This window comes from Ptychodera flava, chromosome 12 (assembly GCF_041260155.1).
Source record: "Ptychodera flava strain L36383 chromosome 12, AS_Pfla_20210202, whole genome shotgun sequence".
Lineage (NCBI taxonomy): Eukaryota > Metazoa > Hemichordata > Enteropneusta > Ptychoderidae > Ptychodera > Ptychodera flava.
This window is the reverse complement of record NC_091939.1, coordinates 789,433-895,914: the sequence shown is the minus strand read 5'-3', so window position 1 is coordinate 895,914 and position 106,482 is coordinate 789,433. Positions and strand designations below refer to the sequence as shown.

The 106,482-nt window shown below is 37.2% G+C and overlaps 4 protein-coding genes across 6 annotated transcripts; 2 read left to right on the top strand and 2 right to left on the bottom strand.

Annotated features, from left to right (window-relative positions):
• The first annotated feature begins 729 nt into the window (after positions 1–729).
• On the top strand, positions 730–23,050 carry LOC139144650 (tectonic-like complex member MKS1). The gene is made up of 14 exons (XM_070715361.1): positions 730–860; positions 8,796–8,896; positions 10,472–10,689; positions 11,368–11,474; positions 11,835–11,972; positions 12,549–12,591; positions 15,154–15,381; positions 18,523–18,628; positions 18,877–18,947; positions 19,293–19,479; positions 20,025–20,241; positions 20,640–20,699; positions 20,889–20,926; positions 21,636–23,050. The coding sequence occupies exons 1-14, from the start codon at positions 784–786 to the stop codon at positions 21,695–21,697; spliced, it is 1,653 nt and encodes a 550-aa protein (XP_070571462.1). The 5' UTR covers positions 730–783; the 3' UTR covers positions 21,698–23,050.
• On the bottom strand, positions 23,031–38,876 carry LOC139144652 (DNA repair protein RAD51 homolog 4-like). Its single transcript, XM_070715362.1, has 9 exons — positions 38,584–38,876; positions 35,303–35,364; positions 33,087–33,205; positions 32,521–32,602; positions 31,792–31,920; positions 29,004–29,196; positions 26,709–26,779; positions 25,540–25,671; positions 23,031–23,801 (listed from the first exon to the last, which is right to left on the bottom strand). Exons 1-9 carry the CDS (start codon positions 38,663–38,665, stop codon positions 23,742–23,744), a joined length of 930 nt encoding a protein of 309 aa, XP_070571463.1. The 5' UTR covers positions 38,666–38,876; the 3' UTR covers positions 23,031–23,741.
• Positions 38,877–39,230: 354 nt separating this feature from the next.
• Positions 39,231–63,236, bottom strand: LOC139144649 (histone-lysine N-methyltransferase SETD1B-like). 3 transcript variants are annotated; one of them, XM_070715359.1, is made up of 17 exons: positions 63,010–63,236; positions 62,765–62,895; positions 62,347–62,451; positions 60,295–60,565; positions 56,519–57,975; positions 55,155–55,997; positions 53,940–54,119; positions 53,093–53,333; positions 51,725–51,950; positions 50,381–50,503; positions 48,966–49,816; positions 48,508–48,920; positions 47,270–47,822; positions 46,518–46,693; positions 45,818–45,955; positions 42,919–43,176; positions 39,231–42,188 (listed from the first exon to the last, which is right to left on the bottom strand). In XM_070715359.1, exons 1-17 carry the CDS (start codon positions 63,092–63,094, stop codon positions 42,015–42,017), a joined length of 6,225 nt encoding a protein of 2,074 aa, XP_070571460.1. In that variant the 5' UTR covers positions 63,095–63,236; the 3' UTR covers positions 39,231–42,014. The 3 variants fall into 3 exon arrangements, with proteins under 3 accessions (XP_070571460.1, XP_070571461.1, XP_070571459.1); XM_070715360.1 differs by having other exon boundaries at positions 49,011–49,816; XM_070715358.1 differs by having other exon boundaries at positions 48,508–49,816.
• A 250-nt stretch (positions 63,237–63,486) lies between these two features.
• On the top strand, positions 63,487–98,663 carry LOC139144647 (uro-adherence factor A-like). Its single transcript, XM_070715357.1, has 17 exons — positions 63,487–63,706; positions 63,888–63,950; positions 75,147–75,273; positions 77,234–77,379; positions 78,083–78,156; positions 78,340–78,446; positions 78,763–78,813; positions 79,806–79,878; positions 80,367–80,446; positions 80,871–81,020; positions 84,028–84,154; positions 85,088–85,252; positions 86,892–87,023; positions 90,574–90,708; positions 91,492–95,009; positions 95,611–95,705; positions 96,291–98,663. Exons 2-17 carry the CDS (start codon positions 63,890–63,892, stop codon positions 96,332–96,334), a joined length of 5,085 nt encoding a protein of 1,694 aa, XP_070571458.1. The 5' UTR covers positions 63,487–63,706; positions 63,888–63,889; the 3' UTR covers positions 96,335–98,663.
• Positions 98,664–106,482: the final 7,819 nt, after the last annotated feature.

Sequence of the window (106,482 nt, the reverse complement as noted above, 5' to 3'; positions counted from 1 at the left end):
TAAAATTTGACCGAGATATTTGTAAGTACACATTTTGTCAACTGCTTTAATGCACTCTGCTTGTGGCTCATCGTGCCTACGACTAAAATCAATCGTCGTCTCTTTAGTTTTACCTGTAGCATTGTGGTGTAGAAAATTTTGATCACATCATGATCATTTCACAAAATTATAAATTTTACACCTGTAATAACTATCATCATTATCAGTTATACAGCCGGCTAAGCCTGTGTCACCAGTGAATTTGAACAAGAGTCACACGTCATATGTCTCGCGTCTGCTGTATAAAAAGGGCAAGTACAGTTTGTAGTCACGCAACACAGAGGGCGCTATCATGTGACCTCAAGTCACATGTATTTTGTGTTCTTTGCTTGGTGCATATTGTATTAATGTTTAATGTTAAAGTTCATTAAAATTGTTGTTTCCACTCACAGTGTTGCGTGACGTAAGTTTACAAAAATTGTAGTCACGCAACACAGAGGGCGCTATCATGTGACCTCAAGTCACATGTATTTTGTGTTCTTTGCTTGGTGCGTTTGTTGATATTTTGACTAGTTTTTGGAGACAGGTTAGTATTATAGAGTCATTGTTGGAAGGAGACGTACTAGCAGGGATATAGGCATATTGTATTAATGTTTAATGTTAAAGTTCATTAAAATTGTTGTTTCCACTCACAGTGTTGCGTGACGTAAGTTTACAAAAAGTCATGCTAAGGGTATCCCTCTGATCACAACCTGCTCACCCCTGGGCAGATGGAATAGTCCAAAATATTTTGAGGTTTACAAAATGGCGGACTCTGGAGAGTCAGACTTTGGCATCGCGCACTACCGAAGCAGAGATCCCATTAAGAACCTGAAAATCAAGTGAGTAAATAAATTGGCGAGAAGATGATTTAGAAAGTTTAGTATACCCATACAATTTTGGCGCGGGCATATTTAATTCATATGACAGATCTACCCGGTTCAAGTTTTCAAAACAGTTGTAGCTCTGAAGCAGTCTCCGTGTGTACAGTATGCATCGCTGGCAAACTAACGCAGACGTCAGGAGAGCATTTTTTTTGCATTCTGTGAGCGGTTGAGTGATTTGAGTAGGCATAGAGCGGAATCGAGTTGATATTGGTCGAAAGTAGTTGGAAAAGGTAGTTTTCCGTGCTCCAAATTGGGATCGCGGTCGCCGTGTTTTCCTATGAGTCAATAAGTGGGGTGGTGTAGGCCGTATAACGCGAACGCCGGGAACTGAGCATTGTACGCAGTATACTATTAGTTTAGTAAAGGGAAAGTAACTTCACACATAGTTCATATATTAGTGGTTTGCGTTTAATGTATAGCAGTGTGTAATTTTTGTTTCACTGTTTTATGTATAGAACCGATTAGGCACGGCGATTGTTGTTTACTGGCACTATTTAGTATGTGGGTACTGAAAACCCCAAATCATAGGGTCCTCAGTCTCCGATGATATTGATGATGATGATGATATTTAAAAATGGAGAAAAATAAAAATATATTTAGACTCTGTAAATTTGTTGTTGATAGTATTTGCAGAAAAGAATAAAGTATGCGGTGCGAAATTCAATACAGCCTAACTAATTAAACTATACTGTACGCGCTGCAAAATTCAATACAGCCTAACTTTACCCGAGGGGTGTCACTTCATTGCCACACACATTTTTTCCATTGCCAAAAATGGTAAAGTTAGGCTGTATTGAATTTTCCAGCACATCTGTCTAGTTATGCTGTATTGAATTTCGCAGCGCATACTTTATTCTTTTCTGCAAATACTATCAACAACAACAACAATAACAACAACAACAACAACAAATTTACAGAGTCCAAATATATTTTTATTTTTCTCCATTTTTAAATATTTAATCATCATCATCATCATCAATATCATCGGAGACTGAGGACCCTATGCCCAAATTAAAGGCAGTTTTGGCGATCCCTGGAATCGCCTTTGTTCCGGTAAAAGTAGTATGTAAGAGGATTATGGAGTTGTGATATCCTTTTGTTTTCCATTGAAATTGTAATTGAAATCCAGTAAGTAAATTTTCTGATGAGACAATCTGGCACCAACACAGGCCTTAAAGCCAATGCCTTTGATTTGTGTTGGTAGGCAGAGTGATCATGATCTATCCATACGACTTGTATTTGATTAAATAAACAAACTAAACAGTCTACATGCTAACAATCACATGATATGTGGAAATTGATCAAGTCCTTAAAAGATAATCAGCTTGAGCGGAGATACCCCTATTTGCATATTTATATTAGAATTTCGTTCAAATGGAAGTGATGAGGGCGCTGTTCTACTTGACCGTTAGTGTGATTTTTCCTGTTTTTTGGGGGGCAATTTCAGCCCATTTTTTCCCAACAAACGATGTCAGAGACGTTTCTATGGTCATATAAAGCAGTTAAGTTTGTGCCTATGAATTTTTATCAACTTCTACGGCTTACTTTTGGTGCTATGTGTGTATTGTCGATCTATGGCTCGCTAAACATAGGCCTACTTTTGGGCTGCCGCAACTACATGCACAGCTGATTCTTGTGAATATTTTTACATAGTTAGACAGTCTAATCATTATTTAAGCCCCCTAACATAGTTTTATTCTTGTTCATGCTCTGCAAATCACTGCTTTGGCCTCCGTTATACCGTCCCGCCATCAGAAGACAAGATGGCCGCTTTAAAGTGAGGAACGTGTTGCACTCCGCTGACGCCTTGCTCACGTTTACAAATTGTTTAGGCCCAAAGATTGCACAATATCACATATTTTACTGTTGTCAATCCAACTTATGTTATATTTATATTTGATGCTTGGGTTACAATTTCGCGGTAGTCCTCGTAGGCATTGGCTACCAATATTCCATTGGGTAACCGGAGAAGTCGGGCAGTTGCGAACTCGGCCATCGCCAGCGCCGATGGTGCCGACCAACTCGGCCAGTGCAGTGGGACTCGGCCAGGAGAAGTCTGCCACTCACAACAAAGCAATATGATTTCATACGCATTCTCTTCACAGTTGAATATGCCAAACAATTTTAACTTTTACTACCATAGTTTTTGTTATTTTGTCGGTTTAATACTACCGGGTACTACGAACATTCAGAAAACAACTCAAAGTCGAAGAGCTCCCACGTCCACCCTGCAAAACATGTACGGTCTGCCTCCGTGTTTCTGCAGATCGCGCGCGTACCGTATTAAAGTTCAGGCAAACGTTATGCCATTTCTTCAGTAAAATTCATGGCTTGATGAGACTCTTAACTAAGTTGCTTCGCCATCTCCTATGACTTTTTAACGAACTTCAAGTGTAACTATGACGAAGACTGCAAAACTCGCTACCACGATCGCGATACACCACCATCTTCAATTTTACCCAATGTGTGTATATCATACGTGCGTTGAACTGTGATCTGTGAAGTTTGCAAACATTACGCTCATCTTATGAATGACATTTAGATCGCTTTCGTATATAACTTAAGTGAGACTTCAAAAAAAGAACACTAATATGGAGCATATATTCTAATAGGGTGCATACTGTACTGGCCGACTTCTCTTGTAAGTTGTATTCGGTCATTGTCAACTGTCAGTGTCTGTTTGGAGTCGATGCAGGATGTGGTGGTCGGACATTCCCACGCCTGATTTTACTGACCCCTCAGCCTTTCAAGATAATAATATCGTTGTAAGAGTGGATTTGAGTGACCGTGATTTGTCACAGTTTTCCTTTTCACTGGTAACGGGTAGTATATCACAGTTCAGTTACCATGTTTCAACTCGTCAATGTTGACTGAAGTCCGATAGCATAAAGGCGAGTTTCAGTGCCATAGCGTTGTACGCTGTACACGCGTACACTGGGCTGTACGATCGGCCTTGTACGGTAATATACATGGCATCATGAAATCATGCCGCAAATATAGGCGCACTGTCAGAAATTCACGAAACTTGTCACAAGCGTTCTTCAATAGCAAGTGGTTTGACACAATAAGTATTATTTTTGTTCAAGACCTGTATCAGTGTGTTTCAGGTCACAGTCTAAAAATAGCACACAGCTGAGAGGTATAAACCATCATTGCAACGTACGAATTCAGTTGTCAATTATCATTAGTATTTATTTCTATCATGCATAGATACGATGAAATTACTCTCAAAAGTGTACATTACCTCATAGCATGTTCAATTTCGCATTAATAATCATATTTGTGAGTTTCGAGCCCATTTTCACGACCAAGTCGCTCGAACGACGTGTATTCCGACATATTGCTTGTTTACATTCAGAACGAGGCTCTGCAGCCTATTGATTTATGCAAATTTCTATACGTCCGCTCAAGCTGAATGATAAAGATAATAATACCCACTGGAGATTGTATCTCAGCCTCAGCATGGATGGAATTTTACAACAATTCTTACTCAATTGAAAATGACAGGTAAAATGATTTTCAACAGCAAATTATTGATATTGTAACATCTGAAGAAACTAAGACTGTGGTTAAGGTAGCTTTCCGCCTTTGTTTTGGTATTTTGAGATAAAAACACGATTTTTCTTTTATCCCTGAAAAGTATTCCTATAATATTGATCTTCCTTGTGTGTAGAATATCTTGGTCGTGAAGTTCCTGTTTTTGGGTGAAATTCTGGAATAAAAATGTATGGGAGGCACAGGTTTACATTTTGGCATTTGAGACTACCGTTAAGTCTTGATTGACAAGGGATTATGCTAAGCAAGCAGCGTCACAGTATTCGCATGCACTTGGACAACATCCGCTGTGAAAATCCCATTAGCACCTACGTTCACTGCGTGGGTCAAGACCATAGAGTGTACCTGGCGAAAGGTGGGTCTTACCGTTTTTCTCATAGGGTGGCCGCTCCCAAAAGATCATAATTTATCGACACAATCGGAAAGGTCAGACTTATGACATTGTTGATGGTACAATTTCAGATTACAAAAATGGCCCACACACTAAATGTTTTATCTGGGACATTTTTGTGCTTTTGTAAAAGCACCAGGAGTGGTGGATAAGTTTCGTAATGTTAAACATCTTTGAAGAGGCTGTCCCGTATACATAAATGGTACGTTCCACTGGCGGCCTCAGTGACAGCGGGAACACTTGAATACCGCAACAGACACCCTTCACATCTTCAACATTCAAGCAACATTCGGCCTCTTTCGGCCGAAGTTTCGGCTTCTTTTGGCCCCAAGACATTTCGACACCCCCGTTACAATAATTTTTTTTCCCTTCAAACTTATAAGTAACTGACAGACCAGTCATATTCATAAGCGTGACCTTTGCGTTCTGACCAGTATGACTTTTACAGTGCCGTTTAGGCGCCGCTTTCAAACTTTGACAGTGTCGGCGGCTATTGCTATTGAAAATGATATGAAACTCTTTTCTCACGGTTTTTCACCATCATGTGTTCTCACAAACTTTAAAGCATGTGAATGCTGACACTATACTTCTCAGTGTTTTGATTCGTAACATTTGGCGCGCACGAAGTTCCCCCAACCAGGTAGTGCCGAAACGTCTTTGGTCGCGTTGCCTAAACGTCTTGGCGTCGGAAATTGTGCGGCCGAAACGACTTTGCACCAAAAGGTCTAGAAACCCGACATTGTCCGTTCGATGAGAATACTAAGTGAGTTGAACAATTTATGAATAAAAATGAACTTGAACTACTTGGGATTAGAAAATACAAGGTGGAAACAAATTGCATGGGCTTCAAGACATCGACAGGAAATTTTCCCAAGCCAAAATACGTAGCGATGCAGAAATCACACGCCACAAAACAATAGCTGCTTTGGTTTGCAGACGTTTTGGCACAATGGCAGTGAACTGATAATGTCGAAGTCGTTTCAATCCCGCGGTCCCGTTTTTTCCTTGTCCCATTTCGTTACCGACCTTGACAAGGTAAAAACATACGTCGACTAACAAATGTTCATCGTACACCGGACGAATGTGAATCAAATGATTTTATGGGAATGGACACGACAACATTGTTATCAGTTATCATGGCAGTAGCCAAAATGCTGCAGGACCGAAGACAAATTTCAATATGAATTTGACCGTCACAACGTAATAACGTAATCGCCCTGAGTTTTCATCAACATGTCATCATTGGTCGGTAAACCATTGAATGAGACGCTTAACGCTTACGGGCTAACTACTTGAATACAGTGCAAAACACCATCCTAATCCTGAGATTTACATGTAATGAAGACGGGTCTGATATCATATTCGCCTGGAATCGATGGTACTCATGTTGGATACGAACGACAGCAGAGAGTAATATCAATCTGTGACGTATGACGCTTGACGAGCGGTCTATCGCATGCAACTTGCGCTTGATGAAATGACGTTCTTTTCTCTATGTGCATGTTTTCTCAACTTCTCTCCTTTGACTTTTATGCCGCCGACAGGCGATTGGTTCATTTTAGCATAAATGATTCCAGAAACGGTCTTCACCCACAGAAATGCTGTACAGAGTTAGGACGAACTATTGTCTCAGAAATGTTCGTAGTTTGATTAGTGTTAATCGGTTTTCAAGGCGCGTGAAGATCTAACAAATGGCTGCTCACTAGAATCCTCGGTTACTCTAACCGTAATGGATCACAGCATGGAGCTGTTCTTTTTATCTCCATGATCACAGACACCGCAAATGTACATCCACATACAAACGCAGATATTTTTGTTGTCAGCCAATACTGTTTTCCCTATATCACTCATCGGGCTCGCTTTCATTCCGCAGCCGTGAGTCGTTTCCGAGGTCGAATCGAATGCTGCCATAAACTTACACTGTAGTGTACGCTTGTCATGGAGGTAATAAGTCCAAGCGCTCGTGTAGACGGCATCGAGATGCCGTAGCAGTTCCGACAGTTAGGTCGAACAGTTAATACTCTATTTAAACCTTACAACTAATCAGTCAACAGATTATGCATAATCCCTTCCCTGGCACTCCCCAAGTTTATTTACTCATCAGCTACTGTGTAGATTGCTCTCTAAAAAGAGTACAACGCTCCCAAAATTCACCCTTTTTAGCCTCATTTCGACTGTTGACACTGATTTCAATGAGTGAATATACTGTTGAAGTTGAACACTTTGATTTCACTATCTGGTTTTAGTGTTTTGTCGATTGAGTATATTGTTTATTGCCATTCAAAAGGAAAAACCCGAACCATTTACTAAATCGCCTTTTCTCAGTTCGGCATTTTGTCACATTGCAGCACGTTCCAAAGAGTTTAACTCGAGAACGCGTGAACGGAAGTTCACCAGATTTTCACAGACGTTTGTCAAGTAGGTTGTCTCCAAAACCGTGTCTCAGTTTTTTATGAAGATTTTTAAAGTCGAGTTATTGCTGCTTAATTAGGCGGCATTGTAAGACTAATCGGTGGATAAACTTTGACTCAACGATGTGAAAAAACTAAGGCCTTTTTCAAAAATCTGAGACACGGTTTTGTAGCCAGTATTCTGAAGACCAATTGCCCGTTAACACCTAAACAATAGCCCCTCTCCGCTCAGACTTAAACTTTTTTACGTGAGACCACCCATTTTCTTTACACTTTCACTAAGATCTTCAAAAAAATTCATCGCACACTAATTTTCTCGATAAAACAAAAAAATTCATAAAAATAGCTTTCAGGTGATATATAATACTTGGGTAAAAGTACACATCTTGATGGCAAAATTTACGTTTGAAAATAGGTCGTCGCAAAGGCGGAAAGCTACCTTAAATTAGCAGCTGGATAAGTCAATAACAATTTGGTTGGAGTGTTACTAACATTGTGGTCATTTTAAATTAGTGGTCCCTATGTAAAACATTTTTTTCAGCTGAATATTCAGCCTGCAGGATAACTCTACTTGAATGCTGTCAGCTGAATATTCAGCCTGCAGGATAACGCTACTGGAATGCTGTCAGCTGAATATTAACCTACAGGATAACTATACTTGAATGCTGTCTGAATAATCAGCCTACAGGATAACTATACTTGAATGCTGTCAGCTGAATATTCAGCCTGCAGGATAACTATACTTGAATGCTGTCAGCTGAATATTCAGCCTGCAGGATAACTATACTTGAATGCTGTTAACTGAATAATCAGCCTTTAGGATAAGTATGCTTGAATGCTGTCAGCTGAATAATCAGCCTTTAGGATAACTATACTTGAATGCTATCAGCTGAATATTCAGCCTGCAGGATAACTATACTTGAATGCTGTCAGCTGAATATTCAGCCTGCAGGATAACTATGCTTGAATGTTGTCAGCTGAGTATTCAGCCTGCAGGATAACTCTACTTGAATGCTTTCAGCTGAATATTCAGCCTGCAGGATAACTCTACTTGAATGCTTTCAGCTGAATATTCAGCCTGCAGGATAACTCTTCTGGAATACTGTCAGCTGAATATTCAGCCTGCAGGATAACTCTACTTGAATGCTGTCAGCTGAATATTCAGCCTGCAGGATAACTCTACTTGAATGCTGTCAGCTGAGTATTCAGCCTGCAGGATAATTCTACTTGAATGCTTTCAGCTGAATATTCAGCCTGCAGGATAACTCTACTTGAATACTTTCAGCTGAATATTCAGCCTGCAGGATAACTCTACTTGAATGCTTTCAGCTGAATATTCAGCCTGCAGGATAACTCTTCTGGAATACTGTCAGCTGAATATTTAGCCTGCAGGATAACTCTACTTGAATGTTGCACCTGCAGTATGTTCTTACAAACATTGTATTTGCAAAAACATCTTTCATGTTGTTGCTACGCTTTCAAATTTTTAAGGAGAATACCCTAGTGACACTGACATTCCATATTTATCATCAGAGTGACCCTGAAATCGGTGACATCATCAAGTTTAGTCCCGACAGCATTGAGTTTTCAAAGTGGTGATGGTAGTCGTGTCCAAGACTTGAACGAGCAACAAGGTATGTAATTGACCAATCTGTTTTCTTTAAGTTAAACTCTGACAAAATTTAAATTTCAAAGTAAGTTTACAATTTTTACACAGCATTAATGCCATATCTACTGTAGGTTCCCTTTTCAAAGCATTGTTGTGAAATTACAATCAGACCCATTTATGAGACAAAATATTAGTCTTCTTAAGAGACAAAAAACAATCCCATTTATTAATCCACAACCGTACGTACCGTACATGTACAACCAAGCAACACCAGGGATAAGCATTTCATGTGGTATCAAGTAGTCCAAGGGACTAAAACCAAGGGAATTGTCAGTTTTTAGCTGAGCTCAATGGTTTATGGTAAAACTTCAAAAGTGGGTGTTTGAGTTGATGAGTCTGTGTTTTTGCTAAGGATAAAAGGATGGACAAATAATGCCTTATGCTTTTATGAGCTACTGGCTCTTATTTACACCCCATGATTGTGAATTTAGAGGTCCCACTAGCCAGTTTGGTAGTCCAATTAAGTAGTCAAATTGGTATGTTTGGTTGTCTCAAATGCCAGTGTGGTAGTCCTAAAGCTTACCAGTTTAGTAGTCCTACACACCAGTGTGGTAGTTGCATTGGCCAGTTTAGTAGTCCTACACACCAGTGTGGTAGTTGCATTGGCCAGTTTAGTAGTCCTACACACCAGTATGGTAGTTGCATTGGTCAGTTTAGTAGTCCTACACATCAATATGGTAGTTGCATTGGCCAGTTTAGTAGTCCTACACACCAGTATGGTAGTTGCATTGGCCAGTTTGGTAGGCCCACGTACCTGTTTAGTAATATTGTAATCATTTATAGGGACAAAGTCTGCCGTTTTTCATGAATTTTGTTTGATGCGAGATACTACCAGGTACTTATATTGATTGACATATCGAAAGATACTGAATGAATTAATGAATTAATGAAAAAAATGAATTAATGGTCATGACCATTAATTCATTTTCGTGATGGTTTCATTGATTGTGTCTAAAACCGGGGTCGAATATATGCATGGTCACCCATTCATTCACTATTTTTTACACATGTCAAACAATATAAGTAGTATCTCGCATCAAACAAAATTCATGAAAAATGGCCGACTTTGTCCCTTTAAGGTAGAATTCTAGCAAATTCAATTTACTTGATTCAAGCACTGGTCTGTTTGATCAGCTATTTGGCAATCCACCAGTCCAGGCTGAAATAAACATGGTGTTGCTGCACATTTGGAATACTTGATTTGTTCATTGCTGACTACCAGGCACTGACAATATGAATTGTTGATCCACATGTACAAATGAACCACACTGCTAGTGTCTTTAAACAGTCATGCTTGTATAAGTTGATAATTAATAGCATTGTTCACTATCAACATATTCTTACATTATTAGCTATTATGCCCATAGATTTTTTCAGGATTTTGTGAGCTCACTTGGTTATCAGATTTTAAGCTTACTTCAGATAATTATTATCCTGTCACTGCAGTTCTCTTTGTTAGACGTCAAGCATTGCCATGTTAAAAATTTGTTTGGGCCAAACCATGATGGCTGGAGAGATAAATCTATGTCTTTTGTTCCAGGTAAACCACAAGATGAAACAGAAGTGTACTTGTTTGGATGGCAAGAGAAAGTCTTCAGCAAACGTGAGACAGAATTGTATGTAGATGAAGTCAACTGTTTCACTCCATTGGATTACAAATACCATGATGAGGTCACTAAACTACTGGAAAAAGGAGATAGACCAACAAAAAGATTGTTTTCTTACGTAGATCATGACAGGTTTACAGATTTAGATGCAGTAAGTTTTCATATTTGTTGTCACTTTTCATTGTCATCACCACACATGGATTTAAAGGAGAGATTGCAGTGTACACATCCAAAGACACATGCAGATAGAATCCTTCAGTGTGTCAGTAAGGTACTACCAGTATCAATAACACAAACACTACTCATAAAAGTTTCAGCTTTCAAAGTTTCATAGAAATAGAGTATTTATTTCCTTCCAGCTGTTTGTTTTAACTTCCCACATCACTTACTGTCTTCCTTAGGGTAAGGGGGTATGATGATGGGATTATGGTACTGGTATACTGACCCTGCAGTGGAAATAATTGTACATCCACTTTCTAACAATGTGAACAACGCTTCAAATATTTTCATCCTACTTCTCACAATTCAGTCATAAAAAAGTGAAAATTTGTTGAGTTATACAGCTTTACCTCTTAACTTCTATCCTCAAGTTGGCCATCAACAGTTAAAATGGAATCCAATTCCACATTGTCTTTCAGCTTTGCTATTGAAGTAAGCCTTCTATTTATGTCTGTCTGTATCTTCAGGCATGTGTGTGTTTGTGTCAGCGACTAATGCTCACTTTCTCCATCCTAAGTGATAACCCAGGTCTGCCTTTCATTGAACAACGGTGACATGGTAGTGTTCATCACCACTGATCACTGATCTGCTAACTTTATGCTTTGAACAGGAAACTAAAATGATGACAACATCACCGAATGAGAAACCAACGTGGCTAGCAGAGAGAGTGAGAACTGTGAGACAAAGAAGAGTTCAAGATAGAAGAACCAGAGAAGGGTGAGTAGATAATATATCTCTATCCTCTTCATAATATCTACCTGTATTGCAAATACAATTCTAGTCTAATCTTTACGTTGCCAGTAAATATGTAACTCTGATACAAACACCAAGACATCAGGATTGGCAGAGCCCAAATTAGCTTGCTACATGGAGTTTCTCGACCAATAAAATCCTTTACTGCAAATTCAACCTGGATGTCATTTGTCATTCTTTCACAATTATGTGATGTCAATGACTACACAAAGTTACTGTCTTTGATGTCCTTTCCACATAGAGACTCAATGTAAACTTTTGATTTGAAGTGATTCACATGGTCACATTTCTCAATTAATTTTCCATTTTTTTACCCTTTCTAAGGGAGTCCAATGCAATGCTGGCAAAACTGAGTCCTATCATGGATAACCCTTCGGAAGAATTCAAACTACGTACTCATATCACAAACACACCGTCACAAGTCATGCACATTATGGCAGATCTCACGTCACCAGGATCACAGTAAGTCAATGATGGGCTGACTTGTAGAATACTGGGTCCAATCCTGTACTAGGACAAATATCTGCTGATCTAAAGGTCTCTATGAGGACAAGTCAGGAGAAATATACCCCTCAGGAGAACATTAAATGTTAACAAAGTCTACTGTGGACCCAGTAGTCTACAGGGCACCCAATGTTGGTGTATAAAAGAAATAGACAAATTTTTATTCTTGCTGGTGGGAAGGTTGTATTGAACAGGCAATGTCAGGTGTTGATACTTGTCAGAAATCACAATAGTGCAGGGAAGCCTGGGGGCTTGCAATTTAACAGGAAAGTAAGCTGTCAACTGTAGAGGGCAGTGTCCGATCCAGCATTGTCTCAAAAGTATATTAACAGTACGGTATAAAGCAATTCTAAGGTGAAGATGTGAAGTACAAAGCAGAAATACTCCATTAAACAAAAAACTTTGGCAGCTTTTTTCCTTCTAAATGAACATAGACTGACCTCCTCACATTTCCAAAGTGTACGTCATTTACATATAGACTTGTCCAAAGTGTTTATGAAAATTCTAACATTCAGTTTGTTGTTTTAATGACAGAGTGTCAGATATTGGAGATGAGTATGTTCTATGTACAATCAAGGTAAGCTGGACTTTCTTGATAACACTGACATTCATGAATTCAGCACAAAATTTACTAAAGTGATGAAAATCTGCTCTGTAAAACCCTCTGCATTGTAATGTCACATTATTATTTTGTTTCATCTTTCAAGATTGTTTGAATAGAACATTTTTGTGAAACTTCTCTATTGTGTCATCCGCCTGCAAATTCACAAGAACATGATAAAATAATGCATTCTTGTTATTGCCATCGTAAATTTGCAGTGATTGTCATCATTGACATAAATTGTATGGTAGAGTTAGACAAAGTCTCTCCATCACTGGAGGGACAGTTTTCCCATCACTGGAGGGACAGTCTCTACATTACTGAGGGCCAGTCTTTCCGTCACTGCAGGACAGTTTCTCCATCACTGGAGGGCCAGTCTCTCCGTCACTGGAGGGCCAGTCTCTCCGTCACTGGAGGGCCAGTCTCTCCATCACTGGAGGGACAGTCTCTCCATCACTGGAGAGACAGTTTTTCCATCACCGGAGGGACAGTCTCTCCGTCACCGGAGGGACAGTCTCTCCGTCACCGGAGGGACAGTCTCTCCATCACTGGAGGGACAGTCTCTCCATCACTGGAGAGACAGTTTTTCCATCACTGGAGGGACAGTCTCTCCGTCACTGGAGGGACAGTCTCTCCATCACTGGAGAGACAGTTTTTCCATCACTGGAGGGACAGTCTCTCCGTCACTGGAGGGACAGTCTCTCCATCACTGGAGAGACAGTCTCTCCATCATGGAGGAACAGTGTCTCCATCACTGGAGGGCAGTCTCTCCATCACTGGAGGGACAGTCTCTCTGTCACTGGAGGGACAGTCTCTCCATCACAGGAGAGACAGTTTTTCGTCACTGGAGGGACAGTCTCTCCGTCACAGGAGGGACAGTCTCTCTGTCACTGGAGGGACAGTCTCTCCATCACTGGAGGGACAGTCTCTCCATCACTGGAGAGACAGTTTTTCCATCACTGGAGGGACAGTCTCTCCGTCACTGGAGGACAGTCTCTCCATCACTGGAGAGACAGTCTCTCCATCACTGGAGGAACAGTGTCTCCATCACTGGAGGGCCAGTCTCTCCATCACTGGAGGGACAGTCTCTCTGTCACTGGAGGGACAGTCTCTCCATCACTGGAGGGACAGTCTCTCCATCACTGGAGAGACAGTTTTTCCGTCACTGGAGGGACAGTCTCTCCATCACAGGAGGGACAGTCTCTCTGTCACTGGAGAGACAGTCTCTCCATCACTGGAGGGACAGTCTCTCTATCACTGGAGGGCCAGTCTTTCCATCACCGGAGGGACAGTCTCTCCATCACAAGAGGGACAGACTCTCCGTCACCGGAGGGACAGTCTCTCCGTCACCGAAGGGACAGTCTCTCCGTCACCGGAGGGACAGTCTCGCCATCACCGGAGGGACAGTCTCTCTATCACTGGAGGGCCAGTCTCTCCGTCACTGTAGGGACAGTTTCTCCATCACTGGAGGGACAGTCTCTCCATTTCTGGAGGGACTGTGAGTTAGATAGCCCTACTCTACACTTACTTGATAGATCTCACACACCAATATACCTGTGCTCGTCCTTTGCTATATTATCAATGTAATATTGCAATGACTGTCAGGTAGTTAGTTGAGGGATGAAGTACATCAGAGTTGGCTCACAGTAGAGGAGTACTTCACACTTCATTCAAAGTTTAAGGTAGTATGCACCTCAAAAGTGAAAGACTTAAACTTTGCTCAAACTTTCCTCAAGGAGTCTTTCAACAATTTACTTTCAAAATCCATGATAAAAATTGATGGTCACCGTGCAAATTTTGGTACTAGAGAAACAAATTACCCATGATTAACCGATATTGAAATTCAAAATGGCTGCCATCCCTTTGTTAAATAACTCTATGCAGAAAAATAAAATTTTTGATTTTCAGAAACTAAGATGGTGAAAAGTTTTCTGACACCAAAAGCTTTGAAACGAACCCCCACAAGTGGTAGATGTAAAAGGATTGTAAAAATTTGAGAGTCTGAATAATAATAATAATAATATTTAATTTCTTAAAAAACTCACTCTACAAACGTCTCAGTGTGCTGAACACAAGTGGAGGGACAGTCTGTCGCTGTGGTGCATTCTTATTTCAAAGTAACAGTCCTAAGTCCGTGGTTCTAACTTACCTGCTCTTTGACCTTGACTACATGATATTCTTTGTTCTACCTTGAAAGTTGTGTTGCTATAAACACATTGTGTAGAGATAAAGCTGATATAAAACCTGCCTTACAGCTGTGATTCTTTGCTGAAATGTAATGTGAGAAACAGGTTTAAAAACTTACTGTTTTTTAAAACTTGAAATTTATGTGCAGTTGTGTGTAGGGAGTAATTGCCAGGTGATACATGTATCTCTGTGAAATTTAGTAGATACAGGGAGTAAACAGAGAAATTGAGCCTATTGATGTGAAATCATTCTTTGTAAATGTAAAGCATTGTCGAAGAAACATTAAAACAACTGTTAGAAAGCCAATAATGACACAATAGAGTGACATGGACTTTGATTATTTGATGATAGGTTGACATCAATGGCGTTATCAGTGTTAAGCCAGATTTCAGTCGTCATAGACCACCATACATCATAGTGACAGAGTCTGCCAAAAGAGATGCATATGAATTTACTGTTGAACATGTCTCCAAACCAATGACAAGGGAAGAAAAGACCAGAGAAGTGAAAATGTACAGAGAGCTGTACAGTAGACATGCAGACTTTATGGCTTCATGTGTTGGACATGGATTTGAACAGGTAAGGATGAAGACATGTCATATTGTGCTACTTTGTGACTTGATATTTAGCATACAGATCCAGACAATAGCAGAATTCACAGGAAGTTTAAAGGGACCTACGTGTGTGTGACTTTCTTGTTTACAAACAATGTATCTCATGCATGATATCTAGATGCATCACTTCAACATAGGTGAAACATTTATGATATTCATTGTTAACAAACATGTTTTAACTCCCATAGCCATATGTATATATGGCAATGGAAGCTATTCTTATAGGCTAGGGAAATGTCTGTATGTATGTATGTCTGTATGTATGTCTGTATGTCTGTATGTCTGTCCGTCAACATCAAAAACTCCAAAACCGCTGTACATTTCATCTTGATATTTGGTGTGTACATGGATGATGGGCTGTAGATGAGATTTTGTTCAAATGAAGTTGTCATTGCCAAAAATATGCAAATTAAGTGAAAAAATGTAAAAAACGGTTAAAATTGAAAAAACTCAATAACCACTGGCAGATTACATGAAAAATTAGCATGTAAGTACTTTGGGCTGACATGAAATGATTGTGCACATCTTGGGTCAGTATCTTGGACTTGCTATTTTTCATGAATTTTTTTGTAATTTTCTCCCATTTTTGGTCAAAAAATCTCCTGCTCTGAAACCACAAGTCCGATTGATTTGAAACTTGGTATGGAAGTGCATAGGAGTGACCTTTCCCAAATTTGGGCAAATCGTGGTGAAATTTGCATATTTTTAGTTTACACGTCCATAGACTCCCATGTATAAGGCAGATCTCCATAGACTCCCATGTATAAGGCCACGAAAAATAAAAATTTAGTTTCTCATCGTATTCATATTGCAAAAAGGATGCAGTGACACAATTTTTAGTCCCCACGGATGAAGTCCAGTGAGCTTATAGATTGGGTCATGTCCGTCTGTTCGTCCATCCGTGAGTCCATCCGTTCACGCAGATATCTCGGATATTTTGACAAAATGTCATTTGACCTTGATGACCTTTGATCTCAAATATACATATTTGTCCATAACTCAGTAACCACAAGTGCTACCACCCTTCATATATGGTATGATGGGACAGCTTGTGACGCCACATATTGTACCTCATTAATTATGCACATATCTAATTTTGAGCGAGCCAATAGAGCTAGAGGTCTGATTTTTGGTATATAGGGATAACTTAGCAAAACAATTTTTTTGACAAAATGTCACGTGACCTCGGTGACCTTTGACCTCAAATATACATATTTGTCCATAACTCAGTAACCACAAGTGCTACAGCCTTCATGTATGGTATGATGGGACACCTTATGACGCCACATATTGTACCTCATTAATTATGCGCATATCTAATTTGAGCGATCCAATAGAGCTAGAGGTATTGGTATATAGGGATAACTTAGCAATACAATTTTTTTGACAAAATGTCACGTGACCTCGGTGACCTTTGACCTCGAATATACATATTTGTCCATAACTCGGTAACCACAAGTGCTACAGCCTTCATGTATGGTATGATGGGACACCTTATGACGCCACATATTGTACCTCATTAATTATGCACATATCTAATTTTGAGCGATCCAATAGAGCTAGAGGTCTGATTTTTGGTATATAGGGATAACTTAGCAAAACAATTTTTTTGACAAAATATCACGTGACCTCGGTGACCTTTGACCTCAAATATACATATTTGTCCATAACTCGGTAACCACAAGTGCTACACCCTTCATGTATGGTATGATGGGACACCTTATGACGCCACATACTGTACCTCAATAATTATGCGCATATCTCATTCTGAGCGAGCCAATAGAGCTGGATGTCTGATTTTTGGATATAGGGATAACTATAGGAGAGAATTTTTTGACCAAATGTCATGTGACCTCGATGACCTTTTACCTAAAATATATGTTTATGTCAATAAATAAGTACCACAAGTGCTATGTCCTTTGTATTTAGTAGGATGGGAGACCTTATGACAACACACGCTTTACCTCATTAATTATGTACACATCTAATTCTGGGCAAGCGAATAGAGCTAGAGATCTGATTTTTGGCATATAGGGATTAATTAGCAATATAATTTTTTTTTCAAAATGTCATGTGACCTCGATGACCTTTGACCTTGATTATACATACATATGCATATTTCAGTAACCACAAGTTCTATACCCTCCAATTTTGATAGGATATTAGACCTTAAGATGTCACATCTTGTACCTCATTTATAATGCGCATATGTATTTCTTGGCTGGCCAATACTGCTAGAGGTCTGATCTTTTTTCCCGATTTAGAACCATAACTTAGACATGCCTCATGTGTTTCAAATTGGGAACAACAACATAGACCTATGTGCCCATAGATCTCAACATATACACTCCAGTGATACTTCTTAATGACCACATTTTCCTGCCCCATCAAGACTAATACTCCTATTACAAGTGGGGACTATGTCATTGTAAATGACTTGTTGAGTTAATGGTTGTATCACAGTATTCGATATATCTAATTCTGTATTTTTTCCATTTTATATTCTGAATAATTACATTAAACATATTTCACTGTCTCCAGTACATTTCATTTAAGTATTTTCACTTCATGCACTTTATCCCTTTCACACATGTTCAAATATCTGACCAGAGAACAAACACTAAATAGTCCAGGATGGGAGCTACAGTGTCATTGACGCTATTTTTTAACTTTCATCAATCACCAACATACTCTAGATACAGTGTTTTACATCGGTTGTAGGGGTCCCTGGCAACCTTTGAGCAGAGTTCCAACAGTTAAGAGCTTTTTTCCACAAGGAGTAGATCAGAAAAAAATTGTAAAACTTGACAGTCTGGATATCTGTCTGGAGACACATTCTACTGAGCTACCTTGAATGAGAGAACAATGTCATTGACACTGTTCTGTTTTGTCATTGATTACAAAGTAACAAACTTGCCTTATCCAATGTCAGCACAAAAAGCTCTTACCGGTAACTGTTGGAACTCTGCTCAAAGGTTGCCAGGGACCCCTACATTTTGTAGGCTACAAAACATTTGACCTTTAAATTTAGGCAACAGACAGGATATCACAATTTTTAGAATGTGACTGATGACATTATTGAGTTCAAACTATTTTCTGTTGACAGGTATCACAGGGTGTACTCAGGTTGCTTGTCTTTGGTGAAATAGTATCTGCACGGAATTATGAATATGACAATCTCTACATACACTACTTTGTGGAACTGCCAAGAAGTAAGTCATATAGCCAATCAGGTTTCTCCACATCTGTTGCATGTTATAAAACCTGATTACATATCAATAAATGCAACACTAACAAAGCTTCATGTTGATATTAATATTACCTTACTGAGAACAATTGTGATGTTGAACATGGACATACTCATTAGAAGTAGTGTCAGCTGATTAAAGCCTTTGAGCAATTAGATTTCAGAATGTTACAATGTTAAACATTTGTTTTCACTGACTATCCTTTGTAACAGATTGGTCACCAGCAGCAAATCAGCAATTGTCTGGAGTCTCACAAATTTGTCAGACTAAAGTTGAAGGAAGGGTGAGTGATATTCTGTACTATACTGGTAAATATGTTTATGTATGATACGCCATTCTAATGTCAATATTTTGCTCGGTATGAGAAGTCTGGAAGTTGTAACATTTATATCAGGAGGACCAAGTAATTTATTCTAACATGGAACTCCAGTATGCCATTTTCTGGTTTGAATGACACTTATTGCATGAACTTACAACTCAAACATCAGACATAAATGTATTTTCATTTCAGCAGTATTTTCATAAATATGCAATATTTTTGCTGATTTCAGGAGTATTTTCATAATGCAATATTTTTGCTGATTCCAGGAGTATTTTCATAAATATGCAATATTTTTGCTGATTTCAGGAGAATGTGGCATATTTTTGTTTCCCATTTGACTTTGATCTGATATACCGCAATGAAGATGTGACAGAAGAAGACAAGTATGTTCTTCCACACTGGCCACAGTTATTTATCGAAGTCTTGTCACTAGATTCATGGCAAAGATATCGCACAGAAGGCTATGGTTATATTGACATGCCTAGTACACCAGGTAAGCAACGACTTATTTTCAAACAATGTAGTTCATGGAGGATATCTAGATGTGTCATGTCAACATAGCTGGAACATTTTAATTATTACTATGTACAATACGACAAACTTATTTTAACTTTCATCAATTGTAAACCTACCTTGGATACAATGTTTCCATCGGTGGTATGGTCCCATATGACCTTTGAGAGCAGTGTGACGACCCCCGCCTTTTAAAATCACAAGAAGAATATGTATTTGTACGAGTACAGTAGTTTACTCTGACAGCATGTGTAAATATAGAAGGGGAAGATTTGGAAGAAAAATAACTAGGTGATTCAACTTTGGCTTTTTCTTCAGTGGAAGGTTGTTTTCATCCACAATATCAGGTCTGCTGGTTATCACCAAAATAAACAGAATAAAATTGAATACCGGTAATAGTAAATTTTCTTTCCGGTTTGAACTCACAATTTACAGCAACCAGTCACCCAGCAAAGAAGCCACATTAAAATCATCCTTGGTACCATTTCTGATTGAATAAAAGACACTGAAATATTTTCATTTCAGGTATGCACACATTAGAACTGACAACATGGCGTCCCTGTGGTAACTCAATGGTTGATCAGATGAGGAGGTTCTTCATTGGTGGATCACCGGAATTGGAAGATCCCAGCTACACTGCTATCCCAGCCACTCAGGAAGGACAGATTCTCAGTAAATTTGGTTTTCGTACAGAGAGTACGGGGTCAGTGAAAATCAAACTCAACATGATGCAACAAAGTCAGTAAGTTGGATTTTGTTGTCCTGGTTTTTATTGATTCAAGTTCATCAGATTTTCTGAAATTTGAAGATCACACCCCTGTAAATGTCAGAAAAAGTCAGTCATTATTACATTTATCATGTTATTTTATCATATGACAACAATTAAAGAGATTTCATGACTTTAAAAGTATACCTGCATAACAATTGTCGAAAGTGGTTGTTTGACTACCAATGCAATATTAGTAATTTCAGTGAGAAGCAATTTCTCATTTATCCACTGATGGAAACCTTTAGAGGACTGTGAATTTGAAAATTTTGTACAGAGATCTTTGATTTTAAGAGCTCTGTGTCTTCAGATGTTAACTGTGATTTTAAGAGTTTTATGTCTTCAGATGTTAACCATAGCTTGTTGTTATTCAGGGTGTTCATGGAATCAACCACTTCTAAGAGGAAAGTTGGCAGTTTGATAGACAGGCTTGGGTGAGTAAAATTCATAGAAAGAATCAATGAATATTGTGTGAAATATTGGTCTGAGACAAAACAAGAACTGATGTATGATAAATCATTGGGCATGTATAGAGGCAGGTAAAATGACAATTTTGCAAACAACTGATCTAAGAAGTTAAAGTATTTCTGTTATTAATTTCACTATGTTTTGACATTTCACAGTGGTCTGAGTATGCAGCATTCTGTTCAAACAGTATTAGGTGAGTTTGAGAAATTATGTCACTGGTTTCAGATTTGTTTTGAAAGACCATATTCAGAGTGACAAAGACCAGCTGTCAGTTCATCTATCTAGCTATTAGTCCATCTATATAACCATTAGTCCATCTGTCCAGCTATCAGTCCATCTATCCAACCATCAGTCCATCTATCTAGCTATCAATTCATCTGTCTAGCTATTAGTCCATCTATTTAGCTTTCAGTCCATCTTGCTATCAATCCATCTATCTAGCTATCTAGCTATCAATCCATCTATCCAGCCATCAGTTTGTCTATCTAGCTATCAATCCATCTATCCAGCTATCAGTCCATCTATCTAGCTATCACTTCATCTATCTGGCCATCAATCTATCCATCTATCTATCTATCCATCAGTCTATCTAGCTATTTGTCTGTCTACCTTGCTATCAGTCCATCCATTTAGCTAACAGTCCATCCATTTAGCTATCAGTCCATCTATCTAGCTATCAGTATATCTTGTTTTATCTTATCTAGCTATCAATAGATAACCTATCACCATTATTTAGAATGACCAGGATATGGTGCTTGCTGTTCACAACTCTCACCTTGCTGGATTCTGATAACATCACCAGCGATGTGTGCATCAGATGACCTTCACTACACATCAACTTGATTGATTGATCGACTGGTACAAATTGCAATGTTAATCGATTCCATGTGTTCATTTCACAGAGATGTTCCTGAAAGCAAGGAAACGAATGGAAGCAGCTCGTGACAGTCTACAAACTCTGTAATCCATCCATGAATTTCAAATTTCATCTCTGTAGTTTATGTAAATCTTGCATTTTACAAGAATTAATGACTATCTGGAGGCTTTGATGCATAATTTATTAAATTGACTTTACCGGTAATCAGTGAAATCAATCAAAAACTGAAATCAATGAATAATTAAGAATAACTTCACAATGGTTGGGTTGGACAGAAATGTCTGCCTTTTAAGATCTACTTTATTGTATAATGTCAGGTATCATTTCTCAGTGATGGTGGATAACAGTATAACAATTTCATTAAATTATATGACATTTTTGCACACTGTCAGATTACAACATAAGTTCATGGATCTACAAATCACTAAAAGATAATTGTTTTGTGACCAAAACACATTTGATGCATAGCGTTGTCACATGCATCATGGGTAATGGAATATCACATGAGTACTTACATCACACATAGTGGAATATTGCCGCTGTGGCTGTGATTTGGCCATGTATAGTGATCTATACAGTATAGTCTATTCAAATAGAAGATTTTTAAAGACTACAGTAGATGTCTGACATACCTAAAGTTCCATCCCATTGTAAACTACCAACACTTCGCCATTCCTATCAAGGTGTCTACAATGCAAGTTATTTTCCACATAGAAGAATATTGCTGCAGTGGAAGTGATCAGATGATACAGGCCATGTATAGTGATCTGAACAGTAAACAGTTGATTCAAGTAGATTTTCAAAGACTTAGAGTAGATTTCTGACATTCCTAAAGCTCCATTGCAAAATAACACAAAACACTTTACCATTCCCTATCAAGTCAGTATTTGGATGAGGTGTTTGGAATCTGTTTGGGAAGAGTGGATATCACAAAATGTTTCTTTGGGATTTTCATTCATCCGTCCTTTTGTCTATCGTCCTTCTGAAATTGACTCTGTGTTCATACATGTAAGTGGGTCTTTATTCTATGATCAAAGAAATGCCACTGGTAATGTGTTTGGAATCTGTCTGGCAAGTTAGTATGGATACTACACCGGATTTCTTCAGATTTTGTTTGTTCATCCGTCCTTTTCTCCATCATTTCTCAATATTGACTCTGAGAAGGAACCTTTATTCTGGCCTCTAAGGGTCTGTAGTAAAGTTACAATGATCAAATAAATATCACTTGAAATAAGCCTTACAGCTGACTCACTAAACATGTAGAGACTTTAATAAAAGTGATGTATTTTTGTTTCAAATTCCTATTTTTTCTTTCTCACTGTTCCAGTAGCTAAGCTGCTGCTATTTATCGGTAAAATATTTTTTGATACAAGACAGACTGGAGAAGTTTTAACGATGTAAATATAATGTAATTTGAATAAAGAATAACTTTTTATTAAATTTCTACAATTGTTCTGATTTCATAAAGAAATGAAGTTGACTAATGAATGATGCAGTATTTTTCAAGTCTACAATTATGAATTACCGTATTCTACCAATGATGATCTCAGATCCTAACTTCACCAAACAAGCAACAATTTGTTATAGAAATGCAATTAGCAATGTTAGATGCACATTCTTAACTGCCATGGGAGATTACATGTAAACATTTCAGATAAGTCATGTCTGACACAATACTAAATACACAATACAACTCCATAATGTTCTCCCCAAAGCACAAACAGAAGATTCTCCTTTCATTTTCAACACCAACCCATAGCACAAAAATAAAAATTTCATTTTATTTGCAACAGAAACCAAAGTGTAAAACATCTAAGAAAACATTTGTATTCTGTAAATATCTTCTTGTACAGCACAAAGTTGACAACTGGAACAAAACATTCTGCAAAAGATGGGTGTGTCCAGCACAGGATGATGTCATCTGTTTTGTGTTCCAGATCAAAATCAAAGGGCTTTCATCAAATCACAGCATTGCAATAGAAAGTATCAGCAATGCTGGACAGTAGTCCACAGCTCAGAGTATTATTACTGCCTACAGTACTCTACCATACAAGATATCACTGCTGCCCATAGTTGTCTGTAAAATTGGTTCCTTGACATAATCCTTACAGTTCATGGAGCACACTCACTGCTACCTGACATCAGTCACCCCTCCATCAGTAATGGTGAATTCCGATGTACTGTACAGTGGCTAAAAAATAAATATGAATACAGTAAACAAAACCGGTTTGGATGCAAAAATGTGTCTTTTTAAAACAACATCAACTATGTATTGTTCAATGACAGAAAATATGTTTGATGAAAACAATTACAGCGAGGGCACGACTTATCGGAACACCAAATTAGGTAATTACCCAGCAACTTAGCTGAGCACTTTGCAATTTGACCTGGCATTTACCTAAACAAGAGTCTGTTTTATTGTCTGAAGACTGATAAGATATCCACCAAACTCAGCAGGCAGCTCCCACTGAGTAAACTGATATGCCTACACAGGAACAACCCATTTTCAACTGGCATCTAGTTCATGGGAAAATTGTGAAAAGGGAGAATAAATATAATGATGTAACACAATCTATTGTAGCTAATTTGTGTCCTGGGCCTGAACCTGACAGGTTTTGCCTCTGTATGTTATTTGGAATTGAAAAATCGCAGCATCCCTTGTAAATCTAGAGTTACAAAACTTGTCAAATTTACCACCTTCCATGAGCCCACCACTGACGTTGATGGAACAGTCCATTTTTATCATATGATTGGATGGTTGCTCTGACAGTCAGTCTTTCTTCAATGTATGTAATTGTGATTAAAAAAGTGGTAATAACATGCATATATACAAAAACAGGACACAAAATGACAGCGGCAAATCATGTTTTACACTTTACAACATTTTATTCCGGCCCTTCAAAACTCTCCCATCAACTACATGCAGCTGCCGGTCAAAAATGTTTTTTCCAGTGTAGGCATATCAGTTTACTCAGTGAAAGCTGCCTGCTGAGTTTGGTGGATATCTTATCAGTCTTCAGACCATAAAACAGACTCTTGTTTAGGTAAATGTCAGGTCAAATAGCAAAGTACTCAGCCAAGTTGCTGGGTAATTACCTAATTTGGTGTTCCGATAACTCGTGCGCCAAGTGTAAAGGTATACTGTCACCCGTTCCAATTTTGCCAGTTACCATAGAAATGTCAAAATTTATCAGACATGCCTTTGGCATCACTGGTATATTGTAAACTCTGGTTAATTTTATGACAAATTTTAGGGTACAGTGAGAGGCAAGAAAAGTTCAGCCATGTCAGGCATCATTTGAACTTAAACCTTTGTTTGGAAAAATTGTCAATACTGACATATTGTCAATACTGATGTAGAAATGAAATTATCAAGGCTGCACCTTTGCCATAAAATGTCACAAAATTTACAAGAAATGCAAGCTCCATTAGTTTTACAATGCATTCTATCACTGCTACTGTAATTATTGCCGGAATACATGGGTTTATGTGCCTGAGAATAGGTGACATTTGGCCGACGCCAGGAGGGCAAATTGTCTCCTGCTGAAAGGGCACATAAACCCATGTATTCAGGCAATAATAATTTTATTACATGCCTCTTTACAGTTAATGCTATATGACATTTAGATACATGCAGGGCGTTTAAAAAAAAATTTACCATTATCGACCAGCATCAAACATTTTAACGAAAGTCAAAATAGTGCGTGTATCCCGCGCATGGATATTTTACTTGTTGCCTTAAGCATCTAATTTGACGTTGAAACTGCCAAAGGGCTTCACTGGACCGGGTGAAGTGGTGGAAACCGGTCAGTACATTGTTCACTGGCCCGCTAACTCCCCACATGTTCCTATTCGAATCAATGCACTGATTTGCACTCTCATCGAGGCATGTAATAAAGTACATTCTCTATCACTGATATATTAATTACCTGTTTTCCAGATTTCACTAAAGATGCAATGTTTTCATGAAACATGACTCTAGTGTGTGGTACAGTCACCCAGTACTTCCCCAGGGCTGGTTTGGTACCACCTCCATCACTCTGTACCACACCGTTTGTCACCTGTCAATGGAAAGATATACAGAAATACAATGACTGGTGACATTTTTGAAATCAGATTTTAATTAAACTGACAACACTGAACAAATCAAGAAAGTAGAAATGATAAAATGTTACTAGGCCAAACAAAACAAATTGTGCTGTTCTGATAACATGGTTTTCAAAATTAGGGTAGATAGGTTGGTAAAAATTTTTTTTCAAAATATTTTTATTTTTAAATACGAATTTTTCAAGAATTCAAACCGTACAGCTGTTAACAGTTCCATCATCAGATTGGATTAGTGGTTGACGTGTATGTTTGTTTGAATGTCATAGAAATTGAACTGGCTGAATCATAATTCTTTGACAGCAAATTGTACTGTTAAAGCACAGTCTGGTTTCATACCTGCTTGTTTTTGGTGCGGTAGTGCAAACTGCCAGTTGCCCATCATCAGAACTTGAAATGCATTAACGGTTTTCTTGGCTCTAGTAATTCCTCAACTTTCACAGTCGCTCAAAACAAAAGTGAATCACGGTCACTGAGTGAATGTATTTCACGTTGAAGTTCATTGTAGCGTTGCCAACTTGGATATCTATCTGCTGGACTTCAAACCACAGCCCAGTCACAATACTGGCTAACTGAACTTGAGTGGAGTGTTTTTTACATTGAGAAAAGTCCTCAAGAATTCGTTTGAAAGTCTGTTTCCAATTTACAGCAGACAACAACCATCTTTCCTTGCCGTGATCGCATTTTCAAAAAATACGTAATACAGTACACATTGTGCGTATCTCTGGCCGCCATATTTTTTGTAACATATGTGCAACAATGAATGACGTCATTTTCTCTTAATTTTCTCTTAATTTCTTGCTTGCGTAATTTTTAGGGTTTTTCTTTCTCTTTAATTACTTCCGCGCCTACATAGCTCTAAAAAGTCTAGGGTCGATGGGTAACAAATAGGGAAGGTTGGGTTATTGGAACAGCACAATCATTTTTGTTTTGCGTTATCGTTAAGGAGACTTTAAAAAAAAAGATCACCTAACAAAATATGATATCAACCTACCACAATAGCCAAGGCATGGTCTGCAGACAATGTCAGTAAGATACGGCCAAGATGTGTCATTAATGAGTGACCTGATGTGAAAAACAGAAAAAAAATATGAAACAATACGACTGAAAACTCAGTCTGTAGTAAGGTACGTGTGAGGAAGAAATTTTGTTTATTAGAGAGCCTTACTCTTTGAAAATCACAACAGGAATGTTTGACTTTCTCTTATGAGTATCTCTGTTATCACTTCAACTCTTTCAACACTGAATCTTGGTCCTTTCCTATTGTTTCCAATGGAACAAATGGATCAGTGCAATTGAAAATAGGGGTGATATACCCATTACTCTCAATACACTGTACTTGGTCGACTCCGTCAATTAAGGCAAAGGTTTGATAAATTTCTGGAAGGGTAAGAGTTGCAGTGTTAAATGTTCAAACAGTGTACAATCTATTGTATAACTCATCGTCAGTTTGAAGTCCACCAAGTATTGGTGACAAAACAGCAGCAACACTGTCTAATATAATCTATGGTATAACTCACCATCAGTTTGAAGTCCACCAAGTATTGGTGACACAACAGCAGCAACACTGTCTAATATAATCTATGGTATAACTCACCATCAGTTTGAAGTCCACCAAGTATCGGTGACACAACAGCAGCAACGCTGTCTAATATAATCTATGGTATAACTCACCATCAGTTTGAAGTCCACCAAGTATCGGTGACACAACAGCAGCAACGCTGTCTAATATAATCTATGGTATAACTCACCATCAGTTTGAAGTCCACCAAGTATCGGTGACACAACAGCAGCAACGCTGTCTAATATAATCTATGGTATAACTCACCATCAGTTTGAAGTCCACCAAGTATTGGTGACACATCAGCAGCAACGCTGTCTAATATAATCTATGGTTAACTCACCATCAGTTTGAAGTCCACCAAGTATCGGTGACACATCAGCAGCAACGCTGTCTAATATAATCTATGGTTAACTCACCATCAGTTTGAAGTCCACCAAGTATCGGTGACACATCAGCAGCAACGCTGTCTAATATAATCTATGGTTAACTCACCATCAGTTTGAAGTCCACCAAGTATCGGTGACACAACAGCAGCAACGCTGTCTAATATATCTATGGTTAACTCACCATCAGTTTGAAGTCCACCAAGTATCGGTGACACATCAGCAGCAATGCTGTCTAATATAATCTATGGTTAACTCACCATCAGTTTGAAGTCCACCAAGTATCGGTGACACAACAGCAGCAACACTGTCTAATATAATCTATGGTATAACTCACCATCAGTTTGAAGTCCACCAAGTATCGGTGACTCAACAGCAGCAATGCTGTCTAATATAATCTATGGTATAACTCACCATCAGTTTGAAGTCCACCAAGTATCGGTGACACAACAGCAGCAATGCTGTCTAAAATAATCTATGGTATAACTCACCATCAGTTTGAAGTCCACCAAGTATCGGTGACTCAACAGCAGCAATGCTGTCTAATATAATCTATGGTATAACTCACCATCAGTTTGAAGTCCACCAAGTATCGGTGACTCAACAGCAGCAATGCTGTCTAATATAATCTATGGTATAACTCACCATCAGTTTGAAGTCCACCAAGTATCGGTGACACAACAGCAGCAACACTGTCTAATATAATCTATGGTATAACTCACCATCAGTTTGAAGTCCACCAAGTATTGGTGACATATCAGCAGCAACACTGTCTAATATAATCTATGGTATAACTCACCATCAGTTTGAAGTCCACCAAGTATTGGTGACACAACAGCAGCAACACTGTCTAATATAATCTATGGTATAACTCACCATCAGTTTGAAGTCCACCAAGTATCGGTGACACAACAGCTAGCAGCAATGCTGTCTAAAATAATCTATGGTATAACTCACCATCAGTTTGAAGTCCACCAAGTATCGGTGACACAACAGCAGCAACGCTGTCTAATATAATCTATGGTATAACTGACCATCACTTTGAAGTCCACCAAGTATCGGTGACATATCAGCAGCAACACTGTCTAATGTAATCTATGGTATAACTCACCATCAGTTTGAAGTCCACCAAGTATCGGTGACACAACAGCAGAAACGCTGTCTAATATAATCTATGGTATAACTCACCATCAGTTTGAAGTCCACCAAGTATCGGTGACACAACAGCAGCAACACTGTCTAAAATAATCTATGGTATAACTCACCATCAGTTTGAAGTCCACCAAGTATTGGTGACACAACAGCAGCAACGCTGTCTAAAATAATCTATGGTATAACTCACCATCAGTTTGAAGTCCACCAAGTATCGGTGACACAACAGCAGCAACACTGTCTAATATAATCAACTTGAGAGAGACGTAAAAACTGTCACTGCCAGAAACCACTGCAGTTCGAGTTTCTTCAAGACACTTGATAACTTCAAAGATGTCAAATGCAAGACTGCAACGTATCTTAGAAAATGCCGATGCTTTGCCCTGATGAGTTTAAGTGAAACAAAATCAACAACACAGGGCCAAAGTCCCTGAAGCTACTATAGACATGGATACAAAATTAAGTATTTCCTGACTGTATGAAATTATCTCACTTAGGTCATCCTAGGGACTTGTAAACCAAATATTAAGCTGTCTGACCAGCGGTTTTGAAAAAACAAGCGACTCAACAGTTGACAGAGCTCTGCTGTGTTATGTAGAGAAGAACCTTTTGTGACACATGTATTGATGAAGAAGGTGGATATCTTTGATAGCTCATTTCAGGATGGCCTGACCAAAAATGGAAAAAAAAAATCCGTAAAAATACAGATTTGCATATTTTAACAAATCTAAGTTGGGTTATCCCTAGGGACCTGTATACCAAATAACAAAGCTGTCTCACCAGTGGTTATGAAGAAGATTTTTTACCAAAAACGCCTTTTTTGGCGCTAATTTGCATATTTTCAACAATATCACAAATAGTTTCTCAAAATCATATTTTCATCCACACAACAAATATCAAATCAGGAAGTACTGTAGTTGTCAAGATATTTGAGTGGACGGATGCCTCACAAACGGACATACATACATACATACATACATACATACATACATACATACATACAGACTGACGGTGCACGCAGGACGGATACCCATCCCAATAGCTTCTATAGACTATATTAGTCTATAGTAGCTAATAAACGAGAGTTAATTACATTCTAATTAAAGTAAACAAGACTTGCTTAAATCAAGATTTACGTCATAAAAAAACAGCATATCTGTCAGGTTATAAAGAATCTTAAGCTGGTTACCTTTATCAGTATTTTCATTTTAACTTTCAAATTAATATTGTAAGTAAGTTCTGTTGAATAAGTTGAGACTCTACATACTCAGAGAAAGCACACTGAAGAGACAAATGTTTGAAACTTAAGAGGTTCAAGGTCATCAAAAGCATTATAAGGAATCATGTAACACTTTCATTGCACTGTTTACACAGATTGCATAATTGCTATAAATAGCACATGAGGAATCTTACAGCCAAGCTTTACCATAAAAACCCTATCACTTTGACCACTCTTTTAATTGACCACTCAATTTTTTTCCTCAAAAAGTAATTTTATTTTATCCTTACCAAGTCAACCATAAATGGAAATTAGAACTTTCTCTATCTCTATTTATTTGACCACCCTATCATGACAAACTATTATGAGCAATTTCTTTTAGATAACATACAGGGCACAATAAATGACGGTTCAGAATATGTCAAAGTTGGGATTCAGGAAAGTTGCCTTTACATGTTTTAATCCTCCAAGATGGTAAGCATTTCACTATGAACTGTCAAAAAAGTTAAACTTTCTGATAATTCTACACTAAAATTATTTTGGCTTTGATGATTTCCTAATTACTTCAATTATTTAAAATCATATTCATTATTTTTTCTGGGTGAATTGATAGGGTTTATACAGTACAAGAATTACATACAATGTAAGTCAAATTTTGACCAAAAATGACAAAAAAATTCCTTAAAAATACATGTTTGCATATTTCATCACAATTTGAACAAATTTGAGTTGGGTTATCCCCAGGGACCTGTATACCAAATAACAAACCTGTCTGACCAGCGGTTATGAAGAAGAAGATTTTTTACCAAAAACGCCTTTTTTGGCATTAATTTGCCTATTTTCAACAATATCAAAAAATAAAAAAAAAAAAAATAGTTTCTCAAAATCATATTTTTCATCTACACAACAAATATCAAATCAGTAAGTACTGCGGTTCTCAAGATATTTGAGTGGACGGACGCCTCACAAACGGACATACATACATACATACATACATACATACAGACTGACGCCGGACGGATACCCATCCCAATAGCTTCTATAGACTATAGTCTATAGTAGCTAAAAACCAGACAGGTCCAGCAAATTTACTTATTTTGAAATTTCATTGACAGCATATTTTGAGTGTTATGATATTTTCTTCAAACACTTAACTTCTTGAGATAAATTGACAACTACAATTGAGTATCCCATCCTAACTTATAAACATCAACAATTATATTACCATGCCCTGCCTGTCGCATTGTGATTGGTTGAGCTGAACCACATGACTGACCACAAATACATAGTAATGGTTTGTTTACATTCCCGTGAATATGAATAATAAGATTAACAACTCAAAGTATTGTAACTTTACAGCTCAAACGTAAATCATAATCAATCACAAAATAAAATGGAGCACTTGTGGGTCAAGTTGAGATACTTTTTCTCTGAAAACATCTCCCGATTTGCCAAATTTTTACAGCGCGTGTGACAGTGCGTCGCATATTGCTAAGTTCTGGGCTTGGCAAGCCTCGCCCATTAATTTTTGGCTTTCCTGTTGCCCATGCCTATAAATAAACATTAATGGTCAGCGCGTCGTCCGTTATTTCAATATTATTTCCTGGTTTTACCTGATAATATTCATGAAAACAAGCAACTAAATTATCCATGCACATTACTAAAAGCTATCATTCAGTGATATTAATGTATTACACAAAGATATTCACTGATATTTTCCGTACATGATAATCCTGTGAAGTAATCTATTCCTACTTGCCTTATCAGAGAGCTGTCTCTCTCTCATGATATCTTCAACTCTCTCAGCACTAAAACTTCCGTTACTGTCAATGTATAGCACATTTTGTCTGGTTGTCATGGCAACACTGGATGCCAGTGTCAAACAAAACTGAAAAAAATAAACTTGGCATTTCAGACATAATGCAACAAAAACCAAACTTTGAGTGCTAACTGCAGGTATTTGGTATTGTTGGTTATCAAAATAATTAAATAAATCACAGTGAACGATTCTCCATATTATTCAATAAAACAATGCCTTGAAGAAAAGAAATTTGAAATTCATTGCAGATTTCTGGAACAAAAGTGAAATGTAAAAATATCATTCTTACATCATTGTTTGGTTGAAGTTTCATAAGCATTTATAAATTGGCATTGCGTCAAAATAAATTGTTTGATCAAGTTCAAATAATTTATCAACTACAAATAATTTATCAACTACAAAAAATTTATCATAATTTTTAAGAAGAAAACTGTTATAAAAATATGAGATTAGTTTCCAAATAGAAAAGAGAATAAAGAGTTAATAAAATAATTCAGAGAATAAATCCTTTGAAAAATTTCTCTTATTATCAAGAATCTGTTAATCAAGACTGAATTCTTTTTTTTAAATTTACGTTCATGACATTAATATTTTTGCAAGAGAATTGCATCACAAGAGAAAAGACATTGTGAGTGTTTAAAGATAGCTAGGATGGTGCCCTAAGAGTACCTGTGTTTTGCCTGTAGCAGTAGCACCGACAATTTCAGTGACTTCAGACGTATACACACCACCATCTAGAAGATTATCCAGGCTGGAATTCAAATCAAATACAACATGTCATGTAATGTAACCATGTGATCAACAGTCAAGTCTTTGAACACTTACAGCGCCCTCTATGACACAGATGTTCAACTTTGGGACGGTGCTTTGACATGGGTTTCTGAAAGTACAGATATGAGAACAGGGCTGATAATAAGAAATGTCTGGACATTTATAAACTGCATCAGCAACTTGACACATAGATACTCAATTATTCATCGACTGAGTCCTTTATATCTACATTCTGGCTATCTTTTGAAAAATTTAATCAATGCATTTTTGTAAACTAAGCCTTTTTATCTTCATGAAACTTTGATCTGAATAAATGATTTGACTTCAGTGTAGGGTTTGTGTTTTATTCAGAGAGTTTACTGACAGCTGCTGTGGAAGAGTTTTGGTCACAGACACTGGCAGCAATATCTTTCTTGGTAGTGATGGAATAATTCACTGTTTGTGCGGTAGATTGTTGTCCATACCTATCACTGCCTGTTGGCAATATGGCTGCTTTACGGATGACATCATCATACAGATCTGTACCATTGATTGGAAATGCAGAGTACTGGGCCAACAATAACTTCCTGATTGACAGGAGGACCTGGAAACAGAATAATAATACACAAGTTTTAACAATTTCACACCAAATTATTGTCTATGTTGTATACGTCAGGTTGTGTATAACCACGACTGAATGATATTCTTAAACTATAGTGTATGTACATATTGGAGGTGGAACTCAGTTGTGTACCGTATATTGTGATTTCAAATGAAAGTGATAAACATCTTATTAATCCAAGCAAAATGAATCAGTGTACAGTATAACACTTACAGTATAACACACGCCCTAACATGCTACATGTCAAGGTCACAATGTGAAGTTTTCTTGAACAAGAACTAAATGTACAAAGACATTTTGCTAAACAAATACACATGAGAGAAAACATGCCTGGACGGAAACATGTAGTATTTTATGCTACAACTCCACTTTTGAATGTTATCGTAGTTTCTTTATGGAGAATTACTGTACAGTGATATATAGTCTAGAAATGTGTGATTCAAGTTCAATTAACTTGAAATAATGTTACTTTGTGATTACAATGACTTGAAATAATACTACCTGATGTTTAAGGAACTTGAATTAATATTACCTTGTGTCTCAAACTCTGTATTTCAAGTTCAGCTAACTTGAATTAATATTACCTTGTGTCTCAAACTCTGTATTTCAAGTTCAGCTAACTTGAATTAATATTACCTTGTGTCTCAAACTCTGTATTTCAAGTTCAGCTAACTTGAATTAATATTACCTTGTGTCTCAAACTCTGTATTTCAAGTTCAGCTAACTTGAATTAATATTACCTTGTGTCTCAAACTCTGTATTTCAAGTTCAGCTAACTTGAATTAATATTACCTTGTGTCTCAAACTCTGTATTTCAAGTTCAGCTAACTTGAATTAATATTACCTTGTGTCTCAAACTCTGTATTTCAAGTTCAGCTAACTTGAATTAATATTACCTTGTGTCTCAAACTCTGTATTTCAAGTTCAGCTAACTTGAATTAATATTACCTTGTGTCTCAAACTCTGTATTTCAAGTTCAGCTAACTTGAATTAATATTACCTTGTGTCTCAAACTCTGTATTTCAAGTTCAGCTAACTTGAATTAATATTACCTTGTGTCTCAAACTCTGTATTTCAAGTTCAGCTAACTTGAATTAATATTACCTTGTGTCTCAAACTATGTATTTCAAGTTCAGCTAACTTGAATTAACATTACCTTGTGTCTCAAACTCTGTATTTCAAGTTCAGCTAACTTGTAATAAAGCTACCTTGTATTCGCAGAACTTGAAATAATGCTAGTTCAGGTTTACAAAACTTAAAAACATTAATGCCAACTTTGGTTGCACAGTACTTGAAATAATGCTAGCTCAGGTTTACAAAACTTAAAAACATTAATGCCAACTTTGGTTGCACAGTACTTGAAATAATGCTAGCTCAGCTTTACAAAACTTAAAAACATTAATGCGAACTTTGGTTGCACAGTTCTTGAAATAATGCTAGTTCAGGTTTACAAAACTTAAAAACATTACTGCCAACTTTGGTTGCACAGTACTTGAAATAATGCTAGTTCAGGTTTACAAAACTTAAAAACATTACTGCCAACTTTGGTTGCACAGTACTTGAAATAATGCTAGTTCAGGTTTACAAAACTTAAAAACATTAATGCCAACTTTGGTTGCACAGTACTTGAAATAATGCTAGTTCAGGTTTACAAAACTTAAAAACATTAATGCCAACTTTGGTTGCACAGTACTTGAAATAATGCTAGTTCAGGTTTACAAAACTTAAAAACATTAATGCCAACTTTGGTTGCACAGTACTTGAAATAATGCTAGTTCAGCTTTACAAAACTTAAAAACATTAATGCCAACTTTGGTTGCACAGTACTTGAAATAATGCTAGCTTACATGTAATTAAAAGTCTACAGAACTTGAAATATTAATGCTAACTTTGGCTTACAGTACTTGAAATAACACTCCCTTGAAATTCCAGAACTTGAAATATTGCTAACTTAGAACTTGAAATATTGTTAACTTTAGTTTATATTATAGATTTTGCATTGCCCTGTAGCTGCTAGGTATCTACCAGGTCATGGCCACCCTATGATTTGAGATATTGCCTAGGGTTTCATTGACTTACCTTGTATGAAATTGAACTTTTCTGAGCAAGACTTTCAGGATTACAGCAAACAAAATCTACAACTGTAAGAAAAACAAAGTTGCATTCATTTCATCTATGAGACAACAACAGCAATTCTACGGAGTTTCAACATCACAGACTGGAGCTTATTACGTGACGACTGCCAAGAAACTTGGTTGACAAAGTCAGCATCAATGAGAAAGGAATTTCACGTTGTCATGGTATGTCAATAAGTACTTATCGTAACATTCTTTCTTATTTAAGTTTGTACAACTCTAGTTCTGTTGATTTGAATGAAGAAGAGAAGATCATTCAAATCTTTACTCAGAAGGATAAACTATCTCTTGTGAAATATGGTATACTTCTTACACTTTACTTACTCCCCCTAACGGAAGCACATACAACTTTGTCAATGTAAAAATATGTATAAACTTGAACAACAGTCTTCTATATGACATAATAAGTATTGTACTCATAAACCAAAGATGCTGTGCCATTGTCTACTTGAACAAGATTTAGGTTGATAGTTTTCATGATAGTTTCTGCACTAAAAAATGAAGTTTCAAGACTCTCAGTTATAGTTTTGAATTTAAAGCGCAGTGGTCGTCGCGCTGCGCGTACGTGATTTTTTTGTTGATAAGCATAAATTTTTGTAAACATAAGTCTTCTCAACTTCAATAGGAGTGAGATGGGAGCAGTCCCCCACTTTGTTAAGGCCTTTGTAAGACTCAACATCATGCAATAGTAAAATATTAAGATCGGAAACGAACTTCAGTGGTGTATTTCTATCTATAAACTCGTGTAGAGCTAAGAACATTGGGACACTACACTTAGCAGGTATGTCGCTGAGTTTACTGCACGCAGACACAGTGAACAAAAAGCTTTGATCGCGCGCGATCACGCTGGTTGTACACAATGCTATGTACAGTACAGTGAAAATACATAACTAAAATGATCAACATTGCCTATATATGTAGACCAGCAACAAGCACAATGCCTAACACAAAAGTTACACTCAAGACCATGATCGGCAAGCCAGAGCAGGACACGGGAGATGTTGTTGGAAGACGGTCACCGCGTTGACGTATACACGGATATAGAGAATCCGGTCCCACAACGTACCGGCCGGCCCGCGACGACTTGGCCCACAACCAACTGTTACTTCTCCTAGTATTACGTGGTAAGAAATACTAAAATGACAGGAAACAATAGACAAAACGAGCGGGTTTTCGCGGCATTTGGCACGAAATTGCACGGCTACACCGTGCATAGACGTATCGAGAGATCCTGTGCCATGGTCCTGTGCACTGTCAGGGCAGTGATCCAACCGCTAGCTGGTGTAGGCCTAGCGGTGCTGGGCAAACTTCGTTGTTGTACCTCCTGATTGCCGGGTAGGTCTGAATCCTCTTTCAAGTGAGATAACCCCCACATAACAAGAAGACCTATGAAAGGTCCTTCGCTTGACTTGATACCTGTACTCGGAATTCTCGTTTGCACCCCAAACGGGGTAAACATTGTAGTTGAGTTGGATTCTCCACAGCCGAGTGTAGCGCGCCATATACCCGGTTTGACACGGACGTTCATACAGACCACGTAACGGAACAGATGCAGAGATGCTTCTTGCTGCAGCGGGCATTGCTCTGCGAGCTGTAGATTTCTGTAGTTTGGGTTGTTGTCTTTGTACTCCTGTCGGGCCTCTTGAAATGAAAGCTCTCGTCCTTGCTAGCGATGTCGAAAACTAGAGCTCGGTCGTTGATAGTCTGTTGGCGTATACATGCGTACATGTGTACGTCTATCTCTGTGGCTCGAGCGATAACAGTAGCCGAGCCCCATTCAACTGATTCAAGAAAATCATGAGCAAATGTGATCTCAATCCAGCGTGCAATTATTGTTCAATATTCAGCAGATATTCAACTAAGATTACTTGACCTTTTATTGCGTGTTACATTTGGTTAGTTGGTACGCTTGTGACAGATCAGCCGCCATTTTAACAAGCGGCAATATCGCAAACATTACAATCAAGCCGTAACATGTGCGGCGTTCTTGGATTTGTTTACAACAGAGGGGGACCCCCTCAGGAGGATGCGCAGCGCGATGACCACTGCGCTTTAACTGAAAACATTCAAATGGGGAAGGGCTATTCTCATCTTCATTAATCTTCATTTTACATCTCCCCCCCCCCCCCCCCCCCAAACACACACATACATCACTTGGGAAGTGAAAATACACTTGCACCAAGGCACGAAGGTAAATCATCAAGTGATGTATACATTTTTTAATAGAAGGATCTGCAATTAGGTTTTAAATGTTTCAGCTTCACGTTTCACATATGACTTTGCAGTTCAATAACCCAAAACTTTACCTGGCATACAAAGCCCCTGGATAAAGTTGCAAGTGACAGAAGAGCAGCGAATTTTTGCACCTGTCCCTTAGGGAAAAAACATTTGATTTTTTTTTGGGGGGGGAGAAGGATTTTGGGGAACAAAAATTTGTTGGCAGGTGAAGAAGAAGAAAAACAAATTGATCCAGTAATATCTTGAGAAAACAAATTGATCATAGCAGACCAAAGAAAATACAACTCACAAAATTTGGAAAATCTGACTCTCGCATTCTCTCATTCTCTGGAGGTGCACTGCTTTCGGTGTCCAAAATTTTTTGAACCACATATTACATGTAAAAAACTGGTAATCAAGAAAAAAAAATTGTATCGCTTCAACATGTTGAAAAATAAAATTGATGCAGGACAGATAATAGAAAAAAATTACTGCCATAATGGCGGGGAAAACAAATTTGCTGCCATACCCATTTCCTCGAGCCCCCCCCCCCCCCGAAATCAACTGGTTCTCCCCTCATTGCAATAATACTAGGATGAGGTTGTGACACTGACAGTAAGGTCGTGTAATAGACAGGCTACCAAGAAATCTACAACAAGCAGTCGCCATGGGCTCACTCTACGTACGGCGACCCTTTGATTGTTATATGGTAATCACAGGGCCGAACGTAGAGTGAGCAAAGCGCCTGTGATTGTTATCATCATACCATGATATAGCCCATGATACAGTAGGAACTAGCCCTACGCCGCCTCCCACCTCCAAAGCCGGACGCTCTCGCCATACTCGTAGGGCTAAGTACGAACACAGTCGCTCGAGAGCTATTCAGCTCTGGGACTATTCGCCCAATAGACGAGAATACAGAAGCGAGAAATTTCTCGCTTCTGTATACTCGTCTATGGGGCGAATAGTCCCAGAGCTGAATAGCTCTCGAGCGACTGTGGTACGAACCTGTCTTCACTCCGGCAGAGTTCAAAGCCTCAAGAACTTCCTTCGTCAACGATGGGCATAGCCCGACCCGTAGAGGTGGCATCTTACGTCTTGGGAGACACGCTTGTTCCGAACACAGTCAAGTTTTCTCTGAAAGCCAACTTCAATTACGTCAAAGTTTTGACATCTTCATTCATACCTGCCGCCAAAGAAGACATCTTGAATAAGATAGCGTTCCTTACAGTGCGCCACCAACGTACAGTTTAGTAGCTTCTTTCGGTTCTAGATACTTTGTCATGAACACAGTCCCTCCACAAAGAGGAGGGACTGTGATGGAGGTAAATGACACCACTGCATATTCCCTCCCCAGGCCCTTCCTAGATCATTCACGTTTCAACAGTGACAGTTACGACAGGCAATGCCATCTTGTTATTAACTGATTAAAGTATTAATTACATCCATATTTACCTGTGTGGGTGTTTTACTACGATTGGATCCTGCACTGATAAGTTCTGTACAAGACTTAGGCAGCTTGTCTAGCAGCCATAAATGTTCAGTGTTAGACCAATAAACCAATGCTGATGAGGAATCTTGTACCTTACGATAATGATCATTTATATTGTCAGGAAAAACTGACATAAATAAATGAGAACACACACAGACCAAACTTTACTCGTGCAAACTTTTTGGAAAAGTACCCTTTATACATCTTACAAAAAAATTAAATAATACATCATCTGGACATGAATAGTTTCATTAAATCTACACAAGACTATTGAAGTGACAGAATATTCCAGGCATTTGGTGAATTCCAAAATTGAGAAGTCAAAAAAATTGTCATATTTACAAACAGTGATTTTTAGATTGACTGCTGATATTGCTGGCAAACTGTCAAAGAATAACTGCTTTGTTGCTGTTACTTCAGATACTCAGAGCAACACTGTAAACTGTTGTCAGATACATTCTCTTCAGTGACCACATATTTGTTTTATCCTAGACATAAACTGTACACTTAAGAGGGTATTGTCGGCAATGACTAGAAGACTGTGTATATTCAATCCGGTGTATACAATGTTATCCAATACAGGAACTCAGTGACCCATTGTGACACTCTGACATTGTTATTTCATTGCTGTATCATATCAAGATATTTATCCCATAAATGTTTAACATCTTTGATGCTCTGTACAAATGGAGCTACCAAGTAACACTAGGTGGTCTCTCTCATCTGCACAATTTTTTCAATTGACATAAAAATATCTGGCAGCCATACTGGTGCATGCATATATCTGTGTGGCAGCATGTAAAGTTTTATCAACAATATGACATGTCTCTTGGTTTAAATTGCTAGCTTATTTGTAACATATCCATTGTGCAACCATAGCAACAATGCAACCAATAACTGTCATTAATTATCTGAATATGAATCAATTTGTCACGTTACTTATCCTTGGATTCAGGGAAACTTGTTTCTGAAGTTGATTGTTCACGACATGGCCAACGCATTCTCTGATATTGAAATCAACTGAGTACAATCAAGAGGCTGTAATAAAACCAACAGTGCAAGAATAATGTTGTTGTTATTGTTTGTAGATCGTCTGAATAATTTTCAATGATTCTTTGCCATATGAACTTTGTGACACTATTTTGAAGTTACTCAATGCCATATTTTGGACAATACCATACACAAAATAGCTCAGGACATAGGTTATAAAGCCCTGCTCAGTGTACCGGTATACGGAGCAGAAGTTGCATTTTTTGTACAAAGTTACTGATATGAATATGATTTGACAATAATTGGTTGTTTGAAAGCAAGATGTCTCATGACTTGTCATAAACTATCTCAGACTGTAGAAAAATACAAACCATGTTTGTACATATGAACAATGGTCTGATATTTTATACGGTGACAATGCTATTCCACGGCTAAATGTATTGTAACTGACTGCAGATATTTTGTTAACAGCTGTCTTAATTCTGTTGTTGGTGTCTTTGCAGACACTCACTCATTGGACACACCACGGTCCCTCACTCATACAATGAGTGTGTCCACGGAGGGACCGTGGACACACTCATTGTATGGTTGTATGTCATCATTGTTACAGTTGGTGTTCCTGAACCTAGCCACACTCTGTCAATAACTTTCAGGTCATAAACTCAGATATCCTATCCACGACTCAAATGAGCCTCAATACCATGTCTGATGAAACAACTAACTTACAAACAACCAGATATTCTAACACAGCTCAAAAATAAACAATTTATCAAAATGTATTGATATAGGCAGATATCAAATCAAAACAGGCCAGAAAATAAAACAACTCTGACCTTATGATGTACACCTACTTGCCATGACATGTAAGCCAACCAGTAATTTTCAATGATGGCTGTCAAAACACCAAATAAGGACATGACCGGGTATAACAGGTCACCTGATCCCTATTGTTGAATAAGTGATCTGATTGGTTGTAGCAAACAGTGGCTATCCATAATGCATATCAGTTATGCAAAACCAGTGCAGACAAGCAAATGGAAATTTTTTTGGTGACAGATTTCTTGGAATTAATAATGTATCGACTAACTTGATAAGATTCAGACAGACGACAATGCTTTGTGAGATTGTTGACACTGTAGTCTCAATAAGTCTCTTTCATAAAACTGTACAAACTTGCATTTAAATGAGCAAAAAACCCATGATCTTGACTGAAGAAATAACAAAAAAATAACTTTTTCACCAAAAACAGGCTGTCTCTACGACTCTATTTACAAAACTATGAATGTTTGCTTTTTTACAGAAGTAATTCTCAGCAGCAGTAAGATTCTGCTGCAATAAAAATTTACTATGTTCAGTTTTTATAATAAACAAGATTTTTATAGACTCTGGATTTTTCCACACTAACAGAAGTCAATATTGTCTGTTTGTATTAAATCTTACACTACTTCTAATACTGCTTAGTGAACTGCAAAATTCAACATAAAGAGTTCAGTGTCAGCAACTACATAAGAATAAACATTGGAATGTACTTTTTTTCCTCAATATTTTCAAAATGTACAACTGTACATAAAAACAGCAAAATGACCATAGTCCCTGATTTGGTGGTGGAATTGACATTCTCAAAGATGGAATCATCCTTTGTGTGTTTTCCAAAGCTTCTAAGATTTCGGATTATCATCAGGATTCCCAGCTTCCCTGTTTTCAAATTGGTTGACATATCAGAACTGTCAAAAGCAGATGTCAAGACAGATTTGTGATGCAGCAATGTTCCTGCACTCCCTGCTACACAATGCAATGTGCCGTCCTGCTATGTGAATCGTGGAAGGAGATTCCAAAATATTGGTTCAACAGGGGTTATCTCATGAGCAGAAAACCTGAGATTAACAATTGAGGTCATCACAATGATGATATTATGTCAATTCTTGGAGAGCCGTGTCCACCACATGAGGGTCAATAATTAGTTGAGATAGCCACGGCATTGAGGTCCATTACACAAGCAAGGTATTTTATCTTCTTCAATTGGGAATTTGTAGTCATATGTGATCTCCTCACCAGCTTTGATTGGTTGCTTGGAGTAGATGACAATCTTCTTGTCAGAATCTACAGTTATAATCTTGGCATAACAGTTAGGCTGTAAAAAAGATAAGGAAAACTAACATGAGTCATGGAAATGAACTTTAAATATGTGTGTTGATTTAACTTATTTAAGACTACATCAACCTTGTATGTGATGCTACCACCTTTTCTGTGTTGCTATCAAACCATTTGTTTCTAGCACTATATTGGTGTTTCTATCAACCCATCTGTGTTTCTATCAACCCGTCTGTGTTGCTATCAAATCAGTCTATATTACTATCACCCTATTGGTGTTGCTATTTCCCTGTCTGTGTGTTACCAACCTGTCCATAACACTTATTAACAAGAAACAAAGAGTTACAAGGAAAAACTCACTGAATGTGATAATTCAGGTTTATTTTGCAAAGGTCAATGATCATAAAATGGTTTCAGACCTTCATTATTTCCATTTCTACTACCCTACAACTATAATGCAGTGATTTATCAGATGGCTAGTCCAGCAAAGAGATCTGGAAACCATGGTAACAGTTACCAGGTTACTGTCTTTGACCAAAACTCTGAAGTAAATGAAACATGTTACTTTGATCCAATGATGACACAGCACATCATGAAAGAAACACATCTTGTAGAGAAGTTCAGCATTACACGTAAAGTTTGAAAACTTAGTCAAGCAATTGATTCTATTTTCTGGCCAAAATGTTACCTATCATTTTGTGACATCGCTCCCTCTGGCTAAGAACTAAACCCAGACATAGATAAGTTACGTTTCTTAATGACTGACTTACGTTACAACTGTGGTTGATAAATCTGGCAAAATTTCCACATTTGGTAGCATCAATGACGTCATGTTCATCCACTCGGAACAGATAACTGCTACCAATGCCCATCTTTTCATATCTCTTCTCTCGTTCTTCAGCGATGACCTGACGTACCACTTGTCCAACGTATTCCACCACCATTTCATCAGCTGCTATGGGTTCCAATGCAAACAGACCCCAGTTGTGGATGTCACTCTTGGAGAATTTCAGTTGCTTCTTACGATACTGTAACAGAAATAGGTCCATGGTTAATCAGTCATAAACAAAACATCACACTGGACATGGCAATAACGGATTGCATTGGGAGAGACAGAGTGTGTAGCATGGCAATAACGGATTGCATTGGGAGAGACAGAGTGTGTAACATGGCAATAATGGAATGCATTGGGAGAGACAGAGTGTGTAACATGGCAATAACGGAATGCATTGGGAGAGACAGAGTGTGTAACATGGCAATAACGGAATGCATTGGGAGAGACAGAGTGTGTAACATGGCAATAACGGAATGCATTGGGAGAGACAGAGTGTGTAACATGGCAATAACGGAATGCATTGGGAGAGACAGAGTGTGTAACATGGCAATAACGGAATGCATTGGGAGAGACAGAGTGTGTAACATGGCAATAACGGAATGCATTGGGAGAGACAGAGTGTGTAACATGGCAATAACGGAATGCATTGGGAGAGACAGAGTGTGTAACATAGCAATAACGGAATGCATTGGGAGAGACAGAGTGTGTAACATGGCAATAATGGAATGCATTGGGAGAGACAGTGTGTGTAACATGGCAATAACGGATTGCATTGGGAGAGACAGAGAGTGTAACATGGCAATAACGGATTGCATTGGGAGAGACAGAGTGTGTAACATGGCAATAATGGAATGCATTGGGAGAGACAGAGTGTGTAACATAGCAATAACGGAATGCATTGGGAGAGACAGAGTGTGTAACATGGCAATAATGGAATGCATTGGGAGAGACAGAGTGTGTAACATGGCAATAACGGAATGCATTGGGAGAGACAGAGTGTGCAACATGGCAATAATGGAATGCATTGGGAGAGACAGAGTGTGTAACATGGCAATAACGGAATGCATTGAGAGAGACAGAGTGTGTAACATGGCAATAACGGAATGCATTGGGAGAGACAGAGTGTGTAACATGGCAATAACGGATTGCATTGGGAGAGACAGTGTGCAACATGGCAATAATGGAATGCATTGGGAGAGACAGAGTGTGTAACATGGCAATAATGGAATGCATTGGGAGAGACAGAGTGTGTAACATGGCAATAACGGAATGCATTGGGAGAGACAGAGTGTGTAACATGGCAATAACGGAATGCATTGGGAGAGACAGAGTGTGTAACATGGCAATAACGGAATGCATTGGGAGAGACAGTGTGTGTAACATGGCAATAACGGATCGCATTGGGAGAGACAGAGAGTGCAACATGGCAATAATGGAATGCATTGGGAGAGACAGAGTGTGTAACATGGCAATAACGGATTGCATTGGGAGAGACAGATTGTGTAACATGGCAATAACGGAATGCATTGGGAGAGACAGAGTGTGCAACATGGCAATAATGGAATGCATTGGGAGAGACAGAGTGTGTAACATGGCAATAACGGATTGCATTGGGAGAGACAGAGTGTGTAACATGGCAATAACGGAATGCATTGGGAGAGACAGAGTGTGTAACATGGCAATAACGGATTGCATTGGGAGAGACAGAGTGTGTAACATGGCAATAACGGAATGCATTGGGAGAGACAGAGTGTGTAACATGGCAATAATGGAATGCATTGGGAGAGACAGTGTGTGTAACATGGCAATAACGGATTGCATTGGGAGAGACAGAGTGTGTAACATGGCAATAACGGAATGCATTGGGAGAGACAGTGTGTGTAACATGGCAATAACGGATTGCATTGGGAGAGACAGAGTGTGTAACATGGCAATAACGGATTGCATTGGGAGAGACAGAGTGTGTAAAATGGCAATAACGGAATGCATTGGGAGAGACAGAGTGTGTAACATGGCAATAACGGATTGCATTGGGAGAGACAGAGTGTGTAACATGGCAATAACGGAATGCATTGGGAGAGACAGAGTGTGTAACTTGGCAATAACGGATTGCATTGGGAGAGACAGAGTGTGTAACATGGCAATAACGGATTGCATTGGGAGAGACAGAGTGTGCAACATGGCAATAATGGAATGCATTGGGAGAGACAGAGTGTGTAACATGGCAATAATGGAATGCATTGGGAGAGACAGAGTGTGTAACATGGCAATAACGGAATGCATTGGGAGAGACAGAGTGTGTAACATGGCAATAACGGAATGCATTGGGAGAGACAGAGTGTGTAACATGGCAATAACGGAATGCATTGGGAGAGACAGAGTGTGTAACATGGCAATAATGGAATGCATGGGGAGAGACAGAGTGTGTTACATGGCAATTATATCAGATTGCATTGGGAGAGACAGAGTGTGTAACATGGCGATAACGGAATGCATTGGGAGAGACAGAGTGTGTAACATGGCAATAACGGAATGCATTGGGAGAGACAGAGTGTGTGACATGGCAATAACGGAATGCATTGGGAGAGACAGAGTGTGTGACATGGCAATAACGGAATGCATTGGGAGAGACAGAGTGTGTGACATGGCAATAACGGAATGCATTGGGAGAGACAGAGTGTGTAACATGGCAATAACGGAATGCATTGGGAGAGACAGAGTGTGTAACATAGCAATAACAGATTGTATTGGGAGATACAAGAGTGTGTAACATGGCAATTATATCATATTGCACACAGAGAGACAAAGAGCATAAGAGTGACTAAATGACTTACCTTAAGTTGATTGAATTTCAAGAGATCACTCATTTCAGTTTGACCAAGTGAAGACAATAACCTTCTTTGATTTGATCTTGCTTCACGGGTCAGCTGTGCTTGCTGTTTGGCTTTTTCTGTCATTAACTTACTTGCATCCTACAAATGACACAAGATGATATTATTATGACCTTCACAGAGTGATTTATAAATGGGCCATTATCATGGCCCCTTTCTGAGCTCATATCCTGGTACTTTCCTAAGTGTAGGTCTTCTATGTTCAATTATCTCTTATTCACGTTTATTTGAGACGTGTTAAAAAAAATTCAGTTACATATTGTGTACTGATGTTTGACTGTTGCAGAGTTGAAATAAAACTTTCAATGTCCACTCAACAAAAATGTTGGCGTGAGAGGTTTTACATGGGTCAAGCACATGACATATAGCATTTTTTTCATTAATTTTGTTCAACAGCAAAGAAAACTGTTTCCGTCAGAAAATTCTCATAACAATACTTTGAAGTGTATGAACATGTTATCTGGCTGCATTGTAATTCTAGGAATCCTGTATATTGGTTGAACTAGAAACACTGAAACTTATCTCTTCCACCATCCAATTTTTGTCTAATCCACTGGGTTTGTAGAAGGATGGGCTAAACCAAATAGAGGAAACAGGGGTGAGAGCATTATACAAAGGAAAACATATCTCCTTTGTAATTTACCTCAAGTGTTCCTTCGATGTCAACACTAAGAGGAGCTTGTCTGGCCTTCAGGTATTTTCTCTTCTCTTTAATAGAAATCTTGTAGTAGCCATCACTTCTTGCACAACCCGTTGAATGTTCTCGTGTTGTCTCTTCACTTTTCTTCTTTTTCTTGTGAGGGTCTGGTATTTTGGTTAGTGGTAAAAGTCAAGGATTTATCACATACACACATTCATTTTTCTATTCTGCTTTAAAAGAGATTTTACTGACAACATTTTTATATGTGTGCAACTTTGGATTACTTCTGCAAATTTTGATAAGATTAAAAGTTGAAGTAACTTTTAATTCATGGCATACAGACTGTATGTACACTACTGCCTGTAGAATTTTGGTTCAACTTTGTATGATTTAACAAATTTATGAATAAAATGGGTTGTGTCTCATCTGAATTATGATCAAAATCATAAACACATCAAGACATAATTTCAGTTTTGATAGAAATATATGTGGGTATGTTTGCAAGTATACAGTATATCCTGGTGTATAAGATGGACAACATCAGCACACAGTTACAGAAATAACTCTAATTGTGAGAAATGGCAATTTGGATAGATATAACACTGAAATGGTGTCAAATGTTTTAATTTGTTGATAAAACAAAGCCAGAGTATTGCTCCTTGACTCTGTTACAACCATGAAAAAGAAGACACAATTTCACAGCACAAAGATTCAACTACAGAACGTATTGACCATTGATATTGTGTAAAGGATATCTGGATGATAGACCCAGTGTGTATAATTCAACCATGAATCTTGACTGTTATTAAGCAATGCTTCATAACAACTCCTGAGATATTTGGCATCTTCCAAATCCACACCATCATTGAGTACACTGTACAATATTGCAAATTCTGCGTATGGATCTCGTGGAGAAAACACAACTTTTTCAGTTTCACTCGGTGTCTCTTTCACTTCCTCAACAACTTCTGGTACAACAACAACCTCCTTTTTTGGTTTCTTTTTCTTAATTTTCTTTTCCTTCTTCTTAGGTTCCTCCTTTTCCTGTTGTTCTTCAGGTTGGGCCGGCATTTCACTGACGGCAATGTCTTTCTGTGGCAGTGCTACTTTCTTAGGGGACGGTATCGGTGATGCTTCTTTCTTTGGAGATGGTGGTGATGGTGACGGAGGAGGTCTTAGGCTGTAGCTGTGTTCAAGGAACATGAACTCTACAGCTTTGTCAATTTCCTTGGACTGCGGTGGCGGTGTTGGTGACCTGGGTGGCGGCAGGGCATAGTTGTGCATTGGAGGAAGTGCATAGAGATGATCCTGCAACACAAATATCAAATAGAATTACTGTCATCTTACTATCGGACACACTGCCACTCTACACTTTTCACAAGTCTCAGTATTTCAGAAACTAAATGATCAAAGACTTGTCAGCTGTGAAAGTAATGTATTGTCATCCGCTTTTCTTTTGATCATTTTTAATCACCATACTTAAATAAACTGGTGTAATGTATCTCTACAGCTGTAATATTATGACAAAGATGTCCACCTTAAACTGATATTATCTTGTCTCATTGTATGTACAGCTGTATGTAACATTAAATCAAAGATTTACACAAGTAGCTAGATGCAATATAAAACAACAGAAAGATTGTGATTTAATCAACCAATATGACTGAATGTCAAACATTCATATTTTCTAACAAAGAAGCACATTTTCAAAGCAGTCTCAAATCATTTCAGAGTTTTTGATGCCATAAGAAAAACAAACACATATGGGCAACATCACAGATAAGAAGAATTTAGTATGTGTAACTGAATGAATTCAACATTTTTTTCCTTATAGATTCAGGGTTCTCCACAAAGAGATTTTTAGGGATGGGCCACTTCTCTGTTTTTGGACATTTTCACAAACTAAAGAATATACAAATTAAGCATTGTTACGTAAATTGGCTGCCCCTCTGTGTTTTTTCAAGCAATGCAGAACACTGAGGTTGTGACTTACAGGAACAGCTGGCACTGATGATCTATCTTGTCTATCGTGTTTTGAACAAATCAAAACTTCAGCAGCTTCTCTAGCTAAAGCTTCCTCTGTTTCAGAAGCTTCCTCAGTCCTTTCTGAATCATCACTTAACACCGGTGATACCCTGTCAATTTGAATTTCTGGTGTCACAGTCTGTGTACTAGTCCTCGGTGACACCGGCAATTTGGCTGCCTGCAGCTCAGCTGCTTCACATAACAGATCAAGAGGTCCCCTTATGTGTCCAGTTGGTGTTGGAGGAGGCTGTGAATCTAACGGTGACAGAATCATTGGCGGTGTCACCGGGCTAAGTAATGGTTCACTAGCCTGCATGCTGGGAGTCTGTATTTGAGGTCTTGGCAGAGGGCTTAGTAAGACACTGCCTGGAGTAGTTGGAGGTCCTGGCCGAGGGCTTAGTAAGACACTGCCTGGAGTAGTTGGAGGTCCTGGCCGAGGGCTTAGTAAGACACTGCCTGGCGTAGTTGGAGGGCCAAGACCTGGACTTATACTGGGTCTATATTGCATTTCCGGTCTGAATACAGGACTCAATAACGATGGACCTTGTAAGATTGGATGTCTTTGTGGAGTTCCTGGAACTGTGTGACCTGGTGTCAATGGAGGTCCCTGTAATGGGCTTGTTAATTGTCCAACATGGATTGGTGACTGTGAAGGCATGTGTATCGGACTGATTTGTGATTCCATTGTTACCGGAACACTTCCCTGTCCTGGAATAACCATCCTGGGAACAGGAATCTGGAAAGGTTCAACCTCTATCCTTGTTACAGGAGGAGGTTCCTTCATTAGGTCGGTAGGGAGTTCCTGCGTCACAGTAGCAGGGTGAGGGGGCTCCTTTGTCATAGTGGCAGGGTGAGGGGGTTCCTGCGTCACAGTGGCAGGGCGAGGGGGTTCCTGCAGAGATGCACTTTCTGCAGGCCTTAGTGATGACGGCCTTGTGAGAATTTCCAACAACATTGATGATTGTTCAGTCTTGTTAGCTGCTTTGTTGTCAGATATACTAGCAATTGGTCTCTCAGCAACTTCCTCCTTAAATGTCTCATCCTTATTATCAGTTGCCCTGGAAACACTGGTGTCTTGCTCCTCAATATCCTTAGAGGGCAAATATTCCACGGATTCCTTCAATGAATCTTCCACAGAATCCAAAGTCTGAATTTCATTTTCCTTTCTCTTCATAACTTCATCAAATTGAGGCACTTCTTTACTTTCTTCAGCAGGGCTTATCATTTCAACCACTATGTCAGGCTCTCGTTTGACACCGATTTCTAACTTTAATGAGCTAAAACCGAGAGAGAGAGGGAAAATGATTGAATGAATACTGAAAACCAGCAACTATATTTTAAACTAGTAATTATCAATAATACTTTACAAAACTATTATGGTATGCCTGACTTGAGTGAAAATCTAAAACTCAGTAATGAACTAATCACAAAAAGGTAACATTTGGGTAATTTCACTAGTGAAAGAAGAGTTATTGAAAACTTTTTGATTTCAATTGATTAAATGATCTGTCTAATATAAGAAAATCAAACACTGCTGACATTATGCATGTACATCACAAAATGACTGACAAGTGAAAATGATAGACAACATTTCAAATACTTTCAGATGGGACCAGTGATTTTTTGATGAAAGCATAAAATGTGCATATGTACTGAATGTTATTATGCTGAATTTTTCACATCCACTGAGAATGTTAGAGTAACAGAAGTAAGACTATTAGACATTAACTCTACATTTGCAAGGTGATAACTATCAAACCAGTAAATCTGCCATCAAAATAATTTATGTAGGATTTAATGAAATACAACTACAACTTTACAGCAGCTATGACTTGTGTTACCTTTTATCTGGGGTGTCCTCTTTGGATGGTGTCTCTGTTTCAATGACATCTTCTATAGATTCTGTTTCTGTCTTTTCCTCCACTTCTCTAACATCAACTTTGTCAACTGTCACGTCAGTTTCACTGAAATTTTAGGCAAAATGATCACAGGTAAGTTCTTAACCACAGAGAAAATAAGAGATGTTATTGTTTTTGTATGTTACAAGGGTATTCTGTTATTATAAATATGTGTATTACATGATATACCAGGGACATAGTTAGAGTGGTCAAATCTGTATGTAGATTGGTTCAATGTTCTATTGAGTAGAACGCAAATTGGAAGCAGATAGATATTCACACTTCCAGTTTTCTCAATACTTTACTAATCTACTGCTTGTGTGAATACATCTTAATGTTTGTGGAGTAAATGCCGTTTTCACTATCTTGTGTTTGTGTCAAGCAAGAACTGAATTTTCCCCATAGAGTCAGCTTGGACAAAGCCCATGTTCAATTTCCCCATAGAGTCAGCTTGGACAGAGCCAATTTTGAATTTCCCCATAAAGTCAACTTGGACAGAGCCCATTTTCAATTTCCCCATTGAGTAAGTTTGGACAGAGCCCATGTTCAATTTCCCCATAGAGTCAGCTTGGACAGAGCCAATTTTGAATTTCCCAATAGAGTCAACTTGGACAGAGCCCACTTTCAATTTCCCCATTGAGTAAGTTTGGACAGAGCCCATGTTCAATTTCCCCATAGAGTCAGCTTGGACAGAGCCCATTTTCAATTTCCCCATAGAGTCAACTTGGACAGAGCCCATTTTCAATTTCCCCATAGAGTCAACTTGGACAGAGCCCATTTTTAATTTCAAATGGTCAGTAAACATCAGGAATTTCTTTGTCTAATACAGAAATTTGCACCTTAACTCTTGACTTTAATTTTCCATTTTGAAAGAGAATGGTTCAAAGTTTCCTGGAGGAAAATTTGAGCAGAAGTTAAAGTCTTTCAGTTTAGAGGCGCATGATACTTTTAAATTATATTTCATGAATGACACTTGGTTTTTCATCAGTTTACATTTAACACTTCTGTGACTTTTGAACAATGACAGTATGTGCAAGTTGCTGTTTGGACATAATGCAATCTGCTTAAATGATTTGCATTACATTGATGAAAACATTTTGAAAGATGAGAAATTCTGAATGTGAAAGCTGCAATACAGCAAACCTTAGAAGCTGATACTGAAAACTGAATAATATTAAAAATCAAAAAACAAATTATATATACAATCAAAGGTATGAAAGGTAATTTGTTAACTTTGTTGCAAATATTGCCGACAAACAAATACCGAACCGAACATGTGATACCTACTTGATGATAGCCTTATCAGTAGTTTCCGAGACAGCCTTGGTAACAACTTCCTTTTCTTCAGCCACTTTCACATCTTTCTTCTCAATGTCTACCTCCTCATCATCTTCATCTTCCTCAGAATCCTCTGAGTCTGATGAACTGTCGTATGCTGAACTGCTTTCAGCTGACTCTTCAGATTCAGATTCTTCATCAGAACTCTCACTGTCACTTGCCTTACTCTCTTGATCTGAAACAATACATTGAATGTGAAAAAAGAAAGTAGCATATCTTAGTGACTTGGAAGTCTGATAAATAAATCTTGATTTCCTAGCATGGTAAAACTTGATTTCACTTCATAAAAGATCTTATAGATAATGTTTCTCTGAGGCAGAACACCCATAGTTTTGTAACTTGTCAAGCCTAACATTTGAGAAATTCTTTAAAAAACTTATTACTTCTTGGCCATTTTCGTAACTCAGCACAGAATTGCTTTACACTTCAAAGAAACTTCACTTGATGAAGACATTGATATTTTCCAGCATTGTAGCATATTTGACACAGTTTCTAGCATTGTGGCATATCTGACAGTTTCTAGCATTGTGGCATATCTGACACACAGTTTCTAGCATTGTGGCATATCTGACAATATCTAGCATTGTGGCATATCTGACACAGTTTTTAGCATTGTGGCATATCTGACACACAGTTTTTTGCATTGTGGCATATCTGACACACAGTTTCTAGCATTGTGGCATATCTGACACACAGTTTCTAGCATGGTGGCATATCTGACACAGCTTACAGCATTGTGGCATATCTGACACAGTTTTTAGCATTGTGGCATATCTGACACACAGTTTTTACATTGTGGCATATCTGACACACAGTTTTTAGCATGGTGGCATATCTGACACATAGTTTCTAGCATTGTGGCATATCTGACACACAGTTTATAGAATTGTAGCATATCTGACACACAGTTTCTAGCATTGTGGCATATCTGACACACAGTTTTTAGCATTGTGGCATATCTGACACATAGTTTTTTGCATTGTGGCATATCTGACACACAGTTTCTAGCATGGTGGCATATCTGACACACAGTTTCTAGCATGGTGGCATATCTGACACAGCTTATAGCATTGTGGCATATCTGACACAGTTTTTAGCATTGTGGCATATCTGACACACAGTTTTTAGCATGGTGGCATATCTGACACATAGTTTCTAGCATTGTGGCATATCTGACACACAGTTTATAGCATTGTGGCATATCTGACACACAGTTTCTAGCACTGTGGCATATCTGACACACAGTTTCTCATATTGTGGCGTACCGTTTTTCGTATTGTGGCATATCTGACACACTTTTAATGATAAAACATTTACCTTCCATTTCTGAGTCAACATCTTTGTCATCATCATCATCACTGACCAGACTATGTCTTCTCTTCCGTGGCGATATTCCTGACAAGTCTGATAACTGACTGGCAACATCCGATGTATCCTTTTCCCGTTCTGAATCAGAATCATCCATGATGGATGGCGTGGATGGTCTTGCTCTCTTATTTCCACGGCTTTCATCCTCTTCTTCTTCATCAGCGGCAGTCACTGATGGCTTACGTTTTAACTGTATCACAAAATTATAGAATGCAAAGCAAAGATTAGTGGGCAATCTGTAAGAAGTTTCATTACTTTGTCCACACAATATAAACTAACATATAAACCAAATCAATTGCAATTATTGTGGTTGTAAACATATGTGCAATAAGATGTTGTATCAAGTTTTGGCATGCTTTCCCTAGTTACAGACTTCTGTGTCCATTTCTGAGTTATTTCATTGTAGTTGCTATGTGCGTTGCTATCAGAAAAGGTTCTGTTCATTCAACAAACGACAGACAGAGATTTGAGTGCCTCTTATTACGGCAGCACTAAAGCGGTTTAAGCTGACAACATCGCTTGATTTTTCTACTTCATTACAACACAAATACAGTTACACAAGTTCGTTTGACAAGTTAAGCAAGCAAGTCTCACGGCTGAGGATCAGAATACACACACCATATTGTGTCAATGCTCATTCTGTCACAGCTCCAGTACATTGTGAAGCAGATACACTAAGCTTTCCCTGCAATGACGTTACCATTTTCTTATACAATGTAAACAGTTAGACGTAGTCAAAAGCTTAAAATCTGAACTGAACTTCAAAATCTTTGAGATGATAACGTCACAGTCTTACCTTGAATGATGGCATTCTGGGCATAGTAGCCCGGAGTCCCAGACCTAATCCCATATTTTCCATCCCAAAGTCTCTCATAGCTGCACCACCCCATGCTGCAGTTGTAATTATTGGCAGTGTCTTCTCCCTGGCTAGGGTTCCTGATCTTCCATCAGCTAATTCTGACTTTAAGCTTGGTTGCTGAAGAGAGAAATCATTTGATCAAGTATCTTAATGGACTAACAACCTATCAGCAAAGACACAATTAGACAGCAATGATGGCCAACTGATTTAACGGGACTCACTGTGATTTTGTAAAAAGTCTACAGATTATATATCAAGCAGCGGTAGCAAGGCTTGCGGCTTGCAGTAGTGTTTTAGAGTCTGCATTGGTGAGCTCAGTTCACCTGCTTTTTCACTCCAAAATTCTTTAAATATTCAAAAATTTTCAAAATTTTGAAAGAAATTACTGCTATCCCTTTTCTGCCAGGCCAGTTACTTGTCATGTGCAATGTTAGTAAAATTGTGTAGAACCGAAACCTTCATGTATTTTCACCTCCTGAATATGTCTGTTATGACAGGTTATGTCAGTAAAAATTATATTCACAATATATGTTCTATCTATGTTTTATGGGCTTTCAAATGTTCAAGTGATATATAAACTTGGCAGGATGAGGTGTACTGCCTCCTAACTAAGAAATATGAGGTAACACTTTTAAGATATATTCAAGCTTTTTGAATATTACTATTCAAGTTATAAGGACTAGTTTCCTTAAAGGGACAAAGTCAGCCATTTTTCATGACTTTTGTTTGATACAAGATATTACTTATATTGTTTGACATGTTGAAAGATACTGAATGAATGGGTGACCATGCATATATTCGACCCCAGTTTTAGACATGATCAATGAAACCACAACAAAAATGAATTACTGGTTATGACCATTAATTCATTTTCACAATGGTTTCGTTTATCGTGTCTAAAACCGGGGTAAAATATATGCATGGTCATCCATTCATTCAATATCTTTCAACATGTCAAACAATATAGGTAGTATCTCGCATCAAAGATAATTCATGAAAAATGGCTGACTTTGTCCCTTTAACCGACACAAAATTAATTGTGTTTAACCTGTTCACCCCTTATTCCCTGTAAACAGGTCAACATTAACCATTGATAACAATGGATTTTGGGTTAAACCATGGTGGTGAAAGGGTTCAATGTGCAGTTTATACCTTAGCTTGTTCTTCGTTCTTGTCCCACCATGTTTCAAGAGCTTTAAAAGCTGATGACTCAACCATTTTCTTACACAAATCTTTGTTCATGATCTGTTTCAGTCCTTCCACAACTTTCTGTAACACACTGTTCACAACCTCTTGATTTGGGTCCTTCTTGACTTCTGTATAGCCAGGAGGCGGCACTGTAGGGTCAAAGGTTGGGAAGGGAAACACAGGTTGTGTCTGATCAAATGGCGTCGTCTGTGGTGGTGGCTGTTGATGTGTTGGTGGCATAACAGGTGGCCATGGTAAACTGGTTGAAAAGTTTGGTGTCGATGGCATTGGTACTGGCATTCCAGGCCTCCATAGACCCATCCTAATTAGCATATCCGGTGATGGATACATGGTGTTGTAATTACTTTGATATCCGGCATTGGGAATTTGTCCGGGAAAGCCTGGCATCGGAGCCTGTGGGGGAGGTATTGAAGCTGGAGGAGGTGGAAATGTACCCTGTGTTGGTGGTGGTGCACTGGTTGGTGGAGGTACACTGATTGACATGAGTGGTGGCGGTGGTTGAGTCACATTGTCCATTGGTTTTCCACTTGATGTTGATGGTGCTGGCGGAAAACCAGGTGGAGGAACGGAGAAATTTGGCGGCGGAAATGAAGGATTGAACGGCAAAGGCGGCATTGCAGCAGAGGGCGGTATTTGCACAGAATTGGCTGATAGTGCTATCGGTGGAGGTTCATTAACTTGAAGAGTAGTTTCATCACTGATTGGAGAGAGACTCATCTTATCATCATCATCTGATATGTCCATTTCAACACTGTCCGTGATTGATTTCTTATCGGAGGTCTCTTCCTGCAAACAGAATGATTGAAAAAGTGAAGATACTCCACAGACACAAAGAATGTAAAATCAAAGGTGTGCAAGTATTCAAGTAACACCAATCTTGACAATTATTGTACCTGATCAGGTCATGATCTGATGGTAGAATTTTCAAAATGAAAAAAATTAGGCTATTGTTATTTTTAATAGCAAACATTGGACTTCAAATGTGAAATAATAATTGAAAATAATCGGCCATTTTACAACCACAATAATTGATAATAATGTGTTTGGCTATTCAAGGGCCATTTTCAATCACATGACAGTGCCTACCAATCATGATTTATAGACCTGTTCCACAAAAAGTGAAAGTTTCAAGCTGGAATAATCACCACTGGCCAGCAGAGATGAATGAATTTGTAAAATTTAGAAATTATGTTTAGTGTGTCTCGGTTAGTAGAGACACCATTGTACCGTATAGGTGTATTACATGTACCTCTGGTATGCTGTTGTAAACGGACTTAATTTTTGATGTAAGAGAAAAGATATCATACCTGACTCATCCTTGTCTCTTCTTTTACACTGATTTGTATTCCAGGTGTCGATGACCTGCTATCTTCTTCATTCAACTTACTTATACTTGGTGTGTTCTCAAACTCAGAGTGTGGAGTTCCTGAATAGCTGACTTGTCCAAAGCTATCCCGGCTATCAACATCTTCACTGATTACTGGTGTTCGTTTAGGGCTTTCACTGTACAAGTTTGAAAGTCTGTCACCAGAATGTCTACGTTTTTCCCACTTTGGCTCACTTGGAGAGCGGTAAGTACTTGGCGAGGTCTGACTGAGTTCCAATAGTCTCTCTGTCAGGGACTTTTCAGCTGGTTTGCTTGGTATTGGCACTACTTTGCTGGGCATGGGCACTGCTTTGCTGGGTATTGGCACTGGTGCAGGTGGTAATGGAGGAGGGGGTAGTAAATGAACTGGGGGAGGGGGAGTTGGGGTTATTGTCTGAGGGATTTGTGGAGGTAACGATGGCTCTACAGGTATGGGTGGTGGTGGGGGTGGAGGTGGTGTTGCAACTTTGGGTGATTTTAGATTCTCTTCATCTGAATTGTCTGAGACCAATGGCAACTCACTAAATGCACTTTTACCCCTGGTCTGTTTGAGCAACATATCAATCCGGGAATCCAAACTTCTGTATCCTGATGAATCCGGAGATGGTGATGGATCAGAGTTTGAATTTTTCTCTTCTTTTGGAGACAGCACTAGTTTGGCAGGTTTTTGTTTCTTTTGTTGGGCTTGAGTTTGTTGATACTGGGTAGCCTGACTTGTAGGTAGCTGTTCCACTTGGCCTTGACTTTGTGATGGATATGGTGTGGTGGTAGGGGGTGCAGGAGGTGGCAGTGGTTGATACTGGCTTTGCTGGTGTTGGTATGGAGTAACCTGTGGCTGCTGATACTGACCCTGGTAGTCTTTGATCATTGGTATTGAGGGTTGTTGAGGCTGGCTTGGTGGTGGTGGTGGTGGCGGTTGTCTCTGTGATTGTGCAAAATTTGGCACATACGCAGAATTGCCTGTGTAGCCTTGCATTGATTGATTGCCCTCATACGAATGGCTGACATTATGGGTTCTGTAACCAGACTCAGATGAAGGCGTACCACCGTACCCATAAGTAGAAGGCATTCCAGTCCCCCTAAAATTACCTTCCATGTTTTGAGGCATGGGGCTCAAAAATTCCGTAGAAAATGCAGTATGTGTGCTGTAGCCAGAATCTGAACTCTGAGGAGTAAAACCGTCATTATTTGAACCAAACTGTTGACTTTGAAAACTTCTTCCAACATTGTTCTGACTTCGTCGTTGATCAAGACTGCCTCTATGAAGTTCAGGAGTGGTAGATTTCTTGGCTGGTGGAATTCTTGACTTATTCCGTGGATCATTTGGTGCAGATGCTGATGCCGATGGTTTGGGTTTGTCATTTACAAGACACTCAAACATTTGCTCACATTCTTTTCCTGAAACAGAAAAGTCAGATTCACTTTTAGCAATGTAGTGAGCTCAACTCCAAAGATTTGCCTGTCAGTCAACTCTTGTTATTATTATAATTTGTAACAGTATTGTACAAAATAAATTTTGGGGCATTTTTACCTAGCTGATAAATTCTTGCATGACAAGAACAACACCAACAACACTACTGTGCAAAACACAAGTTTGGGTTTGTTTTCTGATGTTGTGTTGTGCTGCATTTTCACCGAGTTCTACTTACATACAAAATTAAAACCATTACCATACACACTGACAGAGCTGGAGTAAAATTTTGTGTACTTCATTCCTCAATTCAATCATTAGAGTTCCATTCATATGAATGTTATTTTGTGATGCAGAGCTAGATGAGGATTTCCACAAAATATCACAGATTCTTCAACATATGTAGTGGAAAGCTAACATAGGAAGTTGAGAAATTCATTTTATCACTCCAGAATATGTTTGAGAAACAAAAGACAATATAACTTCATTTAAATTAATTTAAGAAATCTAGATTGATGCAATGCTGTATATTCGACATTGTAGCCAACTTTTGTCTTTGCAACTGCAAATCGACATGAGGGACATAATTTTGAAATATCAAAGTTAAAATATCGTAGTTTATCATTAATAGCTTCTTACACTACCGGTATGTATTATGATTAGCATTACACAAGTCAATTCTCAATCCTTTATCAAACAAAACTTAAATAAAGGAAGCACAGATAACTTGGTCTGAAATCAGCATAATTACCCGCTACAATGGCCCAAGCCATACCGAAAACTAGCTACTTGATTAAAGCAAAACGTAATACAAGAGGGTATTGATCAATAATAAAGCTCAAATTTGGACAGAAAGAAATCAATGAACAAATTGTTACAAATTGTTTTGAGGTAAGGCATGACTTAACTTTATTTGAGCTACAATCTATCGAAGTTGTTTGTTCATTTTTTAAGTCATTCCCAAACACCTTGTCTTGATTGACAGCCCAGGATAGTTTTACTGGGATCTTTGAGATAATGTATCAACGCAGAAGAGTTAATGGGTCTACAATAGGAGTCCAATCTTTTTAGGCTAGAAGTCTAGTCTTTATTTTTCAATGTTCTCTACAACAATTGAAAAGATTAAATAAATACAGCTTTTATACCCTGGATTTCAAGTTGACCATTTACCATGAAAACCCTATTAATTTGTCCACTCTATTAACGCTTTTCCTGCCAAGTCCATATTTCACCACCAGGTCAAGATGGTTAAAATTAATGAAACAAAATGTATTCCATATGATGTATTTTAACATATAATAATGTACATTTGAAGGCTGTTGAAAACATAATACTGTAAAGTTGATTTTTTTTGGACAAAAGATGCTATAACATACCAAGCCAAGTGGGTGAAAATACATCATGTTTTGGCTCAATACCGCTTTTTACTGACTTGGCTGATGGGGAAGTGATACAGTCATTACTGTCTGGCAGGAAAAGGGTTAATTTGACCACCCTATTTTTCCCTCAAAACATAATTTTATTATACCCTTTATCAGTGTGACCATTGATGGAAATTGGGACTTTTTCTCAATCTCTAATAATTCTACCATCTAATCATGACACGCTGTTTCAAACATTTTATTTTCGATAAAATACACAGAACAATACAATGTACAGCACAGAATGTCTAAGTCGGGACTTCAGGAAAGTCGCCTTTATCTGTTTCAATCATCCAAGATGGTAAGCATATCACTTATGAACTATCAAAAATAGTTGAAAATCCCTGATAATTTGACCACAAAAATTATTTTGGCTTTGGTTGAATTTATAGGGTTTTTACGGTAAACTTTAGAAATATGTTCTTTGTGCAGAAATGTTACATCAATCAAGTCAATGCAACCAAAGCTGGACACAATAACATTTCAAGAAATTCATTTCTGACTCAAAAGTGATTGTGAATTGGAGGTACACTGATTGCAATAAAATATATGGATTATAGAGGTTAATAGAATTTATAATTGAGATTTGTAAATCACAAATCAAAATGGTACAAAGATACTACAATAATACCCCTGACCAACCACTTGTGGGGTCTCATCTCAATGACCAACCACTTGTGGGGTCTCATCTCATTGTCGTAATTTGTTGAATAAAATGATCTTCACAATAATTGCTTGTTTACGAGCCTTTTGCGACATACTTTCATTGCCTCATTTCTGAAAGTGTCTTGTTACTCTTATTGCAATTTACGTACTAGTTGCTTTTCATTCTGCTTCATGTCATGAATTTATAATGCATTCAGTTATAAGAATTTGAAGACTCACCTGCTGTGTCAATCTGTACAATGATAATATTTCCCATCACAGACGACCTGTTCAACTTCACAACAGCTTGCTTTGCAGAAAACACAGAAGTGAACTTGACCCTTGCAAGCCCAAGGTGCTTCTTTGTCTTAGGATGGTAGTAGATCTTGGAAGATTCAACACTTCCAAACTTCTTGCACATATCCTCAAGGAACACAGTATTGATATTGTCATTGAGATTGGAGAATGTTATCTCTTTTGGCGGCAACTCTCCAATGTAATACTGGTCATGCTGTCAAAATAGTAAAAAAAGCAAATTGAAATATCTTTTTCAATGATTTCTCTGACAATCTGAGAGAATCACACATTATCTCATTGTAAATTTTACAAAAATATCGATTACAACTTAGATTTTGGAAAAAAAACTATAATGAAATTTTGAAAGGCTAAACTCTAAAAGTATATTTTTTACAGTAATTACCTAAGTAACTGTATTTATGTCAGTTTTTATATCTTTGTTTCTATTCATTACAAACTGTGGATGATTTACAACAGACATTCATCCAGGTGTAGCATACTTATGTAAAGACAAAACACTATGTAAATTTGTTTATTCTTTGTTAATTTGAATTACAGCCTAATTCATAGACAGTCCCATAGAGCTTTCACAATACGCAACAAGTTAGAAATACAATATACGATTGTCACTCACTGGCAATTTACTTGCTTGCCAAATGAAATGCTGCATCATTATGCTTTTAAAGTAATATGCACATTGGAAAACTGAAGTACTGAAACTTTTGTTCAAATGAAACTTTTAAACAGAAATCATTCTCTTCAGAAATCAAGCATTTAAGTCATCTTGCAAAATTTGGTACTACAGAAACAATATCCCAATAATTACTGACACTTGAAATTCAAAATGGCTGCCCATCCTGTGTTAACTCTTTGGAGAAAATTGCATTTTTTGATTTTCACAAAATAATCCACTAAATACTTCAGTTACTCCATGCTCTTTAACATAAGACCTCACAATCGGTAGACAAAAAAATACTGTAGAAGTTAAGAGTCCAAATAGCTGTCCCCGAGGTGCATTCTACCTTAACCCTTTTCCTGCCAAGTCCATATTTCACCACCAGGTCAAGATGGTTAAAATTAATGAAACACAACGTATTCCATATGATGTATTTTAACATAATACTGTACATTTGAAGGCTGTTGAAAACATAATACTGTAAAGTTGATTTTTTTTTGGACAAAAGATGCTATAACATACCAAGCCAAGTGGGTGAAAATACGTCATGTTTTGGCTCAATACCGCTTTTCACTGACTTGGCTGATGGGGAAGTGATACAGTTATTACTGTCTGGCAGGAAAAGGGTTAAATGAAATTCTAACTAATACTGTGAGTCTACAGTGAAGACTTGTCAGTAGATTTGGTGTAGGGTTGGGGTCTTTGTCGGCTACAAGCTGGTGGATCCAAAATTATTTGCTCACCCCTGCTATTTCTAATACAATTATACAGTAGTGATTTCCTATAACGAGCAAAATGTATTGCTTAAAGCAACAAGTGGTTTGAAATCACATCTCTCAACAAGTTGTCATTGAAATAAGCTCTGTTAAATCTGTGTAACTCAAGAGTATGTTAGCAAATGTGTCACAATTCTCTGATTAAAGACAGTTCATTACTAGTATGAAACTTGCAAGATTATACAAATAGCATTATAAGCCAGAATAGATGGCAACAAAATTGAAATCTTTTCCCCAGACTGAAGTATTAGCCATCATTCACACTGCTGAAACAATCATTTGAATATTTTCAATTCTCTCCTACTGAGAAGATATCAAGTCACCAGAAGTAACATAACTGTCCATTTTAGAAAAAGGACAGTTATGTATCCTCCGTCCACTACGTTAGAGTGGACCTTTCAGAAACTTTTAAGAAGGGTCATAGACAGTGTAATCAAGGTCATTTTACAATCACTGCCTTTGACAAAACACCAAAGAAAAATGATTGAAACTGTTTTTCATAACTGTTTTATCTTCACCCGATTGTACACCAGCAAATGATACCTTTAATTTTGGTACTGGCAGATCTGCCTTTTCTTTGCGAGGCCATAACCGGCTTGAGAATCTGGATCTTGGATCTCGTACTACAACTTGATCTTGGTGCTGGTGCTGTAAAATAAAAATTGAGCACAAAAAGAAACTTCAGAAATGAAAATTGTTTCAATTTAGAAAACAACAACTTTCAAATGCTAGTGGGTGGATGAACACGGGAGGGGAAGCAGGGCGTTTGGAATGTCCGTAATTCAAATTTGCCTCCAAAATGATCAATTTCTGCATCATCAGCAAATCTCCAATATTTTCCAACACTACGATATTTTCCCTGTGTCCGATGAAAGTTCGGAGTATGGATGGCTGTTCCCATGGCGACTGCGTGGTTGAAGACGGAGGAAAGCCGTTGGTGTGGCAAAGATGTTCATCTTACCCCATGAACAACACCGTCGTATCTCAAAACCTTCTGTTGTCCCTTTCGGATCAAAGGATCAACAAGAAGCTTGAAACTTTTGAATTTCTTCTCTCCGTGACTACCGCCTGGTACATTAAGACCGTTGATACCTGTAGGAGAGGGAAAATACAGATAGGTCATTACGGAGCACAAAGTGCATCACTTTCTCTTTGCCAAAACACAAACATGACAAAAACATGTGCTTTTTCTTCACCAAAACTCACTCGAAGAGGTAGACTTCCTCGTGTCTTGGTGGTGGTGATCGGCCATTCTTGGCCGTTCCACCACTCTATTACCTCTGGAAGACATGACTAATGTCTAAGTAACATCATGTTGCGGAAAAAATGGGTGTATCTGCCAAAAATAGTGACCACCACTATATAATTTGCGCTGATGAAACATTGACTGATGGCAAAAGATGCATTTGTGGACACCATTGTACCCAGAGTTCTTTGCGGCGTCAACGCATTAACACTGACAGGGTTTTAGGATTTCCAGTCTGTCGTACGCCAATAATGGATAAAATTATTCGCAAAGTTTAGCAAAGCTGTCTCATTTTATCATTATTTTTATGTTTGTCTAAATTAAATAGCTTATTTGATTATATTAAGGGGACAAAATTGCAAATATTGAGATTTTTGGCCAATTTCAATTTACCTATCGTGTACTGTTTGTTATTTCGTTCTTATTTTGCAGTGTCGGAAACCTTGATCAATGCACATGTTAGGTGCGCTACCATTGGACCTCTGATTTCGAAACCCAAGGAATCTACAACAAATATTGTTATGTATTATTTATCTTATTGCATTTTATCGATCTCGAAAACTCCGTAACATTGCACACATGCTGAACCATCGTTAAAATTGACGTACAGCCAATATTTTCCCCTCCACAAGACAAAGACGGTCAAGCGGGGCACGAGTGAGTAACCAATCAAAATGCGTTTTCCATAATCTGTCCAAGTTTCATCCACATGAGTACGAAACTCAAAATTTGTATGCGAGGTGACTGCACAGACTGTTAATTTAAACGCAAACATATTCATTTATAGTGTTTTTTGGTATGTTTTATCTCATTTACACATTTCTCTGAGTCTTTCCAGATATGTCGACTGATAAACAAGCAAAACGCTTCGTGAAGAAATTGGGACGGAAACTTACAGAAGGCAAGTATATGTACGGTGCACGTGGGTTAAATTACATGTCCCAATCATGGTGTTTGCGCTTTGGCGAACTTGGTCGACAGCACACACCCAAACTCCTTCACGGGAATATGATTTTACCATTGCGCAACTTTTGATTAAATGTCTACCCAATTTTTTTTTCACGCTATTAAGGCTTTAGCCGAGTGCGGCGTGTTTGTGCTGCTTTTCTCTAACGAGTGGGCGTGTGTCAATTGCATTGGCAGGTAGGAACGTACACACACACACACACACACACACATATACACCAAAGAGAGCTAAGGGACGATTCAGAATTTACTTCCAGGGGGGGGGGGGTGGAGGATTTTCAGGGGGGGCCACCCATTTTCCCAAGAAAATTTAGGGGGGGCCAGACAAAAATACCACAATCTTTTAGGGGGGGCCAAGGAAAAAACATCAATTCAATATTTGCCCAGAATTTCTGATCTCTACAAAAGAGCACCGTAGACGCTACCTTGGTGACAGATAAACTCAACATGTTTAGTTAAACTCCTTTAGCTGCCAAATTCGGTAATATTCACAGTGGTTTGTTTTATGCATCTACTGCAGTATCTTGTTCTCCTCCCTGAAGCGTTATGAAATGTCCAGTATTTAGCGTGTCAATACAAACCATACAGTGAACAGTCAGGGTTGTTTTTGTTGAAAAGAGATCTCAGATCAGTCCAGACTAGAATTCATTTATCAACAATAACAATGGTCATTTATGTTCACACTGGTATGTTGCTAAATACAGCATTGGGTGTTCTATGTAGTGATAGAATAACAAACAAATGCTGATACACAGAGATGAACATTGAACAAATGCTAAAAATTACAGCAAATGTCTGTTTAAGGTTGGGTTTACCTTGTAGCTTGTAAAGCAGTTGAAAGTTGCATGATAAAGAAGTGTTAATTTATGCAAATGTATGCAAATCACCTGATTTCTTGGCTTCTTTTGCCTCCCAATTTCAAAATTTCCAACGAATTTAACTGCACTCCGGCTGGGTCAAATTTTCTGAAATTTCACATTATGTTTTTTAAATGCTATATAACACAACAACTATCAATTGGTTTTGTTTGGCAATAAAGCTCTTACATTTTTAATAAGAGGCATTTTGAATAAGAGGCATTTTAATTTTGCTGATCATGATTTTAATCAATTATTAGAGTGTCAGTCTTTAAACCCCTACAATTTTAAAATGAAGATGGATAATATAGAAATAACGGGCGACGCGCTGACCATTAACGTTTATTTGTGGGCAAGGGCGAGAGGAAAGCCAAAAATTAACGGGGGAGGCTTGCCGAGCCCGTTAATTTGGCTTTCCTCGAGCCCGCGCCCACAAATAAACGTTAATGGTCAGAGCGGAGTCTGTTATTTCCATTATATTATCAGCGAACCCAAGAAAACCGTCAAAATTTCCGAAAATTTCAGGAGCGAACGACAACTGGGCCCCAGAAACTGAGCAGTACGCGACGCACTGTCACACGCGCTGCAAAAAAATTGGCAAATGTGGAGATGTTTTCAGAAAAAAAGTATCTCAGCTTGACCTGCAAGTGCTCCATTATATTGTGATCGATTATGATTTATGTTTGAGCTGTAAAGTTACGATACTTTGAGTTGTTAATCTTATTATTCATATTCACGGGCATGTAAACAAACCATTACTGTGTATTTGTGGTCAGTCACATGGTTCAGTTCGACCAATCAAAATGCGACGGGCAGGGCATGGTAATATAATGCCAAGTAAAATAGTTGTTTTTTTCTACATGAATACTATCCTTTCAAGTGAAATATTACATTTCAGAAAATACTGTCTAGTTGTCGACTTAATTTTTATCATAAATACAAAAATTGAGGTTTTTTACCCCAAATATACACCCACTTCATCCTTTGAGTAAACTACTGCTACTGCTACTCTTCTTTTCTGCTCCTTTTTTCTATGTTTCATTCTCATCAATTTTACCCTTTCTAAATTTTTTAAATGTTCTACATAACTTTTTACAGTGCTTACATCTACTATAAACTTTTTTGAAAATAAATTTATGGCCGTCTCATCTTCAAGGTGCTTTTCAACGAATAGGTTTTAATGTTGAAAATAAAAATATATTATTACTGTCAAAAATATATGGTGAAAAATTTACAAAAGGGTTGATTTTCCAATAATCCTGTATGTGCATCCAGAAGATCATGTGGCACTGCACCAATGCTATGGTGTCGGATTGTTGAAATATTGTGTCCACAAGAAATTTGCTGTAGTCCAAGAAGTGATCTCAGTGTGTATGAGGCTAGGAGAAATGTGGATAGGCTTACACATTGTGTATTGATGCTAATACTTTTGTGTCCCATTCATTCTGATATGTATAATCAAAGATTTCACAGTGGCGGCTGGCAGAAAAGGCAAAAAAACCAAATTAACATGTATTGTTTCGTGTCATCTGAAAACATGCGCATCATGACTATTCTAAAATTAAAGTTTGTTAAAAAAAATTTGAAATATGAATGCTCTGTCAATTTTGAAAAATACTGCTGAATTTTGAGTTACACAGGGTTATCTGCATTTTAATATGAACATTGGATTGTGAATGGAATGAGCAGAATAACATGTGAATTCATGTTTTGGATAAGGTGTTTTGTTCAAGAAATGTTCTAAAATATTCCTCAGCATTGTTGCTTTCAGTGGCAGCAACTTGGTTTTATGACAACCAAATTAGAAAAAAAGAGAAAATTAAAAACAAGTTGGCTTTCACCAATTTTAATTCCTAATGTTTAAAACTTTCACCGTGAGTCTGCAAATATTCAGCATCATCAAATGAAAATGTATGCTGAACGTGTGCATGTACATGTACATCTCACTTTCCAGAAATATCTGGATATCTGCAAATGAGATGTACCATTATACTTCAAGATATATATCACTTTGCCAATTATCTGCTCCTCTGATTTTCTGTTCACCATTTCTAACTGACATCTTTGCTTGTCTTTGTGTGCATCATATGTATCAGTGAGACATAACGAAAAAAGTATTCATATTTAGTAATTAACTTTTCTTCAGAAATTTACAACCAGATATGTTTATTGCTACCCTTTCCAAAAGTGTGCCACTTGCAGTCCCTGCAAATCATTCTTTTTATAGTCACATAACCCTGAAATGATTTGTTATATCATCGATTAATGTCCACTAGGCCCTACAATTCCTGCAACTTGCTAGACTAGATATGTCTATAATGTACCGTATAAGCATGCATGTATATATTAGGGGGGGGGCCATGGAAAAAAAACAGGAAAGATGAGGGGGGGCCATAGATTTTTTCTATAATTTACTAGGGGGGGTCATGGAAAAAAATCACCGAGAAAATAGAAAATCCTCCACCCTCCCCCTGGAAGTAAATTCTGAATCGTCCCTAATATGGTAAGTCGTTGGCGTATGTATGTATGTACATGGGGAAGTATTTCAATCCACTTCAAAATTCCAAAACTGCAGCACCTTCCGTCTTAGTATTTGGTGTACAGGTGCACCCAGGGATGGAGATATGAATTTGTTCAAATTAATATGTCAGTGTCAACAATATGCAAATGAGGTGCAATGAGGTGAAAACAAGGAAAAATCGTCCAAATTCCTAAAACTCTCAGGGCTCCCCCTAAGTCACCAAAATGATTAGCCAACTGATTAGGGGTGGACCATTTGATATCCTGGGGGGGGGGGGGCTTGGAAGATTGGTGGAGAGCCATTATTTTTTTTCCCACCTGCTTCACCATGAAATATTTTTTTTTCTACAGGGCATATGCTGGCAACTTTTTTTTTCACTTTCCTTCTTCGAGATATATTTTTTTTTACCAAATTTCGGTGCAATGTTTGTTTGCTTGGTTTTTCACACCCAGTAACAAGATGCTGTTCTATCGCACACAGACTATATTCAAGAAACTAAATGAAGATATGTAAATACATGTACATTTTTGATTCACTTTACAAAAATATCAGTTTATAGATCTTATTTATACCATGGGTAACACACTGAAAATACAAATCAAACAACCTGATTACTGAGTTCTACATTAAGCATTAACAAACTTACAGTGAAAACTTTGCTGAGAACATCACTGGTGTCATCAGAAGAGATGATGGTATCCTACATATATTTGTAAAATCATGTACATTTATGGCATTTATTTGTCAGTGTTGTCCTTACATTTAAAAGTAGCCAGTTAATTTAAAACAGTAGACGGGTGGACTGTGAGGGAGCGAAGCGACCAAGCGGCGAGTGAGCGTAGTTAACTAGGGGGGGAGAGCGCGAGAGGGGGTGTCCCCCCTCTCGCAAGGCGAAAAATGAAATTTTGGAGTGGAAATGGTTTTCTCTGGTGGCATCTGAGGTGACATTTACAGACTGAAACAGTACTTTTGTTGTGTGTCTTAGACGTGGCTCACATACAACAAAACAAACAAACATGATTTTGTTTTGTTTGTATTATTTATGACACACTTATGGTTTTATTTGCAGTGAAGATGTAACATTTAATCTTAAATCATCCGCTGTCTGCTCATTTCATTGCCCATTTCCCATTCTTCATTACAACATAGTAGTTTCCCCAAAACCATCAAACTCATTCTATTCTAATCAAAACACATTCGCTTTTGTTAAGAAAAACATCGGTAAGATAATTCACTACAACAGTGTTCACATTTACGAATAAAACATGCATATATAGAAAACTCATAACAATGAAAAAATCTGTAGAGAGTCGATCCAATGCGTAATAATATTACGCATTGGATTGAGTCTCTACGCATTTTTTCATTGTTATGAGTTTTCTTTACGCAAACGATAATAGTAAAATGTTTGCAGGCTGTCTCTCCTCTAGTGGTATTTTGACAAAATTCAGATTTACACATTTCTGGAAAACTCTGGTGAGCAATTTCAATTTCAGCATACTTCCTCTAATCAGAAGGTCATGTATACTGTACAATTGTTCATATTCAGTTATTGTTCCTCAAACTTGAAATGGTTTATGCTTTATAAAACTCCAGAGCTACTGCTTGATTTTTATTGATGCTGCAGTGTGCATCGAACAATTGCCAAGATTTTTTTTTCCAAGTCGCAATGGTCCATAATTGTTTTTCCATCAGCCACTTAAAGCCAGATTTTTTTTTTCGAGCAACTCCACCTGGCATCTTTTTTTTCCCCAAAATCTTCCAAGCCCCCCCCCCCCAGGATATCAAATGGTCCAACCCTTAGCCAAATCAAAAATTTTGTAGCCACTTTGAGCAACTTTTAGCCAGTTTATGATCTCAAGCGTAGCAATTACAGCTTTCTCGGCATTCAGGTGTTCCTAATTTTACAAATCAAGATGTTTTGTATGATGTTCCTGATAGTTTTTACATTAAAGAAATATTTGTTCAGTTTTTATTGAATAATCTGGGTTTTTATGACATTTCCAGGATGGAAATACTTTTTCATTCTAGATGTTAAACTTTTATCACCAGAAATAAAATAAGGTATCAATTGAATTCTAAAAATCTGGTAGCAAAGTGAAGTGTATATTACAACAGGTACAGAACATTTCTGCGGCATTCATTTAGTGTTCACAGTATGATAGCTTGTCATAAGCTACAAGCCTCTCATGTGGCAAATTTATGCAGTCTTCCATAACCAAAATGTTTTAGCCACAAGAATAAAAAAATGGTGCAGAAGAAAGCATTTAGTTGCACACTGGCAGTATACATATGATTGGCCCAAGTGTTACTAGTATGTCATAGTTGTGATCAAGCAGGCTGAATAGCATTTTGAGTATGAGTATTTTTCTTGAGAACAAAGGGTTTAGCAAAGCATAACTCTTGTAAAACAAAACACAATGATATATGTTCATTTAAATTACTCACTGCTTGAGAGTGTACATTGTTTTAATGACTATGATAACATTTTAGCGCACATATATTTTCATTTGATATTTTGATATCATCAAGAAATGTCTGGTGATGTTCACTTCTATATCATTAAACTGGTGGAATCTGCAAAAATATTAAAATAATTCAGAATCATATAATTTCTTCTATAAGTTATAGCAGTGTGAAATAGACCGAATTAATAATTTGTTGCTTTAATGTTTACATGCAAAATTGCAATTCACAAACTTAACGATTTGACAATGGATATGCTTACTGCAATTACTGTTGACAATGTCCCTTTGCGATGACTCCTAATAAAATTTAATTTAAAACTGACAGTCAAGCTGAATGCCATTTAAATTTGAAGGCACCAAAATTACCTTTTACCTATTGGACCACCCTAGGTGGCTTTTTTGAACCATAATTGTACACTCAAGGGGTCTTCATGCATGACATCACATGATGAGATGACCTAGACTTGACCTTTCAGAAAACCTCAGTTTTTCTCCTCTTCCTTTGTATTATTACTCCGTTTGTGAAAGTTTTCTCTGAAATTATGGTTTTTACTATCAAACTGAGTAGTTGCAGGCCAAATATTGATTCTAGCAAAGTAGGTAAAACTTCTGATCGACTGAAGGACGAACGGGACTCACAGAGGCAAAGCAAAGCCTCTGTGTACTGCAGACGGAACAGCATCAGTGTTTGTTTTATGTACCAGGGAATTTGTAACTTTGTAGAAAGTCGAGTGAAGTGTTTCAATACATTGCAACTTTGTATGAAGGAGGGTAATCTGTTTCAACATCTTACAACTTTTTTATTGTTAGCTGTGGTTTTTTGTTGAGGTGGCACCAGGGCCGGCTGGGCAGTAAAAATTCATTAGCCACTATATTCGCCAAACTGGCATTTTTGTAGCCATTTTTAACTTTCTTTCGCATTTGGCTAATTGGCGATCGGGTAGCGGGAGCCCTGACTCTGAAACCAAGTTGACTTTAGTTAGATTTGTACAAATCATGATGAAATTTTTAGTTGTGTGTTTGGGGGCAATATTTCCCATTTTTTGTCAAAAAAACCCCCTGAAACTGTTTGTCCCATTGCTTTGAAATTCAGCATTCATGATGTGACGGTTAAGCCTCTGTCAGATTTGGTCAAATGGTGGTGAAATTTTCATATGTGTATTTTTGGATCAAATTTTCCCATTTTTGGTCAAAAAAAATCACATTCTCCAAAAATCCAAGTTTTATTGCTTTGAAACTTGATGTTCATTATCCATGGGTTGACCTCTGTCATATTTGTTCAACTTGTTGTGAAATGTTTGTATCTGTATTTTTAGGGCAATTTTTCACATTTTAAGTCAAAAAATCATTTCTCTGAATCAACTGTTGTGTTACTTTGGAGCAACCTTGGGATGAAAATTTCATATTTGTACTTTTCATGAAATTTTTCCCATTTTTTGTCAAACAGTCTTTTTTTCTGAAATCACTTTGCTGGGAAATGTGGTTTTCATGTTCTCAGGGGAGAACTTGGTTGAGTATGTTCAAATTGTGATTAAACAATATCATATATTGTATTTTTGTGACAAGTTTTGCTGTTTTCGGTCCCCAAAAATGCTAAATATCTTATTCTTTAATTCTCTGACCGAATTGCAAAAACTTTAGAACAGCTGGTTGCACATTGCAGGCTAAACTGTTATTGGGAATTTGTTTGAATGAAGTTATGATATCGACAAAAAGGATGCTAATTAAAAAAAAATATGCAACAAAAGTATAAATTTTGTGAAAATGTCAGTAACTGTGAGTCGGAATTTTATATGTTGGTGATGTTTTTACAGAAACACAACCAAAGACTTCCAAGTCGATAATAAATTGTTTTCTTACATGTAAATATTACTGCTTGATAAATTCCTGGAAGCCAGTTCTTTCTGGTGTTCCCCAGGGCTCTTTAATTAGCCCTCTTCTTTTTATTCTTTATGTGAACGATGTGTCTACTGTTATTTCCCATTCAACCTTGTCTATTAATGCAGACGATACAAAATTGTTCAAATGTCTTGACTCAGCTGATGACTATATATTTCTTCAGCAAGATTTGAACAATATATCGAATTGGTGTGCAAAATGGAAACTGAATCTTAATGTTTCTAAATGCTGTATTATATCATTCACCAACAAAAGAAACAAAATAGTCGCTGATTATTCACTGAACGGCTCTATGCTACAACGGGTGTCTTCAGTTAAAGATTTAGGTATAACCCTGACATCCGATTAAACTTTAAAACTCATATTAACTCCATTATCAGTAAATCTTACAAAATGCTAGGTTTTCTTAAGTGCACCTGTAAATCTTTCACCAATATACAGGCTTTGCGGACTTTGTACATTTCCTTAGTTCGATCAAATCTTGAATATGCTACACTGTTTGGTCTCCGAACCAAAAATATCTCGTCGAAAGACTTGAAACTGTTCAGTTGAAATTTATTAATTTCTCTGTTTTAAACAAAACATTCCCTATGTATCAGAACAATATGAACAGACATGTAAATATTTTCACCTCCCCAGCTATTCTCTCGTCGCAAGGCCGCTGATCTTAACTTTTTACACAAGTGCGTTCATTCCGAGGTCGACTCACCCTATCTTGTAGAACAGGTTAATTACAACTTTCCAATGAGGACACTTCGTCACTCTGAGTCTTTAAAACCCGCGAGATCTCGGCTAAACGTTAGGAAGTATTCCTTTTTCCCAAGATCCATGTCCGCTTATAACGATTTAGTATGTAAATATAATACTGTTGACATTTTTACTGCTAGGTCTGCCTTTCGTCGGACCATCAAAGACATTTTGTACAGATAATGTTTGTGTGTAATAGGTTCATATACGTGTATGTTTGTAACATATTTTTGTCCTTGCTCTTATTGTCAGACCTGTAAGTGGGCCTTTCGCCTGTTGGATCTGAATAATTAAAAAAAAAAAAAAAAAAAAAAAAAAAAATTACCAAATATTGTTTACATTAATTCCATGTAATACAATATCACAAGAAGATATCTTTACCTTGGTATGGTAAATCATATCATTAATTTTAATGTCCCAGACTGTATGGTATTGTGTGTGTCCCTTGCAACAATTGCCAACCCTTATCTACTTTTTAGCTCCGCTGTCAGCGACGCGGAGCTTATCAAATAGGTTGATTATCCGTCGGCGTCCGTCAACAATTGCCTTCTGCTCTGAAACCACAAGTCCAATTGCTTTGAAATTTTATATGCAGTTCACTTGGGGTGACCTTACTTCAGTTTGTTCAAATCATGGTGATATTTGCATATTTGTATTTTTGGGGCATTTTTTTGTGTTTTTGGTAAAAAAATCTTCTTCTCTGAAACCGCTCGTTCGATTGCTTTGAAATTTGATATGCAGTTTGCTTAGGGTGACTTAAATCAGATTTGTTCAAATGGTGGTGAAATTTGCATATTTGTATTTTTAAGGCAATTTTTGTCATTTTTGGTAAAAAAATCTTTAAAAATCTTCTTCTTCAAAACTACTGGTCAGATAGCTTTTATATTTGGTACATATGTCCCTAGGGATGATCTATTTCAGATTTGTTCAAATTGTGCAGAAATATGCAAATTTGCATTTTTAAGGCAATTTTTGCCATTTTTGGTCAAAAATGTATTTCTCAAAAAGTACTGGTCTGATAGTTTTGAAATTTGGTATACAGGTTTCTATAGATGAACTAAGTAATATATATTGAATTTCTGATGAAATCTGTAATTTTGTATTTTTGGGGCAATTTTTGCCATTTTTGGTCAAAAAATGTGTATTTCCGAAACTACTCATCTGATAGCTTTGAAATTTGGTATAGAGGTTTCTACAGATGAACTAAATGATATTTATGGAAATAATGATGAAATCTGCAATTTTGTAATTTTGGGGCAATTTTTGCCATTTTTGGTCAAAAAATGTGTTTCTCAAAAAGTACTGGTCTGATAGCTTTGAAATTTGGTGTACAGGTTTCTACAGATAAGTTTAGTAATATACCGGTATATTGAATTTCTGATGAAATCTGTAATTTTGTATTTTTGGGGCAATTTTTGCCATTTTTGGTCAAAAAATGTGTATTTCCAAAACTACTTATCTGATAGCTTTGAAATTTGGTATACAGGTTTCCATAGATGAACTAAATGATATTTATTGAAATAATGATGACATCTGCAATTTTGAATTTTTGGGGCAATTTTTCCCATTTTTGGTCAAAAAATGCGTTTCTCAAAAAGTACTGGTCTAACAGCTTTGAAATTTGGTATAACAAAGTGTGATATTTTGAAATTATGATGAAATCTGCAATTTTTATTTTTGGGGGGCAATTGTTGCCATTTTTGGTCAGAATATTTTATTCTCAAAAAACTACTCATCAGATAGCTTTTGTTGACATGTTCTTAGGGATGATTGGATGTGATATATTCAAAGTATGATGAAATCTTCAATTTTGTATTTTTGCAGCTTATTTTAGCCACATTTTTCTGGCCACTGCATTGAGTTACCAAAGATTTCCACCTTCTTCATCAGCATGTGTCAAAAATAGTTATTCTGTACATAAACACAGCGGAGCTATATCGGCCGCTAGGTCGCTTGTCTTTGCTATTTGATGGACTATGCATCAAAATTTATTCAAATGCACTTACCTTTATGAATATTACTAGCTAAAGTCCATAGAAGCTATTAAATGTTGTATGTACACTCACTCTGGCCTGCATCGAACCAACTGTGAGCCAAGTGTCATTGACACTACCGTATGTTTTAATCCTCATTATGAACGTGATTGGTTGAAAATTCTCCTTAGGAATTCTCCATCACAGCCCCTGTGACTGAATTATTTGATTTGCGTATCACCCTATTGTGATTTTCCAGGTGTATTATTGTATTGTTGTATAATGTATCTACATGTCTGGTGAACTTTTTGGACGGGCATTACACAAACCCTAACTCTTTCACAGAAATGTTATTTTAGCATTGCATTTGATCAACTTTTCTCTATGCTAAAGGTTACCCTGGGGCCGAATGCAGCACGTGTGTTGTTTTTGGACGACAAATGGGGGTGTATCAGTTTAACAGTTTGCTAACTCTGTAGCATTGGTACATAGGAATCCAAACTGCTTTTTATAATCTTGCAGTATGAAATTGTTTATGTAAATTAGCGTTAATGTAAATTAGCAATTGTGAAAAAAAGGAAAATAGAGTAAAGGAGTCAAATCTTTCGACTTCTTGATCTCATCATTATACTGAACTTCAAAGTCTTGTATTTTTATGCATTTCAGGCGACCAGTCTCTTGATTTTGAAGATTTAAAACAAAAGTTTCAAAACACAATCTTAAAGCTACCGAAGGGGCCCATAAAAACTACCATCAAGAAAAATTATGTGCATTACATCAAACAGCTGTGGAGGTAAGGCAGAAAAATAGTTACTGCAATGAATGTTTTTTTGAAAATATAAAGGCACTGCCTCACTTGTTCATTTGTCAGCCTAGCTGCCTTAGTACTCCAAGAGATTTAGAAGAAACTATATGAAACACTGATTGCAAATGATGTTAGTTTTATTTCATTAACATGCAAAAATAAATATTTTATTTTATTGAACTTCTTACTATAGCAGTGGACTATAAGGTACCTGGCTGAAGTTTTTGAAATAGGTTGAAAAAAACTGTATTTTTAGATGTCTTCCTTTTCTATAATGACATACCGTATGTATAAAATTGAATATTTTGAAGGGAAACATCTGCAAGATTTATCGGTAGACTGAATGGAGAAAATGTGGATCACTAGCATTTAGTTGCAAACATTGTATCATTTATCATATGAAAGGTGGATGTCAAAACTTAAAATATGTTACAGAACTTTGTCAAGGTCATGGCAGCTTACATTCAACTAATCCCATCGTCCAGTGGCAAAGGCCACTCATTTATGAGTTAAACGGGAAGTCACAGGACTGTGGGCGCACAATAGGGGGATTATTGATAATGCAGCCATTTGCATAGACTGGGTGGGAGTTCTTGAATTCTCATAGCATCACTTTGACTGTATGAGAACTTTGAGTAATCATGTTGGGCACTTTAGGGACATATGCAAAGAGGGGTCAAATGGTCGTACAGGGAACACATTTTGAAACGTTAGTTCTCGGACAAAAAACGGAACATTTTTTTTTCAGTTTATTTTTGACTCAAGAGTAGTCGCTACATATTCACAGACATCATATGCAAGATTCAATAACAATGAACACCTGAAACATGGCAAAATCATGGGATTCTGGGACCAAACACGGCACGTCTGATCATTAGCATGGCTTTTTTTACATTTGCATAGACTTACGATAATCCTGTTAAAGCAATCTGTTAATCCGACCCAGCAATGAAAGCTAAAAGAGACCAAAAACAGCACACACACACACACACACACAAACACACACACACACCACTTTTAAGGACAGCTTGGTTTACCCTAATGCTGTTATGAGTTAAGCAATCTATTAATCCAACCCAGCAATGAAAGCTCAAAGAGATCAAACATAGAACACACACACACACACATACACAAACACACATACACACCTCTTTTAAGGACAGCTTGGTTTACCCTAATGCTGTTATGAGTTAAGCAATCCATTAATCCAACCCAGCAATGAAAGCTCAAAGAGATCAAACATAGAACACACACACACACACACACACACACACACACACACACACACACACACACACACACACACACACACCCCACTTTTAAGGACAGCTCGGTTTACCCTAATGCTGTTATGAGTTAAGCAATCTATTAATCCAACCCAGCAATGAAAGCTCAAAGAGATCAAACAGCGCACACACACACACACACACCCCACTTTTAAGGACAGCTCGGTTTACCCTAATGCTGTTATGAGTTAAGCAATCTATTAATCCAACCCAGCAATGAAAGCTAAAAGAGACCAAACACAGCACACACACACACACACACCCAACTTTTAAGGACAGCTCGGTTTACCGTAATGCTGTTATGAGTTAAGCAATCTATTAATCCAACCCAGCAATGAAAGCTCAAAGAGATCAAACATAGAACACACAAACACCACTTTCACAGACTACTTGGTTTACCATTATTCTTGTCGTTTGAAAGCTCTCCAAATGGTGGATTTGTTTGTTTGTAGGCCAGAGAAGGATGCATTTCTTTCACAGCTCTCAAAATTAAAGCATAGCAGGTGGGCAGTAAGCAGTAATGAAATTACAAGTTTTGATTATACAAGAATAAGCAGAAAAATTATATCTGAAAAGATGAGAACTTGTCTTTCTATATCATATAAAATGACTCATGTACTTTCTTCCTTTTAAATTTCTGTGTACTTTGTTTTGCCCTACAGAGCCATCAAAAAGTCTGAGAAACTGAAAGACTCCAAACACGTTGAGGCTAAATTAGAACTACCGTACAATACTTATCCTCAGTATGGACTGAGAGATGCCGTGGAAAAGCTGAAGAAAGCAGATCAGAAAACAAGACAAAGTTTAGGTTGGTTGTAAAGTTTCTGTCGTGAAATTCCTTCAATTTTCATAAATGTGACTAGTTTACTGATAATCTATTGAAAAGTGAATCCAAAGAGAAAAAAATCTTGATTTATCAAACAGCTACGTGTACAACAGTGGTGCTTTCGATCACGTCGAGAACAGTCTTCAAGCTATGAGTAAACATTTATTCACAGAATGTTACATGTTTTAAAAGAGGTAGACAGACGTGTATTCTTTCATTGATATCATGTCATGTTGGAGCCAACGAAGCGAGTTAACTGAAAGCCTTGGGGACAGTTATTCAGACTCAAAATTTCTACAATGCTTTTCTGATCTACAACTTGTGGGGGCTCATTTTAAAGCTCTTGGAGAAAGAAAAACTTTTAAAGTCTTAGTTTTTTAAAAATCAAAAATTTTACTCTTACCCCATAAAGTAAACACAGGGATGGCAGCCATTTTGAATTTCAAATATCGCAAAATGTTGAGTAATTTGTATTGCTAGTTCCAAAATTTGCATGGTGACCCCTGAATTTTTATTGTTGGTTTGGTAAGAGAATTTTTGAAAGTTTCAGTTAGGAAAGTTTGAGCAAAAGTTTTAAGTCTTTCACTTTCAAGGCGCATACTACCCTAAATGGTACTGTCAATTTTCAAAGCTTATTACTACAGTTTGAACAATGCAGCACAAGATCCCTACATTTATTTTACAGGTCCTCATTTGCTGGCCAGTGTCTACAGTGACGATGATCTTTGTAAAGAAGTAATTGACCTACTCAATAAACAGGTAATTTGGATATAATAGTATTCAGTGTAGGGCAGAAGAGTTACTCATTTTGATAAGCAAAGCATGAATGGGTGGAAAATTTTCTCAGATCTAGAGAAATGTAAAACTATTTGGTATCAGCAGTTGTTTTCAAAATGAAGTTGGTCCATCATGAATTCAACATGCTAATGTTTCTATTTACAGGAAAGTGAACTTGACAAAAATAGAAAAGCCATTGAAATTGAGAAGTCAATAACACTGGGAAATCCAAACAGAACTGTGCTACACAAACACATGCATAGCTTTGTAAGGTATGCTTGATTTTAATCTTACTAAAATTTTCAAAACCAAACTTTTTGCTTTGCTATAGCCTCAAATGAGAGAATATTATATTACATTATACTTAAAGGTTAGTGACTTCCATGTTGAAAATGAAACCTACATACATCCATGCCTTGTCGTTAGTCACAGGTTCAAGTCATTTTTTACTTTAATGGAAATGGACTAATGAATTATACAGAGATACCAAAGGTTATAAAGCACAACACAGTAGTTTATTTTATTGTTAAAATTTTGTTATAAAATCAATTTTATACACATCCACAATAAAATTATTTTTTCCAACAGGAAAATGACCATTGAGGTAGAAGGTGCAATACTTACAAATAGTGAAAAAAGGTGAGACATCAGCTCTTGAGGTTTAACCACATTAATTGTCGTACATACAGTCCGCAAGGCAGAGGTATAGTTCACTCTTGTTGTACTACGTAGTCAATCATTAAATATCACAAATGTTAACGACTGATCAAATATCAGGTCTATGTAGGCTAATTACAAAATGTTATTTGTAACGTCTAATATTCTACCAATGTCAGGTGTAACATAATCCTTCTTGACTGAGGTTGAATTTTCTTCAATACATGTGCTTTTTCTAATGATAACTTCAAAAATATTAGATTTAAAAGAATTCCTAACAGTATGTGAATCATCAAATTCTTTGGATATTTTGAAAATTAAAATGTTCTCGTCCTCAAAGTCAATTGACCAAACTCACAGACTTAAAGGGACAAAGTCGCCCATTTTTCATGAATTATTTTTTGATACAGGATACTACTTATATTGTTTGACACGTTGAAAGATACTGAATGAATGGGTGAGCATGCATATATTCAAACCTGGTTTTAGACAAATTAAATGAAACCAGCGCGAAAATGAATTAATGGTCATGACCATTAATTCATTTTCACGATGGTTTCATGTATCTTGTCTAAAACTGGGGTCGAATATATGCATGGTCACCCATTCATTCAGTATCTTTCAACATGTCAAACAATATAAGTAGTATCTTGTATCAAACAAAATTCATGAAAAATGGGCGACTTTGTCCCTTTAATCAGGGGAGTGAAAGTCATAGGTCAAGGTGCAAGGCTTGAAGAAACTAGTTCAAATTTTAGTATTGAAAGACGAAGTTGCTACTTTGATGAATTTACCAGTATAACCCAAGATTTCAGTGATGACTTTACTAGTTTATCGTTTCTGTATTGATAGAATATAATTTCTTTGTTTTACGCACATTTTAGCCCATTCAATTGTACAGAACAAAAGAGATTGCTTGTACAAGTCTGTGTTAACAGCATTACATACTCGTGTCACCATTCCAATTTACGCAGGTGTAAGAAACTTAAGAAGGAGGTGGTTGAGTTCGTAGTTTTGGCAAGATTTCAGAACACCATGGTTCCTAAGGTATGCATCAGTAAAATGTTCACTTTCTCATTTTCAGAGAAGAAACACATGACATTGAACTTACACATCGTGTTTTTGTGGTCATTGTTAAAGTCTGGTTGTGCCAATTAAATGTCTCATATCACTCACTTCAAAAAAACGATGAAGTTATTTGTAGTATGAACAACAACAAAATGGGAACAAGAAGAGATCTTTTCTTGGAGAATTGCGTACAACAAACAAGCAGACAACAATATGGCAGCTTTTAATATGACAAGTCATACAGTGAACCCTACATTCTGATAACATGGAGGTTGAATTCAAAGACTTGTGGCTTCGAGTGCAAGAGATGAACCAAGTGACTTTGGGATATTCTTCTGAAACTCTACATTTTACAGACATTGTCACGTCATGATTGATACAAAAAAGTGACTCAATTGTCAAACATTTAGTAGCTTTTATACAAATATGTAGTTTTTAATCCACTTTTATTTTGATTCATATCATAGTCACAGGAAATGCCATCGTTTGAAGACCTGTTGGCTGCCATTCTCTCTCTTTATCTGGATCTATGTATATTCCTTGCAAGGTAACACATTTTAGATGAAAGGTTTAGATAGAGAGGCTCAACACAAACACAGAAGAATAGTTCCAAATATTTTGATACAAAGACCCAACACAAACAATGGAATTGTTCCAAAATTACTGTTTATAAAAGAATTAAAAGGAAAAAATTAAAAGGTTATTAACATTTATTTAGGAACAACTATGCCTTGATCCTTGACAATAAATATATGATCAACAGTAAAAGGTAATGTGAGACAAATATTGTGGGAACTTCTTCAAACTGAAAGGTCAACGTCCTCTCAGTGACAAATATCTTAGAGTAGTGTTAGCTGTAGATAGACATACTGGTAGTATTTTAGTAAACACAGAATTTGCTTTGTTTTTTCTGTACATCATGATGTAACATTTTGTTGACCCACAACATTTTGGTTCATCTTTCTGATCAGAGGAAAGGATGACATTAAAATGAGAGTACAAGAGACATTGTTTACGTTATTGGCAAGTTTGGAAAATGCAGAGATGTATCTGTATGATGTAGTTCTTCAAGCAGCATCTGTAACCAAGGATGACGTTGAATTCATTTTTCCAATTTACAAGTAAGTCTGTGAATTCCATGATCACAACTATGATGTTGCTGCTGCTGATGATGATAATAGCAATGATAACAACAATAGTAATAATAAGGATATTGTTATTATTGTTTGTTTATGCTGTTGTTATTGTAGTTAGTAGTAGTAGCAGCTTGTATATTACGTTCAAAATAAATAATCAACACAGGATGGTGACAGTGTTTCCCTCAGGCTGCTTTATTGTGCAAATCTCCGTGTTTAAATAAATCCCCTGAAACCATGGATACCAGTAAATGTACACCATGTGGCCCTCTGCAACAAGATTTGAAATATTTTTCCTCTAATTGAAATACTGATTTCTATGATATATACAGAGTATTGGCATCTGCATCATGATTGCTGTCTAAGATGTAATATCACCTAGCTGATTTAACCCACCATCTACCAAGCAACATTATTAAAATGACACAACTGGCATCATATCTGCAGAAGGATGTGGACAAGATGAAATGAAAGACTATCATCAAGAATTGTCTCTAGATAACAAAACTATGTTTGAACAAATATGAAAGAAGAGTGATTGATTAGTTAGGTTTCTGTTATATTTAACATTGAGTTAATGGAAAAGAGCAAGAAACTGGAGTCTGGGTTTGATTTGATATTTGATTCATGCTAAGCTGAAAAAACTCAATTTGCATAATTTATCATTGTCCCCTCTGTCAGAATCAAATCCCCCAATTTTCAAATAGAGAGGAACCTGAAGAAAACGCGATGGCATTGAAAGATAAGTTCAATACGTCGGTTTTGAGTTACCATAAGACCATGTGGTAATTCAAGCATTTTAAGCTTTCGCCACTAGGGGCGCTCTTCCTTTGACCGGAAGTGAGGGCTTTTTCTGGACTCCGGTCTGCGTACATTGCGGTAACACAGACTCCGTATTCCTAACCTAAGTTTAGTCTACTTTCATCTGCTCTGTTGTCACCGTAAGCGTTTGACTCTGCCAAACTTTTACTACAAAGCGGGCAAACTCGACAAATACCCATGGATGAATAGCATGACCTTCCACTGTTTTCCCGATGTTAAGAAAGAGAAACGCCTGAGATCAAAATGGATAAGGATGATACGACGTGAACTTAGCTGGGTACCCTAACAGTTTCCACATGTTTGTGATCTATTCCGCTCTCGGACTATACGCCCCATAGACGTGCGTACATATGCCTGAAAAAAAGTATGTCAGGAAACCAAATGACTATATTTCCTATATATAGGGATTATGCCACCATGTCATCTTCGATGTTCAATTTACTGTGAAAAGTAGCAAGTTCATCTATCATGTAACCGTCGATCGTTCCCTATCATTCTCAAAATTCATACCTGGTACTCAATTTGCTTCAAAATCGCTCGTTTTGTGTGATTTTCTGCCAAATTTGACGGACACATCGCCAAGACATAAGCGTGAGCGACATTATTCGACCTTATTCGAGGGCGATGATTCTTATAATACTGAACAAAACGGCAACATTCTCAATGTCAGCGTCTTGCCAATGCATGTAAAACGGGAACTTGCCTCGCTACTGGAAGAGCAAGATCATTAAAATGCATTAAAATAAATTTTCACGAACACAAACTAAGGAAAGAATCTACTCTGCGACTGATGAGAAACCACACTCAGGTTTCTAAACGCAAGCGTCAAAGGGCCACTCTATCAACTTTGTCACACCATAGGCCCGGCTTCATCTCGCCATAAGCTTTCCCCACACGAACAAAACATTACCGTACACACAAATCCAAACTTCCCTACAAATATCTGAAACGAATCAAACATTTTTATTAACAGAAACAATCAGATAAGAATGTAGGAACACATATTCAAAACGAATCAAACAAACTTGACACACAAAAAAAAACCATTTTGGATAGTATGGTTGGGAGCCTCTTTCACATGTTTTACATTAGTTTCTAATCCAAGGTCAATGGATTTCTCAGCAAGCTCTACAAACTCAGCCTTTTTAACTTTGGAAAGGGGAATCTTGCTTGCTTTTAAAAATTCTCGTAGCTCTTTCATGTTCATTTTGCGGACGTCTTCATGCATGATGTTGCGACTGCCCTCCATGACTAAAATTTTAGCCCTCACTTTTGCAAAATCTCGAGCGCCCCCATGCGACCGATGTTAAAAATTTGTGCGTTTTCTGACAACTCGAAACCGATGTATTGTGTTTAAAGAACCAGTAATGCTAACTTTTGATGATTTTTTTCACTATTTTGGTTCTTCATGTTGACCATAATTTCTTGTTCTACTCCCAAAAGCATATCGATATATACAGTGTTTAGCTTGTCAACTCAGTCTGTACATGTGTAAACTGCATTGTTATTGTTGACAAATGAATTCTGGTATGGACTAGAATTCAAATGTAAACAATAACAGTGCATTGAACATATAGATGCTATGTTGACAAGCTAAATAGTGGATATTTCAACATTCTTTGGGAAGTGGGATAAGAACTTGAAATTGACGTACAAAATAAAAATATTGAAAAATTATCAAAAGCTAGCATTACTGGCCCTGTAATAAATCATTTAAAAGTAGGTATTGTTGGTTTTATCCTTGTGAAATAAAAAACATCACCTATATGGAAGGTTGAATTGTGCAATCCTGTTTTCGCTGTCGGCGTTTGATCATCAACTTTAACAAAATCTCCATGGAAACATTCTGACAGTGGAGTCTGATTTCTGTGAGAATTCACCTGCGCAATGCATCATACAAACACAGAATTCAGCTTGTCATACACCTTTATCTGAGTAATGTACAAATTGATTGTTGATTATAGAATTGGCACTGTTACTGTTGACAATGTCCGACTTAGAATAATTTTAAGTCAGACATTATTAACAGTGCTATTTACATGTAGTAGTGGTAATGAAATGCTGAGAATTTCAATATGATTTTTGAAGTAGATAAAGAAACTGGTTGAAGACAGCAAAATAGCAATGAAAAGTATGGATCTGACAGTTATTTGAAATTCTCTCATGACAGGCGTATATTACAAAAACCACCCACCGAGAACAATGTGAAAACATATATTAAGTACATGTACACTGTGAAGACATCAAACAAACTTCTGGCGTCTTCCTACAAAGATGAAGTCCAAATGTTCATGCAGGTTTGTAGAAGTAGTCATCTTATTGTAGCAAACAACTCTTGCAAGAACATTTATTTCCAAATTCAACTCACATATTGAAGAAAAGTGAAAACTTTGACAATCTTAAATATCACATGTATGTTTCTGTTGTACAATTTACACTGACACAGTCAGGTTGGCCATGAATTTTATAATTTCATGAAAATACACTTCAGGCCAACTGTTGAAGTTGTATGCAAATTTGAAGGTGAAAGTCTGAAGTAATTATAGAAGGGCAATGACTGTAATGATACAAATTTTGCCACAAATGCTGTCAATATTGGCAGTTGCTCAATCAAGTATCTCCTTTGAGGAAAGGTGGTCATGGCAAGGTAATACTGGCTCTGCTGCATCTGTAATATGACTGCGATGGCACTTTGGAGAGCGCCACCAGTATTTAAATGTATGAAAGTGTTGATTTACTCTTACGGCCTACCAGCTGTTCTGCTCAGTTCATAGAGCAAACTCTATATCATCAGTGTGTCTATAATCAAAGATCCAAGTAGTAGAGTTTAGCTATATACATGTATTTTATTTGTTCTTTCATGCTTGATTTTTTATTTCTTTATGACTTCTATGGTAAGTTTGAATGTGGCTGTTCATTCAAATCAGGGTTTCTGATGTGTCACATCGCTGATGGCTCATCTTTGCAAAAACATTGACATTACAGATTAAAGTCCTTGAAATCTATTTTTGTGATATCAGAAAAAATTCATGAACACTGGAAATGATATGATAGTGTTATACCATATGATTAGCAATGTACTAACCTGTTTAGACATGTCATTCACCAGAGTATGAAAATTACATGAGTCTCTGTGCATAGGTAGATCATGATAGGAAGACAGTTAAAATAATTCCTATATGGCATTAAAGATAGATTATGTTTGACACATTTTGATTTGTGTAATCCAGAATGCCAGGAAAGTGGTACCACCAAATGGATTCCTTCACTGGCTTAGTGTAGTATCACCGGACACTCTGGATGAAATGCCATTCACAGCAGGCGCATCTGGAAATAAAATTACTAAATTCCTTTTGAAGGAAGCATCCACAGAATTGATGGAAGATCTTATGAATGTAAGTATGAGTTCAGAAAGTGTGAATAAGGATACCAATCATTTGTACTATGCATTCCTATCTCAATCATCTAATGCTCTGTTCAATTTTGTCACTAAAAATGAACTTACTTTTTTGCTGAAAAAGCAGTAGTGGATCAGTTCCATATGCCCCTATGCAGTGATTGTTTTTAGCTCAGATATATTTGTTGGGTGGTTGAGAGTTCTAAAGGTTGACCATTGTGTGCATATGATGACTTTGAAATATGCTTATTGTTCACAAAATTTAAGCCAGAATTAGTCCATCCAAATAATGGCAACCATGGTAACAGGACATGGACATGTTGTAGAAAGTACTGCAGAGATGTGCTGGAACTTTTTCCAATACTTTTCAAAGTCAGTGTCAGAGTATCATAATGTTTTTATTCCTAGTCAATAAGGGACGTAGCGCCCGTTTATTACTGCAAGGGGCTATGCGTCCCCAGAAACACATCACTATTCACTGCGTACACAAGCCGGGATCAGTGGTGCCGATTTCTTGATAAAAATAAGTCAAATATCCTTAGCATAGTGTATAACGTCCTTGGTTGTACTTGAAACTTTGTTTTTAATGAGCTCTTTAAGTTCCTACGCTGTTGAAATAGAAAATTTTGCTGTTTTTGTCAGAGGCTCCTTGCTCATCCCAGGCACTCATCAAGCTCTAGTCACCCGCCATTGTTTCAAAGCTGCAGACAACACTAAGCAAATGGTCACATGACCAGGCACTTTTTTCAAAAACATTTCCCTAGGGAAGTAGCATTTGGAAAATTATCCGCTGACATCACTTTTTTGTAACCTTTAGAGACTAGTAAACACCTATTACCTGGTCATGAGGGCTATAGCACCCGTCTATTACCCTGAGGGGCTGTGTGTTACCAGAAACATAGTGCTATTTCCCGAGGCCGTAGGCCGAGGTATATAGCAATGTGTTTATTTCTGGTGACACACAGAGGGGTAATAAACGGGTGCTATAGCTGGAAAAAAGACCAGGTTATAGGTGTTTTATAACACACCACACCCTCATATTGTATTATGTTATATACTTTTTAATGTGTTTTGATATTTTGCACTACAACAATCCATTATGACAAGTTTACTAGGCGATGTTTCCACAGCTGTTTCAGTTGAACGCGGTACCACTTTCTTTCAAAAAATATTCTTACCATACCTAGCGACATCCTTAGTTGCACTTTAATCCTTTCCGTCGATGAGCTGTTCAAGTTCCTACATCGTTGGAATGTTTTAAAGTGTTGGAAGATCTGTTTAAGAGAGAGTGCCGTCGCTTATCCCGGATGCACATCACGTTCTAGTCACCCGCCATTGTTACAAAGCTGCAGACGACACTACAGTCATGTGACCGGGCACCTTTCCAAATTTGGTCAGAACTATTTCCCTTGGGAAATAGCTTTCAAAAAATACCCTCTGATGTCACTTTTGTCAATCCTGTTGGGACTAGATATATCCATTTTATCATCACGTGACGTATTCTGGTGAATCGCGACACGGAATGAGCATGTGGTGTGTTATAATCATATCTATTTTCTAGTCACATGACGTGTTCTGGCGAATTGCAACATGGAATTAGCCTGTGGTGTGTTATAATGCGAAATATTTTTTTGCAGTGCATCACAGACATTGTAGAGAACATTACAGAAATACAAGAAGGTAAATCTGAGGCTGTTAGTGAACAAATGGAAGAAACTGTCTTCTTTGTTGATAAGTCAGCTGATAAAGAAATGAAAGAAAAATTACAGGTATGCTAACACTATGGTATTTTATTAAAGCAATTCAAACATCACCAAATATCAAAGAAACATGAAGGATGGGTTGTGACCATTAATGTTTGTGAATTGACAAGGGTCAGAAGAAAGCTCATTTTCCATATTTTTGTTTAGACAATACTGTACCCCTTCCCTTCCCAGCCCATCACACTTTTGAGCTCATTTACCATATCTATGTTTAGACAATACTGTACCCCTCCCCTTCCCAGCCCATCACACTTTTGAGCTCATTTTCCATATTTTTGTTTAGACAATACTGTACCCCTTCCCTTCCCAGCCCATCACACTTTTGAGCTCATTTACCATATCTATGTTTAGACAATATTGTACCCCTTCCCTTCCCAGCCCATCACACTTTTGAGCTCATTTACCATATCTATGTTTAGACAATACTGTACCCCTTCCCTTCCCAGCCCATCACACTTTTGAGCTCATTTACCATATCTATGTTTAGACAATACTGTACCCCTTCCCTTCCAGCCCATCACACTTTTGAGCTCATTTACCATATCTATGTTTAGACAATAATGTACCCCTTCCCTTCCCAGCCCATCACACTTTTGAGCTCATTTACCATATCTATGTTTAGACAATACTGTACCCCTTCCCTTCCCAGCCCATCACACTTTTGAGCTCATTTACCATATCTATGTTTAGACAATACTGTACCCCTTCCCTTCCCAGCCCATCACACTTTTGAGCTCATTTACCATATCTATGTTTAGACAATAATGTACCCCTTCCCTTCCCAGCCCATCACACTTTTGAGCTCATTTACCATATCTATGTTTAGACAATACTGTACCCCTTCCCTTCCCAGCCCATCACACTTTTGAGCTCATTTACCATATCTATGTTTAGACAATACTGTACCCCTTCCCTTCCCAGCCCATCACACTTTTGAGCTCATTTACCATATCTATGTTTAGACAATACTGTACCCCTTCCCTTCCCAGCCCATCACACTTTTGAGCTCATTTACCTATCTATGTTTAGACAATACTGTACCCCTTCCCTTCCCAGCCCATCACACTTTTGAGCTCATTTACCATATCTATGTTTAGACAATATGTACCCCTTCCCTTCCCAGCCCTCACACTTTTGAGCTCATTTACCATATCTATGTTTAGACAATACTGTACCCCTTCCCTTCCCAGCCCATCACACTTTTGAGCTCATTTACCATATCTATGTTAGACAATAATGTACCCCTTCCCTTCCCAGCCCATCACACTTTTGAGCTCATTTACCATATCTATGTTTAGACAATACTGTACCCCTTCCCTTCCCAGCCCATCACACTTTTGAGCTCATTTACCATATCTATGTTTAGACAATACTGTACCCCTTCCCTTCCCAGCCCATCACACTTTTGAGCTCATTTACCATATCTATGTTTAGACAATACTGTACCCCTTCCCTTCCCAGCCCATCACACTTTTGAGCTCATTTACCATATCTATGTTTAGACAATACTCTACCCCTTCCCTTCCCAGCCCATCACACTTTTGAGCTCATTTACCATATCTATGTTTAGACAATACTGTACCCCTCCCTTCCCAGCCCATCACACTTTTGAGCTCATTTACCATATCTATGTTTAGACAATACTGTACCCCTTCCCTTCCCAGCCCATCACACTTTTGAGCTCATTTACCATATCTATGTTTAGACAATACTGTACCCCTCCCTTCCCAGCCCATCACACTTTTGAGCTCATTTACCATATCTATGTTTAGACAATACTGTACCCCTCTCCCTTCCCAGCCCATCACACTTTTGAGCTCATTTACCATATCTATGTTAGACAATACTGTACCCCTTCCCTTCCCAGCCCATCACACTTTTGAGCTCATTTACCATATCTATGTTTAGATAATACTGTACCCCTTCCCTTCCCAGCCCATCACACTTTTGAGCTCATTTACCATATCTATGTTTAGACAATACTGTACCCCTTCCCTTCCCAGCCCATCACACTTTGAGCTCATTTACCATATCTATGTTTAGACAATACTGTACCCCTTCCCTTCCCAGCCCATCACACTTTTGAGCTCATTTACCATTCTATGTTTAGACAATACTGTACCCCTTCCCTTCCCAGCCCATCACACTTTTGAGCTCATTTACCATATCTATGTTTAGACAATACTGTACCCCTTCCCTTCCCAGCCCATCACACTTTTGAGCTCATTTACCATATCTATGTTTAGACAATACTGTACCCCTTCCCTTCCCAGCTCATCACACTTTTGAGCTCATTTACCATATCTATGTTTAGACAATAATGTACCCCTCCCTTCCCAGCCCATCACACTTTTGAGCTCATTTACCATATCTATGTTTAGACAATACTGTACCCTTCCCTTCCCAGCCCATAACACTTTTGAGCTCATTTACCATATCTATGTTTAGAAATACTGTACCCCTCCCTTCCCAGCCCATCACACTTTTGAGCTCATTTACCATATCTACCGTGTTTAGACAATACTGTACCCCTTCCCTTCCCAGCCCATCACACTTTGAGCTCATTTACCATATCTATGTTTAGACAATACTGTACCCCTTCCCTTCCCAGCCCATCACACTTTTGAGCTCATTTACCATATCTATGTTTAGACAATACTGTACCCCTCCCCTTCCCAGCCCATCACACTTTTGAGCTCATTTACCATATCTATGTTTAGACAATACTGTACCCCTTCCCTTCCCAGCCCATCACACTTTTGAGCTCATTTACCATATCTATGTTTAGACAATACTGTACCCCTTCCCTTCCAGCCCATCACACTTTTGAGCTCATTTACCATATCTATGTTTAGACAATACTGTACCCCTTCCCTTCCCAGCCCATCACACTTTTGAGCTCATTTACCATATCTATGTTTAGACAATACTGTACCCCTTCCCTTCCCAGCCCATCACACTTTTGAGCTCATTTACCATATCTATGTTTAGACAATACTGTACCCCTTCCCTTCCCAGCCCATCACACTTTTGAGCTCATTTACCATATCTATGTTTAGACAATAATGTACCCCTTCCCTTCCCGGCCCATCACACTTTTGAGCTCATTTACCATATCTATGTTTAGACAATACTGTACCCCTTCCCTTCCCGGCCCATCACACTTTTGAGCTCATTTACCATATCTATGTTTAGACAATACTGTACCCCTTCCCTTCCCGGCCCATAACAGATGACATAATGTATAAGGTGAAGGCGAGTACATTATGGATAGCAAAATTTAGCCCTTTAAGTTCTGTATTTTTTTCCATGAAAATTTTTGTGCATCAGTTTTTCAATTTTTACTAATTTTTTTGTTTTTTTATTGTGGATAATATGGCCATTAATTTTGTATTGGGTTAGTTTTTTATCAAAATTTTGGGAAAAATTCGAAAAAAAAATGTTTTGAAATGAAGAAACTGTCTGCATTCTAATCTATGCAGGTGACAAAAACTTACTTTGGCACTTAGAAAGTTTTAGGGCTTAATACTTGTCTTTACCTTGATTGATGTCGCAGATAGAGTTTTCTTCAGCTACTTCAGCAGATGAAGATGACTTACACAGAAGAATCCATGAATTGATAGCTGGCTTGGAGGATACTACCAACAAACAAGATAACCAGGCTGATGACAAAGAAGTCCAAATAAATGAGGTAAAGTTCAATGTTAAGGTCAATTGCTAGGAAATTTGTTTTACAAAATGAGTTTGTTACTTTATTTCAGGTGTAGAATTTATAACAACAAAATTGTACTTGTCTGTAAAATGACTCGGATACAAAAGATGAGATATGCCATTAAGATATGATGGTATGCCCACAAAGGTTGCTCAGTCAAAAAAAGGAAAGGGTAGTGTCCACGCTGTAATCTCGCTGATCGCGATTTCAGATTTGTTACTAAATATAGCTGCAGGCGTGTGACATTGACACTTCTGCCTGAAATTCAGACGATTTGTCCAAACGTAGCTGTTGTTACAGCTTTTGTAGTCAGAGCCACAAACTGATGTGACTTTTATTATCCATTGTAATACTAGCAGGTTTCATTTGCGCCACTCTTGCGGAAAATGTAGACAAATATTTATTTTTGTATATTAATGAAAGACAAAAATGACATCATTTGCAATCAGTGCTATTATTTCTCAACAGTAACAAAAGCTAATAAATGTTGATTGCAGTCATTGTTGCAGTCAGTTTGACCATTTTGCCATCATGTCACTCTTTAAGAACAAAGTGTAAAGCAAAAACGTTTTCAGTTGTTCCAGAAATGTATTGACCTATAGTACTAACATCACTCACATTTCACATCTGACATCTCTTTGTACATGAAGACGATGATTTCTGAACATACAGGAAAAGATTCTATACACACTTTTTAGAAAGTGGATGTATTATAGTCGATTACTTTCATACATTTATCTGTTCATTTTCCATTTTTATCAGCAAACTGGTGAAGATGGAGATGGAGATGGTAAAACAGATGATCAAAAAGAAAAATCAAATTTAACTAAGAAATCCAAAAAAGCAAAGAAACTAAAAGAGAAAGAAGTTAAAGATAAAAGGTCAAAAAAATCTCAAATACAGACAAAAGTGGGTGCAATAGATCCAGAACTTGTTGAAGTCATTGATTTGACCAATGGATTTGGTGACTCTAAAGACAGTGATGTGTCAGCTGACAGTGATGAAGAAATCCCTCTGGAAATGAGTACAGAAGATAAAACTAAGAAGTCAAAACAGAAAATGAGTACAGAAGATAAAACTAAGAAGGCAAAACAGAAAATGAGTACAGAAGATAAAACTAAGAAGTCAAAACAGAAAAGAGAGAAAAGTAAGAAAACAAATACAGAAAGAGAGAATGTTGAAAAATCTGGAAAGAAACGGGACAAGACTGTCGATGATGAAAAAAGAAAGTTGAAGGATAAGAAAAAAGGGAAAAAAGAGGAAATGGAATCAGTCAAGAAAGTGAAAGTTACTGCGATTCCATCTAGTGCAAATGATGAAACTGTTAAGAAGTCTAAGAAAGCAAAGAAATTGAAGAAAAAGACGACAAAAATAGTAGTTAGAGAGAAAGCTGTGTCTGGAGATAAGAAGGAAGTCGTAGAGAATAGAACAAAGGTTTCAGAAGGATTTGAGGAAATGCCAGTCGTCTCAGTGACAGAGGCAAAGGATAAAACAGATGTGATGGATGAAGACAAAAGCCAAAAATCAAATGCAGTTGTAGTTGTTGATGTAGACTTAGATCTTGTAAGTAAAGAAACACAGAAACAAGATGAGAACCAAGACAGAGAGAAAGCTGATGAACAGATCATGGAGAGTGTGATGGAACGTGCTGAGAGACCTGACAATGATGCAGTCAAGGTACTGTCATCAATGTCAGAAGATGTCAGTATTAACAAGCCACAGGACACAGCACATGATGTCAGTATTAACAAGCCACAGGATACAGCACATGATGACAGTGTTAAAAAGCCACAGGACGGCACACATGATGACAGTATTAAAAAGCCACAGGACACAGCACCTAGGAAACTGAGAAAGTCCAAAAGATTGAGTTTAAAAAAAGCAGCTGTGTTGTCACCTGAATCAGAAAATGATGGCAGAGACAGCACATCAAAGAAAGACACAGAATCCATTGAACAAGCTACAGAGAGTGCTGTCAGTTCAGAAACTGTTAATAAAGATTTAGACGGGAAGCCTCTTGATGAGAGTGGTGAAACGACTAGGAAGGAAAGTGTATTGTTACCTGAGACAAATGATGATGACGTTAGTCAGCATAAGGAAGATGATAAGAAAGAGTCTGTTAGCAAGACTGATCCAGAAGTAAAAACTCCTGAGCAAGATGGTGGAAAAGTGGGAAAAAATTCAGAAGATACTGTTGCTGAGAAAGATGAAGTAGGGAGTTGTGCCATCTCTGATGGAAGAGAGAAGGACGACATCAATGGAAGCAGTGCAGAGGATGGTGAGAAATTTGACAATGATAAGTCTCCAGTGAAAGGTAGGAAACTTAGGTCTGATTCTGACAACATTAGCCAAGATGATGAAGATCACAAAACTTCCATCAAGAAGACAAGAAGACAAAAGGCTGTTGAAGCAGTTGACACAGATGTCCAAGCTCATCAGAGCTCAAAGAAAAAGAAGTCTAAGAAATCAGCTGGGAAGTCAAGTAGTGAAGATGAAATCAAGGAGATAACTGATCCGCTCAATGCTCAGACACAGAAAGAGGATGTTCCTCTGAAAGATTCAGTAAAACAAATCCAAGATGATACGCATGTCCAAGATGATACGCATGTCCAAGATGATACGCATGTCCATGATGATACACATGCCCATGATGATACACTTGCCCAAGATGATGACGGTGATGTAACGAAGTCTAGTATAGCATTACCAGATGATGTCATCAATATTGACAGCGATAGTTACGTACCAAATTCACATCAATCAAGTTCTGCATCAGACTTAGAATTCGAAAATTCACCAGAATTAAACCCTGATGATTCATCTGGCTGTATCCACACAAAAACCACAAAGGAAAGACATCAACTTGGAGACATGTTTCTGAATCTACAAGATGATGACAATAGATCTAAGGATGAAAATTTGAGTAGTGGTGAAGACTTTATCAACATTAAACCAAAATTATCAAAGGACACGAAGCATAAAAGTGTGACTCCTAAAAAACGAAAGTCCAACTCTGATACAAGCTTTGATGACGTCTCATCTCCAAAGATTGAAGAAACCAACTCTGAGTCCGTTGCAAAGAAGAGAAAAACTTCAGACTCTGCAGTCAATACATCCCAAGAGTTGCACAGCAATGTGGAAGAGATCTCAGATGAAAAATCATTGAGTTCTCCTATCCAAACCATGACAACAGAGCAGCCAGATAATACGCCGGATGCCAAGACACCTGACAGAATCAATAAGACACCTGGAAGTTCAGCAAAGAAAAGAACAGCTGATGGAAAGAAGAGCAAAGACAGCGAGGAGGAAATAGTGTTCAACACTTCATCCTCACCAGAGGAAGTAGAACAGATGGTAGAGGAAGGAATCAAAGAACTTAGAGCAACACCACCAGCTAAGACTGTAGAAAATATAGAACAGATGCAGACTGATTCTGTTGTCAAGGTAACAGAGGACAAAAAAGCACAGAATCAAGACATGAATGAATCTGAAAGCTCATCCACTGCCTTGACAAGTAATGCTGGAATTGAACATGTGAAAACAGGGAAGACTAGAAGATCTAAAACAGCAGTGATGTCAACCGATAATGAAGATCAACCTTTTACCAGTGAATCTGAAACTAAAGATGAGACAACATTTAATGAAATGATTCAAGTACAAGACACATCAAAGAAGTCTGAGAAAAAGAAATCTAGGGAAAGATTGTCAGTTGAGATGTCTGTGTCAGGATCATCAGCTGATGAGACTGTTGAGAGTTTCAAAAGTGTTTCCAGTGGTGGAAAGACACCAAAGAAATCCCCAAGTGGAAATGAAAGTGATCAAAAAGAAGAAGAAGCCAAAAGTGGAAATGTTGAAAGTGGAGACGTTGCAGGAAACAGTCATTCTGATAAGGAAGAGTCCAAATTGGTAGGTGATGGAGATATTACAGAGTGTAAGGCGGTGTCTTCTGAAGCAATACAAAGCAAACAGTCACCAGAGAAGAAGGTGACAATTATTGATGATGCCACCGCACACGTTACAGAGTCTAAGGAAGAGGAGGAGCAGTTTCCAGCATTTGTACGCCGCAGTAAACGAATACATGCTTTAGAGACTGCTTCCAGCCAATCAGAAATGAGTGACGCAAACGTTGTCCCACCGACACCAAGAAGGTCAAGGAAGATGTCAAGAAAATCTACATCAAGTGTGACGACAACCCTGTCATCTCCGAAGTCTCTAAGAAAAAGGAAATCTATTGCCACAAGCACAATATCTGACACTGATGATGGCTCTGCAAACCAAGAGTAAGATTCAATTTAGTCGTATGTTTTTCATGTGTCTTCTGCCCCTTGGTAGTATGTGCTTCGGAAGTGAAAGACGTACACTTTTGTTCAAATTTTCCACCATGAAACTCTCAATCACTCTCTTACAAAATCTAGAATAAAAATTAGAGGTCGCTTTGCAAAGTTTGTTACGTAATATTTACATGTTTGAAATTCAAAATGGCTGCCATTCCTTTGTCAACTTTTAGTTGAACATAAAATATTTCATTTTCAGAAAACTAAGATGCAAATTATTTACTCACTTGAAGAGCTTCAAAATGAGCTCTTACAAGTGATAGACCAGAAAAATATTTGAAAAAATTTGAGAGTATGAATATGTCCCCAAATAGTATTGGACTATAAAGTGGCGTCATTCAACATTTTGATCATAAATTATTTTGAAAATTTGATATTTCACAATAAACATTTGCATAAAATGATCTATATTCGTTGTGTGGCAAAGATGAGTGGAATACTGTCCTTTCTAGTTAAGAAATGCTGGCCAATTCACAATACACCATGTTCATCAAATAAACCATCACACATCTCAGTGTGTGTGTTAAAGATTTGTTTGTCTTTGCAGGACAGCTGGTGCAAAGATCAAATCCTTGAACAGATCTGCCAAACGTAGAGCCACCATTGGTGACGGTGAATCATCTGAAGATACAAGCAGTAAACGTAAGTTATTGACAGTCAGTCAAAATATTCATGCTTGGTTTGGTTCTGTGTAAAAAACATCTGATAGGTTCAGCTGGAGTTCGTTACATAGAATGATTGCAGTATCTTATAATACAACCCCCATTGTCCAACTCAGACCAAACACAGTCTTTTTAAATTAGCAAACAGTTGTTAGATCAGAATATGATCTGAAAAGCTGAGTAATTGAGATTCACATATGAAATCACTTTAAAGAAAAAAAATCTGCATTCCAACTTTTAAGTGTCTGATACTTGTTTCACAAAGCCATTGTCAAAATAGCACAATACCAGTGAGTATGGAAAACATTATAGATGGATTACATTCAAAGCAGTGTTTGGTAGGAAAGAATCCTTTCAGCAACATTAATTTGCTGTGATAATTGATTCATCTTCTGTATATAAACCAAGAATGAGATGTAAATCAGAAATGGTTAACAGCAACATTAATTTGCTGTGATAATAGATTCATCTTCTGTATATAAACCAAGAATGAGATGTCATATTAATAGTTAACCATTTCTGATTTACATCTCACTAATTTCAGGTCGTATTTTCCATCCTGCAGGGTATCAGACAAGGCTCACCAAGAAAACACGTTCTGATGTTTGATGATAGAGATCATGAAATTTGGTACTTTGAAGGGATAACAGACATATTTTACATCACTTGTCACATGGGTCATCCTGTCCCCCTCTGACTGCCAATGTATCAGTCCTACTACAGTGTTGAAGATAGTTGGATTAAACCAAACAAGACAGTATGGGTATCACAGCCAAAACAAGTTACCATTGTCAAACAATGTACATTGATGTGAACAAATCTATTTGTATGCTACCCCACACCAGTACTAGAGACATTTTTCATCACTGACACTACCGGCTGTATTTAGAATTTCTGTCATATCTGCGAAAAAAATAGTGTTTAAATAAAGTCTGTTGAACCCTGTTCTATCTCCATAAGGAAAGAGATGGACAAAATACAACAGACTACCCTATACTGAACAAGGGATTATCCTTTCATTCAAGTATCCCACAGTCACACAACAACCTGATTCCAACAGCAGAGATCAAGTCTGTTTCCTAGAAACAATATATGATGAGATGCAACAGTTGTAACGAAAGTCTTAAAGTTTATTTGATGTTGCATTACTTGTTATGAGTCAGCCTCCAGAGGGCGCTACAGTTGACCTCATGATAATATTTTAGAAGACAACCAAAGACGAGCATTGCAAGAAGAGATCTTGCCAAATAGTGTTTTGTGATTCTAATGGTTTACAGTTTCCTTGTGTTTTGATTTTTGACAAAACAGAGTATCAAAGTATTGTTTTCATAATTACATTTAAAAATATAGTCTTATGGAAAATTGTTATATAACATTTCAGGATAAAGTTATGAATTTCAAATCATGATAACTTTCTAAATCAAGCATTCTCACCAGTGTGGAAATTTGTAAATCCATTGGGAATATTGAAGCATTGGCAAATCAACACAGCGGTCTACTTTCTACCCTCATTGTATCACCACTTTGACATTTTTTCTCCTGAGGCTAGAAAAGTCTGGTAATCAGGTTTCCATCATGACCTACAACTCTGTTGATATTTACATTTGTAGTTTACTATAGTAAGATTAAGTATTACCAGCATGATCACCATTCCTTTTTGAAGTGAAGATGACAATCTCTCAAAGGGAATGCTTAAAATAATCATAGTGTTCAAAAATATTGAAAATTGGTGTTTCATCCAAAATATAAAATGTACACAACAGTATAATTGTACTCTCACCAGAGTTCTTACAGTGTACAAGACCAAGAAATATTGTGTTGTTTATGTGCCAAACAGCAAATACATTCATTTGCAAGTGTACAGTATACAGGATTTTGTGTTTAGAATTTCAACAGGGTTTATCAGTTCTACATTGGATAAAAATTTTACCAAATTGATTGATCAAGATCTGACCGACAAGAAACATGAAAGATTACAGAACATGAACATTTTGCAATGTAATACTCAAGTAAGAAATCGTTAGAAATCTTTCCTCCAAAGATCTGATCTTGCTACATTCATGGAAAATCTCCATGGAACTTACTTGTATCACTTTACATATTGTATGAAAGGCACCATAGTATAGTGCTGGTATTTCTTTTCCATAACACTGCCCTCTATAATCAGAAGCTTGAATAAGTTTCAGATGTAAGGAATGTAAGCAAATTGGACATTTAAAGAATGTGGCATTCATATAATACTACCTATGTCATCAAACTGTTTACAGCTTGTGGTCATTAACATGCACTTTAGTGACATTGTATTTCCATTAATCATTTTTCACACCAATGTGGATGTGTACATCCCTCAGCATACATACATTGATGTATATAAACAATACCAGACATGTAACTGATCAGATCAGTAAATAGATTTCCACCAGTAGTCATTGGCATTTCTGTAAAAAGGATATATCAGCCTGAGTGTTCTATAGATATACTAGACTGCTCAACAGGTCACATGGCCGTGGTACAAACAAAACCGATATGTAGAAATACACATTTTGTTTGTACAGCCCAAACATTGAATTCCAGGTTTAACATATTATCTTCTATTACTTTGGTATCAAAGTCTCTTCCTGCACAATTTAGAAAACTGTACAATGTACTTAGAATGCATTCTGGAAGGATGAGACAAAATAATACTGAATGCCAGACTTCAACTTGATTCAAAAATTGAGTTTACTTATTCTGCTATGTTTGTTTTCAAGATAATTTACATAGAAATTCTGTGTTTTGCTAGTTAATGATATCATTTTTGGAACATGAGTTAAAGCATGATTGTAATTATCAGCTTATTCAACATTTTGTCAACCATGTTATACATTCTGTATGCCAGTCATTGAGATGTGATGCAATCGTCATGCTTAATTGATTGAATAAATATTTCATCATTGAACTCACTGTTTCAAGGGTAAAATCATCTTATGACTGATGAGAGAAAAGTTCTTAAAACCGCAATTTTCAATCCCAGTTTTTTGCATTAGTGGAGTTCTCCTCCCAGTCAAACACTTGGCCAGTACGATATTTGATTTCTGTAACATTAATTACAAAAACTGATCTCAACCTTTTGTCACCTTTTGCTAATCCTGCAAACAGAGTTTAAACAAGCACTTGATTGACGGTCGACAACTGTCATTGATTCCCCACCACCAATGCTCAAATTTCCTAAAAAATCGTCTTTCAGTCACGTTGGAATTTGAATATAACCACAGAGTTCGATCAGCAGCAGCTTCACACTGACCCCTTGGCAGTCTGTCTGTGTTTTTGCGGCTGGAAAAAACTAAAAAGTAGCATTTTCTGGAGCTTGTGTCTGCGTGTTGCCTGTTTGGTGCCCACTTACACAATGAACGCCGCCATAGCTTTGCCCTTTTTTAAGGGAAGCTCCGTCTTTAAGGCTATTAAATTGGTTTGAAATATTGATGTGTGAGAGAGAGATACTGATTATACCATAGACCATGAGTTCCTATCTGTATTCCCTAAAACTGAACACGTTATACCTGAGAGTAGTAGCAGCCATAGTATCAAGAAAGTGGAGTTGCCCATGACAAATGGAGCTAAGATATGGCACTCTGATTTATGAAACACACTTTGAATTACCACAGTGTGCAAGCCATAGTGTGCAAGCCTAGTACAATCCGCACTTCCAATAAGAATACATATTGACCCATTGGTCTTTTCCCAGAATGCACCTGGCAATCAAGACTTGATCTTATGAGATATAAAGGGATTACACCACACCTTGTATACAATACAGTTTGAAGGTTGTTGGTGTAGTTGTATAAGATCTGTTCCATGTCTCAGTTTAAAGCTAGTAAGTTGGGGGAATGTTGGATGTCAATTGAAGACAAGACACATGGATACAAATGGCCAAGTTTGAAAACTGGTCCAGACACTTGCAAAGATTCAATATAGATGAGCTGTCTAAAGAGCTGATAAAATTGTAAAATATTTATTGATGGAAAAAATGCTATTCAAAACCTATCCAATTAATGTTTCAATATTGGCGATTACTTTTGAAGACATGGCTATCTGAAAAATATCACTTGTAAATAATATAGAAATAAAGGAAGATGGCTTACCAAGCCTGTTAATTTTGTCTTTTCTCTTGCCTGTGCCCATAAATTAACATTAAGGACGATTCAGAATTTACTTCCAGGGGGAGGGTGGAGGATTTTCTATTTTCTCGGTGATTTTTTTCCATGGCCCCCCCTAGTAAATTATAGAAAAAATCTATGGCCCCCCCCCCTCATCTTTCCTGGTTTTTTTCCATGCCCCCCCCTAATATATACATGCATGCTTATAAGGTACATTATAGACATATCCAGTCTAACAAGTTGCAGGAACTGTAGTGAACATTTAATCGATGATATAACAAATCATTTCAGGGTTATGTGACTATAAAAAGAATGATTTGCAGGGACTGCAAGTGGCACACTTTTGGAAAGGGTAGCAATAAACATATCTGGTTGTAAATTTCTAAAGAAAAGGTAATTACTAAATATGAATACTTTTTTCGTTATGTCTCACTGATACATATGATGCACACAAAGACAAGCAAAGATGTCAGTTAGAAATGGTGAACAGAAAATCAGAGGAGCAGATAATTGGCAAAGTGATATATATCTTGAAGTTGAATGGTACATCATTTGCAGATATCCAGATATTTCTGGAAAGTGAGATGTACATGTACATGCACACGTTCAGCATACATTTTCATTTGATGATGCTGAATATTTGTAGACTCACGGTGAAAGTTTTAAACATTAGGAATTAAAATTGGTGAAAGCCAACTTGTTTTTAATTTTCTCTTTTTTTCTAATTTGGTTATCATAAAACCAAGTAGCTGCCACTTAAAGCAAAAATGCTGAGGAATATTTTAGAACATTTCTTGGACAAAACACCTTACCCAAAAAATGATTACTCTGCTCATTCCATTCACAATCCAATGTTCATATTAAAATGCAGACAACCCTACGTAAGTCAAAATTCACATTTTGTCAGCAGTATTTTTCAAAATTGACAGAGCATTCATATTTCAAATTTTTTTAACAAACTTTGATTTTAAAATAGTCATGATGCGCATGTTTTCAGATGATACGAAACAATACATGTTAATTTGTTTTTTTGCCTTTTCTGCCAGCCGCCACTGTGAAATCTTTGATTATACATATCAGAATGAATGGGACACATAAGTATTAGCATCAATACACAATGTGTAAGCCTATCCACATTTCTCCTAGCCTCATACACACTGAGATCACTTCTTGGACTACAGCAAATTTCTTGTGTACACAGTATTTCAACAATCCGACACCATAGCATTGGTGCAGTGCAACATGATCTTCTGGATGCACATACAGGATTATTGGAAAATCAACCCTTTTGTAAATTTTTCACCATATATTTTTGACAGTAATACATAATATTTTTATTTTCAACATTAAAAAACTATTCGCTGAAAAGCACCTTGAAGATGAGACGGCCATAAATTTATTTTCAAAAAAGTTTATAGTAGATGTAAGCACTGTAAAAAGTTATGTAGAACATTTAAAAAAATTAGAAAGGGTAAAATTGATGAGAATGAAACATAGAAAAAAGGAGCAGAAAAGAAGAGTAGCAGTAGCAGTAGTTTACTCAAAGGATGAAGTGGGTGTATATTTGGGGTAAAAAACCTCAATTTTTGTATTAATGATAAAATTAATTTAAGTAAAAACTAGACAGTATTTTCTGAAATGTAATATTTCACTTGAAAGGAGAGTATTCATGTAGAAAAAAACTATTTTATTTGGCATTATCCATCCTCATTTGAAATTGTAGGGTTTAAAGACTGACATTCTATTAATTGATTAAAATCATGATCAGCAAAATTAAAATGCCTCTTATGTAAGAGCTTTATTGCCAAACAAAACCAATTGATAGTTGTTGTGTTATATAGCATTTAAAGAACATAATGTGAAATTTCAGAAAATTTGACCCAGCCGGAGTGGAGTTAAATTCTTCGGAAATTTTGAAATTGGAGGCAAAAGAAGCCAAGAAATCGGGTGATTTGCATACATTTGCATAAATTGACACTTCTTTATCATGCAACTTTCAACTGCTTTACAGGTAAACCCAACCTTAAAAAGACATTTGCTGTAATTTTTAGCATTTGTTCAATGTTCATCTCTGTGTATCATCATTTGTTTGTTATTCTATCACTACATAGAACACCCAATGCTGTATTTAGCAACATACCAGTGTGAACATAAATGACCATTGTTATTGTTGATAAATGAATTCTAGTCTGGACTTGATCTGAGATCTCTTTTCAACAAAAACAACCCTGACTGTTCACTGTATGGTTTGTATTGACATGATAAGTACTGGACATTTCATAACGCTTCAGGGAGGAGAACAAGATACTGCAGTAGATGCATAAAACAAACCACTGTGAATATTACAGAATTTGGCAGCTAAAGGAGTTTAACTAAACATGTTGAGTTTATCTGTCACCCAGGTAGCGTCTATGGTTCTCTTTTGTAGAGATCAGAAATTCTGGGCAAATATTGAATTGATGTTTTTTTTCCTTGGCCCCCCCTAAAAGATTGTGGTATTTTTGTCTGGCCCCCCCTAAATTTTCTTGGGAAAAATGGGTGGCCCCCCCCCTGAAAATCCTCCACCCCCCCCCCCCTGGAAGTAAATTCTGAATCGTCCCTTAAATGGAGTCTGTTATTTCCATGAACTATCAACGAACCCAACCATCAAAATTTATGAAAATTTCCCAAGCGTAAGACAACGGGGCACCATTACAGTGCATTTGTGGTTGATCATATAGTTCAACTCCACCAATTTTTAATGCAAGTCAATTGGATAATAAACTCTCAACAAAATGTCTTGCCAAATGACCTCAAACTCCAAGCTTATACCTTCAACAGCCACTCCATTTTGGGAAAACCAAGCCTTAATACCAAGATTGTCCCTAGCGCTTTGGTTGCTCATACTGAACTAACAAGACCTCTTTAGTCAATTCAATTGGCTGTCGTTAGTCTGAGCTAATAATAAAGAGTAAGAAAGACTATTCACAGTCCACTGAGGACGGAAATTTCAGAATACATCATTTCACAGGTTACAGTATAGCAGAGTCAGTCATGTACACTCACTGTGGTCTGCCACATCCAACAAAATGTGAGCAAAGTGTTATGGATAGTATTTTTTATATTAAGGAAAATGCTTGAGTGTGTGTCACCATTTTTTGGTGATGAATATAGCCACATCAAGAATCCAGCTCTGACAATGTGTTTTATTTTTACTTTCAGTATCTATAGTAATACAAAGATGGAAGACAAATCCCGCCATATAGTTGATAGTTTCCAAATTTATTTGTCAGATACAAATTACGCTGATTACATGTTGTAAAAGAGTAAATTACATGACATATATGCTGAGCTTTCGTCAGTTATCATAATTTTGTACAAAATTTCCTGCTTACAACAAACCTTTGTTATTATATTCATTTTTCATGATAAGGTCCCTCAAAAAGATTATACAATCACTGAGAGATGGCTAAAAGGAAAAATAAATATCATTTGACCGGGACAATTTTGAAATCAATTGACTTTATTCTATGTTATAAATAAAATTCAAAGAAAAATTATGGTGGTTGACAGTTGAATATCTCCAAACCTGGTCTTGCTCTGTTCAACCCTGTAGTGAGGTCTAAAACCTTGATGCTATTTTCGAGGTGTTATTGATAGGTGTGCACGTTGTAGGTGCTGAAATTTTTCTATCAGGGTTTTGAAATATAGTTTGATGGTGTCAATCTAACCATAGGATAAAAATACGGCAAAATTTGTAACATTAACAGGTTTGTCTTCAAAGAAATTGGCTGATATTTTCAGTGCAAAATATTGAAATGAGGTAAACTTTCTTGCTAAGAACTATTAATTGGCTCTACAATCATAAACCATCTAAAAAGCGACAAATGATACTATTTGTAAAAGTTATATAAACAACATAAAAGTCAAATTATTCAACTCCTAGTATATTGCTTACCACTGAATTAAAAATGAATACGCTATGGTTGAACAGCGTCTCTCCACAAAATGTGGAGGACCGTGGGTTGAACAGCCTCTCAGCCAAGGATTCATTTGCAAATATCTGCTGAAAAATTGTCTGATGCCCAGACAATATTTTGTGATTCTTGAAAAATGTATCTATTAGCCTGTTCAATGTGGCTGCCATATTAATTGATTTAAGGTGGTGGAAAATCTTCAAATGTTTCTGTAACAGTCTGATAAGCAATATATTGTACAACAGTGTAACAAGCAATATATTGTACAACAGTGTAACAAGTGATATATTGTACAACTGTGTAACAAGCAACATATTGTACAACAAGGCAGGCAGCCCAGTATATGCTACAGATCTGACAGAAGATAGTCCATAGGTCGACTGCAGTATTTCTTTTGGAGGTCAAAGGGCAAAGTGCCACAATTGATGCCAAGTAAAGCTTTAAACTAACCATTGCACAAGGTTTAAAAATCCAAAACAGAATTCATTTGGAGGATTAATATATTAAATCTATTTCAAATGAACATTTTATGTTCGTCGTAGACTTACTTGGTGAGATTTATTCAGCAGTTGATGATTAACAGTATAATGACCCTAGGTCTATTGTAGCATATTATGAGAACAGTTACTTTGATTATTGTCTGACATTTTACTTTAGCCTTCCTTCTCAGCAGAATTGATTTAAGTAATGCGGCAAGTCAGACTGCACCTTAAATAATTCACCTTAAAAAGTTGACTTTCTTCGTGCAAGACAGCCATTCTCAAAAGTAACTGACATGGTCATTGTAAAAATTTTGCTTGCAAGCAACCCTTGGTTGAGTGGCTGGTAAAATACGCAAATTATTCCACACCATTATTGAAATACTAGTGAGAGATGTATCTCAATCTGTAGACATTTGATTCATATCTTTACGACATAACACAACATCTTTATGACATAGCACAACATCATATGAATAGTCTGTGTGACCCTGAAAATGAATTTGTACTCAGTGAAATTACAGGATAGAATTTTCCTCTTTAAATTTTACAACGCATTCAAATCCTTGGAGTATTTCACTGCTTTTTGTTGATTGACTAAACGTGATAATAAATTCAGTAACCAATCATCTAACAAACACTTATAACTTTATGAAATCAACTAAAAAACCTACTGAGGTAGGAGACTAAAGTATCGATTGAAATCAACAAATAATCGGGTAAACTATCATGTAATCTCAGAAATCAATGCAGTGCATCTGCTATGGATGAAGTACTTGCAAATAAATGTATACTTGGTTTGATAAAATAGAAGTTCTGTATTTAATGTATTTAGACATGTTGGTGAGTTGCAGAAAAAGACGAAACATGATGATACAGACAAAGTGAATTTCACGATTTGCTGATACAACATTTTTAAAACATGTCTTCCAAAAGTTTAGAAAACAATTCCCTGTTAGAAGCTTTCATAATGTTCAAGTATTGTTATTTTCTCAACACAAAAAATCTGTGAACCTACTTTCACTTTTAGGAGTTTTCAAAACTCTGTTATTTACAGCTGTTTTCTTTGCACTGTGGGTAAAAGCCTCCAAATTTCAGGAAATTCGATACAAATTTCACAGAATTCAATGCAAAATTCAGATAATTCCAAGGCAAATTTCACAGAATTTGATGCAAAATTGTGAAAATTCCCTTGCAAATTTCTTGATATATCCACAGAAGCAAATACAAATAAAGAGAGTTAACAGACAAAGATACATTTCTTAATATTTACAATTATCAAATATTTCATTAGAATAATGTGGTATCACATGAAAAAATCATTTCAAACCAAACAGAAAAAAAAATATTTGAAGCCTTTTCAAGGTTTACATGTGACAGTCATCAGATGTACCAAGAGCATTTGGAAGAATGCAAAGCTTATAGTAGCTTTTGATTGTTATTTTACAGCGATACGAAAACTTAACGGAAACCTGCGTTGTTTTGTTTTGTACAACAAAATAGAAGTCAGAGACAAATTCATTTGAATTTGAATAGTTTAGACAAAGTATTTGAATTTGGACAGTTTAGACAAACTGACATGGAAAAGATTAATGGATGACTTTGATGAGAAAACACTATCTGATCAAGATATTCTAATTTTTTGATCATAATTTGTAAAAAGAATTTAATCAAATTGACAATTTCGTTTATGGAGATGATAAAATTATCAAACTATATTCATAGATAACATTAAAAAAGTTACCAATCACACAAGTGTAAAGTCTTTGTTGACGTTTCATTCACGTCACCTGTCTTGTGAATTGCTATGGTTACACAAAAATTGCTTGAGAAAATTGACCCGACAAGTTAATTACTCTGTTGTACACATTCCTTGAGAAAGTGGTATAAATAATAGTATGTTATGTTGATATTGTTTAGAAGTGACAATTGGCATTGACACAGACAACATTCTGTAAAATGGAGATGTGTAACTCCCTCAAGTGTGTGTTTCATATCACTTAAGGTTTGCTGAATTCCAAAGTAATCATTTACATTTAATGTACATCATAAATCACAAGTAATAAACTCTTAGCTTCTCATGTTTGGAAAGTTGCAGTTCAAATCATAATGCTATATATGGAAATCAAGACATATGTTGCCAACCAAACCAACAAAATGTCATCCAATGTGTCCTTCTTTTAAAC

Excerpts from the sequence above, each read along its gene's own strand:
- LOC139144649 (XM_070715358.1), bottom strand. The coding sequence starts at position 63,094 with ATGTCTTCCAGAGGTAATAGAGTGGTGGAACGGCCAAGAATGGCCGAT. Across the intron at positions 53,334-53,939 it reads CCAGAATGCCATCATTCAAG|TTAAAACGTAAGCCATCAGT; the intron begins GTAAGACTGTGA and ends TTTGTGATACAG. Across the intron at positions 51,951-53,092 it reads TGTTGACTCAGAAATGGAAG|ATCAAGAGAGTAAGGCAAGT; the intron begins GTAAATGTTTTA and ends GTATTGTTTCAG.
- LOC139144650 (XM_070715361.1), top strand. The coding sequence starts at position 784 with ATGGCGGACTCTGGAGAGTCAGACTTTGGCATCGCGCACTACCGAAGC. Across the intron at positions 12,592-15,153 it reads ATGTTCTATGTACAATCAAG|GTTGACATCAATGGCGTTAT; the intron begins GTAAGCTGGACT and ends ATTTGATGATAG. Across the intron at positions 20,700-20,888 it reads AGTTTGATAGACAGGCTTGG|TGGTCTGAGTATGCAGCATT; the intron begins GTGAGTAAAATT and ends GACATTTCACAG.
- LOC139144652 (XM_070715362.1), bottom strand. The coding sequence starts at position 38,665 with ATGCCACCTCTACGGGTCGGGCTATGCCCATCGTTGACGAAGGAAGTT. Across the intron at positions 33,206-35,302 it reads AAAGTTCAATTTCATACAAG|GTCCTCCTGTCAATCAGGAA; the intron begins GTAAGTCAATGA and ends TTCTGTTTCCAG. Across the intron at positions 31,921-32,520 it reads CTGCTACAGGCAAAACACAG|TTTTGTTTGACACTGGCATC; the intron begins GTACTCTTAGGG and ends TATTTTTTTCAG.
- LOC139144647 (XM_070715357.1), top strand. The coding sequence starts at position 63,890 with ATGTCGACTGATAAACAAGCAAAACGCTTCGTGAAGAAATTGGGACGG. Across the intron at positions 78,447-78,762 it reads CACATGCATAGCTTTGTAAG|GAAAATGACCATTGAGGTAG; the intron begins GTATGCTTGATT and ends TTTTTCCAACAG. Across the intron at positions 95,010-95,610 it reads GATGGCTCTGCAAACCAAGA|GACAGCTGGTGCAAAGATCA; the intron begins GTAAGATTCAAT and ends TTGTCTTTGCAG.